Genomic DNA, 121,896 nt, shown 5'->3' on the forward strand with positions numbered 1-121,896 from the left:
ATTTTTCTCAGAATAAGGGCATTTCCTGTTGAAGACTGTGGGATGCTGCCCTTCATTTCTCTCTTTCCGGGGGCTCGACACTCCTGTGCGCGTCTGACCCTGTAGTCTTTGCACCACCCTTCCTCTTGATCCTGATCTGACCCTTGAGCCTTAGTCAGGACCCAGCCTGACCTGAGGGTGATGGGCTCGTCTGGACTCACAGCCTCAGTTCTTCCCCAGGACAGAGTCATGACTGCTAACCCCATCCCGGAGTCCCTGAGAGGCTGATGCCCAAGGAAGCAGCATTGGTCTGTGTTGTGTGCTCCACATTCTAGAAGCAAATTACTTATTCAGTTTTACTTTAGCTGACTCTGATTTTAAACATGACTTTGAGTCCTCAGAACAATGAGCTGCCTGATTTGGAGGCACATGTAGTCCACAGGATGTGTGACCACACTGACTGAGCTGTTCTTTTTTTTTTTAAATTATTAATTAATTAATTTTTGGCTGTGTTGGGTCCTCGTTGCTGTGCACAGGCTTTCTCCAGTTGCGGTGAGCAGGGGCCACTCTTGGTTGTGCTGCGTGGGCTTCTCATTGCAGTGGCTTGTCTTTGTTGTGGAGCACGGGCTCTAGGCGCGTGGGCTTCAGTGGTTGTAACATGCGGGCTCAGTAGTTGTGGCGCACGGGCTTAGTTGTTCCGCAGCATGTGGGATCTTCCTGGACCAGGGCTCGAACCCGTGTCCCCTGCATTGGCAGGCGGATTCTTAACCACTGCACCACCAGGGAAGCCCTATGACTGAACTGTTCTGTCCTCGCAGGAAGGACTGGAGCCAAGCCACACAGAATGATGACTGCATGGCAGGCCACTTAAAAAATAGTTTTCTTTAATTGAAAACGTTATAAAGGCACCTGGTTAAAAAAATTCAAGCAGTAGCAAAAGGTATACAGTGAAAGATACATTTCATTCACTCCTCTCTGGAAATCATCTCTGCCTACTCGTGACTGAAACTTTCCATCATTAAACTCTTCTGCAGGACAGGCCTGGATTCCCCACTCCTCAAGAAGTCCTGTGAATTTCTTTCTTTCTTTCTTTCTTTTTTTTTTTATTTTCTCAGAATCTTATTCTTATTTCTTGGCCATTTTAGTTTCTGTTTTTGGGTGTTCTGAAGTTTCGCTTTTCACAGCAGTGTACTTCAGGGGGTTTCCCCCACTAAGGCAGGAAGTGTGGTTGGGAGCAGATCGGTGGAAGCAAGCGAGACAAGAACGGCTCTGGGAGGCTATTGACATCAGCCTCGGCCCTTATTGAGTCTCTCCCTTATGCCTGTGGTCCCTGGCGAGGGGATGCCCACCTCCGGGTGGGGCAGAATGAAGGAGACCTGCCCACCAGGAGGAGGTGCTGGCTTCACTTGGGAGGGAAAGTTTGACGGAGAAGCTGCCACGAGCACCCCAGGGAGGTCAGGAGGGAGGGCAGGCTCCCCCCAACCCCAGACTGTACCCCTCCCCCGCCCTCTGCAGGTGCCTGACCAGCGGAAGGAACCTAACATGTCCCTTGAACTTCTTTAGTCTCAGTTTCTTATCTGTGAGGACTAATGATGCCTTAGGGGTGGTTGTGCAGGTGGAGCAGATAACTGATGTGACAATGGGATAGTTCAGGTCTTCTGTTACATCCCTTTATCTCTTTTCTCCCCCTATTTCCCCCTTCCTCTTTCTCATCTCATTCCCGTGCTCTGAAGAGAAACCATCAAAGCAAGAAATGTTTTAGGAACCCAAGCAGAGCTGTTCCAAGTTCTGCCGTAATCACTCATGCATCAAAATTCACTCCGCTCTGTGGGCCTCAACTTCCTTATCCGTAAAAAATAATATTATTTTTACTGTTGAGTTGTTACATTAAATAAGTAAAATGTTTAACCCAGTGCCTGGTATACAATAAGCACTCAATAAATGTTAGGATGTCAGTCGTTATCACTAGCTGTTGTCCTTCCTCCCTTCCTCCCTTCAACAATACCGTGTTAGCCCACCATGCTTTAGCTCTGTGCTAGGTATTGAGTAGGACCAGAGACACAAAAGTAAACAATCTACTTCTTTCTCCTCAGGACACCCTTAACCTAGGAAGGGAGGTTGATAAATGTAAAAAGGATTATGACAGGGCAGAGCCAGTACTCTAAAGCGAGGCAAGTGCTTTGGGTTTAAAATTGAAGGGAGCACCAAAAACTCAGTAATCAAGTAGTATATAATGTAATATTTAAAAACATCAAAACTAGTGCAAAAGATGTCTATGATGAACAAAATATGAACAATTTAAAACAAAGAGTAGTGCTCTGCTGAGCCATATTGGAGCCTGAGGTAAAAGAAAAAATGTGGACCCCATGTCCATGTTTTTTTTCTATTAATTTTTTTTTGGCCTCGCTGCACGGTTTGCGGGATCTTAGTTCCCCAACCAGGGATTGAACCCAGCCCCTCATCAGTGAAAGTATGGAGTGCTAACCACTGGACCACCAGGTAATTCCCCCATTTTTCTTTTATATAACTGAAGCCTCCTTATATCATACAATGAATAATTGTTTACTCTCTTGGGAAACATGTGGGATAGGTGCATTATGACTAAGGACACTTCTACTTAAATTACACATGATTTTCTTCTTAAAAGCACTCAAGATACCCAGGATCTGTGTGTACTTTTTAAAAAAGAGAAATTTAATAATTGTGAAGAACATCTACATGCTTGCAGGATTTTGCTATGAGAACTCTTTCTGATGAAAATTATGATATATTATTGTTCAATAACTTTTTTTAAAAAAGAAGGAGATATGCACATTGAACCTTCTGAAACAAAGGTAATTGTATCTCAACCTGACAAAAATATAAGAATAAACTCTCCCCCAGCTAACTGCAAAACCTCTGTTATCTATCCCTAAAAAATAAGAAAGGAGGTTCCTATCTTCTTAGATATTTGAACAGACAATACATTTCCTTACAGAAGGTTGAAATATATATGATGGCACTGGAATGTTGTTTAATATTGTTTCAGATTGAAAGTAAAGGAGAGGTGATGGAATAACTGAATGGCAGGTCTAATGTCCTGATTTTTTTTTTTTTTTGTCCTGATTTTTAATGTCCCCTTAGTGTCCTGAAGTTTTTGCCTCACTGCTTCTTAATTCCCATGGAATCTTATTTATTTATTTTCAATAGGTAATGTGCATATGGCACAATGATTAAAAGTTCATAAGTATAGTGAACTACTCCTATCCCTGGTAACCTAGTTTTCCTCCCCAGAAGCAGCCACTGTTACCAGTTTCTTTTGATTCTTTCTAGAAACACAGCCCAGAGAAGGAGTCACCCTGATTTTAGCAAGTACCTTAAATAGTAACTTTTTTCATTATATTGTCTGAAGTGGTTAAAGTTATTTTAAAAGCAATTAACTTACTGAGCTCTCTTTGTGGCTCTGATAGATTTCCAGTGGATTCTCTTGGGTTTTCTAGGTAGACAGACCTATCAACAGCATAGGATTTTGGCAAAGAGAAAACGGTTTTGGAGTGAGACCTGGGTTGAAACTTGGCTCTGTCTGATTTTAAATCCAGCCTTTAAAAAATGTTGGCACTTTCAAAAAAAAAAAAAGTTGGCACTCTCCAAAGGCAGCATGTAAGTACAGAGTCGTCCTTCCCCCCAGGTGTGGTGGGTAGAGTGGGCAGAGGCCACACAGAGCCAAGTACTGCTCCTCTGCCCTCTCCTGGGTTGGTTTGACCTGGATCTGCATAGATCCAGAAGGCTTTGATCTTGGGGATTTCTAAACAGCCAGTGATCAGGAGGAGAGACTGAAGGGGAAGCCCTAAGCTACAATAACCTTTTCTTTCTCCATGAATGGAATGTAAGTTATGTTTGCTGAGAGCAGATTAAGATAGATTTTATTGTTTGAAATCATGGATTTATAGCTCTTTAAAGAGCTGCTAATTATCAGCAAGGCCTACAACCCCAGCCCACCCCCCATGTAGTAGTGGGAAAAAACAGTCCAGCACATGGGAATGTGTAAAGGTTTTCTCACAGGTGGGACCCACTGCCAGACAGGGAGTTGGTGGTATTTGGTGAGGAGTGGTACTAAGAAACACCTAGAGTTGGTGAGGAAAAAACCCACATTCTTACTTACTCATGGAATTTTATTGATTTGAAGGGATGCCCCAGGACACCTCTGATCCCTTTATCCACTCCATGGAAAAGATGACTGGGGATGTGGATTATCTAGTTTATTTATATCACATAATTTTTTTCAACGGGACCTCAGAGGAGCATGAATGAACTCCTTTATATCTTACACTACCAGGAAAAGACAGACCTGAGGTGGTGCCTTGATATAAGTACAGTCCTCCAGACTGCAGTAAGATGGGACAGCATTATATTGTCATAACGAGGGATGAGCTTAAACTTTGAAAAGATAATTGGCTCCACTTATTAATTATCAAGACTTAAGATATCATGGGGTTCAGCTGTTACACGAGGTTTACGGAAAACTATTCCAGGCTTGCCAAACTACCAGGTGACTTACCAGGTACAAAACAAGGATGCCTCACAAATAGAAGGAGAAGCCCCACTGTGGGGAGATGGAGACAGACTTAGGACCCTGATGGGCTCTGTAATGTGTTATCCTGTCCTGGCGTTCAGTACCCTGAGGAGCCCACAGGTACTGAATTTTTTTTTTTTAATTAATTTATTTAATTTATTTATTTTTGGCCGCATTGGCTCTTCGTTGCTGTGCGCGGGCTTTCTCTAGTTGTGGCGAGCGGGGGCCACTCTTCGTCGCGGTGCGCAGGCTTCTCATTGACGGGGCTTGTCTTGTTGCGGAGCACGGGCTCTAGGCGCACGGGCCTCAGTAGTTGTGGCTCGTGGGCTTCAGAGCGCAGGCTCAGTAGTTGTGGCACACGGGCTTAGTTGCTCCGCAGCATGTGGGATCTTCCTGGACCAGGGCTTGAACCCGTGTCCCCTGCGTTGACAGGCAGATTCTTAACCACTGTGCCACCAGGGAAGCCCCAGGTGCTGAATTTGAAGGCAGTAGTGGTCAGGGTATTTGACCTTCTGTCATTTTTGGTCTCTTGGCCATTAGCTCAATATGGTGATCTCCTTGCCAGTGATGGGCAAAGAAGGGTGTCTACTGGGGGCCTGCGGGAAAGCTTTCCATTCCTTGGAATGAAACAGATACAAGAATAAGACAGCCCCTTAAAAGCCTATCTGAGAACAAAGCCCACACAGTGACAAGGTGGAGCAAAGGGATGACAGAACCTGGACCACCACTGGCACTGTGTTTTTTTTTTTTTTAATGTTTATTTATTTGGCTGCGCTGGGTCTTAGTTGCAGCACGTGGGATGTTTGTTGCCACGTGTGAGATCTTCATTGCCACGTGCAGGACCTTCATTGCTACGTGTAGGATCTTTAGTTGTGATATGCGGTATCTTTAGTTGTGGCATGCGAACTCTTAGTTGCGGCATGTGGGATCTAGTTCCCTGACTAGGGATCGAACCTGGGCCCTCTGCATTGGAGCGCAGAGTCTTAGCCACTGGACCACCAGGGAAGTCCCCACCACTGACACCACTGAGCTGGAGCTTATACTGCTCATGGGGTCCATCCTATCCTGGTATCTGTTATGTGAGATAACTCAGTGGGCTCTTCTGGAGCCAAGGGAAAGATAGAGGGCACCAGTCCAAAGGAACTCAGACCTCCTCTAAGGACATTCAGATTTTGCTTTGAGTGTACAAAAACTAGAATTTTCTACAGAACCTGGAGCACAACAGTGGAAACAATCCTACCTGGGGAGTTGGAGAACCTCAGAGCTGATATGACCGTCATCTTTTAACTCCCATGGCGAGGAAGCCATGTCTGAATGGGAGCCTTAGCCTGCTGCCCACGTGAGCAGCTCCTCTGAGACGTCTCAGAGGAGGGAAGCACTGGAGCTGGGGCTCATGCACTCCTTGCCTTTGGGACCAGAGAGTAGGAGCCCAGGGAACGTTCTGGAGGTGCCAGGTCACCTCGCCCATTCTTCACAGGGTTACCCCACAGTCAGATGCTCTGGGGGAGGCACATCTCAGTATATGGGGTGGGAAGCCTTGATAGAACTCCCCCCAAGCAAAGGAAGGACTTGGAGAGGGACGGCATGGGGTCCCTCAGTTAGCTGGCAGTTCTGTAATCGTGGGCAAATAGTTCAACCTCAGTTTTCTCTTTTTTAAAAAGAAGATATTGAGGTGGATCTGTTGTGGAATTTGATGAGATAATGCATGTAAATCACTTGTAATGTGCTCAGAATATAATAAATGGCTTTCCTGGTACGTGCCCATAACTCCTCCAGAAAGCCTCACTTACTGTTTTCAGCGTTTGGGCAGGAGCCACACAGCTTGTTGATGAGCTTGGCTGACCGTGAATTTTGGTCTGGGTTTGAGGCTGGGCAAGAATGACCACTTGGATCCTGCTCAAAGTTCTTTTGTTTTGGCTTATTCCCCAAGGAGCTGAAAGCAGTCCAAGGGATAGAAATGAGACCAGGGTACATCCAGGTGGCCAGTTGCTGCTCCCCATGGCCTCTTGTGTCAGTTCCCAGAGAAGCATCTCTCAGAGTTTGGTGACTTTGGCAGCCAGCGGGCAGGAAGACGTCTGCCGGAATGAAGGAGTGCAGAATTGCAGGCTGGCTGCCTTTATACCCCAGGCACAGCACACCCAGAAACAACAAAAATACCTCATCAGGCAATCATTCTGTTACTCAAGCCAGGTGACCCAGGTCTAAATTCCAAGCCTTGAAATTCTTCCTGGATCAGCCGTGGGACAATCTGTCTCCCTTTATCTGTCCCCGTGCTGCAGGCAGGCAGCTGTTAGTCCGTAAAGAGCCTTATGAGTTGTGAGCAGGCCCCCCTTCCTCTGGGCCGGTGCAGACCTGTGTCAGGGCGTGGCTTGGCAAGCGAAGCGCGAGCCGGGCGCAAGCTGCACAGCCACCCGGAGCGGTCTTGGAGTTCCCGTCTCTGTCCAGAGCCTGCCTCAGTGATCTCTACCTCAGAGGCAAGGGAAGGGGCTTCACTCGGGGTGAAACCAGACTCAGGGACAAACTCTAGGAATCTGCCTGCTTAGCCACTGTTGCTGTTTGCCGTAAGAGTAGACCCAGATCTGATGTCAGGAGCTGCATGGAGGAGACTGATGACTGCCTAGGACCTGGACTGCCTACTGAGCATGAACTTGTCAGTCTGTGAGGTTGACTCCTGACCAGATAGATGCAGGAGAGACTGGGGAGCTTGACTATGTACGGGGACAGACGGAGACTGGGACAGGGCCAGTCGAGTGTAAAGGACCTTCTTTCTTCTTTGTCTAGCATGTCTTCAGGGAACCACCTTTGATTCTTAGTCCATGGAGTTCAGATGAGGCCCACCTCACTCCCCAGTACCAAGGGTGGACCTACAGACGGAGGAGGCCCTGCCTTCACCAAAGGAGCCTGCATCCTTGCCCAGCTCAGCAGACAGCAGTGTCTATCTGCAGACACCACTGCACATGACGATTGCCTATAATCATCCAGATGTGGTGTCTGTCATCCTGGAGCAAAAAGCTAATGCTCTTCATGCCACCAACAACCTGCAAATTATTCCAGACTTCAGCCTCAAGGATTCCCGAGACCAAACTGTGCTGGGCCTGGCATTATGGACTGGCATGCACACAATCGCAGCCCAGCTGCCGGGCTCCGGGGCTTGCATCAGTGACACCATGTCAGACGGGCAGACCTTGCTGCACATGGCCACGCAGCGGCAGGACAGCAAGAACCCGCTCTTTCTCCTGGAGCACCAGGCGGACCTAAACGTCAGGACTCAGGATGGGGAGACGGCTCTTCAGCTGGCCATCAGAAATCAGCTTCCCCTTGTCGCGGATGCCATATGCACCCGAGGAGCTGACACGTCTGTGCCAGATGAGAAGGGGAACCCCCCACTGTGGCTCACGCTGGCAAATAATCTGGAGGACGTCGCATCCACTCTGGTCAGACGTGGTTGTGATGCCACGTGCTGGGGCCCAGGACCTCGTGGGTGCCTTCAGGCACTGCTGCACAGAGCCATTGATGAAAACAACGAGCCCATCGCCTGCTTTTTTTTTTTTTTTAAACCAGTTTCCATGGTATTGCAGCATTTCTTTTTTTTTTTTTTAAAGATTGATTGATCGATTGATTGATTGATTGCTATGTTGGGTCTTCGTTTCTGTGCGAGGGCTTTCTCTAGTTGTGGCAAGTGGGGGCCGCTCTTCATCGCGGTGCGCGGGCCTCTCACTATCGTCATCGCCTGCTTTCTTATTCGCAGTGGCTGCGATGTGAATAGTCCCAGACAACCTGGTGCTGATGGAGAAGGAGAGGAAGAGGCCAGAGATGGGCAGACCCCCTGGCATTTGGCAGCCTCCTGGGGGCTGCAAGGGACGATACAGTGTCTTCTGGAGTTTGGTGCCCCTGTAAATGCACAGGATGCAGAAGGAAGAGCGCCTGTCCGCGTGGCCGTCAGCAACCAACACGGCGTCATCATTCAGCTGCTGATTTCCCACCCTGACATCCACCTGCATGTCCGAGACAGGCAGGGCCTGACCCCCTTTGCCTGTGCCGTGACCTACAAGAACGACAAGGTGGCGAGGCCATCCTGAAACGAGAGTCCGGGGCTGCCGAGCAGGTGGATAACAAGGGCCGGAATTTTCTTCACGTGGCAGTTCAGAACTCTGATAGCGAAAGTGTGCTGTTCCTGATCAGTGTTCAGGCTAACGTGAATTCCAGAGTCCAGGATGCTTCCAAGTGGGCCCCTTTGCACCTTGCTGTCCATGCAGGCTCAGAAATTAATATAAATATGTATATTTATGTATATGTATATCATACGTATGTGCAAAGATCCTCTGGCCACCGTGGTTAGTTGAGGGTTCAGCACATTACCCAAGCCAGGCTACTCAGAGCCTTTCCTGAGATATTTCCTGGAACTAGCAAAAAAGATGACCCCCCTTCCCCCGGCCCCACACCTCTGATCCCCTACCCCATGTGACCACTGATGGAATCATTAGCTGGGAAGGTGATGTAAGTTCAGAGCAGCTAATGGCCATCTTTGCTGTTCCATGAGGAAGGAGAGTCAGCCTGAGCATGAAGACAGCACTGAGAAAGCAAAGCATAAAGGTAAAGCATGAGAGGACCCTAATGTTATATTTTGTACTCCTGGATCCTGCTATACCTGAAGTCATTTACTCCTCGATTTCTCCCTTCTTCCACTTTCTCTTTTTCTCCTTTTCTTTTCCATTTTTTCCTTTCCTTTACTGTCTCTCCCTCCCTCCCTCCCTCTGTTCCTTTTTCCCCTCTCTTCCTTCCTTCCTTCTTTCTTGTTTTGGTTGAAATTTGTTTGAGTGTGTTTTTGTTACTTGCAACCCAAAGAATCAGACCAATAAACAATATGATGCACTGAATTAACTTACTGCTATAGGAGAGAGGTAAAAGGGCTATCTATGTTCATTTAAAACCAGGCCTGGCAGAGAGAAAGCAGAGAGAAACTCCTAAGAAAAACTTAGGAAAGGACACTTCTGACTCTCCAAGGAGCAGAGAGAGTTGAGTGGTAACTCATAGTGTGGCAGGGTATGGGGGGCACTTACAGATTGGGAGGGATGGACCACCCATCCTTCTAGGCTTTAACCTGTGAGATATGCTTGAACCAGACAATTTCCCAGGTAAGACTTGGAGATAGCTGGGAGACCAGGGAACTGGAGGGCTTCTGCTTGGGAGACGTCCCCAAGTCTAGAGAGGCAAGAGGCTGTTGCAGGGTCTGGCCTATCCCTAAGCCCCTCAGGACATGGTGTGCCTCAGACCCTGTTAGTGCTGGGTGAGCAGAGAGTTCACCATTTCTCCACTTCATTACTACGTTAGGTTCAGGCCTGTTGCTGTTCTGTGGCCAACCATGTCCCCCATGTTTGCTTTGGAGAGATTGTACCGAGTTCCCTAGTGAGGTCTTCCCTGTTGCATATAAAGAGTGCCTCTGTAACCTTCCTTTGTGCAAATCTTTGGCCATTTTCCTAGGGTCACCTGCTAGAAGTGGAACTTGCTGGATCAAAGGCTATGAACATTATTAAGGTTTTTGATTCTTATTCCAGGAGGCACTATTATCCATTACGAGAAAAGAGATGTAAAAAGTCCCCACCCTTGTCGGCTAGGAGAGGGCTGATGGCTAAATAACTAGAGTAAGAGGTGACCTGCTTTTCAGAAAAACAGAGCCATATCACAATGTCTATAATAAATGGAATTAAGACCATAAAATGTGGTGTGGGTGCAGCAGATCACATAGCATTAAACAAATTGGACTGCCTGGCTCCCTGAAGATGCATGGGTCAGAAAGCACCAGAAAGACCTAATGGGGTTATCTGGGTGCTTCCCTGAATGTAGGAAGTGTGGGGACAGCAACAGCTGAAGTTCCATTTACTGAAGGCGACTTTTGTGTAAATGGGGTTAGGACCGGAGGAGGGCAAAGAACTAGCATTTCTCTCTCAGGGAGCTCTTTGTTTAATGAGAGAGATCACCAGCTACAAATCAAATTATCCCAGGAGGGAAAGTCTGTCCTGGCGTAAGCAAGAACGTCCTAACATTCTATCCACAGTTGGAATGGTTGATGCACGTGGAAGCTCCGTGGAAGCCGTAAAGCATCGCTGGCGTGGGGTGCAGTGGTAGGCGCTGGGGGATCAGAGATGAAAACTCAGTCCCTATCTGTGAGGAGATATCCGTCTACTGCACAAACCTTCTAGAATGAGATAAGAGCCGTACTGTAATAGAGGGATGTATGCAGGAGGTCCAGGATGGCACAAAGGAGGGAATGATTAACTTCTCTGCTGGAGGAAGAGGCGAGGTGACCTGGTTTGCGAAGAATGAGTAGAAGTTTGCCAGGTGGGCAAGTGGGGGAGACACAAATAGAGGGAGGGGCATACGTGTGACCTGGGTGGCCCCCAGAATTTGGAGTACAAATAACATGCCCCAGCTTGTCCCCAGGATTTAGTGCTCTAGGTCCCTTGGCCTGCCAGAGCAGATCCAGAAGCTTAGCCTGGGGCCCTCTGAGGCTCCATTCTCTCCCCAGCAACCCTGTGGTCACTAGTGTTGAGTAGCAGCAGAGCTAGAGGGGTGCGGGGTAGGCGGGCTTGTTGCAGAAGGGGGCCAAAGATAATGAGGAGCCAGCCCCAGCCAGCTGGTCCTCAGGGCAAAGTTGGAGGCATGTGAAAGGACGAGGGTGCTGCAGCGATGTCTTGCCCTGAGAGTGTGTCATTCTTGCACTCCTGGCTGGACCGGTCAGGATTCCCTGTTTAAAACTCTTTCGGTTTTTCCACTAGGCCACTTCCAGCGGGTAAGCAGCCTCCTGCCCTAGTGGTGTGGAGTGCACAGATTCTAATTGTAGACGTCTGTATTTGTTTCTTATGACTGCTATGACAAAGTACCACAAACTGGGTGGCTTAAAACAGAAATTTATTATCTTACAATTCTGGAGAAATCTGCAGGGTCATGCTCACTCTAAAACCTGTAGGGGAACCTTTCCTTGACTCTTCCTAGCTTCTGATGGTTTGCCATCCATCTTTGTCATTCCCTGGACTGGAGACACATCGCTCCAATCCTCCGTCTTCACGTGGTGTTCTCCCTGTGTCTCTCCGTGTCTTCACATGGCTGTCACTTTATAAGGACACCAGTCATATTGGATTAGGGACCTCCTCTACTCCAGTGTAACCTCATCTTAATTAATTCAACCTGCAGTAATCACCTATTTCCAAATAAAGTCACATTCTGAGGTCCTGGGGGTTAGGGCTGAAACATATCTTTCTGTTGCTGTTGGTTGGGTGGAGGCATAACTTAACCCATAGCAGCATCTCTCAGACACACGGCAGAGCTTGCAGATGGTAAGGAAAGCCTGGCAGCTCCCAGGGCTCTGAAGTGCTGCTCAGGGGTGACAGCCCGGGAACACAGTGTTTACATTTCTTTGCTTGCAGACCCAAGGCTGCCTGCAGTTGTGGCTACAGGAAGGTGTGGGCTCCAGGGAGCTGGGGCTCTGCCACACCGCAATGATGCTGGGTCTGGAGGAGGTTGTAGCGTTGAGTCCCTGTCAAGCCCCTGTTTGGGGGCTCTTTCACAGCCATTCTTCAGGGAAAGAGGTCCCCAGTGTAATGCTCACTCCAGAGCGTTTTCCTTCCAGAACAGGTGAGGAGTGAAAAGCGATCTAACTAGAGACCCAGGTTTGTTTTTTTTTTTTCCCAGAGTTTTCCTAGGTATTTTTGTTTGCCCATTAAAAAAATAAACCTTGTTGGTAATTTTATTGTGATGTCCTGTAATTTATAGATGAATAAAAAGAGGATTAACAGCTTTAATAAAATTGAGTTTTTCCTACCATATGCAGCGTGTGCCTTTCAATTTACTCAAGACTTCTTTTGTGCCACTCAGTAGTAGTTTTCATATTCTTGCATGTTACTTTTCTGCTTGATCTCTTCATCTCTTCGCTATGACTGTAATGGGAATCTTTTCTCTCATTCTATTACCTAATCAGTTGTGCTCTGTGTTACAGGGAAGCTATTGATTTTTGCATAATAATCTTGCACCCAGCCACTTTTCTGAAGCCTTTTGTTTGCAGTAGTTTTCAGTTGATTCCCTTAGGTTTTCCAGGTTTACAATAATATAATTTAGTCTATTCCTTTCTGATCATTTATCTATTTTATTTTTTTCTGTCGTCAAGTTCTGCTGGCTAATTTCCGCCCTATCCATTAATACTGCTGATTGTGGTCATCTTTAACTAGTTCCTGACTTTACTGGGAATACTTCTATTGTTTTCCTATTAAGAATGGTGCTGGCTTTGATTGTTCCAGTCAGAGTCACCCACAAATGCATCTGCGCTTGAATTTATTCATCTTTTTTTCTTTTTAAAAATAAATTTATTTATTTATTTAATTTTGGCTGAGTTGGGTCTTCGTTGCTGCGCAGGCTTTCTCTAGCTGTGGTGAGCCGGGGCTACTCTTCATTGCGGTGTGCAGGCTTGTCATTGCAGTGGCTTCTCTTTGTTGCAGAGCATGGGCTGTAGTTGCGCGGGCTTCAGTAGTTGTGCCTCGTGGGCTCTAGAGCGCAGGCTCAGTAGTTGTGGCACACGGGCTTAGTTGCTCCGCGGTATGTGGGATCTTCCCGGACCAGAGCTCGAACCCGTGTCCCCTGCGCTGGCAGGCGGATTCTTAACCACTGCACCACCAGGGAAATCCTATTCACCTTTTCTAATGGAGGGTATTTCTTTGAAACTTTCTTGTCTTTCCTTTCCCTATCCATGGTTTGGATTTTCTACCTCTTCTAACAATCTTTCTTTTTATAGAGCGTTTGTCATTTAATTGAGTTTTTCAGTTACTTAAACAGAATTGAGTACATTTTCTTTGCATCAGTGAGGTTATTTATATCATCTCTTATTTTTCACGTTTATGCTTTTTTCACTTACCTACCCCTCCCCACACTATGATTTGGTTAGCTGATGGTTTATCTTTTGTTTTTTTCTCTAAAGAATTAGTTTTTAATATATGTTTTCCCAGACTTATTGAGATATATTATTATATTGACATATAACACTGTGTAAGTTTAAGGTATACAGCATGATGATTTGATACATATGTATATTGTGAAATGATTACCACAATAAGGTAATCCATTACATCACATTACTTTCAAGTATATAGTGCAATATATATATATTTTTAAATTAATTAATTAATTTATTTATTTTTGGCTGTGTTGGGTCTTCGTTTCTGTGCGAGGGCTTTCTCTTCTTGTGGCAAGCGGGGGCCACTCTTCATCGCGGTGTGCGGGCCTCTCACTATCGCGGCCTCTCTTGTTGCGGAGCACAGGCTCCAGACGTGCAGGCTCAGTAGTTGTGGCTCACGGGCCTAGTTGCTCCGCAGCATGTGGGATCTTCCCAGACCAGGGCTCGAACCCGTGTCCCCTGCATTAGCACGCAGATTCTCAACCACTGCGCCACCAGGGAAGCCCTATAGTGCAATATTTTTAACTATAGTCACCAGCTGTACATTAGATCCCCAGAACTTATTTATCTTATGACTGGAAGTTTCCTTCTTTTTTATGACTATGTAATATTCTTCTGTGTGTGTACACATCACTTTTTTTTTTAACTGAAGTATAGTTGATTTATAATGTTTCAGGGGTACAGCAAAGTGATTCAGTGCTATATATATACATTTATATATATATGTATATATATATATACATTTTTTTCAGATTCTTTTCCATGATAGGTTATTATATGATATTGAATACAGTTCCTTGTGCTATACAGTAGGTCCTTGTTGTTTATTTTTTTATATACAGTAGTGTATATCTGTCAATCCCAAACTCCCAGTTTATCCCTTCCCCCTTTTTCCCCTTTGGTAACCATAAATTTGTTTTCTCTGTCTGTGAGTCTATTTCTGTTTTGTAAATAAGTTCACTTGTATCATTTTTTAGATTCCACATATAAGTGATATATGATATTTGTTTTGCTCTGTCTGACTTACTTCACTTAGTATGATAATCTCTAGGTCCATCCGTGTTGCTGCAAATGGCATTATTTCATTCTTTTTTATTGCTGAGTAATATTCCACTGTATTTATATACCACATTTTCTTTATGCATTCATCTGTTGATGGACACTTAGGTTGCTTCCATGTCTTGGCTGTTGTAAATAGTGCTGCTATGAACACTGGGTACATGTATCTTTTCAAATTAGAGTTTTCGTCTTTTCTGGATATATGTCCAGGAGTGGGATTGCTGGATCATATGGTAACTTTATTTTTATTTTAAAGAAACTCCACACTGTTTTCCATAGTGGCTGCACCAATTTATTGTACATTCCCACCAACAGTGTAGGAAGTTTCCCTTTTCTCCACACCCTTTCCAGCACTTATTATTTGTTGACTTTTAGATGATGGCCATTCTGACCCCTGTGAGGTGATATCTTATTGTAGTTTTGATTTGCATTTCTCCAATAATTAGCGATGTTGAGCATTTTTCACGTGCCTGTTGGCCTGTCTCCTTTGGAGAAATGTCAATTTAAGTCTTCTGCCCAATTTTTGATTGGGTTGTTTGGGTTTTTTTGATATTGAGATATATGAGCTGTTGGTATATTTTGGAAATTAATCCCTTGTTGGTCGCATTTTTTGCAAGTATTTTCTCCCATCCGTAGGTTGTCTTTTTGTTTTGTTTATGGTTTCCATTGTTGTGCAAAAGCTTTTTTTTTTTTTTATAAATTTATTTATTTATTTTTGGCTGCGCTGGGTCTTCGTTGCTGCGCGCGGGCTTTCTCTGGTTGCGGCGAGCGGGGGCTACTCTTCGTTGCAGTGCACGCAGGGGCTTCTCCTTTGCGGTGGCTTCTCTTGCTGTGGAGCATGGGCTCTAGGCGGGCGGGCTTCAGTAGTTGTGGCACACGGGCTCAGTTGTTGTGGCTCGTGGGCTCTAGAGCACAGGCTCAGTAGTTGTGGCACACGGGATTAGTTGCTCCGCGGCATGTGAGATCTTCCCGGACCAGGGCTCGAACGCGTGTCCCCTGCGTTGGCAGGTGGATTCTTAACCTCTGCGCCACCAGGGAAGTCCTGTGCAAATGCTTTTAAGTTTAATTAGGTCCCATTTGTTTATTTTTGCTTTTATTTCCATTGCTCTAGGAGGTGGATCAAAAAAATATAGCTGTGGTTTATGTCAAAGAGTGTTCTGCCTATGTTTTCCTCTAGGAGTTTTACAGTATCTGGTCTTACATTTAGGTCTTTCATCCATTTTGAGTTTATTTTTGTATATGGTGTTGGAATATAGGACTTTTATGTCCCTTCCAACAATTCTCAGAGAACAGGGACAAGAAGTTCTGGAGAGATGCCAACAGATATATAGATTATAATCAAATTGTTGGGACTTTCCTGGCGGTCCAGTGGTTAAGAATCCACCTTCCAATGCAGGGGACGCGGGTTTGATCCCTGGTCAGGGAACTAAGATCCCACATGCTGCGGGGCGACTAAGCCGACGTGACGCAACTCCTGAGCACTTGAGCCACAACTACAGAGCCCATGTGCTGCAGCTACAGAGCCCATGTGCCACAACTACAGAACCCATGTGCTCTGGAGCCTGAGCACCGCAACTACTGAGCCTGCTTGCCACAACTAGAGAGAAGCCTGCACGCTGCAACGAAAAGCCTGCACACTGCAATGAAAAGATCCTGCACGCCGCAACAAAGATTCCACATGCCTCAAGTAAGACCCGATGCAGCCAAAAAGAAAATAAATAAATATTAAAAACAAAACAAAACAAAAAAATTGTAATGGCCCTTGTTCATTTTGCCTACCCCAAACAAAGCTGAGTGTTTCTATATCTGCTTCAAGGCTGGATTTTTTTTCTCTGCTATTCATTGACTGACCATCTCATAGTCCTCGTTGTTTGTGGTAAATCTAGCAAATACTCTTTCTTTCTTATATTGTATAAGAAAGGACCAGAGAAACTCTACCTTCTTTAAAAAGGAGGCTGGCCTTTTCAATTTGGCAAAAGATTAGAGGTAGAAAAAGGTAAAACCATGAGATACATTCAAATTCTATGTCTAGTCCCTTTTGCCCCAGCCCAAATGCTGAATAGGTCTCTTTTCTTTTTTATTAACTGCAAAATAAAAGGCCTCAAGGGGTGTTTCAGTGGGAGTAGAAGTAGCTTGGGTTGAATTTATATCTATGTCAGATAATATGTTTCTGGAGATAAGAGGCAGTAATAGTTATTTTCAGAACTTCATGAGAGTTTGTTCAGTAAACTAATGAATGGGTATCACTGACAAGCTTTCCAAAGTGGAAATTATATGAAACTGTAATCTGATGGGAAAGGGTAACAGAGGGGAAGCCCTTGGTTTCTGCTATGGGGAGTTCATGTCAATTCTAAAGGAGATTCACAATTCACTGTTCAAACGAAGGCAATTCAACTTTATGCAGGAAACGGCTGAATGGAATTATATTTCTAGGAATCCACACAATGAAGTGGAAAGCATGAGTAGTTCTTGACCCAGCTCTGCTACTAACTGGCTTAGGCAAGTCCCTATTTTAGGCACATTTTAGCTTTCTAGTCTGTGAAGTGTTCTGTGTACATTTACAGACCCGTTGGAGAGAAATGAGATAAGGCGATAAAAACATTGAGCATATAGAATTATACAGATGTGGGGCATTGAATTTGCAGCCGCCTTAAGGATATACTAGGCCTACTGGCTACAAGTGAAATAAGAACTTCCCTACTTAGCATAACAAGCTCATGAGGTCTTATCCCCAAGAAGATAAGATACAGAGTGAAACCACTGTAAAAAGGCTTGATTTCTAAGCAGGGCTAGGTTTGGTTAGAAACGGATAAGATAAATGTATTTAATGAATACAAATGTGTTCAAATCTGATATCAAGGACTTGGCAAGTGGTCCTTGGTTAACACCTGTTTCTCCTAAATTCCTGAATGACTTCCTTCCTATGTGGATCTGGAAATCCCAAAGTTTTTTTCTTCAAGGCCTGCTTTTCTGTTTTGTTCTGATCCCTCTATAAGTCCTCTCCTTCTGCCTCTGTCCAAATATCTCAATTGTGATTCCAGAGAAAGCAGAACATAGTTTTCTGCCAGTTTACGTGGGTTCCGTCTAGCAGAACCTTAGTTTAGTCTGGAGCAAGGTGTAAATGAGTACAGTATAGGAAATTTCTTTTATTCTTTCTTCTTTTTTTTCTTTTTTTTTTTGGCTGCGTGACTTTCAGGATCTTAGTTACCCCACCAGGGACTGAACCTGGGCCCACGGCTGTGAAAGCACTCCCCCCTGGACCGCCAGGGAAGTCCCCATTATAGGCAATTTCTAGGATGATGATGACAAATGGAGGGAGAGTGATTTTCCCAGTCAAGAGTCAGTTTTTGTGGCGCTTCATTGTTCTTCCCTGTGATGTGTAGTGTCCCAGGATGGCAGCGTGCTGTGAACGAAGAAAATCGTATCCCGTAGTCTCTTTAGATATGCTGTGACTTGGTAAGAGCTGAAGGCATATCATGCACCTGCATGACCTTTTCAGCTTGACAAAGAATAATGTCTCTCTCCTGCTCCCCCCTCCCTTCACAGGAAATGCTCCCAGACAACCGCACAGCGAGCCCTAATTAAGTCTTTCCTCGGATCTTGACATCTTTTCCTCCAACATTTCCTTGGGTGTAGACGTATAAGTAAGAGGAAGCAGGAGAAAGCAAATCAGCTATAAGATGCAGCTGGGAATTGGGAGCTACCTAACGGTAAGTAAAGACTAGAACCTCTGCCCTGGCAGCTCTTTTGACAGTTTAAACAGGGCAAGAAATATGGTAAGTTGATGGAGAAATTAAGATGCTTTAGATGGAAAAATTGGTTGCAATGATGTGAGAACACTTTTCTCAGACCTTCTGAGTTTCTTGTGTTTTCGCCTTTTTTGTCTCTGAATAAGAGAATTTCAATGTCTTCCAGCCAATATTTAAAAATAATATAGGCGCTCTTTCCCTGCTTCGCGCGGAGGGGGAAGCTCGGGTGCATTCAAGATTCGGCTCCACCTGTAACCCACCGCCATGGCCGAAGAAGGCATTGCTGCTGGAGGTGTAATGGACGTTAATACTGCTTTGCAAGAGGTGCTGAAGACCGCCCTCATCCACGATGGCCTAGCACGTGGAATTCGCGAGGCTGCTAAAGCCTTAGACAAGCGCCAAGCCCATCTTTATGTGCTTGCATCCAACTGTGATGAGCCTATGTATGTCAAGTTCGTGGAGGCCCTTTGTACTGAGCACCAAATCAACCCGATTAAGGTTGATGACGACAAGAAACTAGGGGAATGGGTAGCCCTCTGTAAAACTGACAGAGGGAAAACCCTATAAAGTGGTCCTTTGCAGTTGTGTGGTGGTTAAGGACTACGGCAAAGAGTCTCAGGCCAAGGATGTCATCGAGGAGTACTTCAAACGCAAGAAATGATCAAATAAAAAAACTGGGCTCTTGTTCCTCATAAACTAAAAAAAAAAAAAAATAATAATATAGGTAAGGTGCCTAGTGGAAAATTTGGGGCTTTTTTTACTTACCTGAAAAGAAAGTCCCACAGATTTTACCATGTCCCCGGAGGTTCAAGACCTAATCTCTCCCCACCAAAGTCTAAGGACACTGGTATTAGAGAAGGAAGGATCTAGAGACAAAGTTGGAAGGATAGCCACATTTGGAAGCCACGAAGAGAGGGTGGGAGGCTACAAAAGTTAGGGAAGGACAAGAGCCCAGGCAGCCCCATGGGAGGCAGTAGGTGGTTAAGCGTGTGCACTCTGCAATCAGATACATCTGAGCTGAGAGCTCAGTGTCTCCATTTATTAACTGTGCTTGCTGCGTGAACTGGGGCAACTTACATCTCTAAGCCTCAGTCTTCAGTGTTCTCATCTGTAAAATGGGATGATAGAACCTACCTCATAGAGTTGCTGCAAGCCTCCTTGCTTCCCTGTGGTGTGTGTGTGTGTGTGTGTGTGTGTGTGTGTGTGGTCTCTGTCTTTACCCATATTTTGCATTTTCCTGTCCATTTTATGACTCCTTCTAGGCCGAGAATTCTGTGCAGTCCTCAGAAGTTTCTGAGTTCTGTTTTGCTGTTTTTTCTGCTTTCTTTAGAAGAATAATCAGTGTGAGGTGGTGTCCTTGGCTGAAAATCCTCCTTCCAGCTCCTCCTATGCCTCTTTGCTGGCCAGGCTGGGAGCAGCGCATCTGCACTTTTCCAAGCAGTGTAGGGAGCAGTAGTGGTTGGGAGCCTAGAACCTGGAGCCTGGAGCCAAGTGAGCTAGCCTCCTTTGGGAAGGAGAGACCAAAACAGCCCTGGGAGGGGAGAGCCTATCTGCAGCGCCCCAGATAGCAGCTGCCTCAGGGCAGCCTAGTTCCTTTTGTAATTTGCACAACAGACCAGAAGATGGGGCTCTTGACCCTGAGTCAAGGGCCAGAGGCTCTGACTTTTTCTTCATTTGAACTGGAGGAAAATCAGACCCACTAGAGTTCCCAGGAATCCTCTACCTCCTCATTCTCCCTGCCCTGACCACTCATGCCCACTCCCATGAGAGCAGCATGTGAGCTGGCTTTCTAGGGAGTGGGGAATGGAGGACACATCTTCCCTTTGGTCGCCATCCTTGGCCCCTCCTGAATTACGTTACCAGAGTCAGTATAAATGACCCCCTGCCTCACGTTTCCCCCTCTAACCCATCTTGCCCCCAGTGGCAGATTTCAGCAATAGTACCATTTATATAGGACAGTGTTGCACTGTGGCCAAGAACTCTAGAATCAGACAGATTCATCCTTGACTCATCTCATCAGATGAGACTCTCCTCACCTCCTCAGAGAAGCCGCCCTGACCACCCCATCTAATGTAGCTCTCCCCACCCCCATGCCCATTACTCTATCACATAACTTTGCAATTTACTTCACAGCAGCTCTTATAACCTGTAATTGTCTTGTTTTTTTATTTGTTTGCTGTCTCCCCACTAGATTGTAAGTCTTAAGAGGTCAAGACCCTGTTTGTTTTATTGCTGTTTCCCTAACACTCAATGCTGAATACATAGATTCTCAGTAAATATGTTCTGAATTAATAAATGATCAAATCCCAGCTTAATGACTGCTTAATCTTGAGAAAGCTGCTAAACTTCTCAGCCTCAGTTTTCTTACCAGTGAAATGGAGAAATAATGGAGAGTTAGGAATATTAAATGACACAGTGCATTTAAACCCTGGGCCTGGTGCATGGAAGTGTTCTTTAAAATTTTCAGCAGTGTCCTACTTTCTATCACATGAGAGAAAAAAAAAGTCTGAACTAATTAGCTGGCTCTCTATAATTTGGCCATAGTTTTTTCTTTACCACAATTTTTACTTCCTACTGCTCTTATCTATAACTTTCTGCTTTGGTCCAAGTTGTGGCTACTCTGAATGGGTCATGTGCATTCCTAGTGTTAAATCTTTGCCCAAGAATTGAGATGCTTGCTCTCCTTACCTTGGCTCGACTGTTTTCAGATTTAGCCCAAACCCATGTCCTCTGTGTCATGTTCCTAAGTGTCCCAAGTCATAAAGATCGTTTTCTCTTCTGAATTTTTATAAACTTTGTTGTCTATGTTACTCATATGGCTCTTGTTTTATGTTCTATTGTCTTGTCATCATATTAACATATATCCTATTTCCCTGATTAGACTGTAAGCCCTTTGGAGATATGTATTTTATTTTATTTTTTAATTAATTAATTTTTATTTATTTATTTTTGGCTGCGTTGGGTCTTCGCTGATGCGCGTGGGCTTTCCCTAGCTGCAATGAGCAGGGGCCACTCTTCGCTGTGGCACGCAGGCCTCTCAATGTGGTAGCCTCTCTTGCTTCGGAGCACGGGATCTAGGCGTGTGGGCTTCAGTAGTTGTGGCATTTGGGCTCAGTAGTTGTGGCTCGTGGGCTCCAGAGCACAGGCTCAGTAGTTGTGGCTCATGGGCCTAGTTGCTCCACGGCATGTGGGATCCTCCCAGATCAGGGCTCGAACCCGTGTCCCCTGCATTGGCAGGCGGACTCCCAACCACTGTGCCACCAGGGAACTCCCTGTATTTTATTTTAGATTTCTCTGCATCTTCAGTGCCATTTGGGCTTGTACTTAGGTGTTCAATATGTTTTTGGTTAGACTGAATTAAAAGCACATATATTCACTTATGTATTTATAAATTATGTATATATATTTATACAACTTGTATAACTTACACATTTATAGCTATGTTCTATGTGCCCAGCATTCTTCTGAGGCTCTGTGGAGTATACAGAAGGGCATAAGAAAAATAATTTTGCCTTCAAAAACTTACAATATTATAGTAAGCTAAAGTCAACATTTAATGAAAGTACTTAACCACAGCATGGTAACTGCTATAAGAAAGTTATGAGGTGCTATGAAGATTCAGAGGAGGGAGTGATAACATCTCCTAGGTGTGTTGGGGAGAGTTGAGGTTTCTTGGAAGAGGTAGCCTTTGAGACTAACTTTGAAGGATGATTAAGATTTCGATGGGCAAAAATGGGGGTGAATTCCAGATTCAAGGGACAGGATTAGTGAAGTGATGAATTAGGGAAGAGACTGTCGCAATGAACACTAAGAAACAGGACCAAGGCCTTAAACCGGAGACCAGAAACATGGTTCTGCCTCAGGGACACTGAAGCACAACCTTGTTTCAGATTTTAGGGCCAACACAAGGAGTGATATGCAGGGGTTGAAACTTTAACATGCACCAACCATACTATTTTCCCCAAGTGTAACTTCTTTGGAGGCTGAGGATGATTTCCAACTGTTCTTTTTCCTTTAATAATGTGGACTCACCTACAGTCTGATAGTGGACATAAAGCAAAAACCCCTTTCCTCCTCTTGGGGACAGAGGATTGGCTGGATTATGGCCAGCCTCTCTTTTCTTTTAGACCCAAATCAAACTGAATGTGTTACTCATGGGTTTCTAACCTTGCCTTAGATCAGTAGTTCTTCCGTTGTTAAATAATTTGCCTTAGATCATTTCTCGGAAAAGCTGGAAGCATTTTTGTGGAATTATTTCAACAATCATCTTTAGCTCAACTCTGTGCTTGTACTGCCAACCTGAGACCCAGGGAGAAGACCTAAACTGCAGTGAGTCCATGGAGGGGATCGGATCACTGCCTGCCTGCTTCTCGTTAATACTCTTTACTCTGGCCACTAGCTCGCGGATTAACAAGTAATTTCAGAAGGCCCTTCCCCCTCACCCTCAGTTCCTTCCTTCTGCAACCCCAAGGGATGGTTCCCCAGAATTTAAAAATCAACACCCAAGGAACAAAATCACGATAGACAAAACCGACACTTTCTCCGTTTTCAAGGGTCAGGTGCATCCTCAAATAGAACCACGAAATTTTCAATCTCTAGCAAGCAGTCGGAAGGACCTTCAAACCCAGAGGCCCCTGAAGGGAGGGAGGCGGTTTCCATGGCAACCGGGCCCCAGAGCGGTTGGCTCCTCCGGCTCCCTCCTCCTCCTCCTGGTAGTCCAGGGTACCGCCGGACAGCGTCCTCCGGTGCTCCGCGCCCTGATTGGCCGCACAGGCCGCGCGTTGATTGGCTGCGGCGAGGCCTCGCGGGCCGGCGGCTATGGAGGCGGCGGCGGTGGTTGATGGTTGATTGTTGGCTCCAGGGTAGGGGTCGCCGCTCGGGCGATCTCCTCAAACCCGACCAGAGTGCGTGGACTGCTGACGTTCGGCCTGGAGCCCGCGGGCGAGACCTAGTTGGGCTCCGCCATGCGGGCCGGGAGTAACGAGCCGGACGGCGTCCTCAGCTATCAGGTAGGGCCCCGCCTCCCGCCCCTCCCCGGGGCTCAGCCTCCTCATCCTCTGCCCACCCTCCTTTCTCTGCCCCCGAGTCGGGGCTCCGCAGGCCACTCCCTGAGGGCGAGGGGAGGCCAGCTCGGGACACCAGGGGGCGCTCCGGGCGGTCGGGGATCGGGCCCGGGCTGCGAATGGGTGACCTTGGGCCAAAAGGGGGAGCCGCATCCTTTGCGTGGCCGGCTGAGGAGCCCTGACGGCCCGCGGCCGGTGACCTCTGTTCTCCTCGGATCCTCCTTGCTGGGAAAGAGGCTGGCTTCTGGCCTTGCCGTGTCCTCCTGGAACGTGGGAGAAAGGGTAGCCAGGGACCTTGCTCTGGTGAGGCATGTCTCCTCTTTGTGTTTTTATTTCTGGTTCCTCACTGGCTCAGAGGAAGAGCTAGAAAGACTTGAGGCTGAGACCAAACCCTAAACCTTGTCAGTGTGGTCAGCTTTATGACTCCCTCCATCCCGTTGCACAGCCAGCTGTCAAGTTCTGGATAGGGAACTGGAAATGGGCTGGGGACGTGTTAAGGGGTCAGGAACAGGTGTTTATTTAAAGGAATGAGGAAACTAGGTTTAAGTAGCTGATAACCCAACTGTTGGGGTGGCTAATGTAAGGTAAAGCATTGGACTAGGGGTCAGAGACTATACGTTCAAATCCTACATCTGCCTCTCACAGGCTTTGTGACCTTGAGTAAGTCACTTGCCTCTTTGAACCACAGTTTCCCCATCTAGCAAAATGGGAATGATAATATCGGCTTTGCTTACCTCACAGGGTGATTTTGAGGACGAAATGAGGCGCTGTTTGTGAAAGAGCTCTGTAAAATGATGTTTATTGTGTGGCAACCAGTATAGGAGTGGGAGCTCATTGAATTCTCACTCCCCCCTTTCCTGTGCCCATCACGTGACGATGTGGTTACTGCTCTGGAAAGAGGTGTTGAAGGGAGGTCAAGTCTGAAGTGGAGGGCTGTGAAGAGAATGATGGACCTTCTCAGAAGGATGACAGGTCTTGAAACAAGGACCATGTTGACGTCAGGATGGTTTCTGTAAAGAGGCAGAGAAAACTTGAGTTTGTAGCAAAATGTGTATCACTGACTCACTCCTCTTCTTCCTGGTAATAGTTTACTACTAGATGATCCCATTGAGTGTGTCTGTGTGTGTGTGTGTATGTGTATGTGTGTGTGTGAATAACCATTTTAATCAGTCACACAAATAAATGTATTATTTATAAACTGTGATGCGTGCTTAGAAAGGAAGATATGCAGTGCTGTGAGTGTATATCACAATGGTTCCAGCTTTGGCCTCAGATCACAGATTTTGCTAAGGAAGAAAATTTGGGCAAAGATCTAAAGAATAAGTGTCAACTGAGGGAAGAGGGAGATCAAAGGGCTTTGGAGACAAAGAACAGCAGAGGGGGCACATCTGGTTAGAAGACCTGAAAGAAGGCCATTGTGGATGGAGCCATAGGGAGCAATGAGGGGAATGGTGTGAGATGTACTCTGGGGTCATAACATACAGAGAGAGAGAGAAAGAGAGAGGAGCCAGAGAGAGAATGAGAGCTAACGAGATCATGATTACATTCTCCTCCTGAAAGATTTCTCTGGCTGCAGCGGGGAGAACAGGCTGGAACGAATGTGAGGAGACAGTGTCCTTAACATGCAGAATGTGTTCCAGTTGTATTGTCAAGATCATAATAACCCCCAGGCTTCTGTTAGTGCTCTGTGAAAACGATAATTCCTGAGTGCTTCTGGGATAGGACAGAAAATAATTATCTCTTTTATATCTAGTTCATGAAACTTTTGTGGGCAGTGGGGTGACGAGAGAGCAAAGAATGGAGTGGGAACAGCAGGACCTTGTAAAGGCTGAGTCAGGTGATGGGCAAATGGGTACTTGAGATATAGGGTGGAAAAGAAACAAGGGTAGAAGGAGGAAAGGAAATGGGGGTGACTTGGGGGAGACACAGTCAATCGATTGAAAGTTACCAACTAAGCCTCCTATGTGCCAACTGAGCTGTGTGGAAGGGAGCGGGCGTTGCAAAGTGAGCAGACTGTGTAACTTGATGTAAACTGAGATTCCAGGCATCACATCTAAATATCCTAAGTCTAGGCTGTTTTCTCTGGTTTGGACTACTGTGCTGGCTCCTAACAGTTTCCTCCTGCTCTTCCTTCTACAGTCCACTTGCCCCATGGCAGCCAGGGAGAGGTTGTTTTTTTTTTTTTTTGGCTGCGTTGGGTCTTCGTTGCTGCGTGCAGGCTTTCTCTATTTGCGGCGAGCGGGGGCTATTCTTTGTTGCAGTGCATGGGCTTCTCATTGTGGTGGCTTCTCTTGTTGCGGAGCATGGGCTCTAGGTGCACGGGCTTCAGTAGTTGCAGCATGTGGGCTCAGTAGTTGTAGCATGCAAGCCCTAGAGCACGCAGGCTTCAGTAGTTGTGGCTCACGGGCTCTAGAGCGCAGGCTCATTAGTTGTGGCACAAGGGCTTAGTTGCTTCACGGCATGTGGGTTCTTCTCGGACCAGGGGTTGAACCCGTGTCCCCTGCATTGGCAGGCGGATTCTTTTTTTTCTTTTCAATTTGAAAGATATATGCATATACATGCACACACGTATATATGCATATCATATATACAGAAAATAAATTCTGGTTAACCCAGTATCATGCTGAAGAATCACTAAGCATCATTTTTTTTTTTTTTCAATCTGAAACCAGTCTTGTCCCTGGACTGTTTAATGATATGTGAGTTAATACATTTCCTATTTGTCCTCAAGTCACATTGAGTTGGTTTTTTTTTTTTTGACCACAACAAAAGCAACAATGATTGCAATTACCAAACATGAAACACACTCATACTATGTCATAATATTGACATTCAGTCCAGTAATCCTCCACTGTAACAGCTCCTTTACTTTGCAGTGAAAATTGATTTGTATATTCTTTGGGCAGGCGGATTCTTAACCATTGCGCCACCAGGGAAGTCCCAGAGAGAGCTTTTTTTTTTTTAAAATTAATTAATTAATTAATTTTTGGTTGTGTTGGGTCTTCATTGCTGCCCGCGGGCTTTCTATAGTTGCATTGAGCAGGGACTGCTTTTCCTTGCAGTGCGCGGGCTTCTCATCGGGGTGGCTTCTCTTGTTGTGGAGCACGGGCTCTAGGTGCGTGGGCTCAGTAGTTGTGGTTCGCGGGCTTTAGAGCACAGGCTCAGTAGTTGTGGCACACGGGCTTAGTTGCTCTGCGGCATGTGGGAGCTTCCCGGACCAGGGGTCTGACCCATGTCCCCTGCACTGGCAGGTAGATTCTTGACCACTATGCCACCAGGGAAGTCCCCCAGAGAGAGCTTTTAAAAACACAAATCAGATGTCATATCCTATCTCGAAACCCTTCAGTGGCTTCCCAGTACACTTTAGAATAAAATCCAAACTCCTTATTGTGTCCTACCAAGCTTCATTGTGACCAGGGCCTTGCCCACCCTCCCTGACGACCTCTCCTCCACTCTCTCACCACTCACCCCTGCACTGGCTATCTTTCTGTTCCTTCAATATGACCAGCTCCTTCACGCCTCAAGAACGTTGTTCTTGTCATTCTTGTGGAGATTCTTCTACCTGGGCCTTCTCGTGACTCAACTCAGATGCCCCCTCCTCAGGGTGGCTTTTCTTGGCCTCGACTCACAGTTAATCTCTTTCATATGATTCTGCTTTATTTTCTTAATAGCATTTATAACTTATCTGGAGTGTTCTTGTTTTGATTTCTTGATTATTATCTTTTCAAATAGAAGCTTCATGAGGGCAGGGACTGGGTTGAAAATCTTGTCATCTACACAGTGCCTGGTATAAAATCTGTGCTCAGTTGCTGAGTGAATGAACGACTCTCTTGTGTCCCAAGTCAATGTACTTCTCTTTAAGGAGCTCCTGGTCTTGTCAGTATCAGCCCAGAGCCTCAGATGGTCATTGCTTTATTACACAAAAGCTCTCCTTTCTCTGCTGCTGTGCCTTTGCTCAGGTATTCTAGCTGGAAAACTTTTCCCCTCCTCTCCACCTAGAATATTCCATTTGAATCTTTAACGTCTGGCTCCACGTCACCATCAGAATTTATCACTCAGTCTTTTTTGCTCACAACCACCACCACGTGCTATAACTTCTTCCATCCCTAACTTGTGGAATCTACATGTTCATCTCTGCTGCTAACCTGCCAGCTCCCTTTCATGTTGTTTATGTAAGTTAACTTGTATTGAGTGCTTGCCATGTGCCAGGTACGCTGCCAAGTGCTTTCCATGCATTGTCTCCTTTAATTCTCTCAATAACCCTGAAACTTACATGCCCTTATTATGCTTATTTTCCAAATGAGGAAACCAAGATGTAGAGTGGTTAAGTAACTTCTAAGAAGTGGCAGAGCTGGCTGTCTCTAAAGAAGTGTCCTTAATCACTCTACATTACCGTGGCTTGTGTCTCTGACACCTAGACCAGTGACTGATTAAAAATGAGCACTTAAACGTGTTTGGGAAGATACGTGTGGCAAGGTGTACAAAGGATGTATTAGAGTGGGAAGAGCTGGAATGAAGGAGGCCAGCTAGGCGGCTGTTGGTGGAGTTTAGGATGAGTTAATGAAGGCCTGCATTATTGAATTTTGATGAGATCACCGGAGGTGGTTATTGCAATTTTAGGAGTCTGTGAGCTCTTAAAAGGGATAGTAAGAGTGGAAGAAGATCAGAAAGCTTGAGGGAGAGCTCCTAGTTTGGACTGGAACTAGGGACAACTTGTAGCTTCAAAATTCTCGCGATCAGCACTTCCAGAACTGAACAGAAAGAATTTTTGGAAGAGAAGGCTGGAGAGGTTGAAACCAGCAGCACTTGAGCCAAGTGGTGCTGGGAACAGCAGGGAGGTTCAGAGAGGGTGCAAGTGGTGGAGAGGGGAGCAAGTGAATTTGGGCAATTACCAAGGCTTTTATGTGAATCAGGCCGGCTCAGAACGGGAGATTTTGAAGAAATCTTCAGAATAACAAATCCTGGTGAATGGCTGATAACTGGGAAGCTTGGTGGTTGGGAAGAGAGTCACACTTCATGTTTTAAAGTAGACCTGAAAAACTCGGATGCTAGTGCCCAGCGGCCCTGGCACGTGTTTGTGCTCAATAAATATTTGCTGAGCGAATGAATGGCTCTGTAGAGAGCGGATAACTTTTCTGAGGGTCATGGTCAGTTCATGGGGAGCAGTCAGTATGTATTTGCTGAATGTTACTGAACAAAAGTATCAACCATAGCAGCTTCTCCTCTTCCTGCCTTGCAATGTACAATCCATATGCCTCCAGCCCCTCCCCACACACTAGGTGTTCCTTTCCTGTGTGGGAATTGGGGAACATGTGAGCATTCTCTTTATCTGGCGTTACCATCTCTACTGGGGAGCTTCAGTAGGAGAGGTGTGGACTTTCCTGCCAAGCAGAGAATTGAGGCATGCTGGGGGGACAATTCAGTTTGCAAATTTACTTCCTTCTGAACTTGTAGATAATTGTCTTACCTCATGGTTTGCCTTGGCAGGGTAGACAGGGCTTTCAGTTAAGCCTGCCACAGTGGTAATCAGGACACAGAAAAGCAATGTGTTTATTCTAAATCTGCTGCTAGGTAACAGCAGCAAATCTGAGATAATGGAGAGGTTGGTTGTTTCCTGTAAGGTAGTAACAAGTTTACTCTGGTTTTGCTAGTTAGAAAGCCATTAATGTATGTATTAGTGTCTATTGCTGCCCTAACAAATGACCACAAATTTACTGGCTTAAAGCAACACAAATTGATTATCTTACAGTTCTGCAGTTCAGAAGTTCAGCACAAGTCTCACTGTGCTAAAATCAACGTGTTGGACGGGGCTGTTTCTTTCTGGAGCTTCTAGGGGAGAATCTGTTTCCTTAACTTCTTCAGCTTCGTGAGGCTGCCTGCATTCCTTGGCTCACAGTTCCCTTCCTCCACAGTCAAAACCAGCAACACAGCATCTCTCAGACCCAGCTTTTGTCATCAAACCTCGTTCTCCAGCTCCACTCTTCTGCCTCCCTCTTCCACTTTTTTTTTTTTAAATTTTTATTTATTTATTTATTTATTTATCCATTTATGGCTGTGTTGGGTCTTCATTTCTGTGCGAGGGCTTTCTCCAGTTGTGGCAAGTGGGGGCCACCCTTCATCGCGGTGCGGTGCGCGGGCCTCTCACCATCGCAGCCTCTCTTGCTGCGGAGCACAGGCTCCAGACGCGCAGGCTCAGTAATTGTGGCTCACGGACCCAGTTGCTCCGGGGCATGTGGGATCCTCCCAGACCAGGGCTCAAACCCGCGTCCCCTGCATTGGCAGGCGGACTCTCAACCACTGCACCACCAGGGAAGCCCCCTCTTCCACTTTTAAGGATCCTTGTGATTACATTGATCCCACTGGATAATCCAGATAATGTCCTTATTTTAAGGTCCACTGATTAGCAACCCTGTTTCCATCTGCAACCTTAATTCCCCATTGCCGTGTAAGGTAACATATTCATAGGTTCCAGGGATTAAGATGTGCAAGTCCTTTGGGGGCCATTATTCTGCCAACCACGATGTGCTAACTAGTAAGTTTTATGGAACAGGAGTGACTCCAAGTGGGGTTCAATAAAAAAGTCACTGAGAAACCAGAGCTACTTTGGAATTTTAGGCCCCTAGCAGGCTGCTGAAGAGTCAGAATAGGAAGCTCATGGGTGTTCAGGAGCTCACGGCCACTGAGAGGGGGTCTAGAACAGCTGCACACATCCTCATGGAACCCCTTTTTCTTGCTATAGGTTGTCTGCATTCAGTGAGGAATTCAAATTGAGGGCATTAGAGAGTTGGGGATCTGTGGGTCAGATTCAGTGATGGGCTCTACAGGGGGTCAGAATTCATGGGCTTTCTGGATGAAGAGGGAGTGAGAAGTGAATAAGGAGATGGAGAAGTATTGGAATTCTGGTCAGCAAAGGCAGCGTGAAGTACAAGGATTTAAGAAGATAATAATATGACGATCTTGAGCTGTTTTCACTGTGGACATTAATCCATGATTAGGTGACCAGAGCTCTCTAAAATGACCAGGTTCTTTGCTTTTGGCAATGTTAGTGTATGATGTTAATGCACTGTAGTATATAATGTTAATACAGAGAGACTTGAGTTGACGGTCCTCCTATCTCACTTAACTCTTGTGAGATCTTACTTAGCCTTGATTTAGGACTGTTGTGCGGATTAAGTGAGGTAAGGTGTGTAAAGCACAATGCTAGGTATACAGTAAGTGCTCAGTAAATATTTGTTCCCAGTACTAATTGTGGTGACTCAGTTTGTTGATTAGAAACCCTGGAAGTCACTTCTGTATTTGTTGATTTTAAAATGATTGTGTATCAGAACTCAATAAATACTTGACTCGTTGTTGTTGTTGGGTGGGTGGGGTAGGAGGGTGTTATCTGAAAGCATTGGATAAAAGATGAAAGGGGGGGACTTCCCTGGTGGCGCAGTGGTTAAGAACACGCCTGCCAGTGCAGGGGACACGGGTTCGAGCCCTGGTCCGGGAAGATCCCACATGCCGCGGAGCAACTAAGCCCGTGTGCCACAACTACTGAGCCTGCGCTCTAGAGCCCCCGAGCCACAACTACTGAGCCCACGTGCCACAACTACTGAAGCCCGCGCACCTAGAGCCCGTGCTCCGCAACAAGAGAAGCCACCACAATGAGAAGCCCGTGCACTGCAACGGAGAGTAGCCCCTGCTCGCCACAACTAGACAAAGCCCGCGTGCAGTAACGAAGACCCAACGCAGCCCCCCAAAAAATGAATTAATTAATTAAAAAAAAAAGATGAAAGGGGCTTTGTAGGTGAAAGAGTCTGAGACTGATTTCAGGAAAGGAGGCTGAGCTGAGTCTGGCAGTACTACCACCCTGCAGGTTCAGAGTGGAGCCGCAGCGAGGGGTCAGGGAGAGGGCTCAAGGTGGGCTCCACTGCCTGCTGCTTCCCCCTCGTCTGCAGCCTCTGCGTCTGCTCCGAGGATCTGGGGCCATTATGTAAGACTCAGCCCCACGCCTGCCTTTTAATTTGTCCATTAACTGTAAGTGAGAATCTGGTCTGCTACTCAGCTATAATTCATTCATTTGTCAAGGCTTATAACAGTGCTTTCTTTCTCACGATATGCCTTGCAGTTTCAATGTTTTAATGTGCATTTAACCCTCTTGGTTCTTTTTATCTTAGTCCTTCAGGTAGGCACCCAAGTCAATTCACATTTACATAGTGGGTCATTCTCATGAGCCAGTAAGACATACAGAAACAGGGTCTTTTCTCTAGTTCATCCTTCTTTCCCTTTCTCTTTCCCTCCCTCCCTCCTTTCCTTTTTCTCCTAAACTTATACAGTGTGGTTCTCATGATTCTAATATTTTCTGAGTCACAAGCTCCCCTGAGAATCTGATGAAAGTTATGGACCCTCTCCCGAGAAAAATGCACACTCACACATAATCCTCTGAAGCCCATAGGAACATAGGAACCCTGGAAATCCATGGTTAAGAAATCCTCTCAGCCATAAATAATGACGGTATCAGAGGAAGTAATAATCAACTGGTGAGGAATCTGCAGCAAGCACAGACCAATGAGACTTGATGTTCCTTTCTTTTCATTTTTTATGATTTTAAGCAAACTTTAATATATTTGAAATTTATGGAGCATTTTAAGCATATACCAAAGTAGAGAGACTTGAAGTACCCCATGACCTGGCTCCAACAATGAACAAACAACCTATCTTGTTTCATTTATGGGTCTACCCATTCTCCAGATCCCAGACATCGTATAATTAAGTATGTTTCACTTAAGATTAAGGGCCCTTTTTTTATTTTTATTTTTATTTATTTTTATTTTTTTTATTTTTTAATTTTTAAAATTTATTTATTTATGGCTGTGTTGGGTCTTTGTTTCTGTGCGAGGGCTTTCTCTAGTTGCAGCGAGCGGGGGCCACTCTTCATCGCGGTGTGTGGGCCTCTCACTATCGCGGCCTCTCTTGTTGCGGAGCACAGGCTCCAAACGCGCAGGCTCAGTAGTTGTGGCTCACGGGCCCAGTTGCTCTGCGGCATGTGGGATCTTCCCAGACCAGGGCTCGAACCCGTGTCCCCTGCATTGGCAGGCAGATTCTCAACCACTGCGCCACCAGGGAAGCCTGGGCCCTTTTTTTAAAAAAATGACATAATCACCGTATCACAATACAGGCATACCTTGGAGATATTGCAGGTTCAATTCCAGACCACCACAATAAAGTGAATATTGCAATAAAGCAAGTTGCACAAACTTGCTGGTTTCTCAGTACATATAAAAGCTATGTTTATACTATACTGTAATGTATTAAGTATGCAATAGCATTATATCTAAAAATGTACATACCTTAATTAAAAAATACTTTATTGCTAAAAAATGCTAACCATCATCTGAGCCTCTAGCAAGTCATAATCTTTTTGCTGGTGGGGGATCTTGCCTTGATGCTGATGGATCAGGACGGTGGCTGCTGAAGGCTGGGCTGGCTGTTGCAGTTTCTTAAAATAAGACAATGAGGTTTGCCACATCCGTTTACTCTTCTTTCCACGAATGATCTCTCTGTAGCCTGCAATGCTGTTTGATAGCATTTTACACACAGTAGAACTTCATTCAAAATTGGAGTCAGTCCTCTCAAGCCCTGCCACTGCTTTATCAACTAAGTTCATGTAATATTCTGAATCCTTTGTTGTCATTTCAGCAGTCTTCCCAGCATCTTCACCAGGAGTAGATTCCATCTCAAGAAACCACTTTCTTTGCTCATCCCTACGAAGCAACTCTTCATCTGTTCAAGTTTCATGGTGAGATTGCAGCAATTCAGTCCCACCTTCAGGATCCACTTCTAATTCTAGTTCTCTTGCTATTTGCACCACATGGGCAGTTACTTCCTCCTCTGAAGTCTTGAACCCCTCAAAATCATCCATGAGGGTTGGCATCATCTTCCTCCCAACTCCTGTTAATGTTGATATTTTGACCTCTACCCAAGAATCAAGAATGTTCTTAATGGCATCTAGAATGGTGGATCCTTTCCAGAAGGTTTTCTATTTACTTTGCCCCTACCCATCAGAGGATTCACTATCTATGGCAGCTACAGCCTTATGAAATGTATTTCTTAAATAATAAGACTTGAAAGTCAAAATGACTCCTTGAGCCATGGGCTGCAGAATGGATGTTGTGTTAGCAGGCATGAAAACAACATGAATCTCATTGTACATCTCCATCAGAGCTCTCGGGTGACCAGGGGCATTGTCGATGAGCAGTAATATTTTGAAAGGAATCTTTTTTTCTGAGCAGTAGATCTCAACAGTGGGCTTAAAATATGCAGTAAACCATGTTGTCAACATATGTGCTATCATCCAGGCTTTGTTGTTTCATTGATAGAACACAGGCAGAATAGACTTAGCATAATTCTGAAGGGCCCTAGGATTTTGGGGATGGCAAATGAGCATTGGCTTCAACTTAAAGTCACCAGCTTCATTAGCCCTTAACAAGAGTCAGCCTGTCCTTTGCAGCTTTGATGCCAGGCATTGACATCCTCTCTAGCTATGAGAGTCCTAGATGGCATCTTCTTCCAATAGAAGGCTGTTTTGTCTACACTGAAAATCTGTTCTTTAGTGTAGCCACTTTCATCGATTTTCTGAGATAGCTAGATCTTCTGGATAACTTGCTGCAGCTTCTATATCAGCAGTTGCTGCTTCACCTTGCACATTTATGTTATAGAGACGGCTTCTTTCCTTAAACCTCATGAACCAAGCCCTGCTAGCTTCAAACTTTTCTTCTGTAGCTTCTTCATCTCTCTCAGCTTTCATAGAATTGAAGAGAGTTAGGACATTGCTCTGGATTACATTTTGGCTTAAGGGAATGTTGTGACTAGTTTGATCTTCTATCCAGAACACTAAAACTTTCTCCACATCACAGTAAGGCTGTTTTGCTTTCTTATCATTCGTGTCTTCACTGGAGTAGCACTTTTTTTTTTTTAAGAAGGATATTTATTTTACTTTTTTTTAAAAAGGAATTCCTTTATTTTTATTATTTATTTATTTATTTATTTATTTTTGGCTGTGTTGGGTCTTCGTTTCTGCGCAAGGGCTTTCTCTAGTTGTGGCGAGCGGGGGCCACTCTTCATCGCGGTGCGCGGGCCTCTCACTATCGCGGCCTCTCCCATTGCGGAGCACAGGCTCCAGACGCGCAGGCTCAGTAGCTGTGGCTCACGGGCCTAGTTGCTCCGTGGCATGTGGGATCTTCCCAGACCAGGGCTCGAACCCGTGTCCCCTGCATTGGCAGGCAGATTCTCAACCACTGCGCCACCAGGGAAGCCCGGAGTAGCACTTTTAATTTCCTTCAAGAACTTTTCCTTTGCATTCACAATTTGGCTAACTGGTGCAAGAGACCTAGCTTTTGGCATATCTCGGCTTTCAACATGCCTTCCTCACTAAGCTTAATCATTTCTGGCTTTTGACTTAAAGTGAGAGATGTATAACTCTTCCTTTCACTTGAACACTTAGAGGCCATTGTAGGGTTATTAACTGGCCTAATTTCAATATCGTTGTGTCTCAGGAAATATGGAGGCCTGAAGAGAGGGAGAGAGATGGGGAACTGCTCGTCAGAACACAGACAACATTTATCGATTAAGTTTGCCGTCTTAAATGGGCATGGTATGTGGCGCCCCAAAACAATTACAATAGTAGTATCAAAGATCACTGATCACAGATCACCATAACAATATAATAATAATGAAAAAGTCTGAAATATTGCAAATTACCAAAATGTGACACAGAGACATGAAGGGAGCAAATGATGTTGGAAAATGGTGCCAATAGTCTTGCTTCATTCAGGGTTGCCACAGACCTTCAATTTGTAAAAAATACAATACCTGTGAAGTGCAATAAAGTGAAGCATAATAAAATGATGTACTCCTGTATTATTATTTTACTTAAAAATTGACAGTAATTCTTTAATATAATCATATACCCATCCAGTTGATTAAATTTCTGTTAGCACCTTATAGTTTTTTAAAATAGTTGGCTTATTTGAACCAGGATCCAATCGAGGGCCACACATTCACATTCAAGCCTGGCCTTTCAAATGCTCTGGCTGATGGTGTTTGACAATGGCTCTGTTTTCTTTGGTAGGACAAAGAAAGTGGATGAACATTTATTCAGTGACTTTAGACTGTGATTAACCCATCTAAACTAGGGAAACAAACAACAAGTTGATTTTCAACCTGAATATTTTAGATGATTGACCTTGCTCTTTATATTTTGCTTTTATAGTCTTAGAGTCAAGAAGTCAGTCATCCCTCCCTCTGCACCACAGCCCCGCTCCAGATTCCTGCTGTGTTCTATGCTGTGTGAGGTGTCTGTGGACAGTACTAAGCATTGTAATTAATTGGTCCCTGCCCTCCAGATATTACAAACCTGTGGGGAAGCCAACATGAAAAATTACTCGTACATATGTATACATAGGTATAATATAGGTATATTATATAGGTATATATAGTGTATATAGGTAATATATATTATATTAATATATAATATATATAATATATATCCTCTCTCTATCTCTATTCTCTATCTCTCTATTCTCTCTCTCTATATATATCTCTATCTATTATATATATATTCTCTTATCTCTTATCTCGTATCTACGAGTATATATAGGTATACATATATGTGAAGTTTTATGAGGAAATATATGATCATATGAGAAAGAGTTAAAAAAACTAATAAATATTTACTCATCAAAATGTATTGGAGGGCTTCCCTGGTGGCGCAGCGGTTGAGAATCTGCCTGCCAATGCAGGGGACATGGGTTTGAGCCCTGGTCTGGGAAGATCCCACATGCTGCGGAGCAACTGGGCCCGTGAGCCACAACTACTGAGCCTGCGCGTCTGGAGCCTGTGCTCTGCAGCAAGAGAGGCCACGATAGTGAGAGGCCCGCGCACCGCGATGAAGAGTGGCCCCCGCTCGCTGCAACTAGAGAAAGCCTTTGCACAGAAACGAAGACCCAACACAGCCAAAAATTAATAAATAAATAAATTAAAAAAAAAATAAAAATGAGAATAAAAAAACTCCCTTGCTACCCCATCAGCAAACATTGCCTGTGGGAAACTCCAAAACATTATTTAAAAAAAAAAAAATGTATTGGATACCCACCACATACTGGACATTGTACTAGGTGCTAGGTACATAGTGGTGAACATAAGACACAGTACCTACCCTCCTGTAACTTACAGGAGCACAGGCTACTTAAAATGGTAAGCTACTGTATTAGGCTCTGGGAGAACAAAAGAAAAAATGTGACTCCTGCTGTCAGGAAATTCACAGATAACAAATAAGTGTAAAATAAAGGTAAGTTTTTTCCACTTAAAAGTTATTCTTCAGAAAGGACTTGACTTATTTTATGAGAGTCTTTACAACTTAGATGGAAGTGAAACTGACATGCTCTGGGAAATTGACTCAAAGCATCATGGTAATGAGGAAAACATTGATGTTAAAGATGTATCTGAAGATTTTGAATAACATTACTTTATAAAATGTGAGAAAAGTAGTATTTCTAAGTTAACATTATTTTACGTATCTGTAATCGTTTGTAAATATTTCAGTATGAATACTAAAAGATAAGGATTCTTTAAAAAATAAGCATAGTACCACCTAAAGAGAAAATAATAATTTCTTTAATATCATAAAAGATAAAAATTTCTGATTGTCTCAAATGTCATAACTTTAAAAATTATTTTATTAATAACTAAAAATTATTTTGGTTAGTTTAAATCAGTATTCAAATTAAGTCCACATATTGAGATTGGTTTGTTGTCTCTTTTAACCTATTGGTTTTGCCTTCCTCTCTCTCTTTCTCTTCTTGCAATTATTTTTTTTAAAAAAGATGGTGGGGAGAGGATTTGTTCTATAGCTGTAGAGTTTTCCATTGTCTGGGTTTTGCTGATTATATTCCTGTGGTATTTTTTTCCCACTGAACTCTGTTTCTTTGTATTTTCGGTAAATTGGTATTTGGATTTAGAGTCTTGATCAGATTCAGGGACAATTTATTTGGTGAGATTACTTCATGGGTGGTGATAAGGTCTCCCATTAGGAGGCACACAGTGTCTGGTTTTCTCTTTTTGTGATATTAGTGGCCTTGAAAATCAATGCAGTCCATTAGGGATTGCAAAATGGCGATGTTCTAATTCTAACATTCCTTCTTCATTTATTCTTTTCTATAATAAGAAGCTTCTCTCATCTACTCTATGGTACCACTCTATGGTACAATTTAAATAGGAAAGCCGGGATAAATTTTTACTATTTTGCAAAATAATGAGTTGGTTTGCTAGTATTATCCTCCAATGTTGACCAATTAGCTAATTTTTAAAGTGACATGGTGAACTCATGGATTTAAACATATTTGATATATTCAGTCTGTTACAGTTATTACCCTTACGAATGTTCAAATTGTCCTGTTTTTGGCAAGGGACCTCTCTAAGTTGGATCCCGAGTCCTTTTGACACAACCCTCGTTGTCTTTGAGTGTCTTTTAAGAGAAAATGGCATTTTAAGAGACCACAATCTAGGTGCTAATGATACTTATTACTATTGGCTGATCATTTTTTCTAGGCCTTTAGTCTAGACAGAGCTAGGAAACATAAATTTACAAATTTTAAAGCATTAAAAAATATATCATTGTTGATACTTCCAGTGCTTCCAATTCAAATTCAGGACTATGTGTCCTGCAACTGTATCTGCTTTCACACCTTCTGAGAACCCCAGATCTCAGTCACACTGAGAGTGCCAGAGAAAGTTCACATAATCACTCATTTATCTCACAATACACAACAGTCTCAGAAAAATAACACCAACACTACAACCAACAATATGACAACTAAAAAGCAGTTTAAGATCTTTTCAAATTCTTTTTGTCCTTAGGATATATGTCACTAAGAACGTTCAGTCAGTTATAACTTTATGGTATAAAGTTACTTGGAATAAGTTCTCTTGGAATAGTTATGCCATCAGTTTGGCACTTGTTTTCATTTTGTTTTTGATTTGTGGGAATTGCTTTTTAAAATGTAAAATTTTGGTTTTTTAAAAATTAATTAATTTTGTTTTAAAATTACGTAAAAAATGTGCAAAATAAGTTATCTTCAAAGAAATTTAGTTTCTATCCTTATCTTCTTTACCCCATTCCCTCCCTCCTCTGTAGGAAACTATTTAAAAACATCTTTTACGGCTCATTCTTCCTTTGTATGTTTTTAAGTGTAAGCAGATGTTTTTGTTCCAACACCCTTTCTTAGATAAAAGTTAGCAAATTAAACAGTTTCCTCCACCTTGCTTTTTATTTATCTTTTTTATTTTTTATTTTTTTAAAGATACGAGTTTGTATTAAAATTACAAAAATGTAACATTATTAAGGTATGGTTCATGCAAAGTGCCATGTTTCTGAACTAAAATAAATGGATAAGGATGGAACCTAACAAGTATTGGACATGTAATTCAATACTTAAGACAATTACAAGTGATTCAGATTTAGTTTAATTTTTAAAAAAGATCATGAAGTCCTTTTTGCAAGACTCTTGAAAATGACTCCTACAGAACAAAACGATAGAGAGAAAACATTTCAACAAAACATTTAACAACCACATTGCTCAAGTATAAAGGACAGAGATCTAGAAAGTAATACATATTGATTTACTTTGCATCTTGTAATTACCTCTGATATCAGTGATTCTTACTATCACGGAACCTCTCCCACAATAAGCATACATCACAAACATTTTGTACATAATTTCACAAGTTCACAGCCCTCCTGAGAGCCTATTCATGGCCTTCATTTTCAAAAGTGGTAACGATTTCCAGAAATTGACTCATTTTCTCATATACATCCTAGAAATGCCACCTTCTCACTGTCTTCCACTTATTTTGTGAGCAAATCAATGTTACCAGTTAAAAACTACCTAGAATACCAACGAGCACTAACATATCTGGCTTGAAAACATTTTATTAAACATTTTTGGATGTTGCTTCCTACCTTTTAAGTATAAAAAAGGCATTTCAATAAAAACAAATATATAATGAAGTCATCTTCCTTTGTGTGAAGAAATATGAATGAACTGTGCATTAACATTTAAAAGCAAAGTAGTTCACTGCCAAAACTTTAAATGTCTCAAGAGCACAACAAATTCTGAACACACTAAGATCATGTTGCTACTTCAATATTCTTGGGAATGGTGAGTGGTTAGTTGGTCTATGGTTTAGGATCAGTTTCCATGCTTGTTTCTTGAGCTGCTTCTACCTTTGAGCTTTTCATCATTTTCCAGTGTTTGCTGAAGTTCATGAGGACTAAGAAGAATGTAGAACTGTTTCCTTTCATTCCAGGTTACTTCAACACTTTCTTTAATATGTGAAAGATGCTCTAATTCTTTTCCCAGAGCCTCTAGTTCTTTAATGTCTCACGCCTGTCTGGATGACGCTGGATCACTTTTGCCAGTGCATCGTATTCTTGGTGATATTTTTCGTGTTCGTTTTGCTTGAAGAATTTGCTTTTTGCACTCAGCAATTTTTTCATGTGCTCAGCAATGCTACGTTCTATTTCTTTGTAAGTTTTTTCATAATTTTTCATTTCTCTGAGATTCATATCATATACCAGCAAAGTTTTGCCCATTGAAAATTCACATCGGGACAGTGTGCTCAGCATACGTTGGTACTGGCTGTATTCCTCTTCCTGGGATCCAGAGTTGCACCATTTAATGAAACTTTTCACTAGCAGATTAATTCTCCGATCATCTCCAGCGCCATCTCCATCAATTAGGAGACGCTTCCGTATGATTTCGTCGTCAGTCACGGGCCCCATGGCGTGGGCGGCGGCGGCGGTGGCGAAAGCTGAGGCGGCGGTTGGCGGCGACGGAGGTCAAACTCCCACAATGCAGCCGGGTAAACAGCTATGGAGGTGGCGGCGCCTGCGGCCGTTGGCGGCGCCTGCGGCCGTCGGCGCCGTTGGCGCCGTTGGCGCCGCCGCCGCCGCCGCCGCCGACGCCGCCGCCGTCGCCGTCGCCGTCGGACCTGCGCTCCCCGAGCTCCCCGGGGGCGGCCGCTCCACCTTGCTTTTCAAACTTAATATTATATCTTGGAGATTATTCCATGATAGTAATAATATATAATTTAAAATATGCCTATAAAACTAAATTCATAAATAAAATACTGTAAATTGACATTTGACTATTTTATCTACTTCCCTAGAAGTTTGGCCTGGAAAACTGTTTTTGAATCTTTTCATTGGGAAAATGGATTGCTTTATGTTCAGGGTTGTCTTATTTAGGAGCATAGGTGGTCAACTATAAAACAGTAAAATTAGAACCGGAAGCTGGAAATTTGAGCAGGATCTACAAGGATGGTGAGGATTTGGGGTGCTGGAGAGTTGGGGAAGGACCTGCTAGATGACCAGACAGTGTGGAATGTGTATGGTGCCTACAGGATCAGAGAGCCTGGCTAGAGCTGCAGGTTTGGTAAAGGAAATTGATTGTCAGGGAAATAATTATTTGAAATAATTCAGGATCTGGTGAGGGTCTTGATAAGGTAGATACCATTATCTTTGTTCTTTTAACAAAGATTTATTGAGCACCTACTATGTGAAAAGTCTGCAGGGTGCTGGGGAAACGGGAAGAAAGATATGGTCCCTCCCTTAAGGAGCAGAGACATGTCATTACTAAGGAGAAATACAGTGTGCTATGGGGGCATACTAATGGGAGGTAGTCAGGGAAGCCTTCTAAGGAAGTGCATTTAGGCTGAGATCTATGGGATGATGAATAAGTGTTAGCTGCTGGTGATGGACGTGGGAGTAGCAGGGAGAGGGTGATAGTTCTAGGCCGAGGGGCAGCCCTCAGGGAAGAAAATGAGTGTGGTTCCATAACTGAAAAAATGTCCTCTATGTTTGAAAGGGCTGGACAGTGGAGGATAGAGAGGATGAGAGATGAGAGTGAATTCGAGAGAAATTGCAAACGAGGACTTGATAAGAAAAAAGAACTGTTTCCTGGAAGGCATATGATAGGCACTCAATACATGGAATGGATGAATAAATAAGTTTGAAATTTCAAATGTGGACTAAGAAATGATGGAGTCATGGGTAGGAGTAAATAAATGGGCACAGGGTACTAGTTTGGAAGGCAGATTAGTTGGGTTTTAGACACATGGATCTTGAGGCGTGACATTCTGGCGGTTTGTCAGATACTAATCCTCACAGCTTCAGGCTACTGTTGAAATTGTAAGGCTCAAGCGTGGGAAACAAAAGATAGAGTGCTTTTCCTTGGGAATTATGGTTAGAAAAAGGAGATGAGACTTAGGATGGGACAGAGGAGCAGGGTGGAGAATTTCAAGGACAGAGTGGTAAACAGAGAGGTCAAGGAGACCAGCTTGTACCAAATGAGACAATGTGGTTGACACCACTTGCAAAATGCCAACATGTTATACAGACGTATGGGTGGAGTGGGGAGGGGTGGGAAAGGCACGGGATCTGCAGTCACAAGACCTGGACTCAGTCCTCGCTCTGCCTTTTACCATATTTCTGACCTTGGGCAGTAATTAAAGTTTTCTGAGTATCGGGCTGCTTATTTATGAAATGAGAAAGAATGGCTGCCATGTTTGCATCTCAGAGATATTGTGAGATTGAAATTAAAAATATCTGTAAACCATTGGGTTTTCCCCCTCAGTGTTGCATAAAGGGTGTGGCATACACACGGTACTTGAGTGAGTGAGTGTTTTTTTGGGGGGGCCGCGCAGCATGCGGCATCTTAGTTCCCCAACCAGGGGTCGAGCCCATGTCCCCTGCAGTGGAAGCGTGGAACCCTAACCACTGGATCGCCAGGGAATTCCCTTGAATGAGTGTTTGAGTGAATGTATGGGTATTACTGTGGCTACTAATTTATGTTTCAACAGAGACCAGATGAAGAAGCTGTGGTGGATCAGGGTGGGACCAGTACAATTCTCAACATCCACTATGAGAAAGAAGAGTTGGAAGGTAAGCACTGCTGTTCTGTGTACTGAGGGAAGTCAGCAAGAGGCAGCCTGGTGTGGGAGGAGCAGCTTTGCCATCCGGAGACCTGGGCTGGAGTCCTAACTCTTCTTCACGAGCTGTGAGACCTTGGGAGAAAATCACTTAATTTCACTTAAGCCTCATTTTCCTCATCTGTTAAATAAAAGTAGGGATAATAATACCTGTCTTACTGTTAGGATCTAGTAGACAGCTTGTGAGACAGTGCTTTCAGCACAGTGAAGTCCAATATAAATATTAATAAATGACCTATTCCTTGAGAATGTGAAGCACTCAGATCAGTTTATTGATTCTTGACAACTGCTTGGAAATATAGATACAAATTTACACAAAAGAAAATAAAATACAAATAGTTTTAAAAACTCAGTTTGGCCATAAAACCCTGTTTTTACCCCATTTCCAATGTATGCTCTTCCCATTCTAACTATGCCCATTTCTGCCTGGTGTTTTCGTCTAAACAAGAAAAGGGAGAACACACACGCACCTATAACATATTTGCTGAGAGTTCACAGCATAGAGTTGTATAAAAACCCACTGAAGTGGAAGGGAAGGAAGAGGCCTTTTAATTGACCTGCTCTATCTAGTTTACCTTATCAAGGCTCTTCTTCCTTTCTCTCCTCTCCCACCCCGCACTCCCCCCATGACCCTTTTGTGCTGTCCTTCTGCTTTCCTTTTTCCCACGGAGCCTAGTTTCCTGATAATGATGGCAATGCTCAGCTTGATTAAAGAAAGGCTCGTGTCCACTATAGCTTGAACGAGAACCCACATTTGGCTCAAAAGCCTTTGTGCAATCTCTGCAGCATCTCCTGCAACGTTGAAGGCTATGATACAGCAACTTTCTAATGACTGAGACAGCACGTGAAGTGTTCTCTCTGTACTGCTTGTTCCTGTGCTGTTTTTTTTTCATCAAAGTTGTACTGTCCCCAGAGAAAACTTGTCCTTTGGATGAGAGAGCCAAAGCTGTAGAGGCTGACTCATCCTCTGGGTCTGTTACCATGAGAACTTAGGTGGGTGGCTCTGTGGAGGTCAGTGGAGTTTGGACATATCAAGGTCAAGCTTTCGAAGTTATTTTGACCAGATGGAAGAGGAGCCAGTGTGGGTTTCAGCAGTTGGGGAGAAAGGGGAAAGAAGGATGGGTGTAGAGGTGGGAGGCTAACATTTGTTGAATGACACCTTGGTGACAGGCATTTGATTAGGCACTTTGTACAAGTTGTCTTTTTAATCTTCTCACAGCACCCAGGCAGGGTTGATGGGGAAACCGCTTCAGGGTCATCTAGCCTAACAGGCAGGTGAGGCTGGGAGGAATTCTGCTCTTTCCACTCTGCCACACGGCCTGCAGGGAGGAAGGTACCCAGCGTATACCACCCAACCTCAACTTCTCGCTCCATCATATGAACGTTTTTATGTGTTGCCCCACCCCTCCTTCTGCCCTGATAATCCTATTGCCTCCTACGTCTCACTGTACCGTGGGGGTACTTTTACTTTTAGTTTAGTTGTCTGGGCCCACTAGACCTTTGCCCTCAGCAAAGAGGTAACCATTTATGAACACTCTTATCTACTTGGGAGTAGAATAATAAGCCTGGGCAAACAGTCTTGGATCCCGAGGACTGGGTTCCATCACAGAGTTCAGCTGCGTAATTGGCAGTAGGAGCATCTTCTCAATATGACATCATCTGTTCCTTACGTAGTCTCCATTTTCCTGTAAAAGAAGGCCGTCTGTGATGATGGCACTGCTAGGGGAAAACAGTCCTTTATACATAGAAACCTTTTTGAAAACTAGAATCTTATTTATGTTAGCGCTTAAAAAAAAAAACACTACAGGCAATGGAGGACAAACAGTGCCCACTCCTCAGGCCTGATGTGGTTCTCAAGTAGCTCTGGAGAGGAGAAGAGGAAGTTGGGATTTGCTGTAGGATCGGCTGTGCTGTGGGCCCCGCCCTGACTCACCCCGAGGGCAGCCCTAGGGCTCAGTGAGGCTGCACTCAGGGAAGTGCTGTCTCTTGAAGGCGTGGAATAAATCAGTCCCACTCTGATGGAAGACAAGTAAATTGTTCTAATGTGTTCTAATTGGCCATGTGTGCCATGATACAAGGTTCTGTGGCTGCAGATAAAGCTCTGGGTCTTCCTTCCCCTTTGTTCTATACCCTCTACACCACGTGACATAAACCATTTTCAGAACTACTTCTGAGATGTAGTCTCTGGACATTGTTAGAGACTTGTAAACATGGTTTTTTTTTTGGCAAAAATTAACTCCATCAGCAGGAGAAGGTGCATTAAACCATAACATCGCTTTTTTTTATATACATGGGAAGAGTCGAAAGCAAACAGTAGGACAGATTTCCAAAGAGAAACTCACAAAGAGCAATAGTTCATGATTACTTCAGTGGACTCTCCCAGTCCCGGAAGAGCACCGAGCAGTGGCTTTAATTAGAGGAATGGCTTTTTCCGTCTTTCCTGGCAGATCATTATTCCTGATTAACTACTAGACTAATGAATCCTAGAGTAAGTTTGGTACCTTCTAATAAGTTTTTAACAGAGGTAAGAGCCATTTGGCCTTAGTTATAAGTTGAAAAAAAAAGGCTTGCATGTGCTCCACATGTTAGACTCCCCCCACGGTTACTGACTTTGTGTCAACCTGAAGCCCAGGGGATGGGACACCCGTCCGTGTGAGCTAACGAGTTCTGTGTGCATGCTTGATAGACAGTGTGCTCGGAATGTACTCCGTGTCGGAAGGCCCAGGTTCCATCTGCAGGGTGGGCTCCCCCTGTGATTTCTGTCCTGCTCTGCAAGGTTCCATCCCAGTTCACTAATGATTGCTCTCTGTACGTGTGTACATACTTATTTTAAAAAATAAATTCTAAAATTACATCTTCTAATAAGTTTTTACTAAATGAATACTTGTATTTGCACACAGTCCCCAGAGAGTAGGTTTGACAATAACTGGAAAAAAAGACTGGAAAGAAGGCAGAATTTAGGTGAGTAGGTAGGTAGATGAGGGGATGAAGACTGTGTGGGTAGGAGAGCAGTTGAAAGGCCAGCAAAGTGACCACAGGATTGATTTAGTAAAGTCACTGGGCTGCAGAATCCCGTTAGATGGACTGGATTTTATTGGTGCTGTATTCATTTCCCAGTGTCTCTATGTTTGTCGTCTTTTCTGATTTCACTCAGGATATCCAAGTTCCTGCTTCCAAGTCTCCAGCCTAGAAACTGATGCCTAGTTTTCTGTTAACCACTTGGTCATTCTTAGCTCTGTGTCCTGCTGGGGCTTGTTTTCATTTTTTCCTGTCTCTCTGGTGTTTTCAAAAGGCAGGTGCTGTGGTTGGCTAATGTTTGTGGAAACTGATTGGACCAAAAAAATTTCTTAGAGAAGGAAAAGTCTTCCTTGGTAACTCTTTCCAAAAGTCCCCTTATCCAGGAACTCTTCCTGGAATAAGCTCTCCATCCTCAGGCTGGCTAGGACCTTCTCAATCATCCCATGCCCTGGTGAGTATTTCATCCACTCTAAACACATTCACTTTGGTTACATGTTCCTGTTGTGACCCCTTTCATATCAGAGGCCTTCTTAGTTCAGGTTGTGTACTCCTCAGGGGATCCTAAGGGGTTATGTTCCTGGTGGAGGCACCTAGGAGGTATTCCATTTTCTGAATATTTGTGGAGTGATGACCATGTGGAAGATACTGTGCTTTGTTATGTGAGGGATTCCAGGAGGAGGAAGGTCTGACCTGGGACTTTGAGGAGCTTGCAGATGAATAGCGGGAGAAAGACCGATAGATGCCTAACTTTAATGCAAGGCATAAGATAAGTTCATAAGAGAATGCTAGCCAAGGACTCAGGGTTTACAGGAAGGAGGCAGCACCTCTGATCAGGGGGATCAGCAAGAATACCAAGAAGGAAGGTGCATTTGCAATGAATCTTGAAGGAGTGAGGCAAGTCAGTGTCCGGAAAGCATTGGTACATCTGGGGAAGAGCAGTTTGGTTTAGGTGGAGGAGAGTGTGAGGTGAGGGTGGGAGCATCAGCTGAGGCCATGTGGAGGAGACGGAGTCAAAACCAGGCTGTTGGGCTTCCCTGGTGGCGCAGTGGTTGAGAGCCCGCCTGCCAATGCAGGGGACGTGGGTTCAAGCCCTGGTCCGGGAAGATCCCACATGCCGCGGAGCAACTAAGCCCGTGCACCACAACTACTGAGCCTGCGCTCTAGAGCCTGCAAGCCACAACTACTGAGGCCACGTGCCACAACTACGGAAGCCCATGTGCCTAGAGCCCGTGCTCCGCAGCAGGAGAGGCCACCGCAATGAGAAGCCTGCGTACCACAAAGAAGAGTAGCCCCCGCTTGCTGCAACTAGAGAAAACCCGCAAGCAGCAATGAAGACCCAGTGCAGCCAAAAATAAATAAATAAAATTTAAAAATTTATTAAAAAAAAAACAACAGGCTGTTCTGTTGTTGGTGTAGATGCAGAAGGTGTACAGCTCTAGATTTTTTTCCCCCCAGAACATTTATTTGGTGTGAGCATGTGTGGGATTTCCACTTTGATCTCTCTTGAGATGATCACTCAGTTCTTTTAGAGAGCTTTCCCTTTGTTTCCCTGTTGAATGTATAATTTGTTCTAGAGGAAGAAAAAACTAGAAAGGAGGCTGGGGCCCGAGCATGCTGGAGCATGAAGGGTTCCGACTGTAAGAGTGAGCCGTGATCAGAGCAGTGCTTCCGGAGGATTTGTTTGTAGGATCGAATTGGTGGGGGAGGCAGGAAGGAGGCCCCTGCTGTTGTCAAAGTGGGAGGAGAGAAAGACTTGACATCCCTAATCTATGGGGTGGAGCGCTGAGGGGCAAGGTGGAAATCCAAGGTAATGCTGAGATTTCAAGCCTGGAAAGTTGAGAGAATGCCATGAACAGAAACATAGAAGAAGTGAGTATGAGTCTGATTTGAGCTGGAGGATGGTGAGTTTGCTTTGGAACATATTGAGTCACTGGAGATAAAGATTTGGGGATCATTTGCAGAAGTAAACTTTGAAATCAGGAGAGCAAATATCTCTAAAAAGAGAGAAGAAAGGGACCAAGGACAGAAACCTGGGGAACCTTCCTTTGGTGGATTGTGGTAAGGCTGGAGAAGCAGTCAGAGGAGTGCAAGTGAGCCAGGGAAGGCAGTGGTACAGGTGTGGGGGAAGCCCAGACCACCAAGGGGAGGAAGTAGTCAAGGGATGGGGCTGCTGCCTGGAGCATGGTGGGCTCTCCAGAAAGTCTTGAATTGAACTGAGAGAGACGTAAGATGATAGAGATTTGGTGATTTAGTGGGCTTTGGCGTCCCTAATGAGGGCAGTTTCAGTGGAGAGCGGCCACATGCAGAGGCTGTGGAACAAGGGGATGGTGAGGAAAGGGAGCTGGGTCGGTACACTGTTCTTGAACATGACTTGATGGAGAAGGGAAGGGGACAGGCAGAAACTTGGGAGAATAGCACTGCACTGGGAACATTTCTTTTTTAGTTTTATTTTTAAATATTTATTTATTTATTTATTTATTGAATGAAAGATTCTTTAAATCGTTATAGTGTGCAAAAGTTTCACACACGTGATTTCATATAATCCCATAATAACCCTTTTTTCTCCCTACTCCTATATTGCCTATCCCTCCTCCCCCTCCCCCCACCACCACTGGTAAACCACTGGTTTGTTCTCTATATCTGTGAGCCTGCTTCTTTTTTGTTTTATTCACTAGTTTGTTGCATTTTTTAGATTCCACATATAAGCGATATTATAGAGTATTTGTCTTTCTCTGTCTGATTTATTTCACTTAGCATAATACCCTCCAAGTCCATCCATGTTGCTGCAAATGGCATTATTTCATTCTTTTTATGGCTGAGTAGTATTCCATGGTATATATGTACCACATCTTCTTTATCCATTCATCGGTTAATGGACACTTAGTTTGCTTCCATATTTTCGCTATTGCAAATAATGCTGCTATGAACATTGGGGTACATGTATCTTTTCGAATTAGTGTTTTTGTGTTTTTCAGATCTATACCCAGGAGTGGAATTGCTGGGTCATATGGTAGGAATATTTCCTTTTTAGGTAAGAGGGACTTGAGAAACCAGTGGAAGGGATGGATGGAAAGGAGAGACTGAGGATAACTGATGGAGTGGGACCCAGTGGGGTGGGAGGCGACGCTCATTAGCCTGGAAAAGAGGAAAAGCTGGAGGAGGAAAGTGAGCCTGACTGACAATGGAGGGAGTTCCCAGGACAGGGCCTGTCTTTTCAGTACAATGTGAAGCAAGGTCAGCTGCTCAGAGGAAGCGTGGGTAAGGTTGTGGATTTGAAGGCAGTGACTAAAGACTGTAACAGCTCCTGTGGTGGAAGATGTGCGGGGGCAGCCTGAGATCCAGAGTGTCGAGCAGCAGTAACTGGGCAGAAGTGGGGGGAAGATCACTGCTATGTGTATCCAGGTGTAGCGTCCCTGCAGCTACTGATTCTGGGCTCCAGGCTCACCAGGAAGACCGGGGAAACCAGGTGGAGGTCAGAGAGGCCTGGACGTCAGGCACAAAACAAAATAATGTTTATGGATGGAATGAGAAAGTAGGAAGGAGGAACTAGAGAGGAACACTATGGGATCACTTCTTTTCTTGTGTTCCCCTCTTTTTGTAAAATATTTAATATCTCTCCCTTATGCTCCCAGCCTTATGCCCCTTATGATTTGTAACTAGTACTCTCACTGCTATTCTAGATGGTGCAGAAAAAATATAATGGAAACTGATCCTGGAATTTACTGGCTGCTAAAATTGATTCCAGGCATCGTGATAAGCATTTTACTTACATTTCTTACTTGCTTCTCACAAAAATCTTCTGAGTTTAAAGAATAAGCTTCAGCATTCCTTTTTAAAGACAGTCACAGAGAGATTAGATAACTTGTTGAGGGTCACACGGCTAGTGAATGATGACGTCAAGTTTTGGACCCGGGCAGGTTGACCTGAGCACTTAACCACTTTCTCAAATGGCCTCCCTGCCGAGACCTGCTGTAGGTGTCATGGCGTGACTGCATCATGTTTTATCAATTGCTCAAATCGTTGTAGTAGCAACAACTAGCGTTCGTTTCGGACTCTACAGTTTGCAAATCATGTTCACGCCCATTATTTCCTTTGATCTTAACAACATTCCTGTGAGGTTTGCAGCCACGTACAGGACTGAGACCTTCAACTCCCCCATCTCTACAGCTTCAGTCCTGGAGGTCTTTGAAGTTTTGTCATTACAGCGTTGTGACCAGGCCAAAGGACTGTACTCTTTTTCTTCTCCCCTCTCAAATATACTAGCCTCCTTTTCCTGAAGGAGTTCTCTCCACAGACCTTCTGCTTCTTTTCAGGTCATAGGACTCTGTACGTGGGGGTCCGGATGCCGCTGGGCCGGCAGAGCCATCGGCACCACCGAACCCATGGCCAGAAGCATCGGAGACGAGGGCGGGGCAAGGGAGCCAGCCAGGGGGAGGAAGGCCCTGAGGCCCTGGCCCATGGTAACACCTCGGGAGGGAGGGCGGGTGGGTGTCCGAACCGGGAGGCCTGGTGAGGCTGAAGGGGTGTGGGATGGACATGGAGCAGGGGGTGGTCTTGATTCTCTTCCATAGACTTTCCCCAGCTTGCTTCCAAGAAGAAGAAATGCCTCTGAGAATCAAAAGTATCTTCCTGAAAACTTCACAGTTCAGGCCCCCCAAATCAATATCATAGAAGGTGAAATCATTTGCTAGAGAATTAGCCATTCTTTTTGGTCAAATTCATCAGATTTCTAGTTTCTCATGGGTTTTCTTCAAATGGTCTTACTTAATAATTTTTTCCTCCCGTGAAACTGCTTCCAAAGAATAGCTTTTTTTCTGGGAATAAAGACATCTTTTTGACCTGAGTTCAGGATTATCTTCTGTATGTTCCTGAAGTTGTGAGGCCCCCAGGTGCGCTGAGTGTGGCAGGATGCTATTTCTGCTCTAAGCTGAGGCTGGGAGCAGACCTTTCTCCGTGGCTGATTTTCCAGACACACCATCTCAGCGTGTTCAGTTCATTCTTGGCACTGAGGAGGATGAAGAGCACGTGCCTCACGAGCTGTTCACAGAACTGGATGAGATCTGCCTGAAAGAGGGAGAGGACGCCGAGTGGAAGGAGACGGCCAGGTGAGGCCCTAAGGTAGCCTGGGTCAGGATTTGCTCGGGCAGGCAGATGTGTATCTTTCCGTGAGTGACAGGCCTGCCTGCCTTTTATTTCTTCATGGGAGACGTGACGACTGACATGGGGACTGATGTTCTAGGGTCCTCTGTGGGAAGTCCTGATGTTGGCCTCTTTGTCATGTCTGTGGTAATACCTATGTCAGTTGACCTTGAGCCCGGGATTGGTGACAGAAACACAGAACGTTAAGGCGGTCCTCTCTCACTAGTTCCTGGGCTCTTGATGTTAAAGGTCTGGCTTGTAAGATGCCTGAGGGGGCCCCCTTGGTTTAGACCTAGCCCAGCAGACACAGCGTAGGTCCAGCCTTTTCCTGCGCGTGAACCATAGCATCATTTGGGTTTTAATTCACTGGAAATTCCAGAATTTTTGAGACATCCTATAGGACAGTCCAACTTCACAGACACCTTTGGGATTATAGCCAGCCTGACAGTAGGCCCCCCTGAATTAGTTGTAGAGTGACTATGCTTGTCTAAGGCCCAAACCCCAGAAGAGCCCTCAGATTGACCAGGGCCATGTCTAGGGCTCCTCCAGTGACTGACAAGTGAGACTTCTGGGTGATGCAAAGCCAGCGTGCCTGAGCCTCGGGGAAGAAGGTAAGGTGGGTAACCAGCAAAGCGTGGCTCCACCTCTCATTGGAACAGCGCTTCCTGGATACCTGCTGTATCCGTGGGTGTGTTCCCTGGCTAGAGAGGATTAAACAAGCCAGTCAACCTGGTACCAAGCAAGGAGGCAATTAGCCTTGTCATTCTGTCTTTGCCAACGTCTGAAGGTCACACAGATAGGCTTTTTATTGTTTTTAATTAATTAATTTATTTATTTATGGCTGTGTTGGGTCTTCCCTGCTGCGCGCTGGCTTTCTCTAGTTGTGGCGAGCGGGGGCTACTCTTTGTTGCGGTGCGAGGACTTCTCATTGCGGTGGCTTCTCTTGTTGCGGAGCATGGGTTCCAGGTGCGTGGGCTCAGTAGTTGTGGCTTGTGGGCTCTAGAGCGCAGACTCAGTAGTTGTGGCGCATGGGCTTAGTTGCTCCCTGGCATGTGGGATCTTCCCGGACCAGGGCTCAAACCTGTGTCCCCTGCATTGACAGGCAGATTCTTAACCACTGTGGCACCAGGGAAGTCCCAGATAGGCTTTTTAAAAAGATAAATATTATCATTTTATTAATGTGATTTGTCAGTGTATCCAGATGATATAGATTAGATCTGTTATTTTTTAATTGCATAGGCAATGCACGCTCACTATAGAAAATTAGAAAATAAAGATAAGCAAAAAGAAGACGAAAATTACGTGAAATCCTACCAAGCCAGGGATAATGAGGAATATAACATTTGATGTCTTATACATGTGTGTGTTTGTATTTTAAATTTTTTCTTTAAAGAAAAATGGAATCAGTTTTGCACTGTTTTATAACCTACTTTGTTCACTTACCAGTGTATCCTGAACGTATAGATTAGATTACAGTGTTCAATATGATTATTTGGGTATCTTTCTTTGTGGCTTACATTAAAAACTCTCTCCTGAAAATTCCTCATTTTCTGTCTTTAACATCTGGTTGTTTGTAATGCTTCCAGGTGGTTGAAGTTTGAAGAAGATGTTGAGGATGGGGGAGAGCGCTGGAGCAAGCCTTACGTCGCAACCCTTTCACTGCACAGTCTCTTTGAGTTAAGGAGCTGCCTTATTAACGGAACGGTCCTCCTGGATATGCATGCGAACAGCATAGAAGAAATCTCAGGTAAGGTTAGGTGAGAGAAAACAGAGGAATGTTTGTGTCAATTAGGAAGAGTGGTGTAGAGCAAAGAAGAAAGTGGCTGTGTGTCCTTGGGCAAGTCACTTACCTTCCTGACCTCAGCGCCCTCAGCTATGGGATGGGTTTCAAACTAAGAAACTACCCTACCTACTATTCCCCGGCTTATTATGGGATACAAATGACATGGTGTGAAGTCTTCCATTTGCCTGTTCATTCGGCAAACGTTTATTTTGTATCTATTAATGCTTGATAATGTGCTAGGCACAGGGGAATAAAGATAAGATACAATTTCTGTCCTCAAGGAGCTCCCCTTCTAGTGGGGAAAATAGCCATGGGTGCAAGAAAAGAGCTCTGGTTTGGTAATAATTAGAGAAAGGGGCAACTGGGAGTTGTGCAGAGAAAAGGGGGTTACAGTGAAAGAAAGATTTTAAAATATGGCAGCTAGGGAAGACACGTATGAAGTTGAGCCAGCGTATCCCCACTTCTTCAGCAAGACGTGAAGGGGAGGTGTCTGATGGAGTTGCCTGGTACAGGTGAGTGTAAGTTACTATGTTTTAGCAATGGAGTTTGATAAACACCTGGGTGCATGTGAGGATTTTCCTCAGCCTGGCTTTGTTTGGCTGGACAGGTTAAATAAAGATTTCTCCAAACTTTTCTCCATTTCAAGTATCCAAGTAATTCTGCCTCTCTGGGATCACATGGAGACCCAGGGAGGGGTCAGTACTGATGGGATCTGGTGTCACCTCCGAAGGCCCTAAGGGAAAGTTATTCCATGCTTCTTCCAGTTTCTAGTGGCTCTAGGTGTCCCTTAGCTCGTGACTGCGTAACTCCAATCTGCCTGTGTCTTCACCTGGACTTCTTATCTGTGTCTCTCTCATAAGGATATTTGTCAGTATCATCCAAGAGATGATCTCATCTTGAGATCCTTAGTTGCATCTGGGAAGACCCTTTCTGCTAATAAGATCACGCTCACAGGTTCTGGGGGGTTAGTACATAGACGTATCTTTTGTGGGGGAGGCACCGTTCTACCCACTATGAAAGCCAAGAGAGGAGAGAGTTTCAATTCATCAGTGTCAGATGCTGTAGAGAGGTCAGGTTAGGTAAGGACCAGAAACATCTGCCAGATTTAGCAACTGGAAGGTTGTTGAAGATTTTATTAAAAGCAGTTTCATTGAGGCAGCCAAATTGCAGGGGGTGAGGAATTTTTCTTTTGAGAACTTTAAGAAATAGGGGAGAGAGAGAGAGAGAAAGAGAAAGAGAGGGAGAGAGGAGGCAGTAGATAAAGGGAGACCTGGGGTGGACATTCTCCTTCTTCTTTTTTTTTTTTTCCAAGATGAAGGATCCTGAAGCATGTTTATAATATGGGGCAAGGAACCAATCAATATAAAGGATAAAGATAGAGAAACCTGGATCTTCCACTTGAATATTTAAAATAGATTTTCTTTATTTATTGCTTCCAGCACTTGGATAGTCATGGATGGAGTTGGAGTTGAAGATAGGTTGGAGTTTTGGGGAGGTGGGGGGATGGGTATGTAGGGTTGAAGTAAAACTGCTGTGGTTCTTCACATCAGGTACCTGAGGTATTCATGTTAGTGATAAGGATAAGTAAACAGTTTCAAGTGTTTACTGTGAATCAGCACTTTATACATCTCATTAATTTTTTATGACAACCTTCTGAGGTAGGTGATAATATTAGCTCCATATTACAGATGAGGAAACTGAGGTACAGAGAGGTTATCACACAGAAAGTGGTAGAAGTGGGATAACTGTGGACCTTTAGCGCTCGAACCCATGCTGTTAACTGCTGTGCTGACTACCTCTCAGTAGCAGGTATTGGGATTTTTCCCCCTCAGTTCTGCCGGGCTCGGCAGGTAAAGGTTGATGCTTGGTGGTAATTATGTGGGGTGCTTAATCAAGAACAACTTAATTATTCTTGGCAGTTCCACCTTTACATAGTCATTTGGAGTTCTACAGTTATAGTTTCTCTTGACAATCGCAGCAATGTTAAAATCTCTGAGAAAGGGAACGTAGAGGAACTTTGGCAGATGGCAGAACAAAATGGTAGTAATGTGGACTTTTGAGTCAGACAGTCTTGGGTTTGAACCCCAGCTCTGCAACTTACTAGATGTGAAACCTTGGGGAATTTTGTAATGTTCGGGCCTCAGTTTACTGATCTGTAAAAATTGTTATAATGCCACCTACTTCTCAGGGTTTTTTATAAGGATTAGATTAGATAATTATGTAAAAAGTTCAGAGTGTAGTTCCTGGCACATGTCAAATGCTCAATAGTTTCCATTTCTAATAATAATGATTTGTTACGTGAATAACGTATAGTGTGTCACAACTGCTATCATCAAATAGCTCTTTCAGGCCCTGAAGCAGAGACTGTACATCAGTGACCCTGGTAGAACTGCTTCCCCCTACTCCTTGTCCCTTGCCCCTCACCCCACTTGACCTTGGTCTCTTTGGGTTCACTGACCATCAGTTTGAGTGTTCATGTTAGCACCTGCTTTCCAGACCTGATCCTGGACCAGCAGGAACTGTTCAGTGACCTGAATGACAGCATGAGGGTTAAAGTACGGGAAGCCCTTCTCAAAAAGCATCATCATCAGAATGAAAAGAAGAGAAATAACCTCATCCCCATTGTTCGCTCCTTTGCTGAGGCTGGCAAGAAGCAATCTGATCCACATTCAATGGATAAACATGGTAAGATTATTAGGAGTAACTGTTTTCTCTTTTGATTAATAAGACATTAGGAACTAGTTGGAGATGCTCAGTTACTAGAGGGTAGGGGCTATATTTCTCTAATATGCTTTCATGCTCACTTAGACACAGTCCTTTTTGGTGGTAGGCACGATGGGTGGCTGGGGCTGGTGACGGTCATCTCTTGTGGCACTAGGGATGCATGCCTCAGATAGATCTCAGTGGACCCCAGGGGAGAAGTTTGTGCCCCAGAATGGCCTCAGAACTGATGTGGCTTTGGGGAGGTAGCCACATTAGGGATAATTCGGGGCCAGAGAAGTTCAACTGGAGCTTTTTAGAAGTAAACAAATGTCTTAGATTAGGGAGGCAAAATGCAGTAGTGTAAACTCTTGAGTCAGATTTCCAGGCTGGAGATTCTGGCTTCACCTTTTGCAAAGTGTGTGACCTTGGGCAACCTCCGAAACCTCATTAAGTCTTACTTTCTCCTCTGTAGAATAAGGATAATAATGAGATCTGCTCCCTCAGTCTATAGTGAGGCTTCAATAAATTAATCCATGTAAAGCCCTGGAGCCAGGTGCCTGGTGGGTTGTAAACATTCAGTGAATTTCAGCTGCTGACTAGTTTCCTTTTCTGAGGCCTAATCTATGCTGGTCTCCTTGTCCCCCCATTTACTGAATCACAGTGTGCAGGGGATGTGCCTGGGAGTCTAAGTTTTTGAAAAGTTCTCCATAGGACTTTATGGTATGCACTCCTGGTTAAGGATTACTGCCTTTAATAGAGGAAGAAAAGAGGATCACAGATGGTTCAGGAAGAGGGTGCAGGAGTAGTAAGACCTCTGTTCCCCCCTTTACTGCTAACGGGTAGGTAAGGAGATAGGTATGTGTGGGTCCTCGCTTCATAGTCATCTGGACCACTTCTCTATGTGGACTTTGCAGGAGATAGTCACAGCCAGCTGATGATGGACGGGGCGTGTCAAAGGGGGAAAGGGCAGGACTCGGAGAATTCTGTTTGATTTTCTCCAAATAGGTCAGGCTGTGTCTCCTCAGTCCGTTCCAACTACAAGTCTTGAAGTAAAAAATGGAATGAATTGTGAACACAGTCCCGTGGACTTAAGCAAGGTGAGCAGAGACGTGGAAGTTGGCTTACAGGCCTAAGCAGATCTCTAGTGGAACCCAGAGTCTCATTGCTGGAAGCTGGATAAGCTTTGGCATTTCAACACCCTTTCTCCAGGACCAGAGCCCCTTCTGCAGAAAAGGAGGCCCATCTGCTCATGTCTTCTTCCTTCTCCAGCCCAGACCTCTCTGACTCATCAGCTTGTTCCCCAGATTCAACATGCTGAAACCCACTAGCCACTGATAATCCTCCCTGCCACACACCTCCTGGTGTTTCAGAACTATTTTCCGATACCTGCTCTCCAGTAGCTCCTTCTTAGCCTCCAAGGGTTCTGCAGAAGCAGTATTTTTGCTACTGTCTCCTAAAACTGCTTTGTGCTTGAAACTCTTCTTGGGGACTGTGGCTTGGTGTCTGAGGCCTCCCGCAGGAGCAGGGCCCCCTGCAGCTTCCGGCTCAAACCGTGATCTCCCTGCCGCCAGCCTCTCCTTGCTCTGGTCTCTCCCCGACACTGTCTTTCCAAAATGCAGATAGTGTCACGACACTTCTCAGCTCATAAGGCTCCCTGAAACCTCCGACAAAGCATTCCAGTATTTTAAAATGGAAATAATTCGACCTGGAGCTTCAAAAACATTCTTCTTTGGGGAAGCATGGTGTAATGGCATTCAAATCAGAGCCCCTGGATTTAAATTCTTTTTCTTAGAAGCTCTGTCGTCCTGGGCAAGTCAACTTCACTTCTCTGGGTCTCAGTGGCTCCATTTTTTAAAATAAAAAGTGAGGCTAATTGGACCTTACAGAGCTATCGTAAGGATTAAGTGAAGTAGTATGAGAAAACGTGTTAAATCAAAAATGATTTATGAATGTCAGTTATGAGGAGGGTGATGGATGCGTGAGGTGATGGCTCCCACGCTGTCAGGGGGTGCTTTGGATTTTCAGGTCGACCTTCATTTCATGAAGAAAATTCCCACTGGGGCAGAGGCCTCGAATGTCCTGGTTGGAGAGGTGGACTCTTTGGACCGCCCCGTTGTCGCCTTTGTGAGGCTGTCTCCGGCAGTCCTTCTCTCGGGCCTGACAGAAGTGCCCATCCCAACAAGGTAAAGACCTGGACCGCCAAGCTCAGTGCGTTCCGTCTGGTGTGCAGGTTTGTGTGTGCTCTGGTGGAAGAAACCAGCTAATGCCAAAATGGAGGATTAATTAATTTGGGGAATGCTGTTTAAAATTCAGCAATGATCTCAGAAAACTGGGGTATATTTGATCAACCTCTGTGCGGAAGAGTTGTAAGACTTTTAAGGCTATGACGGTTCGGTTTCTATGACCTTGGAAATGGAGAACCAAAGAGTGTTCAAGGGCCGCTTGCTTGCTGGGATGGGAAGCCTGTCTTGCTCTCCCTGTTCTGCCAAGCTCTATCCCAGGGAAACGTCTCTGACCAAAGGTATTGATGTCTGTTTCCACAGTTCCGGCAGGATTTGTATGGTTTGCAAGTATGTCCACATTTGTTCAAAAGGCTATTCATGCACTCTGAAGGTGGTGATTCAGGGCCCCATTAATTACAGAGTATTCAGATGTCTGGGACACAATTTAGACTCCTCTACAGGGCTTGATCATTTCAACTGCCTTATCCCTCTCCTCTCCCCATCATTTTCTTATTAGAGCAATGAATGAGATTCAGATAACCTTGAATTTGCACTACAATGCCATGTTTTGAAAAAGTGTCCTTCCTATAGTAAGGAATTGTGTCTATGGAAACCCTGAGAATTATAACCACATTATTGAATGGAGTTGTACAGCTGGCTTCGCATACCTACAGTGGAGCTATTAGGTCAAGGCTACTCATATTGCTCCATCATTAGTCTGTCTCCTTTTATTGAAGGTTCTGTGATGATTTCTGTTTGATAGGAAAGAGAAATGTTCTGCTGTTTAGAGAGGAAAGATGCCACTTCTTTATATTTACTTACATCATTTAATCCTTTTTGTGTGTTGCCAGATTTTTGTTTATCCTACTGGGTCCAGGAGGGAAAGGTCAGCAGTACCATGAGATTGGCAGATCCATGGCCACCATCATGACAGACGAGGTACGCACACCACTTCTGCTTTTCATGCATTCATCTTGTAAATGTTTATTGAGCATTTACTCTGTGCCAGGCATTGTGCTGGTCATTGGGGATAAAATAATTATAATCGTGATGTTTGCTGGAAAGTAGTGCAGGTCACGTCTCTGAGGACCAAGCCCTCTGGGGGATTTTTCTTCCTCTGTCATCTCTCCCTTTTTGAATAATCAAGGATGCAGAGAAATCTTTCTCCGGGAAAATTATTTTTGCCAAGTAGGATACCTAGAGAGAAAGATATTAAGGCTGACTTAACTTTCTAGATCTAGAAGATGGTTAATTAAATGCATCCAAGCTATTTACATAAGGAAACCTCACCCCCATTTCACGTAAATGAGACCAGTTAGTATAAAGGTCAGGGGGATGCTCTCGGACACTGTCATGTGCATGTACCAGGGTGACTAGACGCTTCGGCTGCCGTGGTCCTGAACCCCCACTACATCCCTGCTGAGGACTGTGCTGCTCAGGTAAGTTGCAAAGTAAGGCCTTGAAAAGGCATATGTCTTAGCAGGCAGAGGAGCATGGGCTGTGTTTTATCAGCTCTCTTTGGTTTGGAGGCATATTTCATGAGGAACCTTTATTAGGAATTCCATCCAGTTTTTTCTACCCATTATGATCAGGAAAATTCCTCATGCGTCTTGGCTTTTGTTCCATTCTTTGAGGAGATAACAGAATTATAAAACTTTAGAGTCATCTTATCTCTTTCTATACTAATAGACATATATTTAGTTCTTTTTGACTCATCTCATCTTTAGATTCATTTTTTTATTGTTTTATCCTTGCACTTCTCTAAGTGCTGAAGTTATCTACATTTCAGATCCCCATGACCGAGATAAAAATCAAGAGGTTTTATCCGTCTTTCACCATATCCATTGGTGATTGTTTTAAGTAAAGTGACTTTTAGTTTTCCTGAGGATATTTTTCTTCTCTGTAGATTTTTCATGATGTGGCATATAAGGCAAAAGAGCGGGACGATCTCCTGGCGGGGATTGACGAGTTCCTAGACCAGGTGACGGTGCTGCCTCCAGGGGAGTGGGACCCCTCCATTAGAATTGAGCCACCCAAAAACGTCCCTTCCCAGGTAATGTATGCACATGAGCCAGTGGTGGCTTAGTATCACTTACTGAGTGCACACCATGGACAAAGCAAAGACCATGTGCGGGTGTATGCTAAATAAGTTGAGACGTGGTTCTGTTTCTGGGCACCTAGAATGTCAGAACAGTAATAAAATATGAATATGCAGTAACATAGATTGGCTCAGGTGTGATGGGGTCAGTCAGGATTACCCTGGGATGAATTTTAAGCCAACTTTTGAAAGATTGATGTAGAATGGCAGAGAGGAGAGGAGAGGACATTTCTTGGGAGCATATCATGAATGAAGCCATTAAATGAAAAGAGCTAGTTGTATAGAGAGAGCAAATAGAGTCCCTCACACTTTTTTTGAGAGGTTAAAGATGGAAGGGAACTTCTACTGTACACTAGTCCCCAGGCCAAGTGCTTTACATATGCTAATTCAACCTCCCAGTAACATCTCCATATAGGTATTGTTATTCTTTGTTTTACAAATGAGGAATAAAAAAACTATCTTCAAGGTTTTAAGGTAAAGATTACACACAGATTTGAAACTTGAACTTAGGTCACGTCTGATGCCAAAGCCTCCACTTTTCTGTCTCTGGGTGAGACAGAGTTAGGTATCAGCGGAGAGGAGGAGAATTTTTTTTTTTTTCAGGAAAGTCAGTAAACTCCTCCAAATCGGTAAATGCATTTGAAAGCTATAACAAACAATTGGGTATTTTGGGGCTGCTTTTGGATTTTCTCATCACCAATCCCCCCCACCCCCCAGCAGGAAAGACAGAATACGGGGCTGAGTTTGTTAATTTTGCGGTCTTCTGTTAAAAGGAGAAAAGGAAAATGCCTGGAGTTCCAAATGGAAATGTTTGCCACATAGAACCGGAACCACATGGGGGCCACAGCGGGCCAGAACTTCAACGCACTGGGCGGTAAGTTCTGGAATGTTTCACAGCTGATACTGCTTACCGGACAGAAGTTGTATAAAGGAATGAGTCATCCTCTTTACTTTCAGCCTTCTTCTCTGTAGTATCTTTATTGGCTGGGAATGACTTTTCAAGTGGAACCACTGACTATAAGTATTACAAATATATCAAATATTATATTCATTCATTCAAATTTCTCAAACCACCTAACATGTTCTGTCTCACCTCCTGGCCTTCCCCCAGGAGGTGAGACAGAACACGTTCCCTCTGATTTGAACACTTGTCCCCTTCCTCATTTCCTGGCTGACTGCTTCTTATCCTTTGACGCAGCTTAGGTGTCACTTCCTTTGGAGAGCCTTGCAGGACACTCTTTAGGGGAGGTTAGGTGTTCCTGCTAGGTGGTGTCCCAGCTTTGAGCTCTGTCCCCTGCCCACCTGCCATCCTCCCCCCAGCCACCTGTTATACTACTGATCATACTTTATTACTATTTATTGATTCAATGTCTTTCCTGCCAGAATGTTTGCTCCATAAGGGCAGGGACCCCATTATATTCGTAGCACCCAGCACAGTGCCCTGCACAGAGTAGGCACTCAATTAATATCTGGTGAATGAATGTATGAGTGAATGAACGCTTTTAGAATGATGTCTGTTCTGTAGCATGAATGGACAAGGTATGGATAAATATTGAGTGGTTAAGTTAAGAAACCCCTTGAAATAGGTACTATTTTAGGTGTGTGTCTCAGAATAGGCAACCTACTCTTCTGGACCCAGATTTTAGGACAGATGTCCAAGGAGGAGGTTCTCTATGGCAGGTGAGGAAAGCAGGTCCCCAGGCTGGGAGGCTTTATATTCCAGGTAGGGAGGCAGTAAAAGAGGATGATATCTTGGGTTGGAGTGGCATCCAGAGGTGTCCCGCAGATCGTGGGAGAAGGTTCAGTCTATGGCTCTGGCTCTGTAAGTTGTGCTTATGTCTAAGAAAGATCTGTTGGGTGGAGATTCTCAGGACAGGACTCAGATGATGGAAAGGAGCTTTTACTGTCCTCTGTTCTATTGCTCTCACCTTATTTTTTCCTCCTTGCTTGAAGTTGCTTTCCTTATTTCCCTATCCTCAGTACCCTGCCTAATGGAAACTCAAGGTTGTTTTTTTTTTTAATCGTGGAGAGCGATTTATTTTTGCATTCTTGGAAATTCAGGGAGAGAGAGGAGAGGAGACTGAGAAGCAGGAGAGAATGGCACTTAACGAGCAGTGTCCTGCTGGGGAGTATGCATCTGGTCGAAGGAATGTATTAGAGGGCCGGGAAGGATAACTGGGCTCTGGGGAGGGATCACCGGAGGAAAGGAGGAGCCTTTTGATGGAAGGGGTCGCTGAAAAGAGGGAGCAAGCTCCAAGAGTAAGTTTCACATTTTCTTTACAGTTGGAAGAGGTCCGAATTGGGTGGGGAGGCCTGGTATTGAGAAGCAGTTCGAAGGAAGCATCTGCCTTTAGAATAGTTTCCAGGATTGAGACTGTCTTAGATGAAGTGGTGGTTTTTCTAAATAAATTTATTTATTTATTTATTTTTGGCTGCGTTGGGTCTTCGTTGCTGCGCGTGGGCTTTCTCTAGTTGCGGTGAGCAGGGGCTACTCTTTGTTGCGGTGCGCAGCTTCTCATTGCTTTGGCTTCTCTTGTTGTGGAGCAGGGGCTCTAGGCGCACGGGCTCAGTAGTTGTGGCACACGGGCTCAGTAGTTGTGGCTCGCGGGCTCTAGAGCACAGACTCGGTAGTTGTGGCACACGGGCTTAGTTGCTCCACGACATGTGGGATCTTCCCGGACCAGGGCTCGAACCTGTGTCCCCTGCATTGGCAGGCGGATTCCCAAGCACTGCGCCACCAGGGAAGTCCCAAGGTGGTGTTTTTTAAGGGAAGGGTCTTGGGTTTGGATTTGATAGAACTTCAGAGTTATGATTTATCCTTTTGACTGTAAAGCCAACAGCTTTCCTCCAAACACATAATCCATGCAGAAGTGAGATCTCATCTTTCGGTGTCAGAAAGAGGAGAATATAACTAGGTGGGGCAGTCACTTATAATCAATTCCACATGGGGGTTTGGGAGCTCATTAGATTGGATCTCAACAGTTATAGAATCTTGGAAATGGTGCCTATCATCCCAAAAGAAAATCCCGTAGAGCCAGGACCGACATACACTTAATCAGCAACCCCAAGTACCTTTACTCACAAATTCAAATGGGGTTGAGAAGTCCTCCCATAATGCTGAGTGAGGAGCATGCTGGAATTGACAAAGCTGAAGGAAGGGTCATCTGGACGCAGAGCCTCACTGTGCTTACTGTGGGAGATGCTGCCTCTTCCTGAGCTCCGGAGCTTTTCCTCAGTCCTCAAGACACATGACCTTCCTCCCCTTGTAGCCTTTTAGGCCAGGTGACCTAATGCTCACATTGGGGATCATAGTTCATGCCAGCTCCGGCTCTTTTCCCAATCTCAAATTACGTAGGGGTGAACGTGAACCTTCCCCTGCAGATGGACATCCTAGAATTTTCTGGACCTTCCTGGACTTCACCGACTAAAAATGCATTAGCCTGGGCTTTATAATTCTTCATACCTTTAGCTGTGTTTCTTTGAGGTGGGGCACAACCCGGGGGTGCCATCCTCGTCGGATGGAGAGGTATTTAAGATGCGGTAGTGTAGGCTCTAAGAAGGTGGGAAAGGAGGCAAAGTTGAGAACGGTCTGAGTTGTGTATGATCTGACCTGCCAAGCCAGGGCTGAGACAGTGTCTTGGGCCTCCCTGATGTTGGCACAGGCCATGATGCCAAGGCATTCCCATACAGAACGAAGAGGAAAGTCTGACTAGAGTGTTCCTAGGCCAGAAGCTTCACAGCAGAGAGGATACTCTGCAAAGGGGTTTTCCAAGGTAGATTTGTGTACCTCACTGGGGAGCCCACGTTTGGGAAGGGTTGATGAAGAGAAGAATCGGGAGCTGCTGTCTCGATGATCGCCCCCCACACTTCAAACAGGTTTCTTCCAAAGCACAGCAGACAAATGGATGGCTGGCCTGTCCCTAAAGCCCTCCTGAGAGGGCTTCCTAAGTCAGTGCTCCAGAGCCTAGTGACCCTCTACACGGGTAAGTCCTTTCTTGCATCAAGCTTAAATTCATATCCCTGTGTGCCTCCTGCCCATCCCCCCCCACCCAAACTTGAACACCAAGGGTAGTGTTGAAAGGGAAAGGAAGTCTCAAACGTGGAGGGAAGCATCCATGTCTGATTACTGTCTGTGCTAGATGTGCTATTACGGTCTGCGTGAGTGAGGGATGAGGCTGACGCCATAAACAGTATTCGGAAATCATTTTGTTAATTTATAGTTATACCATCAATAGGAGCCTCAGATCTTTTCTCTCCCCTTTCAGTCACTAGGCAGACAGATGTCCTCCCTTTCTGTGGCTTCTCATCAGTCCGTTTCACATAAATCTTTTGCCCATTACTCACAGACACTCCTCCCTGAATAATGAGCCTGCCTCATCCAGGAGGACCAGTCATGGCTGCATCATAGGGTGAGGCTCATTACTGTAGAAGGTAATTCTCCCGGAATAATACCCTTCAGAGGAAGGTCATTGGTGATCGGGAGGTGATATTCACACGGTACTGAAGATTCTGTGTTGGCTAAGGACCTAGAAACACTTGAGTCTTCTTGCCCCAGACTAATCACGGTTGCCCGTAAGGTCCTTGAGGGGCTATCCACTCAGAGGAGAAAGCAGGACCAAGTGACATTTCATTACAAACTGTAACCTTGGTCCCAAACCCTGAGGCGGAGCTCTTATGCTCTAGGTTAGACCCTGTGGATGGCTCCTTACCTCAGCTAGGTTTGCTAGACAGGCTAAAACCAAAGCAGGTCACAAGGCTGGCTTTGCCTTTCTCCCCTAAACCCAGACCCAGATTGTGATGTTACTGCTGTAAGGTGAAGAAGGATGAATCCCAACTGTTCCCCCCAAACCAGAGGAAAAGAGCAAGTGGGTCAAATAGAACAGCATGTGCCCTGTGTCCACTTGCTAGATGAGAGAGGGAGCTTCTGAATGGGGAAAGAGAGCTGGCTGGGCCTTCTCCCCTGGCATACAGGTCCCAGGCCTTGTGCGACACGAGGGCAAAGAGAAAGAAAGAGCTAGCCAAGCCTCCTTTCATGAGAGAGTAGCTCGGTTTTTGTTTTTTTGTTTTTGTTTTTTTAGTTTTTTATTATAGAAAATTTCAAACATAAATAAGAAGAGAGGACAGTGTGATGAACCCCCCACGTGACCATCAATAGTTATCAACATTTTGCCAATCTTGTTTCATCTATTTCTCCCCCACTTAATTGTTTTGTTTTTATGTTTTCTAGATTATTTTAAACCACATCACCAGTAGCATGTCACTTCCCCTGTAACTACTTGGGCAGGTATCCCTGTCCGATAAGGACATTTTGAAAAACAGCTATCATGCCATTATGAAATCTAACAAAATTAACAATAATTCTTTAAATTGTCTCATGCTCAGTCCATATTCACCTTTTTGTGGTTGTCTTAGCGACATCTTTTTAGAGTTCATTTGTTTGACGTAGGATCCAATGGAGGTTTTTGCATTTGGTTTTTATGTTCCCATTCTGTAACAGCTCTCCTCCTGTTTTTTTTCTATGTCATTCATGTGTAGAAGAAACTAGGTAATTTGTCCTGTAGAACGCTGAATGGCTCTCTTTGTTACTCGCCTAACAGCTTTTACCCTGGTGCAGTGATTCCACTCTTAGAAAAAGTGCCCCAGTCTGGGAATACTCCTCCTCCTTGGCGTAGGACACCTTGCTCTTGATCTGTCTTATGCTTGGGAAGTGGAGAGGGGTCCTGAAGTCCTGCCGCCAAGTCCTGTTAATTCTGCCTCCTGATTAGCCCTTGAATACACACACTTCTCCTCTTTCCAATCCACAGCCTCCAGTCTTGCCCTACGTTCCACTCATTACACCCCCCATCAGACTGATCCTCCCAGAAGGCCTGCTTACTTATGCTGCTTCCCTGTTTACAATCCTTCAGTACTTGACACACAATTGGGCTAAAGTTCTAATTCCTTTTTTACAAGGCCTTTGTGACTCACCTTTTCCAGCATCTCCAGCCTTGTCTCTTGGTATTTGCCCCTCACACTGTCTTATCCAGCCATAACTCTTTGAGCACCTTGAGCCCGCCATGTGCTCTCATCCCTAGGTGTCGTCCATGCCAGCCCCTCTGCCTCATCTGGCTAACTCCTGGTTCACTCTCCAGTCTCCACTGCAATGCCCGTTCCTGTTCTTCGCTGCCATTTGCTCCCTCACAACACTGCCTGTCCCCTGCACTAGATTGTTGGTCCTAGAGAGAAGGGCTGTGTTTGCCTTGCTACTGCTGCATCTCCAATACCTGGCACAGTGCCTGGCATGAAGTATCCGCTACTACTTGTCAACTGCATGAATGAATTATTATGCTAATTTCTCAAGAGTAAGGTGGGTAGTTGTTCTGAGTAAGAAAGTGCATGTGATAGGGGCTTTTTATCTAGAAAATGTATAATAAAACTAACAATTTTAATACCCTGATGCTTTTGTACCTTTCTTCCTAACATCTCAGAACTTGGAGTTTGAAGCTAATACTTAATTTCATGTTGAATTTTGGGAACTTTTTACTGAATGGGTAATATGCACACCCAAATTAATTCCTTTTATGCTTGGGATAATCATTCGAACTCATGCCCTTGGTTGCAGATAGAATCCATGCTGGCCCCAGAGAGATCTCTTGAACTTGGGGTCACATTGAAGCCAAAATATTACCTCTATTCAGAGCACATTTGAAGTGCTTTCAGATGTGTGCTGTTGACACACTTTCCTGGGAGAGGGACTGCGTTAGAGGCCTGTCTGCCATGTTTCCACAGGCTATTTGGGGGCTTGGTGCTGGACATCAAGCGGAAGGCCCCCTGGTACTGGAGTGACTACCGGGACGCACTCAGCTTACAGTGTTTGGCCTCCTTTCTGTTCCTGTACTGCGCCTGCATGTCACCTGTCATCACCTTTGGGGGACTGCTCGGAGAAGCCACTGAGGGGCGCATAGTAAGAACTTTTAACCACTTCTAATGGTCCCAAACAAGGGTAAAAATTTCATGATGGCAGCCAAGTCCACTGGGGGGGGAAAATTCCCTGGGCGAGGACTGAGGAGATTGGATTCTTCCTACTGAATTACTGTGGTCTTCTGACTTCATGCCAGCCAGCAGCACAGCTCTCCCTTTAGAACAGACCCTCTTCTGCTTGAATATCAATTTCAGTAACTGATTGCCCAGTTGCATTGCCCATTGCTCCAAGGATGGAAAATGATGTATCAATGTCATATGCAAATGAGATTTAAGGTGACTCTGTATGACAGCCCGTAGTGTGAATGGTATCATTGTGCTTTTCTATGTATATTTATAAATACTGGATTGAGTCATGCAGAACAGGACTTAGTTAAGGAATCATATGTGGATGGATTTGGGCACCTGAATTATCAAAGTGGTATCCGTTTAGAGGAGGATTAGACTGTGTACACATCACTCTTGCTAAGACGAAATACAAGCAAATGACTTGTCAGGCACACCGGAGAGCTGAGTTGGGGATGAACGTAAGCCTGCATCACTCACTGCAGTTGGGCTGTGGACTCAGAGATAATCTTTTCTTCCCCTCTCAGAGTGCAATTGAATCCTTGTTTGGCGCCTCCATGACTGGGATTGCCTATTCCTTGTTTGCCGGACAGGCTCTCACCATCCTTGGAAGTACTGGGCCAGTGCTTGTGTTTGAAAAGATTTTGTTCAAATTCTGCAAGTAAGACATTTGGTTTTCTGAAAACTCTATCTGGATGTGTTAGTGTGCTGTTAGGGTTGAATGCCAGGGTCCTAGGTGAGTATAAGTAAGCGAAGAACATTGTTTGGTCTGTTGCCCTGCCCCCAGGTAGAACCATACCTAAAATAGCAGATCTCTTGGCCTTAAAGAGCTTTATTAATGTCCTTCAACCACTATTGAAGTCTTGACTTAATCTTTAAAAACACTTTCGCTAGCTAATCCAAACTCCTCCATTTCCATTTCCAGTCTTTTTTTTTTATTTTATTAATTTTTATTGGAGTATGGTTGCTTTACACTGTTGTGTTAGCCTTCACTGCACAACAAAATGAATCAGCCATACACATACAGATAACCCCTCCCTTTTGGACTTCCTTCCCATTTAGGTTACCACAGTGCATTAGGTAGAGTTCCCTGTGCTATACAGTATGTCCAGTCAATTTTTATTTAAAAATTAAAAAAAAATTTTTTTTTATTGTATAGATATTTTCTTTTTTAATTTTAAATTGGAGCATAGTTGATTTACAATGTTGTGCTAGTTTCAGGTGTACAGAAAAGTGATTCAGTTATACATATACATACATTCATTCTTTTTTAGGTTCTTTTCTCATATAGGTTATCACAGAATATTGAGTAGAGTTCCCTGTGCTATACAGTAGGTCCTTGTTGATTATCTATTTTATATACAGTTATGTGTGTATGTTCATCCCAAGCTCCTGAGTTATCCCTCCCTCCCACGTTTCCCCTTTGGTATCCATAAGTTTGTTTTTGATATCTGTCTGTTCCAGTCAATTTTGAATTTGACCTAATGCTCCCTTTTCATATTGTTTGTGGTGATGGGGGTCAGCAATGCCCTCGTTTCCCTTCTTTTCCTATAAAGTCTTTTTCTTTCATTTTGTATTAGAAGTAGGAGCATGTGGAACAAGGGCCAGCTCCTTTTTCTTAACTGCGAGAATAGGATCTTAATCACGTCGGGCAGTGATGGCAGAAGTGTGTGGCGGACAGTTTCCACCTCCTCCACTGTCTCTGTCCTTGCTGTGGCAAATACCACCCGTAAAGCAAATCTTTGTCACACCGTCCCAGGGCAGCCTTCAGGAGTGAAATGCAGTCAGAATTTGGGACAAACTGGGTTGCAGTACTGGAAGTGATAATAAGAGATGAACTAACCACGTTTCTGACCCTTTGCCTGTAATGCAGTGGGTCAGAATGTAATGCCATCCACCCCTGATTTTTGATGAACTTTGGTTTTGTTTCAGAGACTATGCTCTTTCATACCTCTCCCTGCGAGCTTGTATCGGACTGTGGACCGCCTTCCTGTGTATTGTCCTTGTGGCAACTGATGCCAGTTCCCTTGTCTGCTACATTACCCGCTTCACCGAAGAAGCGTTTGCCTCCCTGATTTGCATTATTTTCATCTATGAAGCAATAGAAAAGCTGATTCACCTGGCAGAGACCTACCCCATCCACATGCACAGTCACCTGGACCACCTTAGCCTGTATTAGTAAGTATGCTTTCTGCTTCTTCTTTTTTTAAAAAATAAAGTGAAGGACCTGAGTATAATGGCTGAACTAGTGTGCCAGGCAGTACTTGTAGCTTCTGTTAAGGAAGTATCTTGGCCCTCTGGGAAACAGAGCTCAGACATGATGTGGAGACCTGGGGGCCTGCCAGAGGAGAACAGTCAAAAGTGATGATGGGGGGGCTTCCCTGGTGGCGCAGTGGTTGAGAGTCTGCCTGCCAATGCAGGGGATACGGGTTCAAGCCCTGGTCTGGGAAGATCCCACATGCCACGGAGCAACTGGGCCTGTGAACCACAATTACTGAGCCTGCGCGTCTGGAGCCTGTGCTCCGCAACAAGAGAGGCCACGATAGTGAGAGGCCCGCGCACCGCGATGAAGAGTGGCCCCCACTTGCCACAGCTAGAGAAAGCCCTCGCACAGAAATGAAGACCCAACACAGCCATAAATAAATAAATACTTGCTACTCTAACTAGCTCCTCTGACATCTCTCTGTATTCACTATAAAAAAAAAAAAAAAAAGTGATGATGGGGAAGATGGATTAAGAGTAAAACTCAGAGGGGACTTGAGAAATGCTTTCCAGAGCATGTCTTTTGGGTCCAGGCATTGAGACAAAAGTAGGCTGCAAATGTAGCAGGGAGAATTCAAGTTAGTTGTTGGGAAGAACTTCTTTTGCAAGGACTTGTGAGGCCTTGGACCACATCAAGATCTCTGTAAGTACATATAGGCTACTCTTAGGAATTATTAGGTAGAGAATATTAATAATTCCTTACAGATCACAGGTCTCTTACTCTGTAGGCTAAAGATCTAGAAATCTACTTACTTACCTAGATTTCAACTCAAGAGATTGTATTTTCTTCGGTTATTCAGTATGGTTTGGATCAGTTGGAAAAGGGACACAGTAGTTGGCTGTGTTTTCAACCCTCTAGGAGAGTCTGGTCCTATAAACATTTATTCTCTGGAATAGTGTTCTCCAAATTATGACTAAATAGAATTCTCCTCATCCTTTAGCTTTGAACATCAAGTCCCCTCCTTCTGGCTGTACCATTCTGATGTGGAAGGTCTGGTTGTGAAGTGAACAATGTGAACCTGAAACTGCCTGAGCGGAAGGCACACTGCATGGAAGTGCCTGCCAACCAGCCACAGATACACTTTCCTAGATTCTAGCTATCCTTTCATTCACCCTTTAAAAATCAGGACTCATAAAACATGCATTAGAATTTAAAAATGATTTTATTACAGAATAATCACATAGGGAGGTATAATCTTTGAAGCCTAGTGGATTGCTGATTGGCATTAGAGTTCGGGATTGCCCATTGGCATTGGAGTAAGGTTCATTCTTTGACCTTTTTTAATCATTCATTTATTCATTTAACAAATATTTGTTGAGCACCTACTATGTGCCAGGCACTGTTTAGGCTCTGGAAACATAATGATGAACATGACAGACAAAGGATCTACCCTCATGAGGCTTATATTCTAGTGGGAGAAGACAGACAAAAGTGACCAGCTCTGGACTGAGTAGACTTTGAATCTGGATACTGTAGTTCTTTGTTAATAAAGCTCAAGATGGTATTTTTCTTATATTTCCGTTGCATTCCACTGTCGATTCATATAGAGCTGATATGAAGCTAGAACTCCCCAACTCTTCAAGTGATTTTATGTTAATATGTGTGGAACTGATTTTTTAAATAGACTTAATTTTTTAAAAAAATTTATTTATTATTTAGGCTGCATTGGGGTTTTTTTCTTTTTTTTTGTTTTTAACATTTTTATGGAGTATAATTGCTTTACAGTGGTGTGTTAGTTTCTGCTTTATACAAAGTGAATCAGTATACATTACATATATCCCCGTATCTCTTTGCTCTTGCGTCTCCCTCCCTATCCCACCCTTCTAAGCTGGTCACAAAGCACTGAGCTGATCTCCCTGTGCTATGCGACTGCTTCCCACTAGCTATCTATTATACATTTGGTAGTGTATATATGTCCATATATACACTACCACTCTCTTCACTTTGCCCAGCTTACCCTTCCCCCTCACCGTGTCCTCAAGTCCATTCCCTAGTAGGTTCTGCATCTTTATTCCCGTCTTGCCCCTAGGTTTCTTCATGACCATTTTTTTTTTTTTTTTTTTGGATTCCATATATATGTGTTAGCGTACGGTATTTGTTTTTCTCCTTCTGACTTACTTCACTCTGTATGACAGACCCTAGGTCCATCCACCTCACTACAAATACCTCAATTTCGTTTCTTTTTATGGCTGAGTAATAGTCCATTGTATATATGTGCCACATCTTTATCCATTCGTCTGTTGATGGACACTTAGGTTGCTTCCAAGTCCTGGCTGTTGTAAATAGAGCTGCAATGAACATTGTGGTACATGACTCTTTTTGAATTATGGTTTCCTCAGGGTATATGCCCAGTAGTGAGATGCTGGGTCGTATGGTAGTTCTATTTTTAGTTTTTTAAGGAACCTCCATACTGTTCTCCATAGTGGCTGTATCAATTTACATTCCCACCAACAGTGTATGAGGGTTCCCTTTTCTCCACACCCTCTCCAGCATTTACTGTTTGTAGATTTTTGATGATGGCCATTCTGACCGGTGTGAGGTGATACCTCACTGTAGTTTTTAATTTTTAATTTTTTAATTTTTTTAAAATTTATTTATGGCTGTGTTGAGTCTTTGTTTCTGTGCAAGGGCTTTCTTCTAGTTGTGGCAAGCGGGGGCCACTCTTCATCGCGGTGCGTGGGCCTCTCACTATCATGGCCTCTCTTGTTGCGGAGCACAAGCTCCAGATGCGCAGGCTCAGTAATTGTGGCTCACGGGCCCAGTTGCTCCGCGGCATGTGGGATCTTCCCATTCCAGGGCTCGAACCAGGTCCCCTGCATGGCAGGCGGATTCTCATCCACTGAGCCACCAGGGAAGCCCCTCATTGTAGTTTTGATTTGCATTTATCTAATGATTAGTGATGTTGAGCATTCTTCATGTGTTTGTTCGCAGTCTGTATATCTTCTTTGGAGAAATGTCTATTTAGGTCTTCTGCCCATTTTTGGATTGGGTTGTTTGTTTTTATGATATTGAGCTGCATGAGCTGCTTGTAAATTTTGGAGATTAATCCTTTGTCAGTCGCTTCATTTGCAAAAATTTTCTCCCATTCTGAGGGTTGTCTTTTCGTCTTGTTTATGGTTTCCTTGGCTGTGCAAAAGCTTTTAAGTTTCATTAGATCCCATTTGTTTATTTTTGTTTTTATTTCCATTTGTCTAGGAGTTGGGTCAAAAAGGATCTTGCTGTGATTTATGTCATAGTGTTCTGCCTATGTTTTCCTCTAAGAGTTTTATAGTGTCTGGCCTTCCATTTAGGTCTTTAATCCATTTTGAGTTTATTTTTGTGTATGGTGTTAGGGAGTGTTCTAATTTCATTGTTTTACATGTAGCTGTCCAGTTTTCCCAGCACCACTTCTTGAAGAGGCTGTCTTTTCTCTACTGTATATTCTTGCCTCCTTTATCAAAGAGAAGGTGACCATGTGTGCGTGGGTTTACCTCTGGGCTTTCTATCCTGTTCTATTGATCTATATTTCTGTTTTTGTGCCAGTACCATACTGTCTTGATTACTGTAGCTTTGTAGTATAGTCTAAAGTCTGGGGGCCTGATTACCCCAGCTCCGTTTTTCATTCTCAAGATGGCTTTGGCTATTCGGGGTCTTTTGTGTTTCCATACAAATTGTGAAATTTTTTGTTCTAGTTCTGTGAAAAATGCCAGTGGTAGTTTGATAGGGATTGCATTGAATCTGTAGATTGCTTTGGGTAGTATAGTCATTTTCACAATGTTGATTCTTCCAATCCAAGAACATGGTGTAGCTCTCCATCTATTTGTATCATCTTTAATTTCTTTCATCAGTGTCTTTTAATTTTCTGCATACAGGGCTTTTGTCTCCTTAGGTAGGTTTATTCCTAGGTATTTTATTCTTTTTGTTGCAGTGGTAAATGGGAGTGTTTTCTTAATTTCACTTTCAGATTTTTCATCAGTGTATAGGAATGCAAGAGATTTCTGTGTGTTAATTTTGTATCCTGCTACTTTACCAAATTCATTGATTAGCTCTAGTAGTTTTCTGGTAGCATCTTTAGGATTCTCTATGTATAGTATCATGTCATCTGCAAACAGTGACAGCGTTACTTCTTCTTTTCCAATTTGGCTTCCTTTTATTTCTTTTTCTTCTCTGATTGCTGTGGCTGAAACTTCCAAAACTATGTTGAATAATGGTAGTGAGAGTGGGCAACCTTGTCTTGTTCCTGATCTTAGTGGAAATGGTTTCAGTTTTTCACGATTGAGGATGATGTTGGCTGTGGGTTTGTCATATATGCCCTTTATTATGTTGAGGTAAGTTTCCTCTGTGCCTACTTTCTGGAGGGTTTTTATCGTAAATGGGTGTTGAATTTTGTCGAAAGCTTTCTCTGCATCTATTGAGATGATCGTATGGTTTTTCTCCTTCAATTTGTTAATATGGTGTATCACATTGATTGATTTGCATATATTGAAGAATCCTTGCATTCCTGGGATAAACCCCACTTGATCATGGTGTATGATCCTTTTAATGTGCTGTTGGATTCTGTTTGCTAGTATTTTGTTGAGGATTTTTGCATCTGTGTTCGTCGGTGCTATTGGCCTGTAGTTTTCTTTTTTTGTGACATCTTTGTCTGGTTTTGGTATCAGGGTGATGGTGGCCTCGTAGAATGAGTTTGGGAGTGTTCCTCCCTCTGCTGTATTTTGGAAGAGTTTGAGAAGGATAGATGTTAGCTCTCCTCTAAATGTTTGATAGAATTCACCTGTGAAGCCATCTGGTCCTGGGCTTTTGTTTGTTGGAAGATTTTTAATCACAGTTTCAATTTCAGTGCTTGTGATTGGTCTGTTTATATTTTCTGTTTCTTCCTGGTTCCGTCTTGGAAGGTTGTGCTTTTCTAAGAATTTGTCCATTTCTTCCAAGTTGTCCATTTTATTGGCATATAGTTGCTTGCAGTATCTCTCATGATCCTTTGTATTTCTGCAGTGTCAGTTGTTACTTCCCCTTTGTCATTTATAATTCTATTGATTTGGTCTTCTCCCTTTTTTTCTTGATGAGTTTGTCTAATGGTTTATCAATTTTGTTTATCTTCTCAAAGAACCAACTTTTAGTTTTATTGATCTTTGCTATCGTTTCCTTCATTTCTTTTTCATTTATTTCTGATCTGATCTTTATGATTTCTTTCCTTCTGGTAACTTTGGGTTTTTTTTGTTCTTCTTTCTCTAATTGCTTTAGGTGTAAGGTTAGGTTGTTTATTTGAGATGTTTCTTGTTTCTTAAGGTAGGATTATATTGCTATAAACTTCCCTCTTAGAGCTGCTTTTGCTGCATCCCATAGGTTTTGGGTTGTCGTGTTTTCATTGTCATTTGTTTCTAGGTGTTTTTTGATTTCCTCTTTGGTTTCTTCAGCGATCTCTTGGTTATTAAGTAGTGTATTGTTTAGCCTCCATGTGTTTGTATTTTTTACAGATTTTTTTCCTGTAATTGATATCTAGTCTCATAGCGCTGTGGTCAGAAAAGATACTTGATATGATTTCAATTTCCTTAAATTTACCAAGGCTTGATTTGTGACCCAGGATATGATCTATCCTGGAGAATGTTCCATGAGCACTTGAGAAGAAAGTGTATTCTGTTGTTTTTGGATGGAATGTCCTATAAATATCAATTAAGTCCATCTTGTTTAATGTATCATTTAAAGCTTGTGTTTCCTTATTTATTTTCATTTTGGATGATCTGTCCATTGGTGAAAGTGGGGTGTTAAAGTCCCCTGCTATGACTGTGTTGCTGTCGATTTCCCCTTTTATGGCTGTTAGTATTTGCCTTATGTACTGAGGTGCTCCTATGTTGGGTGCATAAATATTTACAATTGTTATATCTTCTTCTTGGATTGATCCCTTGATCATTATGTAGTGTCCTTCTTTGTCTCTTGTAATAGTCTTTGTTTTAAAGTCTATTTTTTTTTAAAAATTTTTATTTATTTATTTATTTATTTTTGGCTGTGTTGGGTCTTTGTTTCTGTGCAAGGGCTTTCTCTAGTTGTGGCAAGTGGGGGCCACTCTTCATCGCGGTGCACGGGCCTCTCACTGTCGCGGCCTCTCTTGTTGCGGAGCACAGGCTCCAGACGCGCAGGCTCAGTAGTTGTGGCTCACGGGCTTAGTTGCTCCGCGGCATGTGGGATCTTCCCAGACCAGGGCTCGAACCTGTGTCCCCTGCATTGGCAGGCAGATTCTCAACCACTGCGCCACCAAGGAAGCCCTAAAGTCTATTTTATCTGATGTGAGAATTGCTACCCCAGCTTTCTTTTGATTTCCGTTTGCATGGAATATCTTGTTCCATCCCCTCACTTTCAGTCTGTATGTGTCCCTAGGTCTGAAGTGGGTCTCTTGTAGACAGCATATGTACGGGTCTTGTTTTTGTATCCATTCAGCCAGTCTGTGTCTTTTGGTTGGAGCATTTAATCCATTTACATTTAAGTTAATTATCGATATGTATGTTCCTATTACCATTTTCTTAATTGTTTTGGGTTTGTTATTGTAGGTCTTTTCCTTCTCTTGTGCTTCCTGCCTAGAGAAGTTCCTTTAGCATTTGTTGTAAAGCTGGTTTGGTTGTGCTGAATTCTCTTAGCTTTTGCTTGTGTGTAAAGGTTTTAATTTCTCCGTCAAATCTGAATGAAATCCTCGCTGAATAGAGAGTAATCTTGGTTGTAGGTTTTTCCCTTTCATCACTTTAAATATATCCTGCCACTCCCTTCTGGCTTGCAGAGTTTCTGCTGAAAGATCAGCTGTTAACCTTATGGGGATTCCCTTATGTGTTATTTGTTGTTTTTCCCTTGCTGCTTTTAATATTTTTTCTTTGTATTTAATTTTTGATAGTTTGATTAATATGTGTCTTGGCGTGTTTCTCCTTGGATTTATCCTGTATGGGACTCTCTGTGCTTCCTGGACTTGATTAACTATTTCCTTTCCCATATTGGGGAAGTTTTCAACTATAATCTCTTCAAATATTTTCTCAGTCCCTTTCGTTTTCTCTTCTTCTTCTGGGACCCCTATAAGTCGAATGTTGGTGCGTTTAATATTGTCCCAGAGGTCTCTGAGACTGTCCTCAATTCTTTTCACTCTTTTTTCTTTATTCTGCTCTGCAGTAGTTATTTCTACTATTTTATCTTCCAGGTCACTTATCCGTTCTTCTGCCTCAGTTATTGTGCTATTGATCCCTTCTAGAGAATTTTTAATTTCATTTATTGTGTTGTTCATGATTGTTTCTTTGCTCTTTAGTTCTTCTAGGTCCTTGTTAAACGTTTCTCGTATTTTCTCCATTCTATTTCCAAGATTTTGGATCACCTTTACCATCATTATTCTGAATTCTTTTTCAGGGAGACTGCCTATTTCCTCTTCATTTGTTAGGTCTGGTGGGTTTTTACCTTGCTCCTTCATCTGCTGTGTGTTTCTCTGTCTTCTCATTTTGCTTAACTTACTGTGTTTGGGGTCTCCTTTTCGCAGGCTGCACGTTCGTAGTTCCCCTTGTTTTTGGTGTCTGCCCCCAGTGGGTAAGGTTGGTTCAGTGGGTTGTGTAGGCTTCCTGGTGGAGGGGACTAGTGCATGTGTTCTGGTCGATGAGGCTGGATCTTGTCTTTCTGGTGGGCAGGTCCACGTCTGATGGTGTGTTTTGGGGTGTCTGTGACCTTATTATGATTTTAGGCAGCCTCTCTGCTAATGGGTGGGGTTGTGTTCCTGTCTTGCTAGTTGTTTGGCATAGGGTGTCCAGCACTGTAGCTTGCTGGTCATTGAGTGGAGCTGGGTCTTGGCGTTGAGATGGAGATCTCTGGGAGATTTTTGCCTTTTGATATTACGTGGAGCTGGGAGGTCTCTGGTGGACCAATGTCCTGAACTTGGCTCTCCCACCTCAGAGGCACAGCCCTGAAGCCTGGCCGGAGCACCAAGAGCCTGGCATCCACACTGCTCAGAATAAAAGGGAGAAAAGAAAGAAAGAAAGAAAGAAAAAGATAAAGAGTTATTAAGATAAAAAACAAAAAATAATTATTAAAAAAATTTTTTTAAGTAATTAAAAAAAAAGAAAGTAAAAGAACAACCAAACCAAAAAACAAATTCACCAATGATAACAAGCGCTGAAAACTATACTAAAAACAAAAAACAAACAAAAAATGGACAGACAGAACCCTAGGACAAATGGTAAAAGCAAAGCTATACAGACAAAATCACACACAGAAGCATACGCATACACACTCACAAAAAGAGAAAAAGGGAAAAAATATATATATATCATTGCTCCCAAAGTCCACCTCCTCAATTTGGGATGGTTCATTGTCTAGTCAGGTATTCCACAGATGCAGGTATATCAAGTTCTTTGTGGAGCTTTAATCTGCTGCTCCTGAGGCTGCTGAGAGAGATTTCCCTTTCTCTTCTTTGTTCGCACAGCTCCCGGGGTTCAGCTTTGGATTTGGCCCCTCCTCTGCGTGTAGGTCGCCTGAGGGCGTCTTTTCTTCGCTCAGACAGGACGGGGTTAAAGGAGCAGCTGATTCGGGGGCTGTGGCTCACTCAGGCCGGGGGGAGGGAGGGGTACAGATGCGGGGCGAGCCTGCAGCGGCAGAGGCCGGCGTGACGTTGCAGCAGACTGAGGCACACCATGCGTTCTCCCGGGGAAGTTGTCGCTGGATCCCGGGACCCTGGCAGTGGCGGGCTGCACGGGCTCCCGGGAGGGGCGGCGCGGAGAGTGACCTGTGCTCGCACACAGGCTTCTTGGTGGTGGCAGCAGCAGCCTTAGCGTCTCATGCCCGTCTCTGGGGTCCGCGCTGATAGCCGCGGCTCATGCCCATCTCTGGAGCTCGTTTAGGGGGTGCTCTGAATCCCCTCTCCTCGCTCACCAGGAAACAGAGAGGCAAGAAAAAGTCTCTTGCCTCTTCGGCAGCTCCAGACTTTTTCCCGGACTCCCTCCCGGCTAGCTGTGGCGCACTAGCCCCCTGCAGGCTGTGTTCATGCCGCCAACCCCAGTCCTCTCCCTGCGATCCGACCTCCGAAGCCCAAGCCTCAGCTCCCAGCCCCGCCCGCCCCGGCGGGTGAGCAGACAAGCCTCCCGGGCTGGTGAGTGCTGCTCGGCGCCGAGCCTCTGTGCGGGAATCTTTCCGCTTTGCCCTCCGCACCCCTGTTGCTGCGCTCTCCTCTGTGGCTCCGAAGCTTCCCCCACCCCCCACCCCCCGTCTCCACAGTGAAGGGGCTTCCTAGTGTGTGGAAACTTTTCCTCCTTCACGGCTCCTTCCTAGAGGTGCAGGTCCGTCTCTATTCTTTTGTCTCTGTGTTTTCTTTTTTCTTTTGCCCTACCCAGGTACGTGGGGAGTTTCTTGCCTTTTGGGAGGTCTGAGGTCTTCTGCCAGCGTTCAGTAGGTGTTCTGTAGGAGTTGTTCCACATGTAGATGTATTTCTGATGTATCTGTCGGGGGGAAGGTGATCTCCACGTCTTACTCTTCCGCCATCTTGAAGCTCCTCCTCGCTGCGTTGGGTCTTCATTGCTGGACGCGGGCTTTCTCTAGTTGCGGCGAGCAGGGGCTACTCTCTGTTGTGGTGCACAGGCTTCTCATTGGGGTGGCTTCTCTTGTTGCGGAGCACGGGCTCTAGGTGCACAGGCTTCAGTAGTTGTGACACACAGGTTTAGTTGCTCCACGGCATGTGGGATCTTCCCAGACCAGGGCTTGAACCCGTGTCCCCTGCATCGGCAGGCGGATTCTTAACCACTGTGCCACCGGGGAAGTCCCTAAATAGACAATTTTTTAAGAGCAAGTTTTAGAATCACAGCAGAATTGAGCTGAAAGTACAGAGAGTTCCCACACACGCACTGCTCACACACGCACAGCCTCCCCCACTGTCAACATCCCTCACCAGAGTGGCATGTTTGTTGCAGTCAATGACACATCATTATTACCCAAAGTCCAGAGTTTACATTAGGGTTCACTCTTGGCATTGTACATTCTGTGGATTTTGACAAATGTATAATGACGTATCTGCCACTATAGTATCCTACAGAATAGTTTCCCTGCCCTAAAAATCCTCTGTGCTCTTCATATTTATCCCTCCCCGTCACCCCAACTCCTGGCAACCACTGATATTTTTACTCCGTAGTTTTGCCTTTTCCACAATGTCATATAGTTGTGATGAAACAGTATGTAGGCTTTTCAGATTGGCTTCATTCCCTTCGTAATATGCACTTAAAGGTCTTCTATGTCTTTCCATGGCTTGATAGCTCATTTCTTTTTAGCACTGAGTAATAGTCCATTGTCTAGATGTACTACAGTACATCCATTCACCTACTGAAGGACATCTTTGTTGTTTCCAAGTTTGGAATTGATTTTTTTATACCTAAATGTAGGACTTTATGGCTTTCCCTATTTTCATTTTGTTGATTTCCTCCTATTGTTATTACCTATTGAGATCTTTTTGAATTTTAATTCTGTGATGCTATATCCTGAGAAGGCATGCTCATTAAAATCAGAGATGAAACAAAGTTGGTGGGAATGGCTGTATCAGTTGAGTATACTGGGAGGCAGTTCAGGAGTGAAGCATGCTGGGACTGGGAAGCAACATGGTGGCCAGTGGGACAGGTCTGGTCTGCTCTGGTTTGGATGCGAGACGAGGCCGGGGGAGCCAGGGAATGGTCAGGATAGTGGGATATTACCAGGGATGATGTAGCTTCCGTCATAATTCCAAGAGGCTCTGATTTTTTTTTTTTTAATTTTTTATTTTTTTAATGCTATTCTTGTCTGCTTACATTCTTTTTATGTATGTATGTATGTATGTATGTATGTATGTATGTATGTATGGCTGTGTTGGGTCTTCGTTTCTGTGCGAGGGCTTTCTCCAGTTGCGGCAAGCGGGGGCCACTCTTCATCGCGGTGCGCGGGCCTCTCACTATCGCAGCCTCTCTTGTTGCCAAGCACAGGCTCCAGACGCGCAGGCTCAGCAATTGTGGCTCACGGGCCGAGTTGCTCCACGGCATGTGGGATCCTCCCAGACCAGGGCTCGAACCCGTGTCCCCTGCATTGGCAGGCAGACTCTCAACCACTGCGCCACGAGGGAAGCCCGAGGCTCTGATTTTTAGAGCAAGAATGTGATGCAGGTTTAAGGAGCAAGATACTTAGGCTTGGGGAAGCTGTTGAGAGCTGAACGGTGTATCCGGTCCTCCTTGCTATGTAGAGTGAATTTCATAGGAAGAGCCTAAGAGATAGAAACTAAGCAAGGAAACTACCACACCAGATGCCAAACTTGGTTGTCAGCACAATTTAACCCAAGACCCACATGCCGATTTGAGCCCAATTTTAGTAATGATTGACTGAAAAATCAGGGTGTGGTTGGGTCTCAATGAATAGGACCAACCTCAGGGATTTGAAGTGGGCAAAGGAGAAATAATTTGGGCTTTGGCAGTGCCTGTGGCCCTGTCATGGCTATATTTAACTGAATACTTGGCTACTTCCCTTAGGAATCTTTTTTCTTCTCCCCTCAGCTTGCAGGGTTGTACTCTCCCAGAGAATCCAAACAATCACACCTTACAGTACTGGAAGGACACAACATCGTGACAACAGAAGTCCACTGGGCCAACCTGACTGTTAGTGTAAGTCTGGGCGCTGCCAGGCGGCTCAGTCTTGTGACCACCAGGTTTAAGGGGACCTTCTAGGGTAGAAGTGGGGGTAGCCCTTCAGCAAGCTCTGGCATTTACAAAATAAAGCTTTTTTTAAAACTATTCTTACTGACTTTCCTTTCCCCTTCAAAATTCTCTCTGCGTAAAGGGAAAGGAGGGACTACCTCTCTCTTCTCTCCCACACGATCCCACCCAGTGGCCTGCACTCAGGAGTGTGGGCAGATGAAATCAGAGAGGGTAGGGGGGGCACATCCAGGTTTGTGGGGCTCGAAGAACATTCAAGTTTGGAAGTCCTCTGTAATAAAAATAATACAGATGTTAGGGCCCTCCTAGACCTTGTGTTTTCTGGGACAGTTGATTTCCTTTACAAAAGTGTTTTAGTTAGGACTTTAAGTAGTCACCCTACCTGCAAGCAAGAGCCCCACAACTACACGAAGGGCAAGTAGATGCTGCAGGCAGCCTGAGCTTCCCAGCAACCGTGGGATGACAGTGCTGGTGGACTCAGCAGCTGTTTCCTCCCTCGTGCCTGCCTTTCATCATCCAGAATGCCTGTTCCTTCAGGAGTGCCAGGAGATGCATGGAGAGTTCACGGGCTCTGCGTGCGGCCACCATGGACCCTATACTCCCGATGTGCTCTTTTGGTCCTGCATTCTCTTCTTCACCACCTTCATCCTCTCCAGCACCTTGAAGACATTTAAGACAAGCCGCTATTTCCCAACCAGAGTAGGTAGCACGCTCTTGCATTTCTTTTGTGTCAGACTTCTAATATAACAGAGCCTGTTCTCAGCCTCCATGGTGCTTGTGAGTAGATTGGCAGGCGCCGAGCTCCAAATGACCTGATTTTGGAGGTCGTGGCCTTCTCTTCTTCCTGCGTCCAGCAGCCTCTTTCATAGATGTGTGGTGTGGGATGAGGGGTTAATACTTAAGAGGTTTTGATTGAAAAGTGTCAGGTGAGTTTAAGGTGGTAATCGTGTTCTCTAAGAGTGATTAAGTCTCATCTCCAGCGTGCTGGGGCACATAGCGAGCAGCAGCTGGAGCTGGCTCCTGAAGGTAGTAAATTGGGATGATTGCTTGGGATGTGTAGGGGACCCCAGAGTCTCCTCCCTGGGATGGCTCTGGCAATAGCTTATGAAATCACTGACTTGGTCTGCATGACGGTTTGAAGCCTCAACCGTCTCTCCCTGACGCAGATGGCATTATTTGTATCGTGACTGGTTTTGGCAGGGTGGAATTAGAGGCCAAGCATAGAGTGGCTAAAGGGGTCTTTGCTTTGAGGAGGAGAATAATCAGGAGGAAATGGCAGTTTTTCTGCGTGTGCGAGTCTTCAGTCGGGCGCCTTTGCAGAGCAGGATGTGTGAATGGGTGAGGGCTCAGCGGCTGAGGCATTTACTGTGCACACATTCACGACGAAAACACAGTCTCAGACTTCAGTCAACCTACACAATGGTTAAGGGAGGCGCATATGGAATCAGTTCTGGGGCGTGTTTCCGGTCTGGACCAATTGTGAACAAGTGGCAGCTGTGTACTGACTACTTGCTCAGGCCCGGGTCGAGTGCTATGGGAGATGCAGAAGAAGTTTAAAATATGACCTCTGTAACATACACACTACTATGTACAAAACAGATAAAACAACAAAGACCTACTGTAGAGCCCAGGGAACTCTGCTCAATATCTTATAATAACCTATAACGGAAAAGGATCTGAAAAAGAATATATATGTGTGTGTATATATATATATATATATATGGAACTGAATCACTTTGCTGTACACCTGAAACATTGTAAATCAACTATCCTTCAATAAAAAAATAATAAATAATAAAACAAACTGTAAAACATGTGAATTGTATCTCAATAAAGCTATTATATGATTTTATAAAATATATGGTCCCTGCCATCAGATAGGAAGGGGAAACCCATGAAGCAACCATGCCCATAGGAGACAGTAGTAAATAGTTAGATGCCATAAGGGCCATAGGAGTTCAGAGGAGAGAAGGGCGCTGGGCCCCAGGCTGGTCAGGATGGGCTACATGGTGGGGCAGCTACATTTTCAGAGAATTTATGTAACATTCATAAGAGAACTAACAAAACCAGGGAAAGGGAGCTGGAAACGTCAGGTTTCAAAGGAAAGCAAAGTCAGATGAAGGTGTCAGTGATGTTACAGGGGGCTAAGATATATTTGGTTCTGTCTCGTTGGAAGTTCAGATTAAGGTGGGCACTGGGCATTTGAGGGGCATTGTATTTTATTAAAGCTACACTAAACTACAGAGTGGGAGAGTCAGTCCCCTAAGGGGCAAAATGGTGATAAGTGCTATGGAGAAAAATAAAGTAGGAAAGGAGTACAGGAAGTGCTGGGATGGAGGGTGGTGACCAATTTTAAGGAGGAGCATCAGAGAAGATCCGATGGGGAAGGTGATATTTGAGTGACCGTAAGGGAGGGAGCTACCCACAGGGTTACCTGGAGGGAAAGCAGTTGAGGCAGAGGGATGAGCAAGTATAAAGGCCCTGAGGTGGGAGTGAGTCTGGCATGAGTAAGGAACAGCAAGGAGGTCTGTGTGGCTGGAGCAGAGTGAGTGAGCCAGGGAGCATTGGGAGCTGGGTCAGAGCAGTAAAGATGCCAGTGCGTGCAGGCCTCACGGGCCAAGAAGGGCTCTGGGTTTTTTAACTCAGTGAAATGAGGAGCCATTTCAGGGTTTGGGTAGAGGAGTGATGTGATCTGACCTGTGTTTTAAATGATCACTCCAGCGGCTTTATTTTTTTTAATTAATTAATTTTAAAATATTTATTTATTTATTTATTTTTGGCTGCGTTGGGTCTTCATTGCTGCACGTGGGTTTTCTCTAGTTGTGGAGAGCGGGGGCTACTCTTCGTTGCGGTGGGCGGGCTCTAGGCGTGCAGGCTTCAGTAGTTGTGGCCCACAGGCTCAGTAGTTGTGGCTCGTGGGCTCCAGAGTACAGGCTCAGTAGTTGTGGTGCACAGGCTTAGTTGCCCCACAGCATGTGGGATCTTCCCGGACCAGGGCTTGAACCCGTGTCCCCTGCATTGGCAGGCAGATTCTTAACCACTGCGCCACCAGGGAAGTCCCTCCAGCAGCTTTAAATAAGGACAGAGGCAGGGTTAGGAGTCTGCTGCGGCTACAGAGACAAGAGTTGCTGGTGCCTTTGATCTGGGTGGGAGCCATGGGGGTGGTGAGAAGGGCTCAGATTCTGGGCATGAGCTGAAGGCAGAGCCAACAGGACTTGCACATGGACTCGATGTTGGGTCTGAGAGAGAAGAGGAGTAGTGCTGCTGAGAGGTTCTTGGCTGGCACAGCTGGACCTTGCTGGTCCCAGGAAATCTTATCCCAAGTTCTCAGAACTGTTCTCTAAATGCTTGGCCTAGATGCTCTAAACAGAACTCCTCAGAGTTTGGAGTGGGTTCCGGTAGAGTTTGTCAGAGGATTCATTCTCTCCCATCCTATCCACACTTTGGGGATGAATTTGGGCATGTTAACAGTGTCCTGTTGTTTAAAAATGCTTGTATTAATTGAACCATAAAATTAAAGCATTCTTCTGAGGATGTTTAAGCCTTTTAACACCTGAGTCTTTTCTATCGTATTTAACCTACTGAAACACATCTCCAATCCTTTCTTGTGCCAGGTCCGCTCCATGGTGAGTGACTTTGCTGTTTTCCTCACTATCTTCACAATGGTGATTGTTGATTTTTTGATTGGAATCCCATCACCAAAGCTTCAGGTTCCCAGTGTGTTCAAGGTAAACAGATCTCAGGGTACTTGATGCCCTTATGTAGTTTCATAGAATCTGGTCCCAAGTTATTTCAAAGGCCTTTCCCCATCCTGATCATGAATTTTTTAGTCCTCTAAATCTGAACGTTGCTCCTCATGCCTCACCATTCAGAAAAGCAAACTCTTCAGGCTTGGCTGAGTTCAAGTCAGAAAAGTCAGAAAATCTAACGTTTAATGAGTGAAAAGTATTATTTTCATTAGTGCTACTTATTGTTTTTAATATGTGAAGATTTAAAACAATGGAATATGCATATTTACGTAAATATATACCAGAGACTGTGGAAATATGAGTCTCTGGAACAAGTCTGGTTAACAGCACTTCATTGAGCATCAGCCGTATAAGGGTATCAGGAAGGATGAAAAGACTCTTTGTAGGCCTTGGTCCCGCCCTCAGAATCTTGCCCTATGAGGAGGTGAGCTGGCCCAGGAGCTTCATTCTCAGTCTAGGGCCCCCACCAGAGTAATCGTGACACCTCTTCAATCCTAATTCATTGTTTGTATATCTCTCTATAATCTATACTGTTTATCCAAAAACCAATGCAAAAAAGTAAAACAAATGATCAAAACATGGGGACTCTAAATCTATTTCAATTTGGGGGCACTAACTGAGGAAACCGAGAAGATGGAAGAGCTGAGCTCAGTTCCATAGGTCCCCACAGGGTGGAGAGGAGAGAAAACCCAGGGACCAGAGAGGAGCCAGGAGAGGAGAGAATGGGGGAGGCTGGGGAGGAGGAGGGAGCCGGAACGTAGGCCGTTATCTTGTAAACACCCGGCACAGTCGGCCTTCGTCTCCCCTTTCTCTCTCTCTCTCTCTGAAGTAGGCCTGGTTAAAAATACCTTTTTCCATATTGCTTGAAAATTTTAAATTTTATTTTGTTCAATTCACTGAAATGCCACCAGTTAGAAATTGATGGATTAAAAAACACCCTCTTTAAAAATATATACGTCCTAGAATATGTCATTCTCACCTTTGTGTGAATGAGTGCAGTCAGCTTTTTCTCTAATACCTGGCTGAGGTCGACCCTGCGGGAGGAATGGATTTTGTGTAAAAATAACTAATCTGGGAGCATTAAGCAATCCCTGGAAATGTTCCCTGATGGGTAGGCTTAAGATAGTCAGAAGGCACTGAATTTCTGGGACATCTGGGAAGAAGGCCTCTGGGAGGTAGGAGAGACGAGAGGGGAAATGGGAGAATGTCAAAGAAAGTGTTGCTCATTGGCAGGCCTCACTTTCAGGAAGCAGAGAAGAAATTTTCTTCCTTCTCCTCTTCCCTGTTACACCACATGGCCCCCAGTGACCAAGACCCAATCTAAAGGCTAGTACTATTACTGATGGGGTAATGTCAGTCAGGGTTTAATAAGTTTTTGTGTTGACCTAACAATTTAACTACCACTTAGAACGTTGTTACTAAGGAAACACAGATTCTGTAAACTTTCAGAACCTAAGCTATTCATAATTTGAGACTTGGTGACATTACTGAAGAGTCTTTGAATCCTAGAGTCATAACCAATATGGAACCAAATACTTTGGATGTGATAGTCTTTGCTTTGTTCATTGAGTTTTGGTGAATTCTGGGCCAATTTGTACCCCTGGCCTTTTATCCTCCATCACTACTCGCCAAACAAAGTGAACTTTTCTTCCTCAGAGTACCTTAGCATTTTTTTGAGATCTAGGAGAGTTTAGGAATTTTACAAACACCCAAATAAGGTTTATGAACAGTGGTCTTACAGGGACATCGGAGAGAGTCCTAGATCACACAAGTCCCCAAGTTCAGCAGTCTTGGGCTCCTTTCTCAAATCTTCAGTGCCTGGACCCCTGTTTCACTGCTGATGGGAGGAGGTCCTTGGACCAATCCCCTGGAATTCCATGTAACTGGCTCTACGTTGCCTTTATTTGTTCTGTAGACATACATTATACGGCTTCTGGAGGGGAGCAGTGAGGAGGATAATCAAAGTTATTTATATTTGTCTTTGGAAGTCGTTAAATTCTTTTTTGACAACAGATTTTGTTGTTAATTATGTTTTACTTGGGCTAATGTTGAGATAAAGTCACTTTTTCTGTACACAGGGGTTTGGAGAGTAGGGGAAGGAAGTGAAGTAGTAATGAATATTCTATAAGAAGTTGACAGTTGAGGACTGACTCTTTCAAAAGCGGATTTGGAACAAGGCCATAGATTTCCTGTATGTCATGCTTTTTTTTTTTTTTTTTTTTTTTAAAGGATTCTCATTCAGGAGTAAAAAGAAATGCGGTTGTTGTGATTCAGTTTGATCTGTTTTGCCCTAATGACTGTAGTTAACTTAGAATACAAAAATCTTGTTTTTTTCCCTTTAGCCAACACGGGATGATCGAGGGTGGATTATTAGTCCCATTGGCCCCAATCCCTGGTGGACTGTGGTAGCTGCAGTTATCCCAGCTCTTCTCTGCACTATCTTGATATTCATGGACCAGCAGATCACAGCTGTCATCATTAACAGGAAGGAACACAAACTCAAGGTAACAAGAAGTCCTGACCTAGAAGGACTAATAATGGCAGCCTCTTATATTTTTTTTAAATTTAGGGTAAGCCTGTTTAGGTCAGGAACTGTAGAACCTGGATAAAATCAATCGTGGAAGGAGCTCATATGGGGTTTCCAGGGGTTTCCAATCCCTCCATTAATGACAAAGATTGGTTTGGAGATGAAACTAGGGTAGAGCATGATTGTATGCTGTGAAGGAAGCTTGGAGTCCATTACTCTTCTCTCAAACCTGTGAGGGAGGTTGGTGGGCAGAATTCCTGGTGGTCCCCATGTAGCCACATGGTCTGGGTCGGGCTTATGTTCCTGATGTTCAGGTCAGGGCTTGGGCCACTGTTTCCTAGAAACAGGTATTCTCTCATTGATGTCCATTATCGAGGTTTCCAGACTGAACCTTGAGCCCAAGGATTCTAGGAGGTAGGCTTGGTGCCAGTACATTTATTAGTGAGAGGCTTCATGCCTCGTCTCTATTCCTTTCTTCCCTAGAGTAGGCAACATCCAGACTTGGCAAGGAATGGGGAGTGTTTGTAGGAACCTGTTTATCTCTGACCCCTGTAGGGTCTACCCTCTAGAATGGTCAAGATGTGGCTTGGTCTCTGCTTACTCTGCCAAGAAAGGATGAATCTTTGAATATGTGAGACTCAGGGTGAGATCTGGGGACACTTGAATAAAAATTGGGTATTGGCATGTGTAAGACCAGCTAAGGTTTCTCTTTCTTCTCTGTTCCCTCCAAACCAGGAGGGACTGGAAGAATCTGCTGGAATCTCTGGACCCCTTCCTTCTTATCCATACACTCCTTCCTGCTTTGGGCCTGAGACTCTTAGCTCACTGTCCTATGTCCCACTACAGCCAGCCCACTGATGGTGACGGAGACTCTGTTTCCCCACAGAAAGGATGTGGCTACCACCTGGACCTGCTGATGGTGGCCGTCATGCTGGGTGTCTGCTCCATCATGGGCCTGCCCTGGTTTGTGGCTGCAACTGTCCTGTCCATCACACATGTGAACAGCCTCAAACTGGAATCTGAGTGCTCTGCCCCTGGAGAACAGCCCAAATTCTTGGGTATCCGAGAACAGAGAGTAACAGGCCTTATGATCTTTGTGCTGATGGGCTGCTCAGTCTTCATGACAGCTATATTAAAGGTAACCGTTCATTCATTCATTCATTCATAAATACTGAGTGCCTGATTGGTGCCAGGAATCCTGTTAGGTGCTGGGAATACAGCACTATGGCAAACAGATACACATACAAATACCTGCCCTGAAGGAATTTATTCTAGTGGGATAAGACAGATAAGATGTAGTTAAGAAAGTTAGTTAAGAAAGCAAATACGGTAATTACAGAATATGATATGTGATAAAAGGTATAGTGCTCTGTGGTACTATAGAGAATTAAGGGGAGGTGTTTTAGTTACTGTGGTCAGAGAAGGCCTCTCTAAGGAGATGGTATTTTTTTTTTTTTAATATTTATTTATTTATTTATTTTTGGCTGTGTTGGGTCTTCGTTTCTGTGTGAGGGCTTTCTCTAGTTGCGGCAAGCGGGGGCCACTCTTCATCGCGGTGCGCGGGCCTCTCACTGTCGCGGCCTCTCCCGTTGCGGAGCCCAGGCTCCAGATGCGCAGGCTCAGTAGTTGTGGCACACGGGCCTAGTTGCTCCGCGGCATGTGGGATCTTCCCAGACCAGGGCTCGAACCCGTGTCCCCTGCATTGGCAGGCAGATTCTCAACCACTGCGCCACCAGGGAAGCCCCCAAAGGAGATGGTATTTAAGATGAGATGGAGCCAGCCATGCCATGGATGGTGGGAGAGGGCATGGGGGAAGGGAGAAAAGCAGTCTAGACAGGCCCTGAGGTGGGAAATAGTGATATGTGTTCTAGGAGATACCGGGGCTCAAGGGTGTTGAGTTAAGGCAAGAGCATTGAGATGAGATTGAAGAGTGGGCAGGGGCAGATCATGCAGGGCCTCGCTGACACTGGTAAAGGTAACCTTTGAAGGGTTTTAACAGGAGAGGGACGTGATCCATTTAGTATTTTAAAAAGATCTCTCTGGCTGGTATCTAGAGAATAAGTTTTTAGGGTTGAGGAAAAATAGAGGCAGAGAGACCGGTGAGTCTATTACAGGTGAGAGAGGATGGTGGCTTGAATGAGGAAGTTGGTAGTAGGGATGCATAGATATCTTAGAGGAGATCCAAAGGTCTTGCTGGTCGACTGGGTATGGAATGGGGTGAGGAAAATGGAAAAATCAAAATGCCTGCTGGGTTTCTGACTTGACCATCTGTGTGGAGAGTGGTGGCATTTAAGAGGGAGAAGACTGTACGAAGGAGGAAGTGATTTTGTAAGGGGTGGGCAGTGGTCAGATTTGAGTGAGATGTCGGGGAGGCATCTGAGTGAAGAGGCTAGAGGAGGTTTCTGGACTAAAAATATAAATGTGGGAGTCAACAGCACATCGGTGGTATTGAAAGCCAAAGGAGTGGATGAGGGAGAAAGGTAGATATAAAAGAGGAGGACTAGAGAGAAGAGCAGAGTCTAAGGAGAGCCGATATTTAATTTTATTTATTTATTTATTTAGTTTTGGCTGTGTTGGGTCTTCGTTTCTGTGCAAGGGCTTTCTCTAGTTGCGGCAAGCGGGGGCCACTCTTCATCGCGGTGCGCGGGCCTCTCACTATCGTGGCGAGAGCCGATATTTAGAAGTTGGGTAGAGGAGGAGGTAGCAACAGAGACTCAGAGGAGCTGCCAGCGGCGGAGGGGGGACACCAGGAGGCCGTGATGTCAGGGAAGCCAAGCAAGGGGAGTGATTGGTCAGAAACTGTCTGGAAAGATGAAGACTAAATCAAGGCCATTGGGTTTGGCAACATGGAGGCCTAACGGGACTTGACAAAAGCAGATTCATTGGAACAATAGAGCAGAAGCTGAATGACAGGGGCCGAAGAGTAAATAGGTGGTGAGGAAGTAAAGGGCATGTGCATGTGGGCAGACAACTCTTTCAAGAGGTTTTTTTCTGTGAAGTGGAACAGAAAAATGGGCAGTGGCTGGTGTGACATGTGGGTGAAAAGAGGATTTTTGGACAGATGGAGCCACCTTGAAAATGAGAAAAAAAATTTTTTTGGTGGGTGTAAGACCTGCATCTGGGAAAAATGGAATAAAAAGGAAAGCTCTATCTGCAAGCCCCAACCATTCTGGAGCACTTACTTATCTCCTTTGCCTCCTTCTCCCTCTTTTTGATGAACTGTCAACCACCTCAGCCTGCACTGCAAATGCTATTTAAGGGTGAGAAGTGGGAGAGGTGGGAAAGGATTCTGAACCATCTTCCTGTCCTCTTACCTTCCACTTAATCTTGCCACCCCTCCTCATGGCCCTGCCTGCTTCTACCCTCTGTCCCCAGCCCTAGGTGCCTCTGGTCTAGGTGCCATCTGGAGGAGCCCAAAGGTCGCTGCTCCTCTGGGAATGTAACCATGAAGGCCTGGTGGTGGGCACTGCCTGGCCTTCCTGTAACTGTCTCAGGGGGATTCTTTTAGGAAACCATTCAATAGTTCTTCCAACCAGGTTAGCACCAAATTGAGATGTCTACTCACTCTAGAGCTGGAGCAACGTAAAATCCAATGGGGATTTTCTAGTTCAAAGAAGAATTATGTTTGGGAATGTTCTTTAGCCTCAGAATAAAAGCAAGTCGAGTTTAGTCTTTACAACACGACTTTCCTTGCCTGGATTCCATAGGCCTCATTACTCTGCCTCATAAAGTTGCTCTGAAAATTACCTAGATTGATATAATGTGGTAAGTGTGTATGTATATTCAAGTGCAGTAGAGTAATGTTGATATTTCTCCCCAAATTATTCCTTCTCTGATAAGATAACCTCCCTACTCCTGCCCTCAAGTCTCTGGTTAGTAAAAAAGCAAACGTTATTAGTCTGTATTAAAATACACCAAATCCCTGAGAAGATGATTCTGCGACTAGAAAAGATTTAAAAGGTTTCAGTTCTGTAAAAGAGATGTGTGTGTGTGTGTGTGTTTGTGTGTGTGTGTGTGTGTGTGTGTGTGTGTGCCCATTTCCCTGGAGGAGGAAGAGCCAGATGGGGAGAAGATGTGAGACCTATGATTTAACCAGGACCAGATTACACTTACGTGTAATCGTTTCATTTCAGAACAAAATGATTTTTATCATTGTCAGCTTCTGTTTTTGCTTCTACTTCTAAATCATGTAAAGGCAGCAGAAACGAATGCAGCATCTATGCAGTGATTTTGTGACTTTGCTTCTTTCTTGGAGATTTGGAAGTTTATATAATCTTGAGTGTGCTATGATACCAAATTTAATTTCTGCCCTTTCTGCCCTTTCGTCTTCAGTTTATCCCGATGCCGGTACTCTATGGAGTTTTCCTCTACATGGGAGTGTCTTCACTACAGGGAATTCAGGTATTTCATGGTTCAGCCAGGCAATGTCTTCTCTTGGTGAGCTCACCTGTCCTGACCAGGGAAAGACAGCCTCCCTAGGGGAACACAAACCAGTTCTTGAGAAACCATTTCCTAGTCTTGCTGCTTCAGCTATTTTAGACATTTCTTTGGACATTGGGCAAAATAGGGTCATGTCGGCATGAGTGCACAGAGACTTTCAGGGTGGCCTGACTCAATGTCATGGTTCCAGTCATTCGTCAGTTATTCAACAGACGATTATCAGGCACGTATTAAACACATTTTGTCAGATGCTGGTAAACTTAGATCTGAAAGGTTGGTCAAGAACTAAACTGGCTTCCACACATGGACAACACTAGGTTTAGTGCCAGGCTAAAGTGTGAGGCGGGGGGGGCGGGTTTAACTGGGGGTACATTGGTGAAGAGATTGGGGAGTCGTGGGAGCTGCTCCAGGTAAGCAGGTATTACTTCCTGTCACACTCTGCCTTTTCCCATCTATCAACTCATTCCTCTGAGTCCTTTGAACAGAGAGAATCAGGAGCTAACTTGGGTACCCAGATAATTTGATAATTTAGCCACTTCTTATACTGGTGGCTCGTTCCTCTTTGTTATTTTACAATGTCTAGTGGTCACTCTTTTTTTTTTTTTAATCATTCCCACTCTCTCTTTTTTTTTTTTTTTTAATATTTATTTATTTATTTATTTGGTTGCACTGAGTCTTAGTTGTGGCAGGCAGGCTCCTTAGCTGTGGTTCGCTGGCCCCTTAGTTGCAGCATGCAATCTCTTAGTTGCAGCATGCATGTGGGCTCTAGTTCCCTGACCAGGGATTGAACCCAGGCCCCCTGCATTGGGAGTGTGGAGTCTTATCCACTGCGCCACCAGGGAAGCCCTAGTGGTCACTCTTATACACTGAGTTCTAATGTGACTTTGGGCAGGTTATTTATTTATTTAAAATTAATTTTTATTGGAGTAGAGTTGCTTTACAATGTTGTGTTTGTTTCTGCTGTACAGCAAAGTGAATCAGCTATATGTATACATATATCCACTCTTTTTTAGATTTCCTTCCCATTTAGGTCACCACAGATCACTGAGTAGAGTTCCCTGTGCTCTACAGTAGGTTCTCATTAGTTATCTATTTTATACATAGTAGTGCATGTATGTCAATCCCAATCTCCCATTTCATCCCACCCCGCCCCCGCCTTAGTAACCATAAGTTTGTTCTCTACATCTGTGACTCGTATTTCTGCTTTGCAAATAAGTTCATCTATACCATTTTTCTAGATTCCACATGTAAGCGATATTATACGATATTTGTTTTTCTCTTTCTGACTTACTTCACTCTGTGTGACAGTCTCTAGGTCCATCCACATCTCTGCAAATGGCACTATTTTGTTCCTTTTTATGGCCGAGTAATATTCCATTGTATATATATATACCACATCTTCTTTATCCATTCCTCTGTCAGTGGACATTTAGGTTGCTTCCATGTCCTGGCTGTTGTAAATAGTGCTGCAGTGAACATCGAGGTGCATGCATCCTTTCGAATTATGGTTTTCTCCAGGTATATGCCTAGGAGTGGGATTGCTGGGTCACATGGTAGCTCTATTTTTAGTTTTTTAAGGAACCCCCATACTGTTCTCCATACTGGCTGTACCAATTTGCATTCCCACCAACAGTGCAGCAGGGTTCCCTTTTCTCCACACCCTCTCCAGCATTTATTGTTTGTAGATTTTTTGATGACAGCCATTCTGACCGGTGTGAGGTGATACCTCATTGTAGGTTTGATTTGCATTTCTCTAATAATTTGTGATGTTGAGCATCTTTTCATGTGCCTCTTGGCCATCTGTATGTCTTTGGTGAAATCTCTATTTAGGTCTTCTGCCCATTTTTTGATTGGGTTGTTTGTTTTTTTGATATTGAGCTGCGTGAGCTATTTGTATATTTTGGAGATTAATCCCTTGTCAGTCGCTTCATTTGCAAATATTTTCTCTCATTTTGAGGGTTATCTTTTCATTTTGTTTATAGTTTCCTTTGCTGTGCAAAAGCTTTTAAGTTTAATTAGGTCCCATTTATTTATTTTTGTTTTTATTTTCGTTACTCTAGGTGGTGGATCGAAAAAGATCTTGCTGTGATTTATGTCAAAGAGTGTTCTGCCTATATTTTCCTCTAAGAACTTTATAGTATCTGGCATTACATTTAGGTCTTTAATCCATTTTGAGTTTATTTTTGTGTATGGTGTCAGGGAGTGTTCTAATTTCATTCTTTTACATGTAGCTGTCCAGTTTTCCCAGCACCACTTATGAAGAAACTGTCTTTTCTCTATTATATACTCCTGCCTCCTTTGTCATGGATTAGGTGGCCACAGGTGCGTGGGTTTATCTCTGGACTTTCTGTCGAGTTCTGTTTGATCTATATTTCTGTTTTTTGTGCCAGTACCATACTGTTTTGATCATTGTAGCTTCGTAGTATAGTCTGAAGTCAGGGAGCCTGATTCCTCCAACTCCTGGGCAGGTTATTTAATCTCTTTGGGACTCTGTTTTCTTTTTATTATATAAGATGGTCATATTTTCTATATCCAGAATGTTATGAGATTTCCTTTTTTTAAAAATAAATTTATTTATTTATTTATTTATTTATTCTTGTCTGCGTTGTGTCTTTGTTGCTGCGTGCGGGCTTTCTCTAGTTGCAGCGAGCGGGGGCTACTCTTCTTTGTAGTGTGCGGGCTTCTCATTGTGGTGGCCTCTCTTGTTTCGGAGCACAGGCTCTAGGCACGTGGGCTTCAGTAGTTGCGGCTCACGGGCTCTAGAGCGCAGGCTCAGTAGTTGTGGCACATGGGCTTAGTTGCTCCGTGGCATGTGGGATCTTCCCCGATCAGCGCTCAAACCTGTGTCCCCTGCATTGGCAGGTGGATTCTTGACCACTGCGACACCAGGGAAGCCCTATGAGATTTCATTTTATCTTTTTACTGTTTTAAAAATATATATATTTTTTGAACATTTTATTTATTTATTTATTTGGTTGCGCAGAGTCTTAGTTGTGGCAGGTGGGCTCCTTAGTTGTGGCTTGCCAGCTCCTTAGTTGAGGCACATGGGCTCCTCAGTTGTGGCACACAAACTTTTTAGTTGTGGCATGCATGTGGGATCTAGTTCCCTGACCAGGGATCAAACCTGGGTCCCCTGCATTGGGAGCGCAGAGTCTTAACCACTGTGCCACCAAGGAAGTCCCTATCTTTTTAGTTTAAATAATCAGTGAAAAGCTCCAAACTCCTCAGAGAACAAATAAGAGATTTGGTCTTTTAAGCAGAAAGATACCACTGGCTTATTTTGTTTTCAACACTCCCTGAGAAAGATCTCTCTCAGGAGCTACAGTGTGGGAGAGGAGAGAGAAAGCTGAACCCAGAATTAGAAGAGATAGGTTCAAATTTTGACTGTCACTTACCAACCTTGTGCAAATTACCTGTTCTCTTTGAGACTCAGTTTCCCCTTCTGTCAGGTAGAAACGGTATTGCCCACCTTTCAGAGCAGGTGATATAAGAGATATGAATGGGATTAACGAGGCCCAGAGAAACCACCTGAAAATAAATGCCAGTTCCCTCCTTTCAGTTCTTTGATCGTGTGAAACTCTTTGGGATGCCTGCAAAGCACCAGCCAGACTTCATCTACCTTCGGCACGTGCCGCTGCGCAAAGTGCACCTCTTCACCCTCATCCAGCTGACCTGCCTCATCCTGCTCTGGGTCATCAAGGCATCTCCAGCTGCCATTGTCTTTCCAATGATGGTGAGTTTTAAAAGGTATTATTCTTTATTTTAAAAAACAGTGATAAAATATACATAACGTAAAACTTACCGTCTTCACTATGTTTAAGTGTACAGTTCAGTGGCATTAAGTACATTCACATTGTTGTGCAACCATCACCACCATTCACCTCCAGAACGTTTTTCATCTTGCAGAACTGAAACTCTGTACCGATTAAACAATAACTCCCCATTTCTCCCTCCCCTTAGTCCCTGGAAACCACCATTCTAGTTTCTGTCTCTGTGAATTTGACTCCTCTAGTTACCTCATGTGAGTGGAATCGCAGTATATTTCCTTTTGTGACTGTCTTGCTTTGCTTAGCGTAACGTCTTCAAGGTTCATCCATGTTGTGGCATGGTGGGTTTTTTTGGATAACAGCCATCCTAATGGGTGTGAGTTGGTATCTCATTGTGGTTTTGATTTCCCTAATAATTAGTGATGTTGAGCATCTTTTCGTGTGCTTATTGGCTATTTGTATATCATCTTTGGAGAAATGTCTATTCAAGTCCTTTGCCCGTTTTAAAATAAGGTGGTATGTCTTTTTGTTGTTGAGTTTTAGGAGTTCTCTATATATTCTGGATATTAATCCTTTATTGATGGTGAGTTTTTGTTTTTTGGTCGGTCTTTGCAGGAGCAGCATTATTTTGGGGACCTTGAGGTGTGGATGCATGTGTGTAGTAGTTTACCATGTTTACTTTTTTTTTTTTTTTTAACCATGTTTACTTTTAAGGCTACTAGTCTGCCTGTCTGTCTGTCTGAATTTCTTTCTCTCTCTCTCTCTTTCTTTCATGTGTCTGACATGGAGAGGACTCTTCATGTTTGCAGTAACTTCCATATTACCTCAAAGCAATATGGTTCCTATTTAGAATTTACTGCAATCAGAAGTGTCTATAGTGGTGGAAATGCACCATTTCAAGCCACTGGGAAAGAGGAAGAGGTTGGTCTAGCACTGATAAGTGACTGGGACATCCTTGCCTCTTTTCTAACTGAAGCCAAGTGCTTTGGAAAGGAGAGCAGGAAAGCTGAACTGTGTGGTTCAGCAACAGGTGACAACCTGTTTTCTAAAACCAGGGTGATGATGAAATTCTTGCCACCTGACCACCTCACTGTTCCATCTTGTCCTCTTGACGCCTTCCTCTCACTGGCTCACTCTGTGTCACGAGGATGCTGAGATTTCAGTGGGCTGTTTGAAAGTTACCCAAAGGGTGGGCCTCAAAAGGGAAAAGCCAATGAGGGTAATGTCTGGTACTCATTTAGGTACTTTTGAACTCTGTCTTACTGGGAGAATATTCAAGGGTGAGGAATCTTCGGGGTTCTTTTCCCCTAATCTCCTAGATATATACCCTCCTGATGGGTTTCTCAATTTTGTCAGAATACCTGTAGAGTTCTGCATTTGGGTGTTATGTTCAGGGCTTGAGTGTTTGGTTAAAGAAATAGCAAATTCCTGGCAACTCCTGGAAGGGATACTATCAATTTTGGCTGTTTTTGGAAAATAGTCATTGAAATTAGGGAGAAATGAATTTAATTAGCCTGATTTGCTCCATGCCTGGTCCAGTCACCCAATTTAGCTGGTGAATACCAGTCAGTCCAGGCAGGTCATTCTGGGTTATTATTGGTTCTCCTTTGGCTGCAATGGCCCTCATGGGGAGAAAGTGGGGCAGCAGTTGAGATCCCTGGTCGTTTCCATTGAGGAAATTAGCTGTCAGATTTTAGGTAAGTCACTTTCTCTCCCTGGGCCTCAGTTTCCTCATTTATAAAATGAGTGTCAAGCCAGGCCAGAGGGCAGAGACAAAAATCACTAGAGATCCATGATGCAGGCACAGAGCAAGGATTTTGTGAGTAAATGTATAGGCAGAGGATCAGAGGAAATCCAGACGGCCCTTCAAGGCCCTCTCACCGCCTGGTGACCCATGTTTGGTTTGAGCTTGGCTGGCCCCACCAAAGCCATCTCCTGGAGAGGTTCGCCACCCTGAGGCTGCCCGGTAGCCCTTCCTGCTGGCCTCAAGCCAGGGGAAGGCAGCTCTTAGGGCCATCTGCCGATGAAGTGTTCCTCTTTTCAATAAAGGAATTAAATTAGTTCAGTTAGGGAATCATTAAGTTGTAAGGTTGTTATGATGAGAGTTAAATAAACTATTGTATAGAAAACACTTAACTTAGTATCTGGTTCAGAGAGCCTCAGTAAAGGCAAATATTATGATTATTATGAGTTTGATCTTGCTTGACATGTTCTAGTCTGCTGTGAAAATAAGACTTTGCTTTTAAACTCCAGGGAGGAAATGAGCCCCTTTAATTCACTTTCTTTATTTTTCTTCAGGTTCTGGCCTTGGTCTTTGTCAGGAAAGTCATGGATCTCTGTTTCTCTAAGCGGGAGCTGAGCTGGTTAGATGATCTCATGCCGGAAAGCAAAAAGAAGAAGTTGGATGATGCCAAAAAGAAGGCCAAGGAGGAAGAGGTCATGGTTCTTGCGCCAACTGCAGACTTTGGGGCAGCTTCGAATTACAGAACATAGGAAGGGCCACGTGAAAAGTCAGCATGTCTCGAATCGCAAGGGTTATATTTAGGAGTGGGGAAGATTACTCCAAAGATATTCTTAGCCGATGTCTGTCCTTCATCTTCAGACTTGATAACCGGTTGTTTTCCCTCTGTTTGTCTACAGTCTACTCATCAGGTTCACACTTAGAATATGAACATGGAATCCGCTCTTATTATCAGAGCAAATGGTTCATGTTCTCCCAAAGGTCTAATTTGACAAGTATACAAAACCTATTATCTTCCAAGAGTATTTGTTACGTACCTAACTGCAGGGGTTGTTGTGGTTCGCAAAGATAACTTGCATAGGACTTTCTGTCCTTCCTCATTTCCCTCAGCACTTGGCATCTGCCATCCACACAATGGACCTTCAATCAGTGGCCTATACGTGCAAAGAATGGATGTGTAGCAAAGTGAAAATACCAGTCCAAGAATGAGCCTGAAAGTATTTCCAAATACAGTTAGTGCCTGAAATAGTGTCCTTTGAAATTCATTTTAAAGGAATTATTTTCCTAAAATCTTGAATTTTTAAAATCTTGTATTATTTTTTCAAGCATTATTGAGATATAACTGATATATAATATAGTGTAAGTTTAAGGTGTACAATGCAATGATTCGATATATGTATATACTGTGAAATGATTACCACAATAGGGTTACTTAACACATGTATCACCTCACATACTCACATTTGTGTGTGTGTGTGTGTGTTGAGAAATTTTAAAATCTAATCTCAGCAATTTTCAAATATACAGTAGAGTATTGTTAACTATAGATACCATGCTGGATATTATATCCCCAGAACTTATTCAGCTCATTGGCCACCTTCACCCATCCCTGCGCCCTATGGCTGGCAACCACCAGGCATTTCTGCTCTCTGTTTCTATGACCTCGGTTGTTTTAGATTCCACATGAAAGTGAGATTATACAGTATTTGTCTTTCTCTCTCTGACTTATTTCACTTAGCATAATGCCCTCAAATTTCATTCATGTTGTTGTAAATGGCGGGATTTTCTTCTTTTTTAATGGCTGAATAGTATTCCATTTTGTGTGTGTGTGTGTGTGTGTGTATTTTATTGTGGAACATTTCAAACATATACAAAGGTAGAAAGAACAGTCAGTATTAATAGTTCCCTAATTGCCTTATTATTATTATTATTATTTTAATTAATTTATTTTTTAAATTTATTTTTATGGCTGTGTTGGGTCTTCATTTCTGTGTGAGGGCTTTCTCTAGTTGTGGCAAGCGGGGGCCACTCTTCATCGCGGTGCGTGGGCCTCTCACTATCATGGCCTCTCTTGTTGGCGGAGCACAGGCTCCAGACACGCAGGCTCAGTAGTTGTGGCTCACGGGCCCAGTCGCTCCGCGGCATGTGGGATCTTCCCAGACCAGGGCTCGAACCCGTGTCCCCTGCATTGGCAGGCAGACTCTCAACCACTGCGCCACCAGGGAAGCCCCCTTATTATTATTTTTAAACATCCGTTTGAATCAGGATCCAGTAAGGTTCATATGTTGCAATTGGTTGATATATTTTAAAAATTTCTTTTGGGGTTCCCCTCCTGTCTTTTTTGTCTTTGACCTACAGGGTTTCCTGCCATTTAGATTTTACTAAATATAACTTTTGGTATCATTTAACATGTTCTCTGTCTCCTATGTTTCCAGTAAATTGGTAGTTGTATTTAAAGGTTTACTCAGATTCAGGTTCTTTTTTTTTTTTTTAATACTATTCCATACGTACAGATATTGGGTTGTCTCTCTTTTTGTGGTGAGTCAGATCTATGAAAGACCATAATTATACTCTCTTATAATAAATGTGAGAGAAAATTAGGTAGAAATTATGGTGATTGAAAAATGGGCTGGTGTAGACTATTGGTTTCATTTGATCTAAGATAAAATAATGTCTCCTTTTCTTGCAGGAGGCTGAGAAAATGTTAGAAATGGGGGGAGACAAGTTCCCCTTAGAGAGCAGGAAGTTACTAAGTAGTCCTGGAAAGAACAACAGTTTCAGGTAAAACTCCCCCAGCCCCAAGGAGTTGACTGTTTTGGTGGTTGTGTAAATGTTCTGGCTTTGTGATGGGGGCGGTGTCACAAATGCAGCTGCTGGTATAAAGAGCTAAACATTCAGCCTCCCGGTTCCAGCCTGTGAAAACACCATTCCTTTCCCGGTTTTGTGAGGGCCTGCCATGCATTGGGCACTATGCCAGGTGCTGGGAATCACAGGAGGACGGAGCTACGGGAGCCCATGTGCTCCCCAAACCAGTGGTCCTTCTGCCTCTCTCTGCCACCTTCCAAAGGTGAATAGGATGTAGTCTTTGCTTCTCAGCCTGGTGGGCATGAAATTCCCATGCTTAGGCAAGCCGTTGGGGGCTGGGCAAAGGCAGCCCCTTCCAGCTTGGCTCATGGTGGCTACAGTCCTAGGAGCCAAGGGGGAACCGAACTGGGATTCCCCAAATTCCTTACTTCTGCCAGCAATCTTAGCCCGTTGATCTGTTGAACCTGTTGCTCACCACAAATCACAGGAAGCTAAACTGGTCCATTTGCAGTTTCACTCCTGGTGTTTTGTTTCCGCTTTGGAAGAGGAACACAGAAGCTGAAAGAAGCTCAGAGGTGGAGAGGGTACAGAAAAGGAAGAGAGAGGGGATCTGGGTTATCTAGATGCTAGATAATTTACTGCTGAGTTATTGAATTGATTGTGGTTTATACTGAGGGGGAGATGAGGAAAGTCTTTTCTTTGGTTATTTATTTATTTATGACAGCTAAAAATAGTATATATTTAAGGTGTGTAACATTATATATATATATGTAAAATGATTACTACAATTAAACTAACAACATATCCATCACTTACTATACTTACCATTCTTTTTTGTGTGTAGTGAGAACACTTGAGATCTACTTTCTTAGCCAATTTCAAGTGTACAATACATTATTATTAACTATAGTCACCCTGCCTTACATTGTCTGCAGAACTTACTCATAACTGAAAGTTTGTACCCTTTGATCAGTATCTCCCTTTTTCGCCCACCCCCCAGCCTCTGGTAACCACCATTCTGCTCTCCGTTGCTATGAGTTCAATTTTTTTTAACTTACCCCAAAGAAATGGAATCTTTGATCTTTAAGAAACTTTCTGTAAGTTGTCATGAAAGGAGCCATAGGCTTTGCATTCTCTACGGCAAAGCAGGAATCATGTTCCTTCTCTAGCAGGTGCTGCCTCCCCTCTTGGCCTTTTAGAAGGAGAGTCTGGCATGTGGAAAAGTTTAGAGTACTGGCGGGGGCGGGGGCGGTGAGGGGGTGGGTCTAGGAGACCAAGGACTGGATTCAAGGTCTTGATTCTCCACTTACTGACGTCTGACCTTGGACAATCTCTTAACCCTATGAGCTTTGGTTTCTACACATTCAAAATGAGGATGTTAATAATCTCTGATACTGTGATAGTTAAGATAATATATTGTAACAGTCCTTTGTAAACTACAAATGGAAAAGATCCGGCCATGTAAATGAGAAAATGAACAAAGAGTGCTTAGCACCGTGCCTGGCACACAGCAAGCGCTCCCTAAGTGGTAGCTCCTGATGCTGCCACTTCTGGCATCATAACGCTGTCACCAGCATCCCCAGAGGGGCCCTTCAAAGGAGAGCAGAACTGTGGGGGCAGGGCTGGCCGCTAGCCGGCACCCCGGCCCAGCCCTCAGCTCTGACTCACGGGCCACCTTGCTTCTCGACATTCCGACCATCTGGTTCCCAGTGCTCCTGAGAGCTGTGAGACAAGCTCCCTCACGCCTCACCTTTTCCCTTCTGGTGGGTAGTGGGTATCATAGCCTGAGATGTAGACCTTATTTGTATGTCTGACATTGACTGTCCTAAGCATTGATTTCAGATGTGACCCCTCTGAGATTAATATATCTGATGAAATGCCTAAAACCACAGTCTGGAAAGCTCTCAGTATGAATTCTGGAAACACAAAGGAAAAGAGGTATAATTGCTGATTTTTATTTCTGACTTTTAAAACTAGCAATCATGTTGAAAGTAAAATATGTTTTAGTTGTAAAGTTGAATTTATCCATTAATAGCACATCTAGGATTGTTGCTAACCCCACAGAATAGCTATAAGCCTAAGAAAAGCAAAAATGTTTTCTAACTATTTGAGCAGATATGCTGGTTTGAGCTGCCCATTTACCCAGGCCCAAAGTCAGGATGGAATTATTTTGGAATGGAAATTTGCTTTATCTGTTTTGTTCCCTTAATCCTCTTTCTAGCTCCCATTTCAAAATCTGTAGAGCATCTCTTTGGTTATTGCAACCACACAAACTGGAAAATCCTTAAAATATTTGGATAGTGTTGATAGTATTGATACAGACTTTAACCTATTTAACTTATTCCATAATGAGAATTATTGTCAAGTAAAGATTTTGAAATATTAAATTGTAACTGTTTTCTTATTTTGGAAACTAAATTCTGAGTATTGTTTGTCAGTAGCATAGATCAATTTTTAATCTGGTTAATGGAAAAAATGGAAAGACTTGAGGCATTTTTGCCTACATTGAAGTAGGCTATGTACTCAAATTACATGAATAATTTGGTCCAAACACTAAGTCATCAGATAACCGAAGGTAAAATCTTAGGTCTTATTAAAGGCAACTTTTCTAGTTAAAAAAATAAAATAAAGCCGTAGGGTAGGTTAGGAGACCTGGCTTAGCTATTAATTCCATGTGTAACCTGGCAGACCACTGTTTCTGGTACTCGGTTTATTCAGTTGTGAAATGGGGGTAATAATAACTGTCTCACTCATACGGCTGCTCTGAGGAGAAACTGATGTGCTTTGGAAAGTCACAGCCACCAGTGGGTGGTAGTGATGGGCTATTTCATCGAATGGGTTAAAAGAAATCTGTACTGAATGTGAGTGAAATATAGAATCTTGTTTCCTTCAGAGGAAAATCCAGGCAGCTGTCGAAATGTATAACGCACATGGTTATTTTTAGTTGAGAACTAGTCTACTTGTAAATGAACTTAAAATATAGCCAGATCCAAATTGTGGTGACATCTTCAAAGTATTGTGTTAAAAGCAGGAATGAATCATATGTTCCCTTTTTTGTCTAATTGTAACACTTTTATTCAGTCTCTTCAACTAAAAGTCTTTGCTGAGATGGAGGATGTGGGCCGTGAGGTGCCACAGGGAAGTTCTGGTTACAGAGAAGATGACGAGTGTCTCAGAGAAGAAGCGAGCCCAAGTCTGGCCCTGTCCTTGGTCCTGTCCAAGCCACGCGAGCATTCAGTTATTGGTGGTGTGCGTCGGAGGGCATTGCCTGGTATGAGTGTGGAAGCAGAAGACCACCTCCCGTTGGTACTTCTCCTCTTCCTTCTCTTTCTCTTCAGGACTGCCACCACTGAAGACCCAGCTTCCCATTTGCCAGACGTTTCCTCTGAAACCCTCTGCTGGCTTGCTGAGCCGTATGGATCCATTCTGCCACTGAGGATTTCCTCAGTGAGGTCCCTCTTGCTCAAGGACAGGGTGAGGAAGTAGGAGGAGAGCGGAGAGGAAAAGGAAGCCTCCCCAGTCCCATAGTGACTGCAGGGTCCTGGGCAGCCCCGGGCCTTGGTTTGGTTGCCTGCTCTGGGGGATGCTGGTCAGACCCAGAGGCCACCAGGAGGATCTGCTCCTAGGAGGGTCAGCGCCCTGGGCGTTGGCAGTGCTCACCGCCACAGCCAGAAGATGCCTCCGGCCTGGTGCATCTTCATCGCTCCCTAGCAGCAGCCCGCATAGCTCAGCAAGAACCTTGGATGATGAAAGGGCCAAGAGGGACATTGAAGTTGCTTAGCTCAGACAGGAAAAGGCCTGGGGGAAAATCAGTGGTGGTGAGTGAGGATGAGCAGCTCCTCTTGACTTCATTGATAGAGTAAGAGAACAAGCTTCAGTGGCTACAGAAGGAATTAGTTTAGACACCAGGAAGGACTTCCTAGCCTGAAGATTTGTCATAGTGTCTGCTTTCTAGATATCTGGGAAAGGTTTGAATGTAGTCGTTTGTGAGTAGAAAAGGAGATAAGGTTTTTTAATTGGCCATGTTGTGGAAACATCCACGTCCTGCTGCTGTCTCTTGAGAACACACTCTGATTCCATTCCTGGAGAGATCCAAGTGCTTACGTAATGTCTCCTTAGCTGCCTTAGTAGCAAACCATCACCAACCCAATGGACCAAACCACCTTCATCATCCTGGATTTTTTTGTTGACAGATGTTCTGACTTTCAGATGTAAAAAGCCACACTGGGAAATGAACTGTAAGTGGTGAAATTAATTTTGGTATTTAGTTTAAAACTATATTTATAGTTTCTGTCTCCTCTTCTCTTTTGCAATGAATATCGAGGGTTTGGGCTCCATTGTGTATAGACTTTCCCTTCCTTTGTGCACAGAATGTGACTAGCAAGCATGTCGGTACCCAGGGGATCTGATCAGTTCAGTTTCCATCCTGGAAAATAATTGTACAGTGGGACCGTCCCTCGGTGTGCTCTCCTTTCATAGGTGAAGAGTTGGCTACGTAACTTTATTGAATTTTGCATTCCTTAGACTCATAAATATATTAATGTAGTCTTACTCTTATTAGGACCTTTGATATTGAAGGAATCCTGCCTTTTCCTATTTCTCTATCTCTTAGAGTCAGTCCTTTTAATACACAGATGATTTTCAAAATATTTAACAACTGGTACAGGATGGGCACCAACCACTCAGAACGGATGCCTGCTGTAAACAAGCAGTATGTGTGGCCATACCAGTGCCTATTGGCTGAGTGTCACGCTGCTTTCAAATGTTAAAATGACATCCCTTTGAATTGTGGGTATTGTTCCTGGCTTGTCTGATTTCTACTCACAAGGTTGTTTCAGGGACAGCCTCGGCATCCTTTCATATGGTGCAGACAGGAACAGGCATGCTTCTTTGAACTACATGGGCATTAAAATCTTTGAGAGCCAAAGCTTCACATTTTATCACTTTAGGATAAATGTAATATTGTACCCGTTTACCTACCTAATTTAGAAAAATCATAAGGCAACCTGTCATTGGGAAAAGCTTTCTTGCTGACTTTCCCTGTCCCTCTCTGCTTCCTTGAGCTTGCCTCCTTTTTCATCTTCTCTGTTCCCTGAGGACATCCCCCGCTTTTCTTCCCCCATCTTGCCCCGCCCATCTTTTCCTGCCACTTCTGTATAGGGAGGGTGGTGACCGCTTCACCTGTTCCCCTGGCCTCAGCGTGGCTACGAGGAATACAGCAGGGAAGAATCCATCATGCAACAGAACTACGTGACAGAGTCACTCAGAAAAATCTCTCTACTCACACGCTGACGTCTTGTGATGCCCTGTGCGGGCAGGCTTCCTGAGAGGGGGAGCTTGTCTTTGTTAACTCTGTGTAGCGCGCTTCCTGAGCCAGACCCTCCCAGGTTACTGCGCCTTTGGAACGTTAGCTACTTTGGAAGGCTGTGCCAGTCTTTTTAGGCTATTAGATTTTCTTCAAACAACAGCCAGCCTCGTTTGTGCTACATCTCGTGGTAGGAACCGTTCCCTACTCTTCGTCTCTTATCTTTCCCGAGTCCCACCCATCCCTCAGCCCCAGTCCTGGCTGCTTCCCTGCTCAGTGGCTGGTGACTCTGGGTTGCAGAGTCAGGTGCGGGGGTGGGGTGTTTAGGGTAGGAAACTGGGACTGGTGGTGGAGCATCAGCCACGCGTATGTACCTGTGTGTGTACGCACGTGTGTCTACCAACAAGCGAGAGTGTATCCATGAGATTTCATTGCTGCTGCTAAACAACCTCGTGCACCTAAGCTGTGGGGACATCAAAAGAACATGGTCCTTCTCCCTTCTAGGGCTTCCCCTCTCTATTCTGATAGGATTGCCTGAGGGCAAATACAGGTAGATTAGTCTTAGAAAAAGGTGTTTAAGCTCAACATTAAGGAGAAACTGATTTAGGGGTAGAAAGCAGGTAGTTAGGTAATTCCCATGCCCAGGCTTGCTTGGGCCAGAGAAGTAGTCCACCTCTTTTCTGACAAGGGGAAATTTCAGGAGTCGTTTGAGTGTTGGCAGGGCAATGCCCTGATAGGCTGGCAGTGGAGAGTAGAAAGGGAGGGAGTCCAGGGATTTAAGAAAATGATGGTGAGTGGAATCTTGCTTCTAAACAGAAGAACTGGCATCACTAAGTGGGTGGGTTACGTCCTAGCCCATGACTTACGGAAGGGTTGGTTTAGATAGGAGGTGAAGGCCAGCAGAAATATGCTGTGAAATTGCTCAACATGTCCGGTTGCAGGAAATGCAGGCTAGTTCTTTGTAGCTGTATATGATTTCAGACTTCTGATAATGGGATTATCAGGAGGGCTGGCCTTGACTGCACTCAGCTCCTATCCCCCTCTCCTTGTTGGTATAAATTTGCCTTTGGGGTAAAGAGGTAGGGAACCATATATTTTAAAAAGATGTTATAAATAGTTGCTATTTCTATTTGTCTGAGATGTGACTGGCTTTTAAATTAGTCATAAATATTTGATAAAAATCTGGTATATGCTAAGTCTTAGGTTTTGTTGACATCTCAGGCTGACAACTGTGACCTTCAAGAGGTCTCTGGTTTGGGGAATCTGGTTTCTGGTCATTCAAAAAACACAATTCCCAGTTCGACTTTATTTTCTACCTACTCAGTGCTCTAGTCTTCTCTCTTAATAGAGGAATCAGTAATTCTCCCGGGAGCTTCTCTGTCGACTTCAGTGTCCATGTTCGGAGTCTCCACATTTTCCTGATGCGTAGGAGAAGGCTTGAGCCCAGGGCCCGTGGCTTTCATTTTAACCAGCATCAGACATACTATTTAGCATGTTCTCTCTGCTACTTAATCAGCTTCTCTAAATGTCTCCTTTTGCTGGAGAGTTAGTACCACCTCCGAGGATTTTTAATCACTCTTTGCTAGTTTGCTACTGCATTTTCCTCAGACTTCTCAGGTTTCCAAGCCATATCCTGGCAGGACATTCAACATGCATCGGATGTTCTCAGGCTTCTTGACTTTCTTTTGGTTGTAGCTGCCAGGCCTCCTAAGGTAGAAATCGTTCCTTTTGGCCCTGACTGGCCAAATGAGACAGCGTCTAAGTTCTGCCCCCTTGTACTGACTCAGCTTTTTCGCGTACTCTTTCCCGTCCTTTCTGCCTTTTCCTCAGTCTTTCAAGTTTTCCTTGGAGGGAAGAAGTTCTTGGTCAGAGGTCCTAACCACCACGGCCAGTTAGGGCTGGTGAGAGGGGGAGGAGGCTGGACGGTTCTGGGGCTTCTCAAAAAGGTGAGACTTTATGGTTATTTGCCTTATTTAGGACGAGGGGACTAAGGATTCTCAAGCCCTCAGGGTCATCCATATTTCAGTGTAAATAGAGAAAGACATTCCAAAACCAAATAGAAGGGATTTTTCTGCCAAATCTACTCTTTATGATTCTTGGTGCCCTTGTGGTCTTGCATTAATTATAGAGAATGGGTAGTTGACTTAGTTCACATTTCTTTATCGGAAAGGAGGCTGATTTTCACCACCAAAAGAGGTGTGAAGTAACTATATGATTGCTTGAAGCTTGGAAAGAGGAAAGGAGTGTCACGTGAATCTTTTCAAGAGGAAAATTCAGAAAGTGGCATGATTCATCCATTAGGCATAATTCTTTTAGAAGATTCTGTGCTCAAAGGGAATGGAATGGTTTCTGATCCTTCTGGAGAGAAAAAGAATAGCATTTTCTTTAACCCACTTTCAGCATTGGAGAATACAGAAGTTTTCTTCTAGCTGATGGCATTAATATTTCTGAGAGAGAGCGAGCCCACTCACAGCCCTTTCCCGAGCCCAGCAGAAATCAGCAGAGCTTGGGTTCTCTTAGCAGGTTTGCAGTTGACTCCAACATGCAGGTTTTTCACACGTGCAATAATGTTGGAAACAGAAGTACCAAACTGAATATGCAATTAACTCCTTTTGCAAAAGAGGCCAAAATCCTCCTCCCCATGCCTCTCTCCCATATTCACTCCTCCAAGACGATAAGCCTCCCCCTCGTTGATCTGTGTCTGTCTGTCTGTCTGATTGGTTAGATATGGCTGCCCTCCCAAGCACATGGTGTCAGGTGGAGAGCAGAGCGACCTTCCCACGGAAGGGGACGGCTTGAGGTGCTGGTACATTTCCCTCGTTTTCTGTGTTCTTCTTTCTAGTAGGTGTCCTGTAGAGATAGAGATATTTTTGTTTTAGAGATTCCAAAGTATATATTTTTGGTGTAAGAAATGTACCCTCTCCACACTCCCTGGTGTAAATAGGACCGAGAACAAATGCATCGCCGTGATAATCCCATAGCGCTCTGCGGTAGGGATGGGACCCTTCTCCCTCACCACCAAGTCTCACGGCCTGTGTCTGTGAACCGGGGAGGTGATGGTGACACCTCTGCCTGCCCAGACCTTCCTGTGCTCAATGGGTGAAAAATAAAGTCTGTGTAACTGTTCACACCTGTGGTGTTCTTTGAGCTCGAACCGCGGGGCTGAGCCAAGGTGACCACCTTCCAAACTTGGGAAGGACAGTTATGAAGGTGGGGGAATGCGTGGGGTCTGCTGAGCGGGCCTGAAGAGGGGCCGGTACACCTCTGGGTACAGACCCTGAGCAGTCCCTAGGCAGAGCCATGGAAGAGGCTAGAGGGCCCTTTCTTTGGGGACCACTTAGATTTATGTTTGGGTGGGGGGACAGGACAGCATGAAAAGAACGCCTGCTTTGGAGGTACAACCAGGCTGATGAGACCAATTGCTAATGTTTAAGGACTCAACCACTGCATAGAAATCCAGATTTTAAAAATCTACTGTCATTCCAGATAGTTTTGGTTTGGGGCAGGGGGCGGGGCAGGGGTGCTCCATTTCTCTTCCTCTCAAATCCAGTCACTGGAGGGATGGAGAAAAGGGAAAGAGGGAAGCAATGCAGTAAGAGTAGAGAGGTGAGTGAGGGGGTGAAAGGCAAGGGTGGGGGGAGAGCCAGTCAGCCGGCTTTGTGGAATGTGACCAGGAGGGCATCAGATGGAAGCATCCTGAGCACCAGCCCAGTGTGGATCTTGCAGTAAGGAGAGCCAGGGCAAGCGGGCTGTGGACACCGGATGAGCCAGCTTTGCGGCCTTTTGTTCTCTTTGGCTCTATACATGTTATGTCACTCTGTCTCACAGAGACGTGCTCATATTGCATTGAATAGTGGGTGGTATATGGGAAGGTGCAGGGAGTGGAGCCAGCTTTCATCCATTGAGACAGTGGTCCCCAACCTTTTTGGCGCCAGGAACCAGTTTCGTGGAAGACAGTTTTTCCACGGACGGGGGGTGGGCGGGGTGTGGTTCAGGCGGCAATGCGAGCCACGGGGAGCGGCAGATGAAGCTTCACTCACTCGCCCGCCGCTCACCTCCTGCTGTGCCGCCCGGTTCCCAACAGGCCACGGACTGCTGCCGGTCCGCGGCCCAGGGGTTGGGGACCCTGGCATTAAGACATGAAAAGCGCTTAGGAAGGCACCTGGCACACAGTAAGCATAGAGTAAGTAACAAGAAGTCTGGAGGTGGGTGGTTCCTGGGTGGTTAATGGCAGCAGTCACATCAGGCTCTGGTCAGCTTCTCTGCGGTTCTCTTGGTTTTCCCCTCATAGTCACAAGATGGCTCCAGGAGCTCCAGGCATCACATCAGGCAGCATAACTCCCCAATACAAGAGAGGCTAAGGGGGCATTTCACTAGCTTCTCCCTCTCTTTTTAAAGGGGAAAACCTTTCCCAGAAGGTCTCCTCCCGCAACATGTCGTTGGTCAGAACTGGGTCACATACCCATCTCTAAGATGGGAGAAGGGGACGGGATTGTCCTGTTTGGCTAGGACCAATTGTCTTCATCCTCTGGGGTTGAGCCCATCTTCCTTGACCATATTGCTGCTCCAATACTTGTACAAAATTAGGATTCTGTCAGCAAGGAATAATGCAGGAGCTGTAAGCGATTAAATATCCAAAAGGGTCTGCCAAAGGATCCAGGAGAATCTGAACCACGGGGCCTCCTGCGGAGCTGGAACCAGGCCGCAGCAGCAACAAGGATCCTCAGGAGGCCCGGGAGCCCCCCCCGCAGGTCAGTGGTTCTCCACCTGCCTCTACCTGAGAGTCACCTGAGGAGATTCTTAACCTACTAATGCCCGGCCCCCACTCCACACCAATTACATAGACTCTCTGGGGATAAGTGCAGGCACTGGCGTTTGTTAAATTCTCTCCAGATGATCCTTATGTGCAGGCAGGGTTGAACGTCAACTGCTGTTACGCTTCACCTTCAACTTGGCCTGACTCAGCTCGTCTGTGTCTGCTTCACTTCAAACCAGCTCATTCTCACCCTCCCCTGTGTATGTTCTTCTACCTTACAGCCCTTCTGCAATGTCAGTGTCTCTCTGCCTAACCTGTCACAGCCTTAACCATCTCCAGATTCTTTCAGCTTCAATCTCTATGGCTCACAGCTTTCACCATCTCTGTATTTCCAGAATCAGATTCCCAAGATTGAGAATGTAATTGGTCTCTGATCATCATTTCTTAGCCACATTGTAGGTCCCTGACCAGCCTATGAATCAGGGGCCTTTGGGTCTGGGACCACCCCTGGGCCAACTGGGGGAGAATTAGGGTCAAGCAGTAAAAAATATGGCAGTTGAGGGATGTTCCTTCAGCAAGGGCTGTGACTTGTCAGTTTCTCTTAGAAGGAGACAAGGGCCAGGGAGACAGAGTAATTGACATGCCTAGTTATCTTAGTGATGTCCAAGGCTGATCCCTGGGTTACAGACCTGGTCACAAGTTCACCCCTTTTACCTCTTGGTTATGTTTAATTACTGGGACTCACAGGTACATGCTTGCAAGAAAAATGGGCAAGTATTCCACTGCTCCTTCCTTCAACCATTGCCCCCAAAGGTCCCTAGCAGAACACCCCCCCCCCCCCCCGCAATCTCACCTGTCTGGTGGATGTCAGCGCTCACAAGTGGAGGGAAGTGCAGAGCTTCCCTGTCAGGAGGCTAAGGGGGTGTGATTGAGGCTCCCAGCAAGTGGCAGGGTAAATGACAAGAAGCCAGGAACAAGCCTGCCTGCCTTCAAGTCCCGCTCTGCCTTCACAGCTGTGTGACCTGGGGCAACGTGCTTCACTTGTGCCTCAGTTTCTTCCCTGCAAAACGGGAGTAATACCGCCTACTTTATAGGTGTATGGCAAAGACTAAATTAATTAAGCACGTAAGGCCGGCCCCTCCCTGCGCGCCCTCTGTGCCTCCTTTAGAAGCGGGTCCACCCCTCTCCTGCCTTCCTGGTCCTTGGTCTTGCAGCTGTGTGGTGGAGTGGACCCCCTAGAGTCTAGGGGAAAGGGGTCACGGTGTCTGTGTGGTCTATAGGTATTAACGCAGGAAGGAGGCTTCCTGGTCTCAGCCATGCTCCCCTGCTCAGCTTCCATCTGGGGCTGTAGGGCGCCAGCCCAGTGTAAGATCATCCGTTCCTCATTCAGCCTCATTCAGACCTTTGGGGGTATACTCGCTAGGTGCAGAGGGGAGAGACGGGGTGACTAGGGGCTTCCCAAGCCCTAAAGGGTAATGGCCATTTCTCTATTCTTACTAGAGTCCCCAGAGCCCCTCGGCACTCTCAGAAATTACAAAATAAACTATCACCTGATTTCCCTAATAGGCACAGTGGGTAAAGAGAAGACGCCCAGACCTTGACTGCTCAAAGTAGTGGTAAGTTTTCTAGTAACTTTGGGCTATGTGATTCTAGCTCTAATTTTGAGTCAGAGGGGCCTCCGTGTCCTCTTTTAACAGTTCTATCATCACCATCAAAAGCCTTCCTTGGCCACCTCATAACCTACCATGCAGGGCTGAAGCCCTCACCAGAGAATCACTGGCAAGAGTGGCCAACATCTGTTCTGTGTGTGTGCTGTGCCCGGCTACATGGAATGGGTACTGTTTCTCCTACAGCTGAGGAAAAGGGAAGCTCACAAAGATTACAGTATTTAAGTCCACACAGCTGGTATAGCAGAGACTTGAGTGAGCCCATGTTCGTGTGTGTGGAATCTGTGCCCTCAGCTGCCACTCTCTACAGGCTTCATAAGGTTTCCAACTATGGGGTCTGCATCTAAAACACATGCCCTGATATATACAGAAAAGGACAAGGGCAGACTGAGAAAATTATTATAGAAATGTGCAATGAGAGAACATACCAGTTACATGACTTTTAAGCAGCAGGCAAAGTTGACAAAACAAACAAAAATTCCAGAAAGAGTGCCTATGATATGGCAGGTATGCAACCATTTTCTCTTCCTTCCTTCCTTTCTTCCTTCCTTCCTTCCTTCTTTCCCTCCCTCCCTCCCTCCTTCCTTCCTTCCTTCCCTCCCTCCCTCCTTCTTTCCTTCCTTCCTTTTTCTTTTTCTCTGAATGGCCAAGGGAAATGGTCACTTCTGAGCAATACTGGAAACATTTTCTCAAGAAGGGGAACTTTAGGATACATTGTTAAGATGTGAAGAACTCAACGGCTGATCAAGTATTTGGGGAACCTGGGTAAATCATTGTTGGTGGCCAAATTGCTGCATCATAATCCACTGCATCCCTCTCCCTACCTTGGCTCAGGGGAACTGTGGTTTCATGGTACCTGATGGTGGTCAGACCCCACAGAGACTCCTGTGTCTTCTTCAGAGGCTGCTGGAAAAACAGAGGAGGAGGAACACTTGAAGAAAATGGAGGAGAGACTCAGGGAGTCCTGGCAACTGGGTTGATCTCATCTTTGTCCTCAAAACTCATGTGTTGAGTGCCTACCAATGAAGAGGGTGGCGGAATAAAAGTTCTCAGAGGACCTACAAAGCACAGCGGTGAGGACTGTGTGTTCTGTGGGATGTAGGAGGGGATCCTTTTAGAGCCCAGGTAGTCAGGGAGGCCTCCAAAGATGATACAGGAGAGAAGGAAGGAGAGGAGAGAAAGAAGACCGTATATAGATCAGGTCCCAGAGGCAAGAATGCTAATGGAATATTTTGATGACAGTGAATTTGTCTGGTTTGCCTGCAGTTAAGCGTTTTGTGTCAGAAAGCAATTGTACATGAACTTGGAGACAGAGGAAAGAAGACCTCGAACACCAGGTTAAGGAGAACCTTACTATAGGTTCCAAGCCACTATCTCAAGGGAGACGTTTGCTCGTTGACTTTTTGGAAAAATTCATCTCGTGGCAGTGAGGAAGAAGGCTTGGAAGAGGGGAAATGATGTGGGTGGACCAGCACGAGGTGGTGAGGCTCCGGATCAGGAGGGGGCAGTGGTGATGGAGAGGAAGGGCAGGTGAGGGAGCAGAATTGAAGGAAAAAAGCTGCTGGATGTGGGGGACACACAGGCGGAGTGGACATCACTCCAATGTCACACGTCTGAGCAAAAGGCATAAAGAGTGAACTCGTTTGACAGAGCTCCAGAGGACATAACTGGAACCAGCTTCTCTTCTAGGAAGGCTGATTTGGGCTCAAGGTTTGGAACTTAGGGCTAACCAAGAGTGGAATCCGCTGCCTCAGGAGCCAGGGCGTGCCCAGCTTGCAGGGGTGCAGGGTGGACGCCGGCCAGGAACCTGCAGGTGTGGGAGGATGGACGGGCGGGCCCATGACTCCGTGACAGGGATAGGGCGGGTGCCACAGACAGACAGCATCGCCCGGGAGGAGGATGAGAGATGGGAGGGTGGTGATGAAGGAGTGGGTGGGGAACAGATGTCTGAGTCGAGTGGAGGAGCAAACGGTGCAGGGAAGAGAGTGAGTGGGATGTAGTTGTCTGCTTTTGAGGCCGAGCAGGAGGATGAGGGCCTCAGCACTTCGCATCCCCACCACTCTGGAGCAGGGTTTTTGGGTTATGTGGGTCTAGGTTAAAATTTGGGGTTCCATAAGGACACAAAAGGATATTTTTCTGACTGCCTCCTGCTCCCCACCTGCTATTATAGGACCTCCAGGCCCTCTCAAAACCCCCAGAACCGGCTCATGTCTGCTCATGAACACGGTGACCTCAGTGACAACCTCATATCCAAGCTGCACGCCCACTGCTGAGCGAGACCCTGCTGCCACTGCCACCTCCGTCACTTCTGTGGACACGCTGTGCTGATCCGCTCTGCGCTGGGCCAGCACCCTTGTGTGCTGATGGCATTGGCTCACTGGGGACCTCAAGGCAGCAGCGCCGAGCTGCTCACTCTGATCCAGGGCTGAGGAGCCTTTCCTCGCAGTGTTGAGTCACCCTCCGCCAATGGCTTCCCAAAGCTAAACTGCCTTGGTTCCTCCAGTGGCCAAAGGGAGAGAGCATTCATTACAAGATGGCAACTGCCTGGAAGGCCCAGGTCCCGCAAAGAGGGGGGACTGAAGAGGTTGACCCCTACTAATTCCCTACCCTGGTCCAGTCAGCTGTGTCCAAGGTCAAGGTCACGTGGGCAGCAGAGGCTGTGAATAGGGGTCGCTCCTAGGAGATACGGATAGGACCAGCTTCATTGCTCACGTAGCATCTCTAACATAAAAAGCTACTGTACTTTAAAGACTCAGGATGTGTCAAACACTGAGCCAAGTACTTTAAATGCATGATTCATTTAACTCTCACAACAATTCTTTGAGGTAAGCATTATTATTCCTTTATTACAGGTGTGGAAACTGAGGTTAAGAAAGTTAAGTGATGTACAGCCAGTAGATGGCAGAGCTAGGATTCAAACCCAAATCCTTCTGAGTCCAAAGCACATTGTTGCTCAAAACCACATCATTGTTCTGACCACACTGGTTCAGCTCATCCAGCTTCTAGGCCCAAATGACCACTTTGAGGGCTGAGTAATTTGGTTTGGCCTATCTACACTGACTTGCTTACTGATTCAACAAGTAATGACGGTGCATTTACTCCAAACCAGGCACTGTCCCTAGGGCTTGGGACACAACGGTGAACAAACTCACGGGGCTTCCGGTCTAGAAGGGGCTGACACAAAGGAGCACATTACACTGAGGGGGGAGGCTGATCTCACTAACAGGATGGGCAGTTTGGAAAACTTTGTAAAGGACCCCCAGCCTCACGGTCGTCACATGGCTCTGGGAAAGGGGAAGTCAGGAGACAGGATTCTGGCCTGACTCTGCCGTTTGCTAGCTTCAGTTTCCTTCTCTGGGCTTCAGTTTCTTCGTCCGTATAAATGAGAGGTCATGTTTAGATGGGTTTTTAAAAAATTTTTATTGAAATATAGTTGATTTACAATTTCGTGTTAGTTTCAGGTGTACAGCAAAGTGACTCAGTTATACACACACACATATACACATATATTCTTTTTTAGATTCTTTTCCATTATAGGTTATTACAAGATATTGAGTATAGTTCCCTGTGCTTTACAGTAGGTCCTTGTTGGTTATCAATTATATATATAGTAGTGTATATATTTTAATCTCAAACTCCTAATTTATCCCTCCTCTTCTTCCACCTTTGGTAACCATAAGTTTGTTTTCTATGTCTGTAAGTCTATTTCTCTCTCTTTTTAATTTATTTTTTTAAATTTTATTTATTTTTGCCTGCATTGGGTCTTTGTTGCTGCTCGCGGGCTTTCTCTAGTTGCAGTGAGCGGGGGCTACTCTTTGTTGCAGAGCATGGGCTCTAGTCACGCAGGTTTCAGTAGTTGCAATATGTGGGCTCAGTAGTTGTGGCACACGGGCCTTAGAGGGTGCAGGCTTCAGTAGTTGCAGCGTGTGGGCTCAGTAGTTGCGATGCGCGGGCTCTAGGGCACGCGGGCTTCAGTAGTTGTGGTGTGTGGTCTTCAGTAGTTGTGGCTCGTAGGCTCTAGAGTGCAGGCTCAGTAGTTGTGGTGCACGGGCTTAGTTGCTCCGCAGCATGTGGGATCTTTCTGGACCAGGAATCGAACCTGTGTCCCCTGCATTGGCAGGTGGATTCTTAACCACTGCGCCACCAGGGAAGTCCCTGTGAGTCTATTTCTGTTTTGTAAATAAGTTCATTTGTATCATTTTTTAGATTCCCCATACAAATGATATCATATGATATTTGTCTTTGTCTGACTTACTTTGCTTAGTATGATAATCTCTAGGTCCATCCATGTTGCTGCAAATGGCATTATTTTATTCTCTTTTATGGCTGAGCAATATTCCATTATATATATATACCACATCTTTATCCATTCATCTGTCGATGGACATTTAGGTTGTTTCCATGTCCTGGCTATTATAAATAGTGCTGCTATGAACACTGGGGTGCATGTATCTTTTCGAATTATAGCTTTCTCCGTTTACATGCCCAGGAGTGGGATCACTGGAAAATATGATTAGATGGTTTCTTAACTCTCTTCCAAGTTCGATGTCCCCTGAGTCTATAATGAGGGCAGGGATTGCTTGGCAGGATCAACTCTGTGGTGAACCAGGAGCCACAGAGGTGGGACAAGCCCAGAAGACGGGCCAGGTGCAAGTCCGGGGAACCCTGTTTAGAGGACCAGAGACATCAAGGAGGATCCAGGCACGTTGGAGACTGGAATCCAGTGGGTGAAATCTTGAGGCAGCAGCACGAGGGTGAATAAGTCACTCACAGGACCTAGACCCTCAGGGACGCTGTTGGGGCAGCCTGGTGCCTATGTCCATGTGTGGTCTCCCAGACTTGGCGTACTGACCACCATGAAAGTCCAAAATAAGGGATTTGTGGCCTCTGATCTGCCTGCAGAAGGGAACACAGTTCCATTCATGTCGTCACAGACTCAGCTTTGTATGGCTTTTAATGAGTTATTGGAAAAACTCTAACCAGAGGGAGCCTGTGTTATGTAGTGCTGTGGTAGCCGCACCCCCAGACGCTGTGACCTTGCAGATCAAGTCCCTGGAACTGGGGTCTTCATCCCACTGGCAGTATCCCAACCAGAAAGGGTGGAAATGAACACCCATAGAGGAAGAAGGGACTGATCTAGCCCTGCAGATCAGCCTTCCATCATCTACATGACGAATATCTCACTACTGGTCATGTCGCCAGCTTCCCTGGGGAGGTGATGAGAGCTGGTCATCCACCCGCATCCGGGTCTTGTCCTTCCCACCTATTTCTCCTCTAACACAGCCCCTCCCCACATCTCCCATCCTCATTCTTCCCACTGGTTCCTTCTCACCCACCTCTCCCCTTCCACAGGGCAAACACACCAGGAGTGTCATGTCTCAGGGGACACTATGGGGCCTCACTCTTCTCTTCAACCCCCAGTTCCAGGTCCCTCCTGGTTCCTGCTCACATCACCTCCCCACAGCGCATGTCCAGCAAAGCCCTCTCCCGCCTCCAGCTGCTCTCCCGTCTACCTACTACTCTCAGCCTCACCAGAGAACTGGAATTGGCTGAAGTATATGGATGCTGTTGGGCTATATACATAGTTTAAAATAAAAGAAACCTTTCATGGAGCACAGTATAGAAGGTATAATCAGTGGTATTTTATAGATCAGAGATGCTAAATAATTTTCCCGAAATCACACAGCTACTAGGTGGCAGATATGCCACCTAGTAGAGGAAAGCCCTTCCTCTTTCCATTACATTAATTTACCTCCCAGAGCCTGCAGAGGAACTTTTTTTTTGGCCACAGCACGGGCAGCTTGCGGGATCTTAGTTCCCCCATCAGGGATCAAACCCATGCCCCCTGGTAGGGGAAGCGCATTGTCCTAACCACTAGACCATCAGGGAATTCCCCAGAGGAAGTTTTCTTAAGCCTTTTAACCAGATGGTCACTATCCAAATATAAAATTATTTCATAATTTTTCATAATTATTATTCATAATATAATTCATAATTATAATCATATTCATAATTATAATTCATAATTATTTCATAATTATTTCATAATTATTTCATAATACTAATCAGGCCTTTTCCTACTCTATATCCCCATCCCCCAGAGAGCCTGCTGTGCACATTCATAGGAAGAGATTCTCCCCACCCCCATCCCAGCTCCTGGGGGTCACGAGCAGCTTTAGAGGCATGTGATTCCATGTGTGGAGAAGCCAAAATGCCCCTATACTCAGCCACAAGAGTGCATCTGAAAGAAAGGTATCTGCCAGTGCCTTAGAGTGGGATGCACCGGAATCAGTCAAAACACAAGAGGACAGACCTTGGGGTCCTAGGGGGAGAATAGGAGCCTGTCCTTCCTCTCTCCTTTGCCTGGGCTGTCTGGTTGGAACGCACCCAAGTTCCCCAGAAAGTAACTCTTCTTCCATTCAGTTTGTCCTGAACTGGAGGAGTGAGCGGACCTGGTAGTCCAGCTGATACTCCCCCGGCAGGGCGCGAGCACGCCCATTGCGCAATGCGCATGCGCTGCAGTGGGGTCATGGTTTGGGACCACTTGGTTTGGGTTGAGATAGTTGAGCCTCCCTGAGCAGGATCACAGGATCTCCAGCTCGGTCTCCCCACCAGACTGAGCGCCTACTGGCAACAGGTACGGGTAGCCCAGATTCTTCATCAGCCCCCAGGGCTTCAACAGAACCCTTGCCAAAAAGCGCAAGTTTTCCCGGTCCAGAGAAACTGACGGATGCCAGGCTGGGTGAGGGCCTCCTCCAGACCTCCCAACATGGAGAAAAGAAAGAGTGGGTTCCCTACTTTCAGGGTTTTACCTGCTGTTTGAGCACAGTACAGGTGCACTTCAAGAGAAATAGGAACTTCAAGAAATATTTTAAAATGTAGAAAATCTGTGCCCAGATTCTGGGGGACTTCTTCATTTTTTAGGGAAAACCCTCCCACGAATACCACCAGTTTATTAGGGAGCAACTTCCCCCTTCCCTGTTGAGATTCACATCCTGGAGGCGAGAGAATTTCTGTTCAGTACTGGGCATGCTCAGTGAATAGGGAAAAGCTCTTCTGTTCTTTCTCTACCCAAACCCACATCACTTCTGACACCAGATGTGTGGGTTTTCCATACCAGGCGGTTCTGACACTAACTGCCTCACGTTAGCACAGACCCCACAGGTTAAGGGCTCAGTCCCACAAGACTGTCCCCCCTTCCCCACTTCAGATGCCAATCACAAGTAGTGGGTCCCCAGGTTATCCACAACCTCTGTCCGAGTTGGCTACAAACTTCCCACGATCCCTTCCTTGGATTTGATAATTTGCTCGAGTGGCTCATAGAACCCAGGAAAATAGTTTACTTACTATTGGTGATTTTTCTCAAAGGATATTTTACAGGATACAGGTGAACAGCTATATGAAGAGATACATAGGGTGAGGTCTTGAAGGGTCTCCAAGACAGGAGTTTCTGTCCCCGTGGAGTTGAGGTATCATCACATGAATGTGTTCACTAACCCTGAAGCCCTACGAACCCTGTACTTTTGGGGTTTTTATGGAGATTTCATCACTTAGGAATATCAATTATTGACTCAACTTCCAGTCTCCCTCCCCTTTCCAGAGAATGGGGGTGGGGGGAACTGGTAGTTCCACACTTCTGATCATGACTTGGTCTTCCTAGTGATCAGCCCCCATCCAGGAGCCCCAGGGTCGCCTCATTAGAACAAAAGATGCTCCCATCACCCAGGGAATTTCAAGGGATTTAGGAGCTCTGTGTCAGATGCTCCTGTAGCTCAGGAAATTATAAGGGTTTTAAGAGCTCTGTGCCAGGAACTGGGAGCAGAGACCAATCTACACTTTTTCTATTATCTCACACTCAGAATTTCCCTTTCTGCTTTAGCCACACAGGTCAGGAGCAAAGGCAAGGCCTGGGACTTCAACCACTAGTGAGCCTTCTCCCTGCTTGCCGGGCCCAAACTCCACTCCCCATCTGACTTTTCTTTCATCTCCGCATCCCAGCTCTGCCACTCACTAGCCGTGCGACTCTGGGTAAGACACTCCTCTACTTTGGGTATCAGTTTCCTTCTCTGTAAAGAGAGGATGTTGAATTTCAATGAGTTTAAGATCACTTCCATCCCCGTCATTTTATGATATATTTGAAATTACTCTGCTACAATACAATGTACATATTATGTATTTAATGTTTATTCTGTAGTGCATAAATATCATACAAATGATGGTCACAGAGAGAATGAGTCTCCGTGTTTAATCCACAAGCATTTACTGCGTATGAGCAGAGCTGATGCTGAACTGAGAGATACAGAAATGATGTAGAGTAACAGAATCTGAGGTGCTGGCATTGATGTGGGACTTGGGCATCTCAGGGAAGATGGAGTGAGGGCAGGGACAGCAAGTAATGACATGGAGATCTGCTTGCCTGGCTCCCTTATTCTTGGGGCCCAGAAGCCATTGGACCCCAGCATTAGGCTGGAGGTCTACACCTTCCTCATTCCTACTAGTTCTAGGATGAGTTTCCAAGGTCTTTCTTTCCTGGTAGAGCCCTTCCAGGGCACCACCCAGATGGCCACCAGACTCTGAAAACTACTGCAGCCCAAATTCCACAGCTGTGTCTGCCCTGCCCCTTGGATTGAAATGCCTGGTGTGGGTAAGTTTGCCAAACTGCCTCTGGACTTGGTTTGACTGATCTCACTTGGGGAGGAGAAAGGAGACCGGGCTGCCTCTTCTGCCCTGGGGTGTCCTAGGGTCACTCTGTGTATTCACGCACAGGTTGCCCTGAAAGGTGCCCAGGTCAAAGGGAGAATGGGAGCTGGAACCCAGCTCTCACTCCACTCACCATGCTGTGTGCCCCAACATGGCTGCATTTGGGTGGGGGAAGGAGGACCTTTTTCAAATTTGCACAAAGGCGCCCTAAGGGCTAATCATGGTGGCTCTGCGTTTCCCAAGCTCCTGCAATTTCATCTGTTACCGCCTTGGTCCATCATCCCTTCCCACATGTCTTAGGGCTCCTCACCTCTTTCTTGTCCACTGAAATGTGACTCTGGGAACTTCAGATCTGCCCGTAGGTGTTTCTTCTTGAACTCCTGTTTCCAACCTCATTACTGACCTACCTCGCTTCTCAGACTTCAGACTGATTCTATCTACACTTCATGGATTACCTGAGAACCAATATATCTGGGGAAAGCTGAGCTTCAGTGAAAGCAGAGGGCCAGAAGCAACAGAAGGAAAGTTCAAGAATAAACGGGAGTATGTTCCTACGAGAAAGAGGGTTTCTAAGGATGTAAGGAAAGGGACCGGTTAGGCAGAGGCCAAGGAGGACATGAGTCTGGGATGGGAGGGCTAAGCTGATGGGCATATGAGAGTAAGACAGCACTGGATCCAGAAGGGGCTCCAGGGGCAGAGCTAGTGGTGTCTGCTACCCTTCCCAGGACACGCAGCCTGCATCAGGAGCATGGCAGGAGCTGCAGACAGGGGCATGGGGTGGCAGTGGGTACTGTGCACAGTAGCTGCCATATAAGTATTTGATAAATACATATGGACACAGCGTTGATATTCTCTGGCTGCCCTTTATCTCAGAAGGCAGCCTTGCTTCAAGCAAATCTCTGGCCTCAGACAAGCCACTGGAGGATCCCCCTGCAGCAGCAGGTTCAAAGGGCAGAGCTGACCATGTGGTAGGAGCTTTCTCACCCATATATTTGTTATTTTGATTCCATGGTCCCTTTTCCCTGCCTACCTTTGAAATAGATTATCTCAGAAGAATCCTTTACATGCCAAAGTCCAAAAACTGGCCTGTAACTAGACTAGACTCTAAACTTCTTGAAGACGGAGACGAGGTCTATTGTGCTCATTTTTGCATTCCCAGTGAAACACTGCATCTAGCACATGGTAGATGCTTGGTAACTCTTTGTTAAATGAACGTATAGCCCAACTCTGAGGCAGAATTAGCCTGCCAGTATATGCTAATTAGGTACAATGATGTTTAAGGAGAAGTCAGATCAACACCAAAGAGACCAGTTACAGAACAGCCTCTGTTGGGTCCATGTTGAGTGTCTGATTATTGATATCTGTGCAGAAAGGTTAACTCAGCAGGCCTGGGTTCCTCAAACCCTGCACATTCCAAGGAAAGGCGTGGTTCTGGACTGGCCCCTGACCTGGCTCCTAGGAGATAAGCTTTGAGCCCTTGGAGTATCCTGCTTGACAAGAGTTTTTTTTTAATGCCTGAGGCCTTGGGCCACACTGTATCAGTTTGACCAGATAGTTTATGCTAACAATGTGACTTTTGGTGAATACCTGTTTTTGTATGTCTGAGGCCCTGGACCATGCGTATCAATTTGACCTCGATGGGGCAAGGAGCTAGAGCCTGGGTAGCTAAGATCAGCCACTGGGCATTGCATGCCTACCTGACTGGCCCCTGATAAAACCCCTCAACAAGGCTTGGATATGCTCCTCTGGTTGGCAATACTTTGCATGTGTTGTCACACATAGTTTCTCATCCTCGTGTAACTCCACTGGGAAGGGACACCTTTAGATTGAGCCTGCTTTCTCCTGGACTTCACCCCATGCTCTTTCCCTCTTTGCTGACTCTAATCTGTATCCTTTTATGGTAATAAACCATAACTGTGAGTATAAGAGCTTTTCTGAGTCCTGTGGGTCTTTCCAGTGAATCATTGAGCCTGAGGGTGGCCTTGGGAACCCCCAAAACAATGTCTATGATGAAAGAAGATAGAAGTGGAATAATCTTTGTCTTCAGCTGCACTGAGGCCTCTCCACAGAAATGCTTCATTCTTTCATGCAACAAATATTTCTTGAACACCTGCAGTGTGTAGATGCTGCCTTCTAGGTACTGGAGCACCCCAGTCAGGGA

At 44.8% G+C, this 121,896-nt stretch overlaps 2 protein-coding genes and 2 pseudogenes across 2 annotated transcripts; 3 read left to right on the top strand and 1 right to left on the bottom strand.

Moving 5' to 3' along the window:
- The first annotated feature begins 7,461 nt into the window (after positions 1-7,461).
- On the top strand, positions 7,462-8,691 carry LOC118902202 (rabankyrin-5-like). The gene is made up of 2 exons (XM_036866289.1): positions 7,462-7,965; positions 8,280-8,691. Exons 1-2 carry the CDS (start codon positions 7,489-7,491, stop codon positions 8,295-8,297), a joined length of 495 nt encoding a protein of 164 aa, XP_036722184.1. The 5' UTR covers positions 7,462-7,488; the 3' UTR covers positions 8,298-8,691.
- Positions 8,692-8,700: 9 nt separating this feature from the next.
- LOC118902203 lies at positions 8,701-18,993 on the top strand (annotated as a pseudogene).
- Positions 18,994-23,103: 4,110 nt separating this feature from the next.
- On the top strand, positions 23,104-107,740 carry SLC4A8 (solute carrier family 4 member 8). The gene is given in 26 exon segments (XM_036866283.1): positions 23,104-23,289; positions 42,244-42,325; positions 49,704-49,850; positions 50,360-50,495; positions 52,116-52,276; positions 54,809-54,997; positions 56,021-56,112; positions 57,041-57,198; positions 58,089-58,176; positions 59,144-59,290; positions 60,109-60,209; positions 66,104-66,278; positions 66,889-67,022; positions 68,294-68,539; positions 80,120-80,175; positions 80,178-80,227; positions 80,816-80,977; positions 83,893-84,006; positions 86,370-86,531; positions 87,441-87,692; positions 90,887-90,955; positions 94,554-94,727; positions 97,060-97,197; positions 99,192-99,283; positions 101,150-101,245; positions 102,646-107,740. Coding segments are annotated over 26 exon segments (3,414 nt in total). The 5' UTR covers positions 23,104-23,244; the 3' UTR covers positions 102,794-107,740.
- On the bottom strand, positions 39,455-40,238 carry LOC118902201 (annotated as a pseudogene).
- Positions 107,741-121,896: the final 14,156 nt, after the last annotated feature.

This window comes from Balaenoptera musculus, chromosome 10, assembly GCF_009873245.2.
Source record: "Balaenoptera musculus isolate JJ_BM4_2016_0621 chromosome 10, mBalMus1.pri.v3, whole genome shotgun sequence".
Classification (NCBI taxonomy): Eukaryota; Metazoa; Chordata; class Mammalia; order Artiodactyla; family Balaenopteridae; genus Balaenoptera; species Balaenoptera musculus.

What these genes read in the sequence shown, in the direction of transcription:
- LOC118902202 (XM_036866289.1), top strand. Translation starts at nt 7,489, where the DNA reads ATGACGATTGCCTATAATCATCCAGATGTGGTGTCTGTCATCCTGGAG.